The 142,033-nt window shown below is 47.4% G+C and overlaps 5 protein-coding genes across 10 annotated transcripts; 2 read left to right on the forward strand and 3 right to left on the reverse strand.

Annotated features, from left to right (window-relative positions):
* Positions 1 to 4,833: 4,833 nt before the first annotated feature.
* Positions 4,834 to 15,647, reverse strand: Cstf1 (cleavage stimulation factor subunit 1). 3 transcript variants are annotated; one of them, XM_057780710.1, is made up of 6 exons: positions 15,513 to 15,647; positions 13,442 to 13,636; positions 10,838 to 11,115; positions 10,504 to 10,701; positions 9,324 to 9,714; positions 4,834 to 6,935 (listed from the first exon to the last, which is right to left on the reverse strand). In XM_057780710.1, the coding sequence occupies exons 2-6, from the start codon at positions 13,608 to 13,610 to the stop codon at positions 6,676 to 6,678; spliced, it is 1,296 nt and encodes a 431-aa protein (XP_057636693.1). In that variant the 5' UTR covers positions 13,611 to 13,636; positions 15,513 to 15,647; the 3' UTR covers positions 4,834 to 6,675. The 3 variants fall into 3 exon arrangements, with proteins under 3 accessions (XP_057636693.1, XP_057636692.1, XP_057636691.1); XM_057780709.1 differs by lacking the exon at positions 15,513 to 15,647 and adding an exon at positions 15,341 to 15,433; XM_057780708.1 differs by lacking the exon at positions 15,513 to 15,647 and adding an exon at positions 15,341 to 15,432 and having other exon boundaries at positions 13,442 to 13,639.
* Positions 15,612 to 30,728, forward strand: Aurka (aurora kinase A). Of its 4 annotated transcripts, none has more exons than XM_057780714.1 (9): positions 15,612 to 15,743; positions 18,190 to 18,236; positions 20,049 to 20,307; positions 21,761 to 21,815; positions 22,607 to 22,798; positions 23,756 to 23,894; positions 26,770 to 26,918; positions 29,706 to 29,880; positions 29,967 to 30,728. In XM_057780714.1, exons 2-9 carry the CDS (start codon positions 18,195 to 18,197, stop codon positions 30,150 to 30,152), a joined length of 1,197 nt encoding a protein of 398 aa, XP_057636697.1. In that variant the 5' UTR covers positions 15,612 to 15,743; positions 18,190 to 18,194; the 3' UTR covers positions 30,153 to 30,728. The 4 variants fall into 4 exon arrangements, with proteins under 4 accessions (XP_057636697.1, XP_057636696.1, XP_057636694.1 ...); XM_057780713.1 differs by lacking the exon at positions 15,612 to 15,743 and adding an exon at positions 15,801 to 15,917; XM_057780711.1 differs by lacking the exon at positions 15,612 to 15,743 and adding an exon at positions 15,823 to 15,901.
* Positions 30,729 to 31,304: 576 nt separating this feature from the next.
* Positions 31,305 to 41,351, reverse strand: Fam210b (family with sequence similarity 210 member B). Its single transcript, XM_057782027.1, has 3 exons — positions 41,095 to 41,351; positions 35,216 to 35,385; positions 31,305 to 34,294 (listed from the first exon to the last, which is right to left on the reverse strand). The coding sequence occupies exons 1-3, from the start codon at positions 41,278 to 41,280 to the stop codon at positions 34,078 to 34,080; spliced, it is 573 nt and encodes a 190-aa protein (XP_057638010.1). The 5' UTR covers positions 41,281 to 41,351; the 3' UTR covers positions 31,305 to 34,077.
* LOC130881458 (G/T mismatch-specific thymine DNA glycosylase-like) lies at positions 41,279 to 80,045 on the forward strand. Its single transcript, XM_057781051.1, has 2 exons — positions 41,279 to 41,430; positions 78,540 to 80,045. Exons 1-2 carry the CDS (start codon positions 41,279 to 41,281, stop codon positions 79,786 to 79,788), a joined length of 1,401 nt encoding a protein of 466 aa, XP_057637034.1. The 3' UTR covers positions 79,789 to 80,045.
* A 53,318-nt stretch (positions 80,046 to 133,363) lies between these two features.
* Mc3r (melanocortin 3 receptor) lies at positions 133,364 to 134,335 on the reverse strand. Its single transcript, XM_057781726.1, has one exon. It carries the CDS (start codon positions 134,333 to 134,335, stop codon positions 133,364 to 133,366), a length of 972 nt encoding a protein of 323 aa, XP_057637709.1.
* Positions 134,336 to 142,033: the final 7,698 nt, after the last annotated feature.

The following is a 142,033-nucleotide window of genomic DNA, read 5'->3' on the forward strand; positions in this document are numbered from 1 at the left end:
TGCTTCAGTCATTCAGGAAATGTGTAGATGTTTGGGTAAATCAAGATTGGTCATGATGGGCTAGGGATGTGGCTCATGGGTGATGTGTATGCCTAGCTTGTGAAAAACCCTGGGTTTGATCCCTGGGACCACAGAAAGACCACATGCCATGATGAAGGGTATCTGCATGGAAGATACACTGGGCCTCATTACATAGGAGACATAAATGTGTGTGTGTGTGTATGTGTGTTGTCCCGGCTGATCTTATATCAACTTGACACATAAACTAGAGTTATCTGAAAGAAGTGAACCTCAATTGAGAAAAATGCTTCCATAATATCTGGCTGTAAGGCAGTTTCTTAATTAGTGATTGATGGTATAGGTGGGGCCGTTCATGGGCTAGTGCTCCTAGATTCTATAAGAAGGGTGAGCAAGCCAAGGAGAGCAAGCCAGTAAGCATCTGCCCTCCAATGCTTCTGCATCAGGATCCGGCCCTGTTTAAGCTCCTGTCCTGATTTTCTTCAATAATGAACAGCACTGTGAAAGTGTAAACCAAATAAACCCTTTCCTACCCAACTTGCTTTTTGGTTATGGTGTTTCATTGCAGCAAACAGAAACCCCAAGTCTCTATCTTTCTGTCTCTGTCATCCCCTGAACCATCTCAACCCCTGTAGACTTTAAATTTTTATATCTTTGTATTTTATATGTATGAGTGCTTTGTCTTCATGTATGTATTGTCCCACATGTGTGCCTATGCCACAGACGTCAGAAGGGGGTGTCAGACCCCTGGAACTGGAGCTAGTTAGGAGTCAGCATGGGTCCTCTGAAAGGAAGTACGTGCTCGTAACTGCTGAGCCATCTCTCTAGCCCTAGACTTTGCAGTCATTTGGTGGGTGTTGGGAAGTGAACTCGGGTCCTCTGAAAGAGCAGTCCATGCTCCTAACTGCGGAGCCATCTCTCCAGCCTCCAAATTCACTTTTTTTAGGGCGCAAAACAATCAAATTTTAAAAGCATACTTAGAGATGTAAAACCACCACCCTTAATGAGTTAATTTCATTTCCCGGAAGGGGAACTTCATCCCCAACAGCTGTCTTTCCTCACGCGTCCCTCCCAGATCCTGGCAACCACAGCTCTATTGTACTGTTGACTTTAGCAAACACTTGAGATTCCCTATAAAAACCAGATGGAGCCGGGCGGTGGTGGCGCACGCCTTTAATCCCAGCACTTGGGAGGCAGAGGCAGGCGGATCTCTGTGAGTTCGAGACCAGCCTGGTCTACAGAGCTAGTTCCAGGACAGGCTCCAAAACCACAGAGAAACCCTGTCTCGAAAAACCAAAAAAAACCAACCAAACAAACAAACAAAAAAAACCAGATGGAGCTGGGCATGGCAGCATCTGTCTATAATCCCAGTACTTGAAAGGCTTGAGGGCAGCCCGGACTACTAGTGAGATCCTGTCTCCTCAGTCTACAAAAAGGCAGAAGAGCTAGGTGTGGTGACATATGCCTATAAACATATGCCTACAGACAGGCAAATCTCAAAAGACACAGACAGACAGACACACATGCACACATGCGCACACACAAACATGTGCACACATGCACACACAGAGAAAAAAATCTCTGCTAGCTAAACATCTGACAGGCCGGGACTAGTATCTAGAATATATAAAGACCTCAACAATGAACAAGGAACCAAATCATCCACATCAATGAACTGGGCAGAGTTCTTAAAGGATGAAACACAGATGGCCAATAAACACAAAAAACGTCCAGCTTCACTAGCCAACCATCAGAGAAATGCAAATCAAAAGAACCCCAAATCCAGTGTCACCCCAGTCAGGATGGCAGTCATCAAAACAAATGACAACAGATGTTAATGGCAGATGTGACAAAGGAACCCATATACATGACTGAGAGAATGCCAAGTCTAGCCTCGTGGAAGTCAGTACGGAGGCTTCTCAAATAACTCAACAGAGACCTTTTACATGACCCAGCCATGATACTCCTGTATCAACCCAAAGTTCTCTACGTCAACATGTCACAGAAGTGCTTGCATGCCACTGTGTACTGTAGCACTGACCATGATAGCTCCATCATGGAACCAACCTACTCGTCCAACAACAAAGGGGGATGGGAAATTCTTTCCAGTCATTACGTGGAACGAAGTTATACCATTTGCAAGACAACGGATTCAGTAGATAGTCACACTGTGAATTGAGACAGTCTCAGAAAGAGAAATGTTTTCTCTCATTTGTGGCTCCTCGATTTTATATAGATATATAAAATCACTTACACACACATACAAGGAAAGAAGTAAAATGGTCTATGTGGACAGAGGGAGCAAAGGAAGTGGGAGGGGATGAAAGGAAGGGCTGGGAGGTAAAGGGGGAGTATGTGCACATCTGATACACACATGTGTGGAAACTTAGACATAGCATTAAAAGACCCTGTCTCAAAAAACAAAAGGAAGGACAAACTTGCTGGAGGTCATAGTATGATAGGACTTGAAGTTGAGAAAGATGCCTTAGTAACTCACATTGAAAGTTGGTTCCCATCATCTTAGTAAGCTCCTGGCAACGCTCCTTTCCCACACTGAAGGATGTCTCAAGTTCATGGAATAACTATGATGCTGTAACTGATATGTCATGTTCTCGAGAACTCAGCCTGGACCAAAATCAAAACTCATTTATACATTGGACAAATGGAATCTGGCCAAGAAATGGGTTGGGCTACCTCCTACTAGAGGCTAGGTCAGTAACTTGTAAACACATTTGACTTCTCGGTCCCGGTTTGACTCATTTATGAATGGAAGGTCTGAGATGGCACCTTAGTTACTTTGCCGCAATCTGCCTGCATCTTAAGGCTAGCGAGTCTGACGAGCAAGTATTGCAACAACAGGCTATTCTGGGTAACTGGGCGCTTTCAAAATACCTGACGGTCTGAAGTTAACACAATGAGCCAAGAACCTCTGGCGGGGGGGGGAGGGGGAGAGCGGGGGGGGGGGGAACAGACCTTGGGCTTCTTGTATTTATTTTTTTGAGATAAGATCTCCTATTGCCCAGGCTGGCCTTGACATTGCTCTGCACCAGAGGATGGTCCGGATCCTTTTGCCTCTACTTCAAGTGCTGGGATTATGAACACACTGCCACACCCATCTTGTAGCCACGTCCTTAATGTTCTCCATGAGCCAACACAGTACTTTTTTCTTTCTTCAGCCCCATACTAGCTCAGGCTAGCCTGGAATTAGGCTAGCTTGGTCCAGCATGGCCTCAGAATCATGGCAATGCTCCTGCCTCAGCCTTCTGAGTGCTGTGATTACAGGCTCGTGCCATTAGAGAATAGTACTTTGGACTCAGTTTTCTTTCCTGGGCTTAGTGGATTTGCTCTCTTCATTTCTCCAGGGTCTCATAAGTATCTTAGGAAAGCCAGCTGCCTTTGTGTTCGATGCCCATCAACGGTTTCAGCTGTGAAATTTTACTGGGTTTGGTGGTATTCCAACACTGTACCAGGGCTAGAAAGACAGCTGAGTGGAACAGTGTACAGAGGGTTCACACCTTGAAGTTTTCAGACTGTATTGCTTCAAGATCTTGAATATCTGAGCTTGTATCCACTTTCCAAGTGCTGGGGCTGCAGTGTGTGCCACGTTTGGGACCCAGGTTAGGAACTCTTGCTAGTTGGGCTACAACGGTAGCCCCCAATTTGCTTTGTTTTGACTCTTTGGATGTAGTCTACATATGCATACATTTTGCGTGGATAATTCTAACTGCGGGTCTGTTTTCACTAGTTGGCACCATGATGGCTTGTATCCTGACTGTAAGCTCTCTTGACCCTGTTACCTACAACTGAGGACTGGGGTTTAGATAATGTTCTCAGAGACTCGGGCTGTTCTGTAAGGCACTTGTGGCTGCTTCCTCATTGGAGAGGGTTTTAAATTTCCCAGGTGGTTTGGGTAGTGGTAACAGGTCCACATTGGCTGGAGGAACAGTTGGTAAACAGGCTGGCTCTCAAAGCCTTCCCCACTGCCCCGTCCTGAGCATCCGTCAACTCCCCAGCTAGTGCAGAGTACATGGATCTTTGGAGTTCTTTTTACTGTGTGTGCCTTGAAACTCAAATCTTACTTTCTAGGACTTAAAAAACAAAACAACACTCTTACTCTTTCCTTTACTATTTTCTCTTCTTGGTCTTGATCCAAGTTCCCACCCCATGAAGCCAAGCTTTATTTCTGCTCAGAAACCATGACCTCACAAGGTCACCAGGCCAGCATAGCTGCTGGCTCCAACCCAGATAACCTCTGTATGTTTTCTTCTTTCTCAGGACTTCTCTGGTGTTCTTGATAGCTCTATTCAGAGCTTGAGAATAAATTCTGCTAACATTTGAACAGCAAGGCTCACTTACTTTCACAAGTTGGAGCACAAATGCCTTCCCTCACCCCGGAACCTGTTTACACCACAGCGCTCTATACCTCCACTCTCTCAAGTACTAGCTGCATGGGGCTGAATGAGGCCTCTGAGCACCCAAGGGACTCACAGCTCACAACAGTGACTACCTTCAGGGCCAGAGCTGAGACCACGCTCCCCCATACTGCTTTTCTAAAGAAAACTGAGATACAAAGCAGTTTTCTTGAACTGATCTGAAGGAAGGGGGACTATACCCAAGTCCTTTCTGTTCAGAGAAGAACAAAGAGCCCACTGGAATGTACCTAGGCCTTTTAGAACAAGCTCCAGGCTGTGAAACATACAGCCCACCCTTATGGCTTAAGAACTGCCATTCAACTGTCAAAGGTTCATGGCAATCTTCAAAAACACAAACTAGCTTACATTACTGTTATGTAAAAAGTTTATTTTAGAAGTCACATCTTTAAAAAATAACATAGGTTGTTCTGAGCAGATAGAAACTCATCATTCAAACGCCGGGAATGCTGTGTACAATTATCAAGATGTGAACACCAAGTTTGCGCAATGTTCTTGACATCTACACGAGCTAAAAAATGTGAATGTGGCTTTTAAAAGGCAGGGGAGAGGAAGGGACACAGGGAGGGGAGAAAACTATTTTGGAAACAGAGAATTTTGATCTTGTAAATGTTAGTATTGGAACCACAGCCACTGAGACTAGCCCGGGGACTGTATGAAGTGGCATTATTACTTTAATTCTCAAGTGCCGGACAGCATACCTGCTGGGAGTGCAGGCAGGGACAGAAGTGGCGAGCCTCTGCTCTATAGTGTTGTCACAGCATGAAAGCAAGAGGGAAGTCACAGGAAGGAGTGGGGAGCCTGCGGGCAGAGCAGGGCAGAGCGGCTGTTCTTGTCCCTAGCCAGTAACTTTCTTATACTCTTATGGGTAGCACCCCCAAGTGGCCACGCTCCAATACTGGAGAACCAGAACACAAAATAAAAGTGTAAGCTCACACTTACTGTGGATACAAAAATACAGCTCTTCAGGATTGCGACCCCAAACCCAGTGACCCCCGCCTACCCCAATCCCCCACCCCAGTGGTGAGGCTGGAGCAGAATGTTTATGTCACAGTCCCCACAACACAGCAGTGACCTAGTGTGGCCTAGTCACAACTCTATCAGTGATCTCACTGTTTCCAGGTACTTCTGCCCAGGTCCCCAGGGAGTCTTCTTTAGGAGGCTCACAGGACTGGTTCACCTCCGTGCAGCTAGACAGAGACCCCGTCAGCTTCCCAGAAACTTCAAGTGAGAGATGCATCAGATGGCACACTGCAGTAACACCCCAAGAGCGTGCTCCTGTATACCCCGATTAGAAGCTTCTGTCAGGCTGGGGGCAACAGCAGGCTCTTGCGGCTTAGACTGGATAGTTTTGATTATGTATCCCATCAAATCATTACCATCCATTCTGTTTGTTTTTTTGAGACAAGGACTCACTATGTAGTTCTGGCTTCCCTGGAATTCATCATGTAGTTCAGACTAGGATCTCACAGAGATCCACTTGCCTCCCGAGAGCAGGATTAAAGGCAGGCCTAGCCCAGGCTGGTCTCAAACTTGCTATTTAGCCAAGGCAGGCCCTATGCTCCTGATCATCCTACTTTACTGGGCTTAGGGGCCGGTCACTGTTCGGAGCGGTGAGCCTTGCTGGTACCAAGAGGATGCTGCAGGAAGTGGCAGATAGGGCGATGGAAACCCTTAGGTTACTGAAGTGAAGAAGAAGGTACAGTGAGGTTTTGGATCTGAGCTTTATTACCCGGGTGACGTCACCTCAGAATGGGACTGGGACCCCTGTAAGGTGGTTCCACACGGCACCAAAACGAGGTCCTCAGAGCTGCAGACCTCCTCATGGGCCGAAACACAGCTGGAAGGAAACACAAGGGGGGCAGGGCAGGCGCAAGAGGTCACAAAAGAGCCGGAGGGCACTCCTTGTGAGAGTCCCGGCCGGCCACGAAGATCTCCCAGTGTCTGTCCTTCTGGACCGGCTGAAAGCCACGACAAGTCCTGCACTTACGGAGCCGGTGGGAAGCACACCAGAATCACGGCAGCAGACAAGCGCACAGGTCTGTTCCCAACTTCTCCCACAATTCTCTATCAAGGTCAAGAAAAGAGCTTCCATGTTCAAACCCAAGGCAGAGGCCAGGCAGCGGCACACCCACCACAGATGGTACAAACTGCTCACTCCTGCAGCTGGTGGCAGGACACAGGAAGGGCAGAGTCCCGAGACAGGAGCCCTAGGAGCGGGGCTGGCTCAGTCAGTGGTGGACCTCCGGTACCAGAACCGAGCTCGGAAGTCGTCACTGCATGTCATGAAGCCAGGGTTGGTGGGTGAGTGCACAATACAGCGCACGATGTTGTTGTGGCCCAGGGAAAGCAGGTTTCTGCGCTCAGCTGTCCTAGAGTCCCAGCAGCAGAGGCTGATGGTCCTTTCGTCCGGCAGCAAAATATAGTCCTCAGTGTGGTTAAACACAGCCTGTGTGCGGTGCACCTGCCGTCCACTCAGACCTGCGCCTGTCACACAAACCAACATGTTAGCCTCTGGACCAAGGGGCAGCCTTAGACCCTCACAATGTTCTAACGCTGTGCCAACACTGTCACCTCCAGGCCGACCACTCAAGGTAACTGCTCCCTTTGAGGCACTTGCAGGCAAATGCCCACCTTGTACTACGTCATTCATCTCCTAGTTTACGCTCGTGGTGCTGGGCACTGCCTAGCATCATTAACGATCTCTTGCTGCTGGGCATTCAGCTTGCATCCACTGAACAGTTTGTAAAATACTGCGCACAGCGTCCTATCCTCAGGATAAACTAACGGCACACCACTCGAGCGCCCACCTTTCAAAGGGAAGCTTTATCACTTCATGACTATAAATAGAAGTCATTTATGCTGTAAATACCATGTAATGTATAAATATTAAAACAGCCAGGGCAATCCACTACTTAATGAGGCTATATTTTAGTGGATAGTCTCCCAAATACCCTTGCACTTCTAACCTCAGAAACCAGAGTTCATGTGCTACTTTCATTGAGAGTTCGCAGTGCAGACCTGTAGGAGGGAGGAACATGGCTACAGAGGCAGTTAGCGGGGTGTGCACTCCTGAGGGGCCATGCAGATCTGTATGAGGGAAGAACATGGCTACAGAGGCAGTTAGCGGGGTGTGCACTCCTGAGGGGCCATGGAGATCTGTAAGAGGGAGGAACATGGCTACAGAGGCAGTTAGTGGGGTGTGCACTCCTAAGGGGCCGTGACTTTGGGTAGACGCTTTCCTATTTCAAGTCTTTTTTTTTTTTTTCAACTCTCCAGCACCTGCCCATGAGGGTGCTGAGGAGTAAAGCAAATGACTCACAAACCCCACTGTGCAAATGCTCATGAGATGCTGCCAGGAGCATTTATCTGTAAGGTCTGCACAGTACCAGGTGCAAGGCAGATCTACTCAGTGCTGTGCAGGACTCTGGATTCTAATTTGCACCTGTGTCCGTTCCTAACTTCCACCGATTCCAAGTAATGGTGACAGACATCAGCCTGTGTGCAGGTCCATGGACTTACTGAAGTAATGGTGACAGACATCAGCCTGTGTGCAGGTCCATGGACTTACTGAGGAGTGTGACAAAACACTGACACGACACTCCTCACCTTTCTGAAACATCCACCAAACCACCCGTCAGTCAAATGTCTCACCAACAACACAATATCCCTTTGAGTCACAGAGTTCCATGAGTCAAGAAAGATGGCCTCACGTCTACTACTTCTTGGGTTTACGGGAAGGCTGTGCATTTTATAACCGACTTTCCATTTAATTTCTCTTACAAAATACTGCAAATTTTAACTCTCTTCCTGTAAGTTTGGGCTCATCTTTTTCCTATCTATCCATAGCCTAGCTATAGATTACAAATATTGACCTGTCTAGTACGTATATAAACACATGATGAATTTAATACATCCAATGTCCTCTTTGGTTTCCCCTTCTATCGCTATCTCAAAACCACTCTGCATTCTAACCTTCAAACCTGCATTCTAAGTCTTCAAAGCAGAATGGAAACCCCGGCATGCTGACTGTCAGGGTGCTGACTTGGGAATTAGGAAATCCATAATGTATTCATTCCTTCAGAAAAAAAATTGCAACTCTCTACTAAGTTAAGCCAATAAATCAGGTGTCTACAAAATTCCAAGCTCTTGGTAGCAGTCCAGTTCATGCCTGTCCCAGCGCATCATTCCCTGGAAAGCAAGGACTGTCACTTGTAAATGGAACATTTTCACGTTCACTCTGATGGCTTCTGCATACAAGGAGCACCTGGTTTTAAGAGATGTTTTCCAAAATGATACCATATAAAGTATCCAAGCTACGAAAGATAATGACAAAAGTGGCTCTTTAGGCAACTAGCTTGTACCACAGAGAGGACACCAGTGCTGCACCCTAGTGGCTTGAATATCACCAGCTCTTCTATGTCCCTCTCCAAGATGCTAACTCAGAGAGCTTCTTGACAATACCCTGCAAGCTACAACCTTGGCGTGCTTCCTGTAGTGAGACCCACACATCTGACAGGAGAGGAACTTCCCAGATGATCCCGTCAAACAACACTCTTAGCTGCTGTGGACCACAATAAGGCGCAGCAGCAGACGACACTCTCTGTACCCAGAGCTGAACTGAGTACCACGCTGGGCAAATTCAAGACTTACCATAAAAGGAGCCCTAACAGTAACTAGTGGGGAAACTGAGCTGGCTTTCTTTTCTTCCTCTCTGCTGGGTCTACTTTATACACGGACACCGGTGATTGCTTGCAGGGGTTTTCTATATTGGCCTAGGGATGGGCCAAAGGCTTCTCGGAACTCCTTTCCTCCAGTATATCCAGTCCTCAGGAATCTGATCCCCAGGAAACCCCAGCATCCCTTCTCACGCACCTGTGTACCTCACCAGCGTCCGCCCTGTGGATATCTCCCAGAGCTTAGCTACAGAGTCTTTTCCACTCGAGAGGATGTACTTGGAATTCTTGGAGAAAATAGCAGAACAGACTTCTGCGCCATCGTGAGCTTTCTCAAAGGTTGTGATGCAGCGATTGGAGACACCATCCCACAGCTTGATGCAGCCGTCCTTGCTGCCAGTGACGTACATGTTGGCACTAGGATTGTAGTTAACGGAACAGATGGCATCGGTGTGCTGGTCTTGGGGATTGCAAGAAACGAAACACTGGAAGGTGTTGATATCATAGAGGCGGAGTGTAGGATGCTGAGTCCCAACCAGGATAAAGTCCCCAGAAGGGTGGAAAGAGATGGAGCGCAGCATTTCAGCTTCCTGTGAGGACAGAGGCACAGTGTCAGTCACCAGGACCTGACCAGCACGCTGAAGGAGGCAGGGGGACAAACGCACATCCTGGGATGCAGAAAACTTACTGGCCAGTTACTCCATAAACTAGACAGGAGGTTACTTGCGAATGAACATGGGGTGAAATCAGACAGACCCATGCAAATGGAGTAAGGGAGCTGCCCCGATGCGGCCAGAGGTGAAAAAACCTGCTCCAGGGCAGCGATGCTAAGGGAAACCAGAAAATGAATGACGGAAGCCGCTTCTGAAAACACAAGCATTTCTGCAACACGGACCCAACAGGGGACCACAAGTTGCTTCTGAAACACTCAACAGTTTCAACTGAGAACACTGGTGGCTTAAGTTATACTTTTAGGGAAGTTTTTGTTTTTTCCCAGTCTTGGAGCTTGAACCCACAGTACAACAAAAGTGACCCATCCCTAACCCTGCTTCTCAGACAGGGTCTCACACTATAGTTCAAGTTGGCAAGGAACTGACTATGAGCAGGCTGGTCATGAACTCGTGCCAATCCTCCTGGCCCAGCTCATCAGCAGTCCTGAGAGATGTGCACCATGGAGCTGTGACCAGCTGCGGTCCTACCTGGGCAGAGGACAGCCATGACCCACACATCAGTGGAGTCTGGTAAAGTGGCACCCAGGGCTTATCCTTTATAGGGTGATCACTGAGACCACTTGGAAAAAGTCACAAAATACCCGAATCTAAGAAAACAACCATAAAATACTGTATCTAAATAAAAGTCAAGGCTCCTCTATCTCTAACCTGAATGTACTTGAAGGCTCTTTTAGCAGACGGTTTGGAATAATCAAACAATTTTAGAGTATAATCCCTTGAGCCCGAGGCCAGGATCTGTTCTGTAGGGTGAAAAGCAAGACACGTGACTTCATCCACGTGGTCGTAAAGAGTTCGAATCACTGGGTGGTTCTCCATGTTCTGTTGTGCAGTCTCATTCATCATGACCTGGACCAACAAGAAAAGGAGAGATAGATGCTCAAGGTACAGAGTCACCTGGTCCAAGCCCACAGTCCCACGGGGTACACCAGAGCTGGTAAGCACATAGCTGCCTGTCTGGAGCAATGGTAGGCGGGAAGGGTACCTCAATTGGCATGGCACTTTTGGCCAACATTCTTTCCGTGTCCAGTATCTTTATGGAAGCATCAGCAGAGCCTGTGGCTATCAACTGCCCGTCTCTGCTATAGGTGGCCACGCGGCATGGGCCTTTGTGGGAAGTGACATAGCAGGTTTCATACTCGGAAGCCTCGGGCGACATTGTCTGGACATCTGCATCAAACTCCAGGTCAATCCCTGTGCCAGGGGCAACTGTATCAGAGCGACCAATTGCATACTGAACTGCAGAGTCATCGTTTTCCATCCCTGGAGAAACCAAAATTAAGAGCATGAGAAAAGCTGTTAAGTGCAAAGACAAGCTCCGGGTCTACGGTAGAAACGATGTCTGCTACCACCACCAAATGCTCGACCAGCCATGCACCCTGCCCATCCTGTGCACGATGCACACTGCTGCAGGCAGAATTTATCTTTAACAACACAAAGCAAAAGCACTGTAGTTAATTTATTTTCCCCATTTAGAATGGGGAAACAAAACTTAGCTGCCTTTCTTTCTTTTTTAATTTCTTCATTTGTTATGTATACAGTGTTTTGCCTATATGCATACCTACTTGCCAGAAAGGGGCACCAGATCTCATTATAGATGGTTGTGAGCCACCATGTGGTTGCTGGGAATTGAACTCAGGACCTCTGGAAGATGTTCTTTAACTGCTGAGCCATCTCTCTAGTCCATCTTTGCTTATTTTATGGTGTTAGGGAAAACCCATAGCCTCACACCTACCAGGCAAATACCCTATCACCGAGTTATATCTCCAGCACCGAATTCTAGTCTTTAGGGTTGTGATCAGTTAGTTGCAGCTTTGGAGTGAATTTGTGACATTAGTAAAATGCTTTTGAAAGAATGCCATACTTATGTATACTGAAGTTTATAAAAAATATGTTCGTTGGGTGTTACAAAAGTTGCCTGTGAACTTAGGAGGAAGAGGCAAAAGGATCATGAGTTTAAGATCCACTTCACCTACATATTGAGCTCAAGGTAGCCTCGGAGATAAGAAATCCATTACCAAGCAAGCAAGTAAGCAAGTAAGCAAGCAAGCAAGCAAGCAAGCAAGCAAGCAAGCAAGCAAATAAAAAGCTGGGAATGATGGAGCCCACTTACGGGAGGCAGAGGCAGGTAAGCTGAGGCCTGTCTGGTCTATATAATAAGTTCCAGGACAGCCAGGGCTACATAATGAAATCTTGTCTTAAAAACAAATCAAGGAGGCTGGAAAGATGGCTCAGTGGTTAAGAGTACTTGCCCTGAGACTCAGTTCTCATTACCCACATGGTAACTCACAACCATCTTTGATTCCAGTTCCAAGAGACTGGATAACTTTTTTTGGCCTATGTGGGCACCAGGCACTCACACGGTACATGCACATACATGCAGGCTAAACACTCAAATACATAAAAGAAAAAAAAATTAAAATCAAAATAAAACACAGAGATGGAGAGATGGCTCAGCTGTTACGAGCACTGGTTGTTCTTCCAGAGGATTTGGGTTGAATTCTTAGCTAACAAATGTCTATAATTCTTGTTCCAGAAAATCTGACACCCTCTTCTGGCCTCCAGGGACACTGCACACATACAGACCCAAACAAGCAAAACAGTAATAATAAAAATCACTCCTCAGTAATCCCCAGAACAAACAAGAAAGTGTTGGATTTAAAATAACCTCACCTATCACATAAACAGTAAGGGTAACTGGTATAGGAGGGCTCAAAACACGTGAAGAACTTTTGTGGCCTCTTCCCAAGCATACAACTCTTGCTTTTCAAAACAAACGCCGGTGTGTACTACTGGGACTTGCCTGGTTGTTTAAACATTCACAATTCACCAGAACAAGTCTTCAACATTGTATTGCTTCCACATTATACATTTTTATGGATATCTAGAATTAAAATCTTAAATTTAAAGTTAAACATTTAATTTTCTCTGTGGGCCAATTTAATTTACCCCCCCCAGACAGTTTCATAAGTGGCATTATCAAGTCAAAGGAATAAATCTGTTCCGTGTGGTGCTGTTATATACGCTTTCATACTGACCCAGAATAATGTTAGTGTGTCTGTGTGTGAGCTGTGGAGACCACTTCCTGACTGAAAGCATGCTTAATCACAAACTTACCATAAACGCTGGCAGTGACATGTGGACACAGCTGGGTACAGGGTAAGGAAGGTGCCAGGATATACCAACGGCCAACATAAGGCCCTGATAGCCACAGAGACTTTTTTTTTTTTTTGTGTGTGTGTGTGTGTGTGTAAATGATTCAAAGGACAAAGCCACTTTCAGATAGGATGTTAGGAGGGAAGCAGATCACGGTGGCAGAGTAACTGAGCAAAGGAGCACGGGGAGACAGGGGCAAAGGCGAGAGGAGCAATCGGCCATGACATCTGAGCTGAGACCTGAGGGGAGTGCCCAGGTGATTTGTACAAATAGAACCAGCTTCATCACCTGGACTTCAGTGACCCTTTAAGTCCTCATCTCTGAACTTGGCACACACTGGACACTGAAACCACGCAGAACAACCTCAGAAACTGCCCTTGGCAGACATCTACAATGTCACTCTGGGATGTCGGAATCCGCACTCACAGTTTACCTAGTTTGATGAGGTGCAGGAGCTGCTCCGAGGGCGCGCACACCGACTGGGGCTTGATCTCATTGATGAGGCCATTGGCGATGCTGATGTAACCGTCATAGAGCAGCTGGCTAATGATCAGCTTGTAGAGCTGCTGGCGGTCCTTTAAGCCCACTTTGGTTCTGTACATTTTGCAGAAGAGGACAGTTTCCCTGACTGCTGCAAGAGTAAACAGGCACTGGTGAAAAGCAGAGGCACTCCTCAGCTACCAGCAGCGCGGATCTCCTCGGCCAGGAGCAGCCACACACTCCACTCCCAGCCTGACTAGCTGTATTATCTTTGGACGGTCACCCTGTTTTCCGTGGCTCAGGTTCCTCTGCTGTTACCTAAGTCACTGGAGGTTAATCAAGATGGTGCACAGAAAGTGCAGAGGTGGATGCTTGCATACAGAAACTATACAAGCCGTGTCACCAACGGCTACAGTAGATCCCTTCACCATTTCTCTCCTCTGCTAAACTACCCACTAGCAGCCTTTCTCTGTTGCTGTTCCTTCTGTTAGCACTGGTGCCTGCAATAGGCAGACAGCTCACACTCTGCATCTGTTAGCACTGGTGCCTGCAATAGGCAGACAGATCGCACTCTGCAGATGCCCGGAGTACTTTACCTTTCCCACCAGCTGGACTGTAAATCTCTGAGTGACATTTTATTATTTTTAAAACCTATTTTCTCTGGGGTGGTGGTGATGCACGCCTTTAATCCCAGCACTCAGGAGGCAGAGACTGGCAGATCCCTGTGATTTTGAGACCAGCCTAGTCTACACAGGAAGTCACAGGCCAACCAGAGCTGCACAGTGAGACCCTGTCACAAACAAACTTAAAATGATACCACCAAAACAAACAGGAAATGTAAATCTGGACGGACTGCGCTCTCAGTTTCATCTGGAAGGGTCGAAGCTCTCCAGTCCATGAAAACAACCCAAAACTAAAGGTGATGGCTTCCATATCAATTTGTGCAGGCAATTTGATAATTATCAGTATGTGGCTAGATGTTTGACTACAGGAATCGGGGGACAGCAAGCAAGAAGGTGGGACTGGTAATAAGGCCGAGGGTTAACGTTTGCTTAGCCTGCCAGATGCCCTAGACTCAGTAACAACAACAGCAGCAACAACAAAAAGCCCTGCACAACAATAACAACGACAACAAAAAGCCCGCAAGGGCACACACAGCATCGTAGTGATGGGGTGTTCTCGACAGGTAACACCAATCGAGCACTTCGTACTGCCACATACGATTCCAAGCTACTTGGCATTAGCTCACTAAACGAAGGTATTCAATATACTCGTGCACTTACGTAAGAAATGTACACAAATCTACTCTTGCATAAGACGCCGGGACACAAAAGAGGAGGAAATGAGTTCCAATAATCTAGGAGACCGGTCCATCCAAGCTAAAGTCAGCCCCCGATAGTGGAGGGCAAGTCTGCGCACTCCGGAGCCCACAACTTAAACCACTGAGCTACCATCTCTTCACTTTTGCCAGGGAACACCTGGGGCTGTACCACGAGATTTATGGGGCGGGGGAGTGGTTGAGCCTTCACTGAATGCCCCACAAACTTCCAGTGGAGCACAGGTCTACTTAGAGGCTCTCCAGTTCGCCAAAAGGAACTCTCAGGCACGAGGCAGGAAGAGCCCGCTCCGGGGCTGCAGCGGACCCAGGGACCGCTCAGGCGGGAAGCAGGGACCGAGGCCCTTGGAGGCTCGGGTGCAGGCCTGGCCGGCCAACTCTGGCACACGGACTCGGGGCGTACGGCCTCTCGTCATCCTCTCCGCAAGTTGCAGATAGTTCACGCAATCAACCACAGACCCCAGCCAACCGCACCAACCCGATTCCCTACGGCCCCTTCTACCCACAACCCCGTACCCTCGATCAGGGTCTCGGTCTCCCGTTCTCTTCTACAAAAATGGAGGCGCGAATCGTGCCTGATCGATCGCTCTGAGTGCGCACTCACTGCGCACGCGCGAAGGACACGCAGCAGAGCGCCGAGCAACCTCCCGATCACTCGCCAGCCTGCCCTTCTCGCCATCTTACTCACTGGCACGTTCCGGACGCTCATTCACCGCCTCCAAGCCGATCACTTTCGCGACAACCCTGACCCCAAAGGGCTGTTGTGTGACCGGCAAACGTCCGATCCGGGGGAGCACGGCGAGCGACAGAACGGCCACAGATAGGACAGGCCGTTGGCTCACCACTTCCGGGCTCTGACGGCTCAGTGCGCTTGCGCTTCAGTTACGCAAGGACCGAGCTTCCCGTCGTCGCGTTCACGGTGAGCCAATCACAGGACGGTGTCGCTTTGCCTCGAGCCAATCGGCTTTCGGAGGAGAGGGTTTAACTCCTATTTTTAAAAGGAGAACCTTTGAATTGTAACGGCTGAGCTCCTGGGATCGCTTGAGGCTTCGGTCGGAGTCAGGATCCTGCCCGTGGGTAGGAAGGGGACCAGGTGGGCGAGGGAGAGCCTGGGGGCTGCAAACCGAAGGGGGACGTTGATGGCATTGGGGTAGGGGGCTGTCCCAGTAGGTTTGCATTCGGTGTAAGAAAGATCCAGATGGCCTCTTCCCTCCTTGCGTTTCGGTTCCGGTGGGAAAGGAACCCAGACCACCAGCCGACCGAGTAATTTGCAAACTGGCAGCGGTGGTATGGGTGCAGCAGCTGCGACCTAGTGGGGACTGATTCTGGTGGAGAGTCGGGGGTCTAGATTGGATCGACGATGAGTGAGAACCCCCTTGCAGAGAGAGACACACGCCCAGAACCGGTGCTGCCCTCACCTCAGCCTTTTGTGCAGTTGATGTCGGGACTACTTGAGGGTCTGGTTCAAAGTGTAGACCCGTTAAAGCTCAGTTTGTAGAGTATCCTGGAAGCCCTGGGACTCCCCACCACTGCCTAAACCTTCATGGTAGCCGCCGTCTTTAATACCAATAACGAGGAGGTGGAGGTAGGTGGATCAGAAGCTAAAGGCCGTTCTCAGAGACACAGTCCATCCGAAGCCAGCCTGAACTACATGTAACCCTGAATCAACAAAAATAGTTAAAACAAAAAATTAGCCTCCCCACACGCCAGATGTGGTTGCTCACATAGGCAGTCTGAGGCAAGAGAATAGAGCCTTTCTCAAAAGTGGGGCCTGTCTGTAAATATAGTTCAGTTAGCAGAGTGCTTGCCTGGATTCTTGGATTCCATTTCCTGGATTCGATTTCTTGCACTTCATACACTGGGCATGGTGAGCATGCTTGTAATTCCAGCACTGGGGAAGTGGAGATTAGAAGTTCAAAGTAATCCTCTGCTATAGCATGTTCAAGGCTAGTCTAGCCTGGGCTACATGAAAGCCTGTCTCAAAAACAAACAAGGCAGTGTACGGTCCCAAATTCCTGTAATCCCAGAACTTGGGAGCTGAGGAAGAAGAATCTCTGAGTTCAAGGCCAACTTGGTGTACACTGTTCCAGACCAGGTAGGGGCCTACACAAAGACACCTTGTCTCAAAAAACCAAAACCAAAAATATCCTGGCTTCATTGCAGATGTAGGAAATAGAAATCTCTTAGGGTTAGGGCCCTGGTGTAGCTAATCATGGGAAAGTTAAAATGCAGGGTCCTTTATTAAAGCTAGCATCTGGGCCCAGGAGCTCCGTTCCCTAACGGGCATCTAGTGAAGTGGATACAGCTGTCTTCCCTTCTGCTCCCAGCTCCTGCCTAGCCTCCCTCATCGTAGCATTATGGTCCCTTCAGTCACACATTTAGTTGTTTGTCCCTCTGCCAGCAAGCATATGTGTGCAAAGGGGAACCTGAGCCTGCTGTGCCATGAGCAGTTTCTTACTTGGGAGTTGTAAACCTTTGAGCTGAATGGGGTCTGTAGTGATGTTTCATTTGTATTTTAATAAATAAAATCTTGCCTGAAGTTCAGAGAGAAAACAGCCCCACTGATTACCCTTATAGACCAGGCAGTGGTGATACACACCTTTAATCCCAGTAGCCACACTAGTTTGCCACAGAAACCGGGCGGTACTGGTGCACGCCTTTAATCCCAGCCCTAGAGAGGAATCTAATCCTCATTCTGAGGATTCCTGGAGGCAGGGTTGCCATTTCGGACCGAGGTAAGAGCCAGTGGCTGCTGCTTTGCTTTTCTGACCTTCAGGCTGAACCCCAGCATCTGTCTCTGGGTTTTTACTAATTGTGCTACAGGGATCTGTGAAGGTCATTTGATGAAGATGAGAAGGTGAAGGATTCGGTTTAGGGGGTAAATGTAATTCGGAAAGGGGACAAAAGTGATGAGTGGCCAAACCTGTTCTCTGGGAATAAAGTTAGTGCTGAGTTTGCCACAGTAGGGGAAACTGAGACTGGCAATGCGGTGGAATTCAAAGGGCCAATGGGAATGGGTTTGGAGGAAGAGAAGAATAGGTGAGCTTTGCTGCTCCAAGGGGGATGAGAGATGGGATCACGGCCCAAGGCAGTGGTGGGGCTAATGGGAAGTATCCAAGCGGGCTGTGTATGGTGGACATTATATATTAAAGCACAAAGAACGTGCCCTGGAGGGGAGAGAATAAGAGGATGTGACGAGATGCAGCGATTGTCAGTGGGAAGGGGCCTCATGCATGCTGCATGCGTGTCAGCTTGTTTCACTTGTACCAAGGAAAGGACGAGGTGCACACGTACAGAGGTCTGTCCATCGGCACTTTAAAGCAGGTGGCTTCCTGTAAGTGAAAGGCTCTTGTTTCTCTCTGCAGGTGACATGGACAGATGTAAAGAAAACTGCGGTTCCAGACTTGCTAAGGTAAACAGAATTACCCGTGATCACGATTGTATTCTTTAGAAATAATTTTAAAGTGAAATGCATTTTGTGTGCACCCGTGTGTGTGCCGCAGTGTAGATCAGAGGGCAGCTTGCATGCACAGGTTCTCTCTACCATGTGGGTCAGGGAATCTAACTCAGGTTGTCAGGCTTAGTTTATAGAGCCCTTATTCACTGAGCCAAGGGGGCTGCTCCTGTAGAAATGATTCTGGTATTGGAATTCTTCCCACCCTTGCTTTGGGTGGAAACTTAAGTCCCTTCCTGACCCGGCCTGGAAGCTTCCGTCGGTGGGCCTGTATTTCCTGACCTGGCCTGGAAGCTTCCTTAGGTGGGCCTTTATTTCCTGACCTGGCCTGGAAGCTTCCTTAGGTGGGCCTTTATTTCCTGACCTGGCCTGGAAGCTTCCGTCGGTGGGCCTTTATTTCCTGACCCGGCTTGGAAGCTTCCTTCGGTGGGCCGTTATTTCTGCAGGAGATGGCTTTACACTTGAGACCGCCTATCTTCCGAGTGAGTGGATCCTGGGCCCCTCTCTTGAGCAGGAAGAAGTCCCACCTTCCTGCTGCTGCTTGGTGTGGTCCTTAAGAGTTGTTTAGGAATGGACACAGTACTTATATTTGTTTCTTTTTTTGTCAGTCCTCCCTTTTTTCCTTTTGAAAACTCAACTTCTTCATAATTTCTTATGCATTTTAGTTTTGGAGATTATATTTCCCTCCAGGACAGGGTTTCTCTGTTAATAACAGCCTTGGCTGTGCTGGAACTCATTTTTTAGACCAGGCTAGCCTGGAATTCATAGGTTTGACAGCCTCTACCTCCCTAGTGCTGGGATTATGGGATTATAGGTGTGCACCACTACCCCCACCCCTGGGTGGAAGTTACATTCTTAAATATTTTGTTGGTAGGGTGTGATGGGCACACCTTTAATCCCATCCCTTGAGGGCAGAGGTGAGCAGACTGAGACAGGCTAGTCTGTTCTATGTAGCGAGATCCAGGCTGGCTAGGATTATTCATTGGGACCCTGTCGAATAAGTGCTCTGAAAGTAAAACCCAGGGTATTAACAGAATACTAGTAACAAGCTTATTGGAAGTCTAGCATAACTTTAAACTGTTTTGCAAAATCTCTTGAGGTTGGTGCTGTTGAACAATCAGATTTCATTCAGTCTTTTTCCTAAACATAAAGTTGTTACAAGGTTTGGACATGAAGTTTTGGTAATGCTTGAGTCTGCTCCTGGCAGATGGTCTCACTGAGGTGCTAAGGCTGGCCTAGAACTCTGTGCTCCTCCCGCCTTAGCCCCCCAAGTACTGGGATTACAGGTGTGTGTGCCAGCATCCCTGGCTTTGGAGCTTGACAGAGTTCAGTGTTTCCACCCTTGGCTGGAGGCTGAGTTCCTGAGTGGTTAATAGAGGGGACTTTTGGGGTGAGGGTGGGAGGTGCCCTCCATCTAGCCACATGCATATTAAAATAGCTTCATCTCACCTTTTAACTTTATTTCTTTTAAAAAAAATTTGTATTTTATGTGAATGAATCCTTGCCTGCATGTATATCTGTGTACCATGTGTATACCTCACACTTGAGGCCCGAAGAGGGCATCACATCCCCTGGATCTGGAGTTAAGGATGCTGTGGGAACCGAACACAGGTCCTCCGAAAGGGCAGCCAGGGCTCTTAACTGCTCAGTCATCTCTCCGGTCCTCATTTCCATTTGTTAGCCATGATATTTATGAGTCTTAGATTACAAGCGAAACTTGGTTGAGTTCTCAGGATACCAATAGCCATAATGTCTTTCTCTCCATCTCAGACCACAGTTCCCTTTGGTCCAAAACGAGTCTTGGTGACAGAGCAGATTCCTTCTCAGAACCTAGGATTGGCTAGCAGTGGCCAGGCCCAGCGGGTCTTGTGTCCTTCCAACTCCTCCCACCGTGTCCCTTCACAAGCACAGAAACTGGCCTCATGTCAGAAGCCAGTGCCAAAGCAGTTGCCAGCTGCCAACGTTCTTCGACCTGTCTCCCGTCTCAGCAACCCCCAGAAAAGTGAGCAGCCCCAGCCCACAGCCTCTGGTAAGCCAGTCTTTTACTGCCTTGGATGGTCATCCTTTTTAGTTCTTCAAAAAGCAAATGCGTAGATTGGCATTTACTTCGAAGCCCTGGCTTCTATGCGATGTATGTCGAGGATAAAGAGAAGATGGCCAGGGGAAGCTACTGCAGGTTCTTTGGAGCAGAAGGAGATGTTGGCTGTAAGGGAGGGGCTGCTGCTGGTTGTGGGGCGCCTGGGAGGGAGGCTGAACTTAAACGGCAGTGACTGGAGCAGGGTTAATGTTCGATATTTAGCAGCTGGTAGTGCTTGCAGGTTCTGAGATGATAGCCAGCCTTGCTCAGCATCTCCAACCCTTGTAGCCCCTTCATGTAGTCTCCAGTTATTGACACACTTCTATAGAACGGGCTAAAAGGCAGCAGTTAACTTCTAAGACATCACCAGAAAGAAGAGATGTGGGTGAATTTGTCACTTCATTTAGGAAGCAGACTCAAGACAACTGGGTGATAGATGCGACCTGGAAGATGAGTGGGGAAGAGGCAGCTGTAATGGTGTAGGAAGAGAGAAAACTTAAACTCCTCAGAAGGAGATGGTGTCTGTAAAATAAGCCATGGCAGGCAGACAGTCTGGAGGAAACCCATTTAAATTATGTGTATATATGCCGGTCCCCTAAAGGGTGACAGCGGAAGGGCCAGGTGGCTGGAGTATGTGCCTGGGTCATGGTCCTCAGGTCCCACAGTGGTGATATTGAACACATGAATCGAGAGAATGGATCATGAAGGAGAAATTAGTTTGGACCCATAGTCATGTGACCTGAGTGGAGCCGCTGTGCTGTTTGAGTCTCAGGTGACAAGGACATGTCTCACACATGCGCAGCTGTTGAAGTAGCACCCGTGGTCCCTAGGTGTGCCACTGTCACATCTTCTAAGCTAGCGTGTCTTTGGAAGGAGGGTGGCTGGCTTGTGCTCTCTTTCCATGATGATAATTTGTACGCAGCGCTGCCCCAGTAGGGGTGGAGAAGGTGGCGGGGGCAGCTTGTGGGTGGGGTACTGCTGGTTCTCTCTGGAAAGTCTTCCTGGGGAAGGCTCCAGGATGAGGATGGACACTCTCGCTCTTGTTGGACGAGGGCCTGCTCATATTTGCTCTAGAAATTGAGACCCCATGTGGCAGACTATGGTTTCTGGTTTAGTAGTCCCCCCAATAAAGAAATGAAAAGCTAGGGTTATCATGCTTGATGCACCTCTAATATTTTGGTGATGATTTTTGTTGTTTGTTTTGTTTTGTTTGAGACAGGATTTTTCTTTGTAGCCCTGTCCTGGAATTTGCTCTGTAGACCAGGCTGGCAATGACTCACAGACACCTGCCTGCCTCTGCCTGGCTATGGGACTATTCTTTGATTTATCTCTGTTCACAGATTTTTTTTTTTTTAAAGAAGTATATAGTTGCTCTAAAAACAGTATTTTAACTTATTTCATATAGGAAATAATTCTGAAAAGGAACAGGCATCAAAACAGAAAACTGAAGACTCGAAAAAGTAAGCTTTTTTCCTCTTCTATCAGAACACCACCCGGCTGTGGCCCCAATCCTAATACATCCTCATTGCCAGAACACCACCCGCTGCGGCCACCGATCCTAACACATCCGCGCTATCAGAACACCACCCGCTGCGGCCACCGATCCTAACACATCCGCACTATCAGAACACCACCCGCTGCGGCCACCGATCCTAACACATCCGCACTATCAGAACACCACCCCCTGCGGCCACCGATCCTAACACATCCTCATTCAACCAATTGACCAGGGGATCAAAAGTCATTTTTACTTCTTTAATTACCTTTTTCATAGAAAATTTTATTAGACCTTTATTTGTAAAAGCAGTAAATAGAAAAACATCACACGTTAATATACAACACAGACCTGAGGACTGTACAACTCAGTGAACTTGTACACAGTTTGTGAAGCCATTTGGATGGCCTGTTGGGTCTGTCCTGCTTCATCAATGACAGTGCCTCTGTGTCTCCCACCAGAGTGACTCCCTGTAGCCTGTTGGCTTCTCTGGGGCTATGCAGGGAGGAGGTCCTGACACTGTCCTGAAGGGTGTGCTGTCGTCCATACTGTTGCTGTCCTGTGGTGGTGAGGGTTGTCTGTCAGTTTGTATTCTGCAGTACAGTGCTGCTTTGGGCTGGGGACGTTGGGCTTTAAGGTGGTTCCGGGTTGGTGCTTGTTAGTGTCTGTACTAGGTGTCATCTGAGCAGGATCTTGTCGGCTGTTTATTGGAAAATAGTGGAGATTTTTTTCATATTTAAATACATTACTTTCTAGAAGGCAGTGGACTCTGGAGGATTTTGACATTGGCCGCCCCCTGGGTAAAGGAAAGTTCGGAAATGTTTACTTGGCAAGGGAGAAGCAAAGCAAGTTTATCCTGGCCCTGAAGGTGCTGTTTAAAACTCAGCTGGAGAAAGCAGGGGTGGAGCACCAGCTTCGAAGAGAAGTGGAGATACAGTCCCACTTGCGGTGAGTGGCCCTCCTGCCACAGGAGCAGGGGACCAGCGGGAATGATTAAAGCTGCTGTTTCCCGTAGATGCAGGGGATGTGGCCCCGAGGATACATCACTCAGGTAGTTGACTTGGGATTTCTTTCCTCAGGAGGAGAGTTAGGGGAAGACTATGGTTCAATTGGTGTATTTTGTTTTGTTTTCCCTTTTTGATCTCTGTTGTAGGAGGAGCGGGGCCGCATTCCTGCCACCCGGCTAGCTTAAACCCCAAAATAACCACACAGAAATTGTATTAATTAAATTACTGCCTGGCCCATTAGCTCTAGCCTCTTATTGGCTAACTCTCACATCTTGATTAACCTATTTCTATTAAGTCTGTGTATCACCACGTGGTTGTGGCTTACCAGCGAGAGTCTAACCTACATCGGTCTTAGGCTGGAGATTTGTGGCGTCTGCCACACTTCCCTTCTTCCCAGCATTCTGTTCTGTCTACTCTGCCCACCTAAGGGCTGCCCTACCAAAAGGCCAAGGCAGTTTCTTTATTCAACCAGTGAAAGCAACGCAAATACAGAAGGACCTCCTACACCAGATCTCAGTGTTTTCCAAGTTTGACTCAGATGCCAGCCCTGAAGCTCTGCTGTCATCTGACTGTCTGGCCTGCCATCACCTGGCAGGCTGTGACTGGTGCTGTCACCTCTGGCAGGCTGTGCCCAGCCACTTGACCCCTGCCCACGGCCAGCCCGTCTACCTTGGTTGTGTCTTCTTTTGGCACATCCCACCCCTCAACACCTAGAGATTGGTGTTGAGCTGACAGTTCCCACTAAGAATAAAGATGTCTGGAAGGGAGTGGTGTGAACCACACCCAAATCTGTTTGTGTGGGTATGGTTAAGGTGCTGTTTTCTTGGGTGGACTCGGCATTCAGTACATCCTGATAGACTCTGGAGCCAGGTGTCACGGTCTCCATTCTTTGTTGCAGGCACCCCAACATCCTCAGGCTGTATGGATATTTCCACGATGCCACCAGAGTTTATCTAATTCTCGAGTACGCACCCCTTGGGACAGTCTATAGAGAGCTCCAGAAGCACTCCAAGTTTGACGAGCAGAGAACGGCTACCGTAAGTGCTGTACTGTCCGGGCTTCCCCTCTTGTTTCTTAATGTCCCTTGCTTTATGGTACAGGCGACTGTCTTCATAGAAAGGGCTTATGGGACTGAACATTTGGAAAAGTCAAGGCAGCTTATACCTCATGTATAGAGTGGTTGTCTTTGTGTGTGTGTGTTTCTGTGGAAATGTATATAATCTAGTTCCGCCCTCCCTTGTCATCTCCCGTGTGTGTGTGTGTGTGTGTGTGTGTGTGTCTGTGTCTGTCTTTGTCTTAGGGTTTGTATGGCTGCAAAGAGACACCACGACCAAGGCAGCTGTTACAAAGGAAAACATTTAATTGGGGTCAGTCCATTGTCATCATGGTGGGACATGGTGCTATAGCTGAGAGTCCTACATGCTGCAGGCAACGGGAAGTCGATTGAGACACTGGGTGGTATCTTGAGCATGGGAGACCTTAAAGCTGTTCCCCACAGTGACACACCTCCTCTAACAAGGCCATGCCTACTCCAACAAGGCCACGCCTCTAATAGTGCCACTCCCTATGAGCTTATGGGGGACAATGGCACACAAATTACCACAGTGTTTATTTTAGTATAGTTGTAGATACAGAAATCACAGCAGCACCGAGTGTCTGTGCGCCCCACACCTATTTCTCTCCTGCTGACAACTTTAGTGAGTGTCCTACTTTGGTCGTGACTGGATCAGTGCTGGTAATGACTGGTGTAGCGACGTCCATACTTTCTTCAGAGCGCATTCATTTCCCTTGTAATTAGGAAGGGACACGTGTGGGTCCTGAGGAAGAGCTCGGCACCAAGCGCACTCTTGTCACATGTCCCTGTGGCACATTTATAATGTGACAGCCTGCTAGGTGGTAAGCTCGGTGCCCTGTGCCTGGGTGATCTTTGTCCTTTGCTTCTGTTGTAAGTCAGTCTCTCCCTCCCCGTGCTGAGCTCTCAGCCGCTAAGCACGGTCACCCTGAGGAGTGGAGAGCGGAGGAGGACTGAGCGGAGTGTGAACTATTTGGAGTTCGGGCCAGGAGGTTGCTCTTCCTGTCATGAGTTCTTTTTGGATTTATTTTTTGCATTTGAATAGTTTGACTGCATGTTTATCTGTGTACCACATGCACAGAGGCCAGAAGAGGGAGCTGCACTTTCAGATGGTTGTGAACACCTATGTGGTACTGGGAACTGTCTAGAATTTCTAGAAGAGGATCTCTCTCTGTCTCTGTCTGTCTCTCTGTCTCTCTCTCCTGTCTTTAACTTAAAATGCAGAGGGACTTGTTTTATTTTGTTCCATTGTTGGCTGCCGGGAGCTCGTCTTGCTTCTGTGTAAACTGCCATTGCGGGGCATTGGGCTCCACATGCTTTCTCTGGTGCAGAGTGCTTAACTTTTTCTTCACTTCTGGGCCTGCTCCTAGAAGCAGCCGTTCCTTCCTCCGAGAATGTTCTGGAAACCGAGTTCTGGAGACTAGGGCGGGAGCTCCTCCTGCGGAGCTGTTGATGCTTCTAGGTCCTTAGCGGCAGAGAAGGAGAGCGTCTGTGTTTGCTGATCATTTCACCTGAGCTGATGCAGTGAGCTGGACTGATGCTTTCCCCATTCATGTGGGCCATTGTGGGCACCCTCTCCCTGGGCCGCACTGTACACTGCCCCCAGCGTGAGAGCAGCACCCCCCGCCTCCTCACTAGTTATGTGCTCCAGTGTGTATGTCTTACACGGTATGCTTGGGTCAGCTGGTGACAGTTTTGTCATTGAATACCAGACCCCTCCTTGGGCATTTGCCATCAGGATTTTGGACGTCAGTGGTTCTGACAGGGTGTAGTGGTTGATCTGGGTTTCCTGGTGTCACATGACACTGGCTGTTTGTCACATATATATATACACACACACACACACACACACACACACACACACACACACACACACACACATATATGCCTGTGTCTTTTGTTTTTATAGTGCTTTTTTCCTGATTGTTGTATTTTAGTTCCTTTAGCTCCTTTATTCTGCAAGTGTTTCCTCCCGGTCTGAGCTTTTCCCCCTCTCTGCGCTTTTCTCCAGGCAGTCTGAGGTCTCGCGGTCCTTAAGGCATAGCTGCTTTTCTTTCACAGCCTGCTTCCCGCATGCTGGAATTACAGGCTGCTGTCATGCTCATCTGACACTTACAGCAAGCAACCTCCACTAATCATTTTCTTTAATTGGCCATTAGTAAGAAATCATTTGCCAGGCAGTGGTGGCATACACCTTTGATTCTAGCACTTGGGAAGCAGAGAGGCAGGCGGATCTCTGAGTTTGGGGCCATTCTGGTCTACAGAGTGAGTTCCAGGACAGCCAGAGCTACAAAGAAATTCTGTGTTGAAAAACAAACAATAAGAAATCTTCTGTTTGATCAACTTTCTTCTCAAAGGTAAATGAGGAAATTGTCCATTGGTTTCTGATGTTACCCTGCTTCAGACTTTGTACGTGGAAAAACATCATCTATATATTTGCGCTTCTCCATTTAAGATTTCAGTTCAATTGTGTGCATTGAGATATAAGCCAAGAATATTTATTCCCTATTAATTAGCATAGCACCCCCCCTGTTTACTACTCATGTAATTTAAGAAACTGCAGAGCAATGTAAGGGGTGTAGCCCCAGTCCCACAGCCTGGGAGGGGAGGGGGACGCGGTGCCAGGGAGTACTGGCTGTCCCTCACTCTTGCTGCCCATAGCTGCCGTGGCTCTGGCAGTGTGCAGTGGGTGCCAGCCTCATTGGTCTCTACTGTGAGCTACAAAAGAATGAGTTTACTTCAAAAGCTGAAAACCGTGTTAGTCTCCATTGGATCAACTTTCACAGTTGCCTGGCTGCTTTACCTAAAGCTAACCCTGCCTTCAATGCTTTCCCCAACAGTACATCACCGAGTTGGCAAACGCTCTGTCTTACTGTCATTCAAAGAGAGTCATTCACAGAGACATTAAACCAGAGAACCTGCTTCTTGGGCCAAATGGAGAGTTGAAGATCGCAGACTTCGGGTGGTCTGTGCATGCTCCATCTTCCAGGTATGGGAGTCCAGAGGTGGAAGCCCTGGATGGGGTGGGGTGGGAACTGTGGAGTAAATGCTGGTTTACTCTGAAATAAGGGGCCTTGGCTGACCTAGGAATACTTGGGACCACTGTAGATTTGATAAAGCTTTTTTCTGTGACCATTTTGGGCTCTGGCACTCTAGGCCTTGGCCTACAGGTTCTGAATATCCCGAGAGGCTAATGGAAGAGGGTGATGGACTTAGAGGTCTGATGATGTATGATCGATAAACAAAGATGCACTCTGGGGGACTTGAACCGGGGTGGCGAGCAGAGCGAAACCCTGCAGTGTTGGTGCAGCGGGAATTAGACCTTTACTGTCTGTCTCCTCTCAAGCTGAGGCAGGGACGGTGTCTAATGCGGCAGTTGAAAAGGAGGCAAACTTTGCAAATCGAAGTTGGGTTTGAGTAACTTTGATATTTCATGTGAATGGGGTGTCTTTAAATTTTAATCTGCTTTATGTGTGTTGGTGTTTTGTCTGCATGTCTGTGTGAGGGTGTCAGGTCCTCTAGAACCGGAGCTACAAACAGTTGTGAAGTACCACATATGGCTGGGAATTGAACCCAGGTCCTTTAGGAGAAAAGCCAGTGCTCTTAACTGCTGGGCCATCTCTCCAGCTTGTGAATGGGTGTCTGTCTTCAAGCGTACTCCTGCTGTCAAGGTCTTGCCCACTTTGGGGATTGTTTTTTAGAATATTACCAAATGCCGCTTTTTAGGAAGGCTGTTAAAGGTTGGAGGAGAAAGCTCAATAAGTAAAGGTGCTTGTTGCTGAGCCAGTTGAGTCCTGGCTCCATTGGATGGAAGGAGAGGACTGAGTCAGGCCAAATTGTCCTCCCACCTCTCGCTCTGTGATGTTCTCTTGACGTAAGCACGCTCTCAAAGCACACAAATAAATGTAGTCTTGAAGATTAGTGCCTGTTATAAGAGGTGGCACAGCCTTTAGTCCCAGCGCTTAGGAGGCAGAGAGAGGCAGGTGGATCTCTGAGTTCGAGGCCAGCCTCGTCTACAGCGCAAGCTCCAGGACAGGCTCCAAGCTACACAGAGAAACCCTGTCTCGGAAAAAAAAGAAAAAGAAAAAATGGTTAGTGCAGTTTAAGGTCACTTCTGTTTGTCTTCAGCTGCAGTGTGGCAGGTTTTTTTGAACTGATGACGTCAGTGGGCACTTCTGCTACCCAGTGAAATCAACACCAGAGAGCTGTAGGTGCCGTGGAGCTGTGCGATCAACCTGGACTGTGATCTGTCCAGTGGTGGCATCAGGATAGAGACGGCTTGCAGGGTTCAGGCGAGAGGATAGGAGTGGGGATTGTCAGCCGTTCCAGCTGCCTCTCAAATTCAGTCCTCATCAGAGATGCTGGATTTTGGGGCCCATCTTTTGAGACTCCCACAGAGGGCTTGTGGGGCACCAGGCATGGATGGCTGAGTGTGCCCCTGCAGTATCTCAGCAACATTCGCTTTCATTGTCTGCTCCTGGCTTGTTCCAGCTGTGGCTTTCAAAACACAAATGGATCAAAAATGCCGAATTGGTGATGACAACACAACAGCCCACAGCAACATTCCAGAGCCCTGAACACCGCTGCGTCGGCTTTGTGGGTATTTAGTCAGCCACAGCATCGCGATGCCTCAGTGTACATTCCATAAGACTGTGCCCTGCACGGTCACCGCCATTGTGACCGCCATGGTTAGCTGAATTCTTAGTAGCTAGATTTCTCTAGCTGTCCATGATGTTTTATAGCTGTTTTTAAATCAGAACACCCCCCCAACCCCCACAGCCCTCCCTCTGTGGCAGGTGAGAGAGAAGCTAACCAAGCCCAGTGTGATGGTGCATACTTTAATCCCAGGAATTGAGAGGAGGATCTCAAGTTTGAGGCCAGCCTGGTAAGACTAAAACAAACATCTCAGCCAGGTGTGGTGGGACATAGCTGTAGTCCCAGCAGCAGCTAGAAGGCTGAGGTTGGGAATTGCTCTTTGGAGGTTTGGAGAGGGGTTTAGCTTTTGAGAGCACTGGCTACTCTTGCAGAGGACCTGGGTTCAGTACCCAGCACCCATGTGGTGGCTCAGAACTCTCTGTAACTCCAGGTTTAGGAGACGCAGTGCCCTTTCCTGGCCTCCTTGGACATAACATTCCTGTGTACAGACATGCAGACAAAACACATGTAAAATAGAAAATGTCATCTCTAAGCCCCAAACCAAGAGCAGCCGGAGTGAACCTGGTGACAGACACTCCATGCAGTGCGTGGCTGCCTCTCCCATCTTGTAGACCCTTAGATTTCAACGGCTTTGCTCTTCTCTCCCCCACATCACTGACACAGTCTCACACTGTACAGTCTCACACTGTAGCCCAGGTGGGCCTTGGAATTGAACCTCTGTCAATCCTGTCTCATCCCACCAGATGTTGGAATTACGGGGATCCGCCAACATTCCCAGCCTAGGATGGTAGTGTTCCTTCTCTGAGAGCTCATGCAGAACTCCAAATTATATTTGCGGAGAACACTGCATAGCGCCTTTGTTTTCTGAGATGGGTTCTTGCTTCAAAGCCCAGACTGTCCTGACAGGGTTACTGGGATGAGACGTTTCCAAGAGGTTGTGGAGCTGTTGTCGGGGAAGCACGATGGTTAGTGTGTGACCTTACACACTCCCCGCCATCCATTTCGTAAAAGTGGGATATAGGTGAGCACCTGACTGACAGCACTGAGCAGGGGGAGGTGTGGGTGCTCATGCCACATTGCCATGTAGGTCAGAGTGTCAACCAGCTTCCTTCATTTTCAGGAGAACCACATTGTGTGGCACCCTGGACTACCTGCCCCCCGAGATGATTGAGGGCCGGATGCACGACGAGAAGGTGGACCTCTGGAGCCTGGGTGTCCTCTGCTATGAGTTCCTAGTTGGGATGCCCCCCTTCGAGGCACAGACCTACCAGGAGACCTATAGAAGGATATCACGGGTAGGGTGTTACTTTCAGTTCTTGCCAAGGGCTGCTGTTTATTCGTGTACACCTGACCCATGTCATTTTTATCATTTATATTTCAGGTTGAATTCACATTCCCCGACTTTGTGACTGAAGGAGCCAGGGACCTCATTTCAAGACTGTTAAAGCACAATGCAAGCCAGAGGCTAACACTAGCAGAAGTCCTTGAGCACCCCTGGATCACAGCTAATTCCTCAAAGTCTTCGACCGGCCAAAAAAACAAAGAGCTAACTAGCAAATCGTCTTAGAGAATTCGGAGCCACTACGCAGCTGTGAGAAATGCGCCATCGAGACCTGCGGGAGCATCACTGCCCCCGTGTACCCTGCTGAGCAGGCAGTCCCTGGCCTTGCATCCAGGAAGCCCCACCTGAGCAAGAACCATGCTGCTTTTCCTGGTTCAGTAATCTGGAGGAAGGTTCCACTGCAACAGTTCCCATGGCCTGTGACCCCCAAAGTGTCCTTGTGGGGTCTCACTGTGGGAAAGTTCTCACTCTGGCCACCTCCCCAGTGATCACCTGTGTCCGTAGCCTTCAAGTGCCTGAGTGTGTGTGTAACTTATTGGGCCGCCAGGCCTCGGAAAGCTGTTGGAATGAATATGTAGTTTTCTTTTAAATGTTAAAATAAAGGTTTGTATAGCCTTTTAAATGTTAAAATAAAGGTTTGTATAGCCTTTTCTTAAGTGGCAACCCTTCAGAACACTGGTTTTCAGCCTTAAGCCTGTATGGGTTTCAGATCCTCAACCACCTTAATGGAGCCTGTGCTCTACCTGCTTTGGACTTGAATCAGGTGTTTCTAGATGTTATGGGCTGTTATGCTGGAGTTCTGTCAAGTACACAAACTTGTTAAATATATAAATATATGTATAACATCTACCTGGACTACATGGGTAATCATTTGGTCACCTGGTCACTGTTGGCTAGAGTGAGCAGGTGTGCTTTTCTGGTCTCTTGGCTATGATGATCCTAACATGTCGAGTTTATAGCAGCCAATATTACCTGTCCATAAACCGGGGGGCGGGGAGGGGAAGCTTAGAATCCGAGAAACAGGCTTTCACAGCAAACTCAGGACAGTAGATGTCAGGTGATGGAAAATGCAAGTGGTCAGTGTAAAACGTCAGCCAGACCATCCTCACACTTCTACAAGCCTGAGTGGAACTGCACACGGATAAATGAGCTTTTGGTCCCCAATCTAAACTAACGTGGTTGAAATAGCACCATCCCAAGTCCTGTCCACCCAGCTGCAGTTAACTGTGATGGGACAACAGGGATCCAAGCCGAGTGTGGGACACTGGTGCCTGCAGCTCACATCAGCCGCTGGTTGCTGCCACATCCACAGGATGCTTTTCCTAGCCTGCAGCAGCAACGGCTTAACAGATGACAGAACACATCATTTTACAAAAGTTTTTATTGGTTTCATAGAATCTAAGCTGGTCAGTGGGTCTGCTTAGAAAACTAGAGGCCAACGATGGCTTGCGTTTTAAGATTGTTTCCTTGCTCCAGTTCCACTGAAGGTAACAGGAGCAGATCTGCTTGTCTTGCTGGTTTATATGGTGCTTTAGTCCTCCAACCTCTCAACTCACCCATGGTTATGGCTGTTGGCTTGGAAGACACATGCTATGGGTACAATTAGTTTTATTGCTACTTTCAATGCATTTCTTTGTATAGGTGTTACTAAGGAACCTGAATGGGCAAGTAGGGTGGGTGGGGGTCTGCTCTGGGCAAAATGGAGAGACCTCTCCATCTAGTCCACACAAGCCCCCGACATTGACCTGGGGCTTTTTGCTCAGCTATGTGGCTGTCTTTGGGATTAGTTTCTGTAATACATCCTGATCTTAGTCAGTAAAAGCTTCCAGCTGTGGGCTGCATTAAGAGGAAAAGACCGCAATCCCACACTAAAGATCTCACGAGCGGAGAGTTTGTCTCACAAAAATTCCTTTAAATGTTAACTGAGACAAATGGTGTGGGTGACTGTGGGCTAAGAAACTGTCAGCCAGATCTCAGTAAAATGTGTTCCTGCTAGCTAGCAGTGCTTTCTTTGTGTTTTCCGATTGTCAACGGAATTGTGAGCAAGAAAAACGAATGCAACCCTTGTCACCATGCAGCTGAGTCGACGTCAAAGACTGGCTCCCCAGGGAAGAACTGTATAAACTGATATGGTGCCTAAGGGGAGAGAACAGCCAGACTGGACCTAACCAGGGCTACCTGTGAGAGAGGACACAGTAGCAGGAGCGGAGGAGCGTGAGAGTAGCTGGGAAGGAAGCCTGTGAGTTCAAGGGAGTTTGGTACAAGAGGAGGTGCTAGCATGGACTTAGATGTGTGTCCGGTACTTGTGATGCCAGCATGAGCTTTGATATGCTGATAGCCACAGGTAGCCATAGCTCCTGTCAGAGGGAAGGGAAATATCTCCTTTTGGTAGAGGGGAACCGGTTTCACAAGTTCTGAGGAATGCTGGCTTTTATGTAACCACCAGAAATCCTTTAGTCCAGGTTGACCCCATTTCTGGATCTTTGGACAGCCTTTGGGGCTTGGGGACTGGAGTTTCTTTTGGATATGACATAACAAGTGCCTGCCCAGAGTGGAGGGTTGAGCGATGGAGCCAATTTCGGCTCCTGGCTTCCTGGAGGAGGAAGCCTTGGCTTGAGAGTCTGCTTTGGTTTCTTCTAAACGCACCCTCTACACTTACCCTCCCGTGGTGGACTGTAGTTAAACCTGTCCCGCTCTCTTGTGCTGCCTAGTTCTATGTCAAGATGATACAGAGTCATCAGATAGGAGGGGACCTCAATTGAGAAAATACCTCCATAAGAAAGGGCTGTAGACAAGCCTGTACAGCATTTTCTTAATTAGTGATTGATGGGGGGAGGGTTTAGCCCATCGTGAGTGGTGCCATTCCTGGGCTTTTGGTCCTGAGTAAGAAAGGCTGAGCAAGCCTCGATGAGCAAGCCGGTAAGCAGCACCCTCCATGTCTTCTGCATTAGCTCCTGCCTCCAGGCTCCTGCCCTCACTGCTTTTGATGATGAACTGTTACATGGACCTGTGAGTGAAATCAACCCCCCTCCCCCCCAGTTGCTTTTGGTTATGGTGTTTCATCACAGCAGTAGAACCCTAATTAAGGTCTCTACTCGGAACAGACAACATTTTCCATTTTTTTTTTTTCTGGAAAGTGGTAGAAATACTTCATGCATATGATTCAATTCAATTAAAACGTAAACAGTGGCACACTGTAAACATGGTGTCAGCTCTGGAATGTCTCAAGGTTTAGACAGCTAAGAGGATTGTTTGAGAAAGCTAGGATGTTTTTTTAGCTTCTATGGAAGGATCTGAGTTCTGAATATGGGCATCAGGAGTCAAGTGACGCCGTTACACCTGGGCCGCGTTTCCATACTTTACAAACAATACTGCCCTGTATCAGTGAGATTGCAGACAAACAGCCTCATCACACCCACACACGAAGTCGCTCTGGAGTCAGTGAACACACCAGAGCTCATGGCTGGTTTTCCCTGGCACAATTGTTATGAAGGTCAAGGGCTTGATGTTAATGGAGACTGATTAGGGATTGTTAATTTTTCCTTGATTAACTGTGGTGCTGGCAGCTGTCTGCAGAATACTGCGTATTAACTGCAGGTTGCTGCCAGTAATAGATCAGGCGAGAGGGTGTTCTCAAAGCCAGCAAATTAACCACTGCTTTTCAGGAACCTGAGCCAAGGTTAGCCCTGTGGGGCGCTGCAGAGATTCCTGCCTAATGATCTAAAGAGGCATTCTGTAGGCAGTCCCATTTTGTTCTGGGATCAAATTTAGGTTCTTGGTGTGCTGGGTGAGGGCTCTACTGTCAATGCCCTCAGCCCCTCCCTTCACTGTTGACCCCAATCGCAGTAGCTCAAGCAGGCTTTGAGTTTGAGATCCTCCTGCCTCAGCCTCCTCAGTAGCTGGCTTTACTGGCCTGGGCCACCATGAGTGGCTGTCAACTCATTTTGAAGCCTTGGTGACATTTTAAGTCACGAACATGGCTCCTCGAGGAATATCATTTTTAAAAAAGTAAATTAACACACCAGATTATTGCTGGCAAAAGTAAAATAAACCCACATCGAACACAGTCATTAGCCTCTTCCCCATTCCCCTCAAAAAACCCCACCCTGAAACCAACTCAAAACCTGTAGTTCAGAAGAAACTGGCTTCCTCATGGCTTGGTGGCTGGAGGCTTAAAGAGTCCCACTCTGCGGAAGTATCTAACGACGAATGGCACAGAGAACAAGGTGATGCTGATCCTTACGGGCGCAAAGAGCTTGTGGATGGCATAGGCCACCACGAATGTGCTGGTGCCGGCTGCCATTTTGGATTGTACCAGGGACTCTTTGAAGCCAAGCTTAAGCAGGATTGCAGACATGTCGATGCCACTGGGGGGAGAAAGAGGCAAAGAAAACGTGACAGATGAGGATTAAAGGAAGAAACTGAATTGCCTAGGAGGGTGACAGTATTTTTACTTTTTTTTTTTTTTTTTTTTTTTGGTTTTTCGAGGCAGGGTTTCTCTGTGGTTTTGGAGCCTGTCCTGGAACTAGCTCTTGTAGACCAGGCTGGTCTCGAACTCACAGAGATCCGCCTGCCTTGCCTCCCTTATGATTATTGTGTGTATGAATATGAGCAACGCACATGCCATGGCATGCATGCAGAGGTCAGAGGGCAACTTCCAGGAGTTGGTTCTCTCTTTCCACTGTGAGCTCCGGGGTAGAACTCAGATAGCCGGACTTTTCTGACAAGCACTTTTTACCTGCTGAGCCATCTTGCTGACCCAGATGAACTATACATACTTTTAAAGTATATAATACAGGGAATGGATGAGTACGTAGGTTTCAGCAAACGAACCTCCTCCCCCCGAAAAAAAACCCAAAACCAACAATAAAATTCATCCACATTTTTAGCTTACCTTACAGAGGAAGAAAACAAAACTAAACAAAAAAATGTTTTTGGGATAGAGTCTCATGTAGCCCAGGCTGGCCTCAAATTCTATGTAGTTAAGGATGGATGACCTGGAACTGTGACCCGCTTGCCTGAACCTTCTGAATGCTGGGATTACAGGTGTGGCTGGTGCTACCACATTCAGCCACATGGTGACCACTGTTGAAAATCATACCTGGAAGCCGGGCGGTGGTGGCGCACGCCTTTAATCCCAGCACTCGGGAGGCAGAGGCAGGCAGATCTCTGGGAGTTCGAGGCCAGCCTGGTCTACAAGAGCTAGTTCTGGGACAGGCACCAAAGCTACAGAGAAACCCTGTCTCGAAAAACCAAAAAAAAGAAAAAGAAAAAAAAGAAAATCGTACCTGGAAACAACTGTGTAGAATATCCCCAAGGAGACCAGCGAGATCCCAATGTGCAGCGACACACCCACAGCCCCGTATTCCTGGAAGACCTTCTTCAGTTGCTGTGATTTGCTTAGCTTTCCCTCTGTGCTCTTGGCACCGCTTCCTGGCTCAGTGATTCTGCTGGGCTCCTGTGCACAGAGCAAAGGGAGGGTAGGTTGATGGCCGCCACAGATGTTCACCCTTACCTGAGTTTTATACCTCTTTCTACCCACTTATTATTATTATAGACACTAATTATCACGCTCATTCCCACTAAGCCAGGGCTAGGTCAGCCCCAATGGCCCCGGAGATGGCCAGGTCACCTCCTACTGCAGGACTTGGCAGATGGGATCTGGGCATGGAGCTTGAGATGGAAATGCTAACTTGGATTTTTCTGGGTGGGTCTTTATAAGGGAAAGGAGGAGGCAGGAGTTGGAGTCTGAGTAGAGGAGGTGATAGCGGGTGCTGAGGTTTGAAGATGCTCTTCTCCTGGTTTACTGGTATGTGGGCGTGGGTGGGGTGGAAGGCCTACAAGCTGCAGGAAGTGGATTCTGCCCTGGAACCTCGGGAAGAAACTGGCCCTGATGTCACCTTGCCTTTAGCCCAGCGAGGCAGATTTTGGACTCCTCACTTCTAGCACAGGAGCGAATGTGTCAAGCATCAGAGGAGCCCTGCAGGCTTGTTATAAAGGCCAGAGCTGCGACGCTCGATTGGAATGACTGTAGGAGACGCGTGTGTGTAGGTCTGTGAGAGTTTCCACAGGAGCTAAGGAAGGGAAGACAACCCACCCTGCACGTAGGTGACATCATTCCCTGGACAGGGCCCACGTGCTGTGTAAGAAGAAAGTGCTCTGAGTGCCAGCGCTGATCTTGCTCTGCTTCCTGACTTCAGACACCTTCACCCTCCGGCCACCATGACTTCGCCACAATGGACTACAGTCTCAATGCATGGGCCAAAGTGAGTCTGTCCTTCCTGATGTTGCTTTTGTCAACTATGTGGTCACTGAAAGGAGAAAAGTGACCCATGAGAGCTCAGACCATCCAAGTCTGTGGACTGAGCACACAACTTCATGTCTGCATTACCGCAAGATGGGGTGGGGTTGGAATAGGATGGGGCTCTAAAAGTCACGTGCCTTCGCTGAGACAGGAAACATGACAGGGAAGGCTGATTCCTGGACAAAATACTGACCAGAATGGGTATAGATATTACCCGTGCTGTGTAGCAATCTTCTTTTTAAAAACACATTATTTGTGTGTGTGCACACATATATGTGCACAGGCACGCATGTCGCAGTATGTACATGGAGTTAAAGGACAACTTGGTGAGTCGATTCTTTTCAAGCACCTTTACATCTGTGTATCAGGTACTTTTCTGTGGTAAAACACCACGATCAAAAGCAGCCTGTGAAAGAGTTCGTTCTGGCTCACAGTTCTAGAGGGAGAAGAGTCCATCATGCTTGGGAGGCGTGGCAGCAAGGGGCAGCTTGCTGGCCAGAGCAGGAAGCTGAGAGATCACGTCAGGAAACGGAACAAGCTGGAAGTGGAGCAGGATTGTACTGAAAGGCCACCCCCAGTGAAAGGCTACACCTCCTCAAATAGAGCCACCAACTGGGGACCAAGTGTTTACACGCCTGAGCCTATGGGGACACGGTGGGGACCAGGAATTGAGCTCAGGGCTGTCAGGTGTACAAGGCAAGTGTTACCCACTGGACCATCTGGTTGGTTACATGGCATGATCTTAACACTTGCTGGATTATCATCTAGTCTACAACTTTGGGACAGACAACAGAGAACCCACCCACATCTGGATTAGACAAAATATACCTCCACAAGAGAGTGCTTTTAGCCAAAGGATTTATGAGTCTGGCTCTTGCCAGTCACCTCTGGTTATTGATCTTGCAGCTGGGCAGATTCCTCCCTGATTTTAACGTGTGAGCCTGCAAAGGCAAAGGGAATGAGCATGCCAGGATCCCCAGGAAATGAGCCAGGACTCCCCTAATGAGAAGGAAAGCCACAAACTGAATCTACCCAGCCAGCTCTGCCACACTGCAGGGGACCACCAGGTCTATCCTTGCTGTGGCAGCCACTTGCTGCAGCTCTGGGCCCTCACTTTGCACTTGTGGGATAAGGCTCGTGACCCTGCTGTGTCCCTCCCCAGTGCCCGGTGCACAAATTCTGCTGACCGTGGATGCTGATCAGTGGGCAGCCTGCGTGCTCTTCTGTTTGTACCTACATGCATGAGCCCAGCTTTGACTCTGCAGATCTGGGGAAAGGCCTGGGACTGGGCCTTGTCATCAGTTCCAGAGGTGACTAGAAAGTAATCACTAAGCTTAGAGAGAAAGCTCTGCTCACCTGACCCTCTGTCCTGGCCCTGCTAGCTCAGGCTGTGCTCCAGGGGTGAAGTGTGTGTGTGTGTGTGTGTACGCGCACGCATGCGCGAGTGCACGTACATGTGTGTCCATTCCACATATCTGATACAAATGCAAATGCTGCCTCCTTTAAGAGTCCCTCCACTGTAGGCTCTAAGTCCTAATCAAACAGTACCTCCATAAGGCTTTCCAAGGCTCCCCCTTTAAGATTTGTTTATTTTATGTGTAGGCGTGTTTGCCTGCACGTATGTACACCTTTGCACCAAATACATGCCTAGTGTCCATGGAGGCCAGATGGCCTCAGATCCCCTGGGACTGGAGTTACTGGAGACGGTGGTGAGCTGTCTGTGGATGCTAGGAATTGAACCCAGGTCCTCTGCAAGAGTCGCCAGGGCTCTGAACCATCTCTTCAGCCTGCTCCCCTCTCTAAACAAAGTCTGGTCCTGATGTTTGCTCTGCCAGCCCTGCAGAAGCCTCTGTTTATTTTCTAGATGGAAGTCTGGCTGCCTTTCTAGTCTCCTTTCTGGGCCAGAAGGCCTTTTGCCAAACCTGAGGGTGTGAGACAAAGGGGCTTCATCAGGGACAGCTGTGGCAGCTCTGGGGCATGGAGAATGGACCATAACTGAGATTGCCCGGGGCCGAGCTTCAATGGGCTTTTGACTGACACTGGTCTAAGGGAGATACAGGCACTGGGAGGGGCTGCAGACTATCCTATCAGCACAGCCCAGAGGGAGAGGATTACTTATCAGGAAGAACCAGGGCCTCTGTGAGCATTTCAGCAGGGTGTGCAGGACTCAAGGACGGGAGAGGGGCAAGTGCTGGCCAATAAAAGAAGGTGCTGGCAGCTTTTCCTCCTGTCCTCCAGATCCAGAACATCCTGGAAAAGTCCCTCCTATTAGGAATGGCCACTCTTGCAGGACATGAAGGGCCATGCATTTTTCTTCCAAGTCTTTGAGGGGTTTAAAGAAGCCAAACCAGAGGGATTTATGAGCGTGACCTGCAAGCAATGGGAGCATTTGCAGACACTCATTGTCCATAGAGTATCACTGCTTACTGCACCCAAGTGCTCTAGACTGCCCTGAGTGTGTGACATTTGACCTCAAAGTGCTCAGGCGGGGATGCGGCTCCATGGTGCATGGTCTAGCATGTGCAAAGCTTTTATTTCTTAGCACTGTGTAAACCCAGCTTGGTGGGCTAAGCCGATAATCCCAGCCCTTTGGAGGTGGGGGCAGAAGGGTCAGAAGTTCAGGCTTATTGAGTTGAGACCAGCCTGGCTGGAGTACACGAGACCATGTTTCAAAACAGCCAGAGGAAAGCCTTATCAGAAAAGGGGCAGGGACTTGATCACAGTGCTGGGACACCCGCTTCTACTTGTTTGATAAGCACCGCACGTGCTGACTTTGTACTGAGAGTGTTCTGAATGCCGGGAAAACTTTAGTCTTACAACACCCCCCACGAACGGAAGAGGACCTGCAGAGCCCCGAGGGGTTGAGTGTGTAACCAAGGACAGCACAGGAGCTAACCGGATCCCAGTCCCAGCACCTGGCCTTCTGTCTCTTCTCTGGGTCACAGTGTTCCTGAGTAGCAAAACAGACCAACCTCAAAGGAGACTAGAGTCTCGGGAGCAGAGGACAACAGTGACATAGCAGGGTGAGGACACACCAAGACAGACCAGTAGAGGGAGTTCGAGGGGCTAGTGGGATGGGTGCTGCTCCTTAGATAAGGGACGCCAGCAAGCCGCTGGCATAACAGTGCCTGCCCCTCCCCATATCCCAAGTGGGCTCCACTCGGTCTACATGACCCTGAATCATGTGACGGGAAAAGGCAGGCCTCTGGGGCACTGTATCTCCCCCTCTCTGACACAGTGCGGTCCTTGTTGAAGGCCGAGGTGGGCATGGCCCTCAGACACTTGATTTAATGTCTAGAACATTTGGAGACCCCAGCTGGCCTCCTAATGAAGGCAGCCAGAGTAGAGATGGAGTGGGATGCTGGATTGAGGCCTAGGCAGGCCCTTCCCCAACAGCGAAGGTTTTGAACCTTCTGTTAGGTTCCGATTCCATCCATCTCTCAATCAGCAGAAGAGGCAAGCTTGGCGCCTGGGCTCTGGGGCCCAGCTGTGGTGTGTAATCACACCGAGGACAGCAAGTCTGGTATGATGTACCAGACGCCAGCTAGCATGCTCTCTTATAGTCACCCTCTGGGAAAAGACCTATTAGCATCTCATTCTAGAGACACGGAACAGTGAGAGCATTCAATCAAGGTTATTGACTTAGCAAGCAAGGACAGGGATCCTAGGAGCTGGAGACCACACTCATCCTTGCTGTGAACACACACCGATCAAGGCAGAGTCTGGGCTGCCAGCAGGGCTGAGGTGGTGGAACAAGGTGAGAGATTGTTCCAGATCACGGAGGCAGAGATTGGAACTTCAGAGAAGCGACTGTGTGTGTGTGTGTATGCCGCGCGGGTGGGTTGGGGGCACACCACTGGCAGTCAGGGAAGACTTCCTGGAGGAGAGGGAAGCAGAATCATCAGGAAGCAGGCGGTATGTTCTAAGCATCCTGCCCTGAGCTCAGGATTAGAGACGAGGCGCCAGTGTCCTGTCTGTCACCCAGGAGAGGAGAGGGGAAGGAAGTAAGTCCATCCATGTTTGTGTGAGGCACCCAAGTACAGGGACTAATCCCTTTGGCTACTTACTGAAAAGCTACAAGAGCAGACAGGGCTCAGAACTGCCTGATTCATCGCGGTGGTCCTCCAGACTCTTGGTGGCAAGGTGCCAGTTTCAGCCTTCTGAAAGGCCAGACTCAGGTCCAGACCTCCTGGGCTCTGGGTCTGAGGTCACACAGCCCGACTCAGGAGCTGGAAGCCCTCTCCTGCAGGGATCCAGGCTTGCGCCACGACTTAACGCTTCTGATCTGGGTACTCCACTACTTTCTTCAAAGACCCTCTTGAGCTGCGCTGCTGGCTGAACGGAAGCTAGTTTTCACTCTTAGCATTCAGGGAAGGCAACCATAACGAAACAGGATGGACTGCTTGCCCTGAGAGCCTGCTCTTCCAGCTACACAAAAAGGGAGGAGCAACCGGCACAGGGAGGCGGTAGATACACCGGCACCCCAAGAAGACGCCTCCTGGGCCCAGTGCCCAGGCCTGAACTGAACTTCAGAATGGACAACTTCAAAGGCCGGCTTGGAAGTTCATAGTGAGTTCAGGCCCCTTGCAGTCCGCTCGGTAACGCCACTGTTCTGGCTTTAGAAACTGGGGCCCGGCAGGAGACTCCATGACCTTGGGCCGAGCACCACCCCACCCCAAGCCTCAGTTTCTCAGGTTGCTAACTGGAAGAGATGTTTTTTCGATTTTGGAGATCTGAGAACTCAGGGACCCTGGAGGTGACCCATTTTGGGCAGGTGCAATGCAAAGCTGTCCTTGGGACTGCCTTGGCACGGCGTTTAGGCTACTTGGGGTTCAGGGTCCGAGTAAGTGTAGGGAGGCTTACCTGGCGGCTGAGGCAGTTCCTGTGGGCCGTGTGCAGCAGCCGGGAGTTCGGCCCGGGGCGGGACAAGGCCAAGGCCCAGAGCGGTGGCGCGCAGGAGGTGGCGGCTCCCAGGAGCCAAGGGGTCCGGGGCAGTATCCGGGCGCCCACTCTTCCCGCCGGGCTAAGCAGCACCAGCAGCCCGGCCATGGCGCGCCGCGAGCAAGCGTTGCTCCGGAGCTGCCCACTCGGGAACCAGCCCCAACACCGCGCGGTGGGCGGGGCCGTGGCCGTGAGCCCGCCCCACCGGGCCGTGCCTCACCCTCCCCAGGCTCCGCCCCCCGAGCGGAGCGGAGCGCGGTGGGCGGGGCTTCACAGCGGAGCGCACGCTTTGGGCTCCACCCACCAGCTCCGCCCTTGTCAGAAACAGCCTATCCCTGAGTAGGTGGAATCATCCGGAGCCGCGTGCTCTCATCCCTGCCCCTAGGCCCCGCCTCCCTAGATAAGTCCCGCCTCCTGGAGCGGAGTGGGCGGGGCTGGGGACCGGCCAAGATCTCCAGCCTGGCTCTAGGGACCTCATGCTGGTCCTTTGTGGAATGGATATTTGCAGGGCTTTCCCGGAGTTTTGAGTTTCCAGACTGTGGAGTGTGGCTGTTGTTTCACGCCGAGGGCTCATGCATCTTTTGTTCTTCCTCCCAGCAGAACGGGTGAAATCTGGAAGACCGGTGCTTACATGATCGCTTTGAAAAAGAAAGGGACTGTAGAACTTAATACTCACTTGAAGAAGCCCTCTAAATGACCCTACTACATTGTTGATGTGAACATGAGAGCAGCCACTGTATAAAATAGTTTGGTACTTTCGCAGGTAGCTAAAAGTATACACACCAGGTTGCCCAGCAACTCCACTCCCATAGTGTCTCAAGAGAAGCAAAGACTCTCATTTCAATTCCTAACTAAACTGTGACAAGAACTCTCTCTCACCTGACTCTGCGCTATTGGGGACTTGATCTCGTAGTAAGGCCTTGCTGGCATAGTTGTGGTCCCTCTACCTTGGACCTCCAGAACCATGAGCCAAAATTAAGCCTTTTGTTTTTATAACTTAAGAAAGAAACGAAAGTAAACTATGATCTTGACCTGGAGGTGCAGTCCTATGATTCCAGTACTCGGAGTTCAAGGCCAGTCTTGACCATGTGAGAACTTGTCTGACACACATGCACAAAAGACTAAAATGAGAAGACACAAATACTCATGCAGGACAATCCAGATGCCTGTCGCCTGTGAAATGTAACCACAGACTCTTCTGGAGTGGACCCCACTCATTAGGGATTAAAAGGGCAATTTGGGGCTGGAGCGATGGCTTGGCAGACAAAACACTTGCTGTATAAGCCCAGGGTCTGAGTTCTTTTTTTTTTTTTTTTTTGGTTTTTCGAGACAGGGTTTCTCTGTGGCTTTGGAGCCTGTCCTGGAACTAGCTCTGTAGACCAGGCTGGTCTCGAACTCACAGAGATCCGCCTGCCTCTGCCTCCCAAGTGCTGGGATTAAAGGCGTGCGCCACCATCGCCCGGCCAGGGTCTGAGTTCTAACCCTGGGACCCAGGTCAAGCGGGGGGTGGGGGGGGAGGAGAGAGAACCAGCTTTTCCACAAAGACGTCCTCTGACCTGCACATGTGCCCCCCATAGTAATAAAATCATTTTTAAATGGGACAAGTTGACCCCTCCATCCAGGACAAGTCTCGGGACTGCCATGCCGAGGGGAAAATTCTAGCTACAGATACAATGTGCCTTAGGATTTCATTTTCACAGAAGGCCCCAAACAAGCAAAGTTCTGGAGAGCCAGAACAGGTCAATGGCCATTTGGGGCTAAGAGTGGGAGGTGGGATAGGGTTCAAGGAACATGGGGATGATTGGGCAGTGAAGGGTCATTTTGGTACACTTAGAACAAGTCGCCTTATGCTATGCATTTATACTCCAGGAAAACTATTCCAATAGTCTCAAGACAGGCATGGTGGCTCAGGTCTATAGCCTGTACTTGGAAAGCAGAGGCAGGAGGATGGTGAGCTTCAGGGTAGTTCCCAGACTCAGTCTCATTAACCAAAAAGAACAAAAATAATAAAGCTAAAATTGTTATGATGCGTTAGCTGCATCTCACAGAAAACATTCTATTTACCATGGTCTGTAAGAGTGTCTGAAGGAGGCAAGGTGATCCTGTATGGAGTACTATTCTTGGGGTATTCAAGGTATAAAGACCAATTAAGGGTAAATTCTTAGTCAAACTGGCCCTGCAAGTCCAGCTGTATGATCTAGGATCAGTGACTCAATCTCTCTGAGCTGCCGTTTAGATGAAGACGCTAATAGCCTCCCTCTTAGAACTGTTGGAAGAAGCCTTTGATGCAGACCTTGAAAAGGGCCTTTACTTAGTGCCCAGTGCACAAAGAGAGTGGATGTGTTATCTGGGATGTCTCCAAGGTCAGAGCGGCCTGATAGCACTTCATCTTGAGGGCCTCCTAGTTCCCACAGTGCTCCTGTGGCTGGGTCTCCTTCACTCTCTTAGGCCTCTTCTTCTGGCTTCATAGGAACTGAGTTTGTGACTTTTGCTTTGTGGGTCTTGGGTAAGAGAAAAATGCTATGGAATCATCTTTTTGTACACTCTGAAGATGTGTCTTTGCTAGGGTGCCTTCTGATTCAATTAATAAAGAGCCAATGGGCTGATAGTTAGGCAAAAAGAGCTGAGTCGGGAAAACCAAATCGAGAGGATGCTGGGAAAAAGAAGGGTGGAGTCACGGGGAGTTGCTAGGAGGCATAAAGTGAAGCAAGCTGAACATGCCATGCTGATAAAAGGTACTGCTATGTGGTAGAGTGTAGATAAGAAGTATGGGTTAATTTAAGTTGTAAGAGCTAGTTAGTAACAAGCCTAAGCTGTTGGCCGAGCATTTATAATCAACATTAAGTCTCTGTGTGGTTATTTGGGAGCCAGCAGTCCTGACAAAAAACTTCATCTACACGTTTTACTTTTGCCCTTTAAATGTGACAGAGGATGAGAAGGAGTTGCTGTAAAATGCAGCCACCATTATCCATGTGCTCCTATTAAACAATTAATAACACGTGTGTACAGATGTTATTAATGTACACACTCAAGTACGGGTGTGTCTAGAATACAGCACACGAAAGTGCCCCTCTTCCCTTCTGTCCCATATGGTCCCCCACTGCTCATCATCATCATCATTTATGCCCAGCAATGCTTAAGCATGCATGGGCAGCCGGTTTAGGGCGGTTCTCCAGTTGTTCCTATTCTGGGCAGTCCTAGATGCTTGTGTTAATGTCAAGGTTCCACAGTCTTCCTTTATGCTATCTATCCAGTGTTTTTCAGGTCTTCCTCTTCGTCTTTTTTTGGTTTTTTTTTTTTTTTTTTTTTGGTTTTTCGAGACAGGGTTTCTCTATGGTTTTGGAGCCTATCCTGAAACTAGCTCTTGTAGACCAGGCTGGTCTTGAACTCACAGAGATCCGCCTGCCTCTGCCTCCCAAGTGCTGGGATTAAATGCGTGCGCCACCACCGCCCGGCCTTTTTTTTGGTTTTTTGAGGCAGAGTTTGTCTGTAACTTTGGAGCTTATCCTGGAACTAGCTCTTGTAGACCAGGTTGGCTTTGAACTCACAGATATCAGCCCGAATTGCCTTTTTTACAACTCTGAAACCTGGATAATGAAACACCCCTCAGAACAGCAGCTGAATGTGTTTGAGATGGCATGTCTCAGGAGAATTCTAGGCATCACACGAAGAGATAGGCTGCACAATGATGACATTAAGAATCATCTCCGTTTACAGAAAGAAGTAAACTACAGGATATGGCAGCGGCACTTGAGATACTTTGGCAGATACCTGAAGAGAGCCCTGCTTAGAGGAGTTCCCACTGCTAGTAGAAAGTCCTGTCTGTAAACTCAGTGCCACATGGGGGCTCACCTCCCTCCGTGATGCACACATTTTACTGCCAGCAATGACTTCTCATCAGTAAGAGGCCTTTCCAGCTCACAGGTGTGCACAACAGAGTGCACCAAACAGCTATGAATTAGTCTTGAAGTTTCAAAATATTGCTGCGTCGGAAACAAATATGAACAGACTGCAGGTAGGTTGGAAGGCAGTCAGTTAACCACATCGGGTAACTTCTCCTCTGGAGTTATTTTTGGAGGGCCTGATATGGGTCACTGAGCTTTTTTGTTCTTGCTTTTAAAACGGTCTGGCTAATAGCCTCAAATTTACAATCTTCCTTGCTTTGGTCTCCCAAGTATTGAGATTATTATAGGCAAGTGCCACTGAGCACAGCATGACTTCATTTTGATCTGACACCCCCCCCCCCCGTCCGTATCTGAACAGTATTCTCGGGCGACCTCTCTGATTAGCCATCTGGTGGTTTGGTCTCAATTGTCCTTCTTGACTGGGATGAGATTTGTCCCAGTTGGTTTGATCTGATCACACAGTGGTGGGTAGGGTGTCAAGCGACAGATGTTAAGGAGCTAGCGCCAATAAATCCCTTGATAAATAAATAGCTAAAAAGGTATACAGGGAGGAGATCTTAGGCTGAGCCCACCTGGGAGTCCATTGTTGAATTTAATTTTGTCTACATTGTGGGCGATGTCCTCAAATCTTAAAAAATGCAGGTATTCTGCTTTGACAGAATGTCAGCAGATAGTAGTTCAAAGTTTTGTACAAGTATGAACAAATACAGCCACCAAGATCACACATTTTTTAGAGGGGACCAGGGCTGTGGAGGACAGAAGACTCAGCTGGACAACCTGTGTAGTCTCTCTCTTTCCTTCTGTGCTGGGGCCTGAACCCAGAGCTTATTCATGAGCTCATTTTCCACAAACCCTTATTTTACACACAAGAAATCGAGGCTTGGAGGGTGCAGCCTCTTGACTGAGATCCCTCAGCAGGAGCAGCATCAGCAAGGGCTTAGAAGTTGGGCCCAGTTCCTTCCATCTCTGAGGGGGAGCACAGGGGTGCGGTGGGGTGGGGACTGCAGAGGGAGGGCTGGTGGGACATCTCAGTGCTATAAATCTCTCTGAAATTGAGGAACCAGGAATCAGTGCTTTGAGGACTGGCTGTCAGGGACCCCCGAAGAGCTGGACCAGGTCCCTTCCAGAAGGGTTTCCAGCTGCCTTTCTGTCTGGCTCGCTGTCCTCCAGCAGATTGATCAGTGAACTGCTGCCAGCCACTATTAATACCCTGGGACCTCTGCCATCACCAGGCAGAAGTGGCACCAGCGGCTGGTGCCCATTAGGTGTCAACATGACAGCTGAGCTGGCTCCTCCTACCTGTATCTCAGAACCAGCCAGGAAATATGCAAAGGGAAGGAACCCTAAAATAAGCCAGGTGCGCTGTGGTACACCGGGAATCCTGACACTTGGGAAATGGAGAAAGAAAGGTCGGAGGCTTAGGGTCACGTTTAACTCTGCAGTGAGTTTGAGGTCAGCTTGGGCTACTTAAGATCCTATCTCAATAGATAGATAAACAAATAAATAAATAAGTAAAATTTCTGGCACCAAGTGAGAAGAATCACGTGACAAAAATCTCAGCAGCAAAGCTAGCTTCAAGTAGGACACAGTGCAGTAAGCTATAACAAAGCCCTCAGGACCCTGATGGGAATGCAGACTGGGATGCTAGAGGACAGAGCATCCTGGAAAATAAGAGAGCAAATGAAGAAGAGACTCAGCTTGCATTGAAAATGAAAGGTCCCTCTTCCAAAATTAGTAAAAATGTCAAGTAGTGGGCATTGCACCAAGGGCAGGACCTCTCTCAAGGCCAGGGTCTGGTGTCCTCTGTGTCTAGAGTCCATAGGTTAGCCCTGTGAAGTGGGGACCTGGAGACTGTACGGGCCAGAGCAGTAGCCTGAGAACTAAGGGGCTTGCAATGCTTGCCTGGGGCCGCTGAAGTCTCTTTCTAACTACAACCTGTACCTTCCTGCCAGCACACTAGATTGGATGGCAGCTGTGGGCCTGAGTCTTCTGGACCAGAGCGTCACTTCACCATGGTCCTTACAGGAAGGTACAGCAGCCCTTGGCTTCCACTGAAAATGAAGAATCCAACTCAGAGTTAAGGGAGCATCTCTCAGATTGCATGGTCAATAGAACTGTGTGGCCAATAGATGGCTGTGGGCTTTGCTACCATGAGCTTCGATGACTCCTGCTTCACCTAGATGTTCTGGAATGAGCATGGTACAGACCAGCTGAGACCACAGTCTCAGGCTCAGCTCCCAGCTCTGCTCCAGGGGGCTGAACCTACCTCCTGTGGTTAAGTCTTTCCCTGCCAATGTGGGGATAGTTGCAGCAATAGCACCGAGCCTTGTGAGACTTCCATGGCACCACACAGTCTGCAGAATGACCGGTGCACAGAGGGTGGCTGGTGTCCTACTTAGCTTTAAGTTCCAATTTGCCACAGCTTAGAGTCATTTGAGTGGAGAGCCTTGATTGAGGAACTGCTTAGATCTGATTGGTCTATGGCCATGTCTATGGTGGATGGTATTAATTGATGAAGAAGGGCCTAGTTTGCTGTGAGCAGTCCCTTCCCTAGGGTTCCCACCTCGGTGGGCCGCTCTGGGCTGTACCAGGAAGCTAGCGTGGGCTTGAGAGCAGGTCAGAGAGTGAGCTAGCAAGCAACATTCCTCCGTGGTTTGGTTCAAGTCCCTGCCTTGGGTTCCTGCCCTGACTTTCCTCCACATTGGGCCTGCAGCTTAAACCAAGTCAACCCTTCCTTCCCCAAGCTGATTGTGCCACAGTGTTTGGCACAATCACAGAATGAAACTAGAGCAGCTAGGGATGCTGGGTGGGCTTGAACTGAGGAGACATTCTGGAGGGACACCCGCTGGGGTGAGGTGAAGATGGGGTACCAAGATCTTAACTCTCAACATTCAGGCTCTGTCAACACTGCCTGTCTTTCTCTCATTCTTTAAAAACACCATTATAAAGAGCTGGGGAGAAAGCCATGCTGGTAAAGTGTTTGCCTGACAAACATGAGGACCTGCGTTCGATCCCCTAACACACATTAAAAAAAAAAAAAAAGCACATGGTTGTATTCTTAGTGCTGGGGAGATGACTGGACAGATCCCTGGGGCTTGTTGGTCAGCTAGCCTGGTTTCATCTGTGAGCTCCAGGCCAGTGAGAGACCCTGCCTCAAAACATGAGGTAGAAAGTGCCTGAAGATGGTGCCGGAGGCTGACCCCAATCCCCTTTCTCTGACTCTGTCTTGACAAGCTTCATGTAGCCCAGGCTGGCCTGAACTTGCTTTTGATGACCTTAAAACTTCCTGAATGTCCTGCTTCTTCCCCCAGGTGCTGAAATCATGGGCATACATCACTAAACCCACTTTCCACGCTGTTTAAGAGACTGAGTCCTGGGCTTCCTTCATAATAGGTACGCACTCTGCCCATTGAGATACACCCCAACCCCTGCACACCATGGTTTTCAGAAACCACAGCCACACTTGCATGACAGTGGGAGAATAATGTGAGCTCTGAGCCCCTTGGATAATGGTTTCAGAAATACTAGCTGATAGCAGTATTTCAACATTTTATCATTTATCCTTCACAATATCTATATCATGTACCTATTAAGAGAAATATCTCAAATTACCCCTTGGTACTACACTGAAGATCTCAGGGGTCTTCTGGAATTTTCTATATATTACAGTTTCTATATCTTTTTCTCTCGCTGGGTGTTCATGTAGATTATAGGGACTTTTGGGCATGGTGGACTAATGGGGGCATAGGTTATATTTAATTTGTTTCAAGAAAAGACACAAACATACAAAATAAGGACCTCCACAAGTGTATCACTTTTCTCATGTATGAGTGTATACAAACACACACACACACACACACGTTTTTTTAAAAAGAACCACCGAGTCAACATGGGTGTAGACAGAACACGTGGCTCTCTCAGGAAGCCCTTAGGGCAATAGAAGAGGATGGAAACAAGCGCCTTTGAACCTCAGGCTTCAGGTCATTTTTATTGGAATTTAAAACCCAAACACCATTGGTAGCATGCCCCTCTTCACACCTTTCTAATGGTCCGATTATGAGGTGACTGCTCTTTGCAGCTCAGACTCACACTTGCATGACACAGAGAGAAGACATTGGTGCCCAGGAAAATTGGCTGTGTGCCTGAAAAGTAATGAGGCAGAGGCTGGGCTGATAACAAGCCTTCCTTCTTAGGGAGAGATGCGAAGACCTCATTATAGAAAATGATTTTCTTCTTGTGGCAAGTGGGGAACGGAGCCTAGCTTGGTTTGGATTCTGAGCTTGTTCTCACTGCTTGGCAGAGCAAAGTATTGATTCTCATCCCATTGGAAGCTCCTCGAAAGCAGGTACCCAGCACAGTTTCTGTGGCCGGCAGCCTCTGAGATGACTCTGAGTCTGTCTTCTGATTCTTGTGCCCCCGTGTCATCTGTCAGTGATCTTGCTTCTGGGTGGTCATGTCCCCATGTAATGTCAGTGCCCCTCCTCCTGGCACTTACATCCCTATGGAATCTGTCAGGGTCCCTTGGCTTCTGGTACCCATGCTACTGTAAATCACGGATACCTGTACTCATGCGCCTGTGAAATCTATCATCTCAAAGCATTGCTGAGGCGGAAGGACCACAAGTCAGCTTTATCTTACAATGAAATATGGGAGGCAAATGACTTACAATTGCCGCACACTGTGGCCCCTGTCTGCGCTCTATGTGCTAGAACCCTCATAGTGAGTGTGGGTGAGGCCATAGTGGATGGCCTGTGTAGGACATGGGGTAAGAACATGGACATTGTGAGGAATTCAGAAAGTTCTGGTCAGCCGGGCATGATGGCGCACACCTTTAATCCTAGCACTTGGGAGGCAGAGACAGGCAGATCTCTGTGAGTTTGAGGCCAGCCTGGTCTACAGAGTGAGTTCCAGGACATTCAGGGCTGTTACATAGGGCAACCCTGTCTCACAGAAAAAAAACAAAACAGAACAACGCTCCAGTTTCTTCCCTCTGGACTTTCTCTTTCCGTTTCTACAAAGCAGGCAGAAGACTGGCCCAGTGCTTTGAGGCAAAGAGCTTTTTTATGGCTTTAGGTTTGGGGATCTGATTGTCTAGGGGTCATGCCCTTTTACCTCACACTTACCATGTAATTAGGCAAGTCTGTCCACACCTCTGAGGTTCAGCTTCCTCATCTGTAGATTGTGCATAAAGATGGTTCCTGCTTCAGAGGGTTGGTGTGAGCACACACACACACACACCCATACACACACACCATACACAGACACAGACACACAGACACACAGACACACACACACACACAGACACACACAGACACACACACACGGAGAGAGAGAGCACTCAGAACTCAGCGTGCGGGCATGGAATTGGCCAGGATGCCATTTCTCTAAGTCCAGTCAGTACACATGGGATCCACTGTGGCTTCTCTCTCACTCATCCGTCTGGGAAGAAGCTGATAAGGTGTGGGCTGATTTAAGCTGGAGGGTAGGCAGCTCCAAACACTGTAGCTGAGGTGTTGGGAACATTGAGTTGCTTGGGGAGAGACACAGATTGTAAGCCCATCGGGGAGAGGAAAGTGGTTGACAGGAGGACAGAATTATGCGACATTCCGAGAATTGTACCGCTTTTCAGAAAGAGCCCATCATTTCCCAGGACTCAGGGGGATCCAGAAGAACTGGGCCGGCGATGCCTGAGGGTTGGTTTGTACGAAATGGTCACTAATGGCGATGTGGGAAGTCGTTACTAATAACGGCAGAGGGAACTCTGGGTCATGTCTGAGAAGTGCAGGTGTGATAGGGGCTAAAATCAATAACTGCAGAGTCAACCAGAGCCCAGCAGTGTTGGAAGATTCAGAAAAATAAACTTTTTTTTTTTTTAAATTATAACTGTAACTTTCTCATTAAAAAAAAAATAAAAATTCAACACAATCTTACTAGGACTCAGAACACCCATTCTTTCCCCATCCCTCCAAAAGAGTGATTGCAGGAGGCTGGCCAGATTGTGCCGCTTACTTCTTTGACCTGTTTTGAGCTGTCTATTTGGAGACACTGAAGACACACGGACAGCTCCGAAAAGGTGACCTTCTGTAAAAGTGATGTCCATCTCTAACAGAAGCACATTAGGGCAGCGTCGGCAGGCAACGGCTGCCGTGATGAGGCCTGTCCCTAGAGACCAGGCCCAGCTGTGTCTTGGCACCATGTGTTTACCTAAGCGACTTCCTGATGACCCTCTCCACCTGAGCCTCCAGGCACCCACCCCTGTCTGTGCTCAGAGTGTTGTATGAGCTTCTGCCATCTGGCTCGGCTTTGACTTTCCAGTATGTGAGTCTTGTATGCATAAGCATGAAACAGGTCTTCTTTGGTTGGTTTATCTATTCTCTGTCTATTTCATAGGCTCTATTATAAAACCTTTCAGGAGGCAGCACAGAGTTTTCCCTTAGGAGTGGAAGTGAGTTTATTTATTCGGTGACTGCATCTTTATTTATTTATATTTTTATTTATTCTTTTTCATAGATTACATCAGGACCAAAGTTTTCCCTCCCTCCACTCCTCCCAGTCCTTTCCTCCACCTCCCTTCTCCCCCAGATCCATTCCTCCTCTGTTTTCCTTCAGAGAAGAGCAGGCCTCCCAGGGATATCAACTGAACATGCCGGAACAGGTTATAATAAGTCAAGGCACATACCCTCATAGCAAGGCTGGTTGATGCAACCCAATAGGAGGAAAAGGGTTTCAATAGCAGGCAAAGAGTCAGAGACACCCCCTCTTCCATTGTTAGGGGTCCTACAAGAATACAAAGCTATACAACCATAACAAATATGTAGAGGACATAGCTTAAACCCATACAAGCTCCATGATTGTTTCTTTGGTCTCTGTGAGCCCCTAAGGGTCCTGCTTAGTTGATTCTTTGGGCTGTGTTCTTGTGGTGTCCTTGCCTCCTCTGGCTCCTACAATCCTTCTTCCCTCTTTTCTACAGGGTTTCCTGGTCTCTACTTAATGTTTGGCTGTGGGTCTCTTCACCTGTTCCCATCAGTTGCTAGATGAAGCCTCTCTGATGACAGTTGGGCTAGGTACCAATCTATGAATATCATTAGGAGTCATTTCATTTTTTTTTTTTTTGGCTAGTCATGTTTGATTTTATTCTAGGTCTCTGTGCCATCAAGCCTCTGGGTCCTGGCTCTTCAAGTAGCATCAGGTGTAGGCTTCCTTTTGTGGTGTGGGCCTCAAGTTGGACCAGTCATTGGTTGGCTACTCCCACAAGTTCTGAGCCACTTTTACCACAGCACACCTTGTAAGCAGGACAAATTGTAGGTCAAAGGTTTTGTGTCTGGGATGACATCCCAGTCTCAAAACTAGAAGCCTTGTCTGGTTGCAGAAGATGACCAGTTCAGGCTCCCTTTCCCCACTGCAAGGAGTCATCATCTTTAGACCTCCTCAGCTTATTCCAAAAAGGAGCAATGGGGGAATATTGAGGAGATATTGGACCAAATCAAGACCATCTCCAAATCTGTAGCTCCACGTCTAATGTCAGAGGACTTAGATGGTTCTGCTCTCCCAGCTTTGCTGACTGCAACGTGCTTCTCTCTCTCTCGAGCTGGTCCCATGCTCTGCGTGCAGCTCCTTGGCAGACATCTCGGAGGACTGGCACCTCCAACATCCTGGCACCGCTCCCTTGATTCCGCCTCTCATCACATCTCTCTTTCAGCACAAGCATGGGCTCCAGTGTTGAGTTTCCTGGTGTGCCTCTTCTTGGCAGACTGTACATTTTGATTTTTTTGCCCTGCTTGCTCTTTTCCACTATAAACATGCAACAGAGTGGTTATTAATAACAATGCAACAGAGTCAATATTAGTCTATCTTGAAATCTCTTCTGCCAGTGAAATTAGCCTCAAATGTTTTAGCTCACCTGCAAACAGATTTTTTTGTTTATTTTTAGCTGTCACTCTGCATTCCCTCCCTAAATACCACCTGCCATCCTCCCTCCCTCTGATCCTCCTGTTTCTGTCCCCCCCATGCCCCAGTCCACCCATAAAATCTTTTCTCTTTCCCCCTCCCACAGAGATCCATGTGTTCCCCTCCCCGCAGTCCCTTCCTCTGTACCAGTGGTTCTCAACCTGTAGATTGTGACCCCTTTGGTAAACCTCTCTCTCCAAAAGTATTTACTATTCATAACAATAGCAAAATTACAGTTATGAAGTAGCAATGAAAATAAATTTATAGTTGGTGGTCACCAGACCATGAGGAACTGTATTAAAGGGTCTCAGCATTAGGAAGGTTGAGAATCACTGTTCTATACCTTACTTCTTTGGGTCTATAGATTGTAGCTTAGTTATCATTTATTTAACAGCTAATATCCACATATAAGTGAATACACATCATATTTATCTTTATGGTCCTGTGTTACCTCACTCGGGATGATTTTTTTCTAATTCCACCCATTTGACTGCAAATTTTATGATGTCATTTTTTAAACAGCTAAGTAATATTTCATTGTGTAAATGTAGCATATTTTCTTCATCCATTCTTGAAGGCCATCTAAGTTGTTTCCAGGCTCTGGCTATTATGAATAAAACTGCAATGAACATGGTTGAGCAATTGTTCTTGTGTTATGATGGAGTGTCTTTGGAGTGTAAGCTCAGGAGGTGTACAGGTGGGTCTTGTGGTAGAACAATTCCCATCTTTCTGCGAAACCACCACACTGATTCCCACGGCGGCTGTACAAGTTTGCACTCCCACCAGCAATGGAAGGGTATTCCCCTTGTTCTACATTAAGGGAAAAACCCAGCAATGCTCTTTGACAGAGAATATTGTTGGGGGTCATCTCTGGAACTGCCTCTCCAGACCCAGCCCATAGAAAGCCCAGCAGGGGTCAGCTCCTCCCCCTGGCATGCTCGGGACCAGGCCCACAGACTATTTGAGGTACGGTCCCCCATCTGCCTCGTGTTCTCCCTTCCCCCCTCCTGAAAGTCACTCAGGAGTGCTCTGCTTTTCTTTGCTCTGCTTATTAAATCTGGTTTGATTTGACTTATTACATCAGAGGAGGAACTCAATAACCGGGAATCCAATATCTAACAAATATATCACAAGAATGATCTCTAGTCCAATTGCTAAACTGGTGCCCTCTGAAGCCTCTTGAACTGGGCCTCCATAGTCCGCATTGTTTTTAGCATATAACAGCCTAACAAACTCCTACCAGGATGACCTACTAAGCCGTGATCACAACAGTCAACTCTACAGTATTCACACTGCTTTCCTAGACCAAAGTCCCCAAACCTTCCACATTCTCTTAAAGATAGCACGGCAGGCCCATCATAACAACACCCCACTCTTGCCACCAACTTCTGTCTTACTTACTTTTCTATTGCTGTGAAGAGACACCATGACCATGGCAATTTGTAGAAGAGTTAATTTGAGGCTAACAATTTTAGAGGGATAGATAGAGTACGCATCTCACTAAGAAGCTGAGGATGGCCTTGAACTTTAGATCCTCCTTCCTCCACCTCCCAAGTGCTGGGATGACAGGCCTGCACCCCCATGCCTGGTGTAGGATGGAACCCAAGACTGTATACACTAGGTGAGCACTCTGCCTCCTTCCTGGCTTTCAGTCTTCCTGAAATTTCATTCACCGGGGAAGACTGAGTTCAACCTGTGAGAAGGGAGCCTCAGAGTCCCAGACCTTTGGCTCGTTTGTGCCCCCACCCCACCCCAATTCCCCAAACCTCTAATGATCACCAGCTCCCCGAGCCCCCATGAAGAGATATTTAAACTCTTGCCACCCGACCTTCTCCTTTGAGCCCCACACCTTGTATAGCTGCTATGCTCTGTGCAATAATAAGCCCATGCATTCTCTCCTCTGTTAGCTTGCCTGTTGTCTACTTATGGCTTGTACTAAACCATCAACATTGAACAAAATATTTAATGGGTTTTCCCTCATCGGTGAATGAGGCTGAAATATCCCTGCATCTATAGGATGCCAAAGTTTGCAAATATTCTCAGAGTTTGTGAGTTGCTGAATCCCACGGAGCCCACTCTCTCCACTATAAGGAGTGCTGCTCCTGATCATAGTCGTTTTTGTAACATTGTTTAGAGGAAATCCAGGCTCACTGTTACCAGCTGTTGTTGCTATTGGGACAACAGCCTCAGGAGTCTGGCCTCATTTAAGTTTTGCTGGTGAGAAAACTGAGGTCTCAGAAAGGGGAGGCAGAATGGGGGTGCTACCCCAGGTGACTGGCCAGCTCTTGAGAACCCGCCCTGTTCCTGTGCTTTTCAGACAAGCTTGTTGAAGGAGTGCCTCTGTTGCGAGGCACTGGGTCTGAGGTCTCAGGGGACTACAGAGGTACGCCCTGCAAGAGGGAGAAGACCCGTGGCTTTCTGGTTACCAGGTTCTGACTGCCTGGGGCAGTGAGTGACCTTGAGAGCAGCTCCAAGTACCAGGTACCTTTGTAATAGATATCCTTACCCAGAAGGTGGCGCTGCAGGCTCTCCCACGGCCGTGATCACAGTGGCAGGGGTGGCCAGTGACTTTGGAAGCGGTTCTCTCAGAACTGTAATTTGCAAATATTAAGTACTTAAGACAGCTCTCCCGAGTTAAGGAGCCTTTCTACCTTTCAGCTAAACGCCTCTGTACGAGTCGCAAATTGCTTCAGTGGGAAGCTGCCATACCTCGATTACACTGGGGGACAGAGGGCTAAATGAAAAGTGAATCATTGCTATTTTCTTTCCTTACTGAACATTGCCAGCACATCCGGAGCGAAGCTGCACCTGTACAGAATGTACAAATCAATGGACACATCTTCAGGGAGAAATACGAAAGCAGTAGGCACAGATCTGCAGTTGAGGATGCGGGGCCTGAGAGACCTGGAGTGAGTGGCGGGCTGTGGAACCAAGATGGCGGCCTATAAATCCTGTTCCAGAGCTATGCCTGGAACAGCCTGGGTTATGGGTTATCAGCTGAGGCTCTTTAGCTATTGCCTGGAAAAGAAAACGGGGTGACTAGAAAGGAGAGCATTCTTGGGAAGACAAAGCAATTTCAGGGTGCAGCTGTAGTGGGTTGTGGCAGAGCTCCTGGCTCTTTGCAATTTACTGGAGTACAGGTCACTCTGGGGGTTGGGAAACACTGGGGTGGGAGTCGTTCTGGAATTTGGGTTATCCTGGAGTGTGAGGTCACTCTGGGGTTTAGGGTACACTGGGGTGGGAGGCATTCTAGGACTTGATATGAACAGGGGTAGGAGGTTATTCTGGAATTTGGGATGTACTAGAGTGGGAAGTCAGGCTGAGATCTGAGATATATTGGGTGGGAGGTCACCTTGGAATGGCGAGTGGCCAGTCTTTCCATGCCCACTGAACCGGGAGCTCACGTAAGTGAGAAAATCAGTATAGTGAAGCCCTGAGGAGAGGCCGTATTGTCCGAGGCGGCTGTGCTTCCTCGCTCCAGATCAGCCTGGTTTGTGTGTCTGAAGTGGCCCATCTCAGAGAAGCATGGGAACCTGTCAAAATGGACAGATACCCCTCTTCACACCCAGGGGTGTGGTTGTTACTCCATCCCCTGGCTCTGGTTTGCCATGTGACCTTTGATAAACAGAATTAAGTAGAAATCATGACATGTGTGTGAACCCAGCCCTCAAAAGGTCTCAGTGTTCCTGCTGTTGTTTCTAGAACTGTGACCACCTCATGCAAGCCCAGGTTAGCCCGCTGGAGGCTGCCACCCTAGCCAAGTGCTCCTGGGAAGCTGATATCTGCTGAGCAGAAGTCATGTTGGGCTACAGATCATGAAGTGGTGTTTTGTCACACAGAAAGTGTTAATTGACTCGGGCATCTAGACTGCGCGCATGTGTGTATATATGCGTGTGTGTGTGCACATATGGGCGTGTGTGTATGTGTGGTGTGTGTGTGTATGAATATATAGTGTGTGTATGTATGTATTAGGTAGTATGTATGCAGGTGTGGAGTGTGTGCGTGTAATTAAATGTGTGTACCTGTGGAAGCCAGAGGTTAACCTTAGGTGTCACTCTGCAAGAGCAGTTCACCTTGTTATTTGTTATTCAGTCATTTATTTTGAGAGTCTCCCTTTGGCCAGAAGTTTGCCAAGAAGACTAAGCTGTTTGGCAAGGAGTCCCCGGGATCCGCATGTCTCTGCCTCATTAACCTGAGATCACAGTCATGCCTCTCTGCATGGCTTCTTTTCCCTTCACACTGGCGTTGGGGATCTGAACTTGGGCCTCGTGCTTGCAGGTGAGGACGTCACTGACTGAGCTTTATCCCTGGTCACATGAGGATTTCTAAGTGTTGGCCATGAATTTAAGGACCCTATAGGTTTCTGCACGTATTTTTAAATTAATTTATTTATTCAAGCAATTCGGAATAGCTGCTTCCGCTGAGCACCGCAGCACCGAACTTAGGATTAAAGGATGGAGAACTTCTCAAGGAGAACCTGGCTAGAGATTTAGACTAGCCAAACAGTGCCAAGTGATATGCAGAGCTCAGAAGGCAGGCTGTGAATTGAGAAGGAGAAGGAATTATGCCAGAGAAGTGCGGAAGCAATGCAAACCTTTGGACTTTTTGTTGCTACGGTGGTTTTGCACACACTTTGTACTGATGCTTCCTTCCTCCCCTGCCCTCTTGCCCCACTCTTGCTGGGTTCTCTCCTGCCACTGGTGCCCCCTCCTCTCTTCTCATCACATGTACTCTATTAGCCTCACCTAAAAACCGACCCCGTTCCCCTCTCTTAAGGCCTCTTCTTCCCCTCCCAGTTTCCTTTCTAGTTCCACTGCGCATGCCCTAAATCAGCAGGTGCTTACCTGCCAAGCCATCTGCCCAGGCTGTACACTAGTTTTGGAGATGTTAAAAAGCTCTTAAATCCAACTTAGCCATAAACACCAACCATTAAGAAATAGATGTACTTCTCTTAGAGTTGCCAAAGTAGAAAAGAATACAGGAAGTTTGGAGATGGGAGTGGCCTCTGCTCCTTAAGTTATTCGCTGGAACACTTTATGAGAGACAGAGAAATGCGGCGCTGCACACTGTCACCTGCAGTGGAGCACAGCTTGCTATCCTCCCGCTTCAGATCTGGAGAAGCCTCCCTTTGTGCTTGTAAAAGCTTTCAATGCCATTCCCATCCCAGAAGCCAGCTCGTTTGTGCGGGTAAATGCATTCAATGACATTCCCATTTCATGTGCTGCAATTGCTTGGGCAAATGACGTGGCAAGGCAGGGGCTGGGATGAGAGCAGCACCGGTTTTAAGAGCATTTTCTCTTCAGGTGTGGTCAGCAGACCACCTGCCCAGCATCTCTTGGGACAAAGGACCACCTCCACAGCATCACCTGTGACAGGGGACCAACTGCATAGCATCACTTGAAACAGGGGACCACCAGCTCAGCATCACCTGGGACAGGGGACCACTTGCTCAGCATCACCTGGGACAGGGGACCAACTGCGTAGCATCACTTGGAACAGGGGACCACCTGCTCAGCATCACCTGGGACGGGGACCACCTGTTCAGTATCAGCCGGGACAGGGGACCACCTCCACAGCATCACTTGAGCAAGGATAGGATAAGGACTTCTTTTAACCACACATTCCTGGGTCCTAGCTGAAGCCACAGATTTGGAGTCTGTGGCAAGCAATGTAAGCCAGTTATTAGGAAACTGTCTAGAGTCCTTTAGAGTGGGGAGGGAGGAGGCAGTGTGGTCCAGAGGTGAGCGCTTGGGAGACTTCACCCTCGTTAAGTGTAGAATCTTAAAAGTCTGATCTAGAAAGTGTGGAAAACTGGCTTTGATTGGGCTTCCAGAATTGTGTGTGTGTTCATGTGTGTGTATGTATATGTATTCATATGTGTGTGTGTGTGTGTGCATGTGTGTATGTGTGTGTACATGTGCAGTGGGCCTTATGCATGGTGGGCCAATGCTCTGCCACTGAGTTATACTCTCAGCTCTCAGGAGAGAGTTGTTTAGATAATGAAAACTCTGTCTTAGCACAGGTTGGAAGGACCATCTCTGACTGAGAGAGACGTGTCGCTATTTGATTTAGGATGCTGCAATTCGGAGGGAACTTTGTGTCATTGAATCATGACTGGCTCTCTGGTAAACTGTAGCTGTCATCAGTTTCTGTGTAATCAGTCACCCCGCCACTTAATAACTGAAAGCAGCACTGACATTCTGTTACCGGTCACATTCTTCCTGGTTGGAAGTGCGGATGAAACATGCTCATTTGTTTACTTTTATGTGCATGTGTGTATCTCTCTCTCTCTGTGTATGTCATATGAGAATGGCTGTGACAGAGGCCAAAAGCCGGTGTGGCATTCCCTGGAGGATGTGCAGGTGGCTGGGAGCTACAAAAAGTGGGTGCTAGGAATGACATTTGGGTCCTTTGGAAGAGCAGTGAGTATTTCAAACCACAGCCACCTCACTAGTGCCTCAGAAAGAACTGGACTGGACGGGTCTGTATCACAGTTTATCCCATTTGTCAGTTTAACTGGATTTAGAATCGCCTAGGAGATATAGTTGAGAGGTTTAATGGAGGAAGAGGGACCATCCTAAGAGCGGACCGCACTCTTCCGTGGCCTAGGACCCTGGACTGAATAGACAGGGAGGAAAAGGAGGAGCCAGTTTAACACCCAGTACTCACCTCTCTCTGCTTTATGACTACAGATGCAAGGTGACCAGAGCCTCATGTCTCATTCTGTCTCCCACCATGATAGATGGAATTCCTTTTTAAACCATGGGCTCAAAGAATCTTTCTTTTCTGTCTGGTATTTTGTCATGGCAGTGAGGAAGTTCAAGGATGCTCATGAGGCTGTCAGCACATGGGCCAGGCACTGGAGTTCACCAAGAAGCTGACTCTGGAAGCAGGGTTGCCTCCTTCCTCATTTCAGACCCAAGCATGTTTGTCTCAAAGTATCCTCTAGGCCCCTGCCTGGGGATGGGCTGGTCCCCTTACCACTATCATAGGGGAAGGGAAGAGAACAGCAAAGCAGCCCAAGAATAAAAGTATTGTACCCTAAGAACAGTTAAAAACAAAACAAAACAGGCAAATTGTTTCTGACAGAGGTTACTACTGCTTGTCCTGTGGTGTAAAAGTGTCTGTATGGGAAACAAAAGAGAAGAGGGGAGCCCAACCATGTGATGCCTAGCCTTGGTGGGAGGAAGTTCAGCCATGGGATGCCCAGTCATAGCAGAAAGCTCAGTTGAGAACTTCAGATTATAGCCTCTACTTCCTCAGTGGATTTCTGCTGGATATGGTGAGCTCCTGACTTATATGTCTGTCTATCTATCTATCTATCTATCTATCTATCTATCTATCTATCTATCTATCTATCTTTCTATCTATCATCTATCTTCATCATCATCTATTGATCTATGTACATATGTATCTATTTATCATAATCATCTTTCAATCTATGTATGTATGCATCTATCTATCTATTTATCTATGCATCAATTTATGTATCTATGTGTCTTAGTTAGGGTTTCTATTGCTGTGAAGAGACACCATGATCATAGCAACTCTTATAAAGGAAAAGCATATAAAAACACTCCCTGACCCCCATAAGTGTGTAACCATATCATAATGCAAAATGCATTTAGTCCTACTTCAAAATTCCCCATAGTCTATCACTATGGTTGCCCCTCCTGTACTTCCTGCCTGGCTACTGGCCAATCAGTATTTTATTAAGCCAATATGATAACAAATCTTTACAGTGTACAAGAGGATTCTTCCACAGCACACACCTCAAATAGTGCCACTCCCTATGAGCTTATGGGGGCCAATTACATTCAAACTACCATACTATATGTGTGTGTGTGTGTGTGTGTGTGTGTGTATGTACTTATGTATGTATGTATCTGTTTATGTGTCATCTATCTATCTATCTATCTATCTATCTATCTATCTATCTATCATCTACCTATTACTTGCTATTATACTTTTCACTTTTTCTTCCTATACACTTAATAAATTCACTCATTCAAAACTGAAAGCATGGCTACTACAGGAAATTCTCCAGACCATACAGAGTACCAGGTAATCCTTAAAGTACATAGCAGAGGCCAAGATACTTTTAATAGCTTCACTTTGCAAGTCACGCACCACTGTGCCTGCAATATTCTATTGGTTAAACCCTGCTGCTCAGTGCCGAGGACACACAAAGCTGTGGTTTCCAGGAGGTATGGATTTTTTGGGAACCTCTTTGGAGGCTTGCTAACACCTGGCTGGTATTTAGTTCATCATAAAAATACTGGTGACCAACAATAATAGATACTTTCCCAGGTGCTAAAAGCAGTACCACCCCCACCATCTTCACACAATCTTCCAATAACATGGAAGGCATTTGTCAGTTTTAAGTGGTTAGAGGCAAACTGTAGAGCAAGCATGAAGGACTTAGGCCATGAGTTCAGAAGGGATTATAGGAACTGTTAGGAAGTCCAAAGCCGAGGGAAATTTTGGCAAGCTGGGAAGTGGATGGGAAGGACGGCAAAGAGAGAAAGGGGAACAGGAGTTAACAGGCGTTTTGCAAAAGCAGAGGCCAAGAGATGCTGTGGGAAGCGAGTCAGAGCTGATCATGGTGGGGGACGCCTGTGACACAGCACTGTAGAGGCCAGTGTATGGTGACCCCAAGTTAGAGGCCAGCCTGGGCTACATAGATTTGAGGGCAGCTTGAGATACATAATGAAACTGTCTCAGAACAAACCAGCCAAACAAGGCAATAAGCTACAACATCACGAAAAGCAGGAGAAGCACACTGTGAAGTTCTAGAATCCTCCCAGGCCTAAGGCCAGGATATCTAAGGCCAGTCAAGGTGAGCATCTCCCAGACAGACTCAAACAAATGCTGAAGTACACAGAATATCTGGTCATGATATAAGTAAAAAGCAGACAAGAGGGGCTTCAAGTGGCAGTTGCCATAAGATAGCCTGACCAAAAGCACTAGAGGGGAAGAAGGGGTTTATCTGGCTTACAAGTTTAGGTTACAGGGCTCATCACTGAGGGGACATAGAGGCAGGAACTCAAGTGGCTAGTCACATTACATACATGGTTGGAGTTGTACCATAAAGTACCACAATAGCCCAGAATGGAGCATAACAAAGGTTTATTTATTTGGGGATAAACTCACAGTAAGGCTAGCGATCTGCACCCTTACTGCATGCACTGGGAACTGGAACAAAACCCAGCAGAAAAGAGGGCTGAGAACACTTTTCCTCTGCACTTAGAGTACACGAGACCACACCCAAAGTGGGCTGGTATCTTAAAGGTCACGAATTCTCATATTCTTCTTATCCTTCTCTCAGCTGACTTTCCCTCTCTTATAGAATTCAGGGCCTCAAGCCATGGGATGGTGCTGCCCATGTTCGGTGGAGGTTATAACACACCGAATAACTTGCTGGTTTCAGCACTAGGGCTGTGGACAGCTCCACATCTGTTCCGTTGCAGTGTTTCTGAGCACATGAGTCAAAAAAACATGTCTCACCAACTAGGATGACTGTCATAAGGAAGGTCGGTGACTCATGTTGGCCAGGGTATGGAGGAACTGGACCCTTATTGTGATGGTTAGTTTTAAACGTCAAAACGCAGTCTAGAATCACCTGGTCTCGGTGGAAAAAAGGACTGAGCTATTGACAGATGTTAGGCCACAGGACACATGCTGAGCTCTAGTGTCTGTGATCCCAGAGGTCCTACAGGGAGGTGGGAGGTGGCAATGGGTGAATACCTGCAAGCTTCAGAGCCAGCCAGTCTGGTCTAAGAGGTGGAAAACAATAAAGCAATAGAGTGTTTCAAACAAGGCAGAAGGCATGTGTGTGTGTGTGCTCACACACATACACACACACCCACACACCCTGGAAGACCCATGCCACTTTTTTCCTGCTTTCCTGCTACCATAAGTAATAATTATACTCCCAGGTTAAACATTTTCTCTGCAGATACAGGGGAGCAAATCAAAGCTTGCACGTAGCTCATGTGTATCCCCCTGGGGTCAGGAGCCCGAGACCACCCCACAAATCAAAGCTCACACGGCTGGGGGCTGTGCGTGGATGTTGCCTGCTGCAGCAGAGCACAGCTTTGAGACCATGCAGGCCTGAGTTAAAGTTCTATTTTCCCGTGTGCTTCCCACTAGTTCTCAGTTTCTTCTCTGGAACAGCGCTACTTGGGGTTTTGAGTGGATTGGAGACAGCTGAAGCACAGCTCGCACCAATGTGGTGCTTAGCTGATGGTGATCAGCCCTAATATGAAATACAAAGTCACAATGACCTTGTGGACCTGACGTGTTCAACCTTGGGATGGAACTACTTTGGAGATCGATAAAAAGCAAGAGCTGATAGAAATGAACCCCAGCTTCTTCGTTTCCAAAGATGCTTATAATGAAACGGAATACCCTGCCCGTGTGACTGTGAGGTCTGTGAGATCTGGTGCAGGGTAAACTCTTTCGCCAAACAACATCGAAACCCTCTTAATATTGAAGTGGTACAAAGTAGTACATTTTGTCTCCCAGGCAACCAACAAACTAGATTCTATCCCAGGTCAGAAAAAATAAATGTTCTTGAGGGAAGGCTTGAACTTGGTGCACATATGCCAAATGTCACATTTCCCAACTCTGGCTCCAAATCTGGCGTGGACTGACTCAGAAAAACATGGGCTCTATGGTCATGGTTCAAACATCATTATGAAGTATCTTCTGCTATACTCCATTTCTGGCTGGGCACAAGGCCACTGTGAACCCAAGTTCCATGTGCATCACTCAGGCCTTGAGTTCGTCTGCCTTCAATGCATTGCCAGTGGAAGACGGGTTCCCGACTCTGACTCTGGCCATTGGTTCCTTCTCTGTGTAGCCCACATTCTGGGGCCTCTTGTAGTGCAAGGAGACAAGGTTTTTCTTCTCTCTGGTTCTGGATGCCTTCGCTCACTCGATGGCATAGCCTCCGAGACTCCCGTTATCCTCTGTTCTGGTCCCCAGCTCCTGAGGTGCATAGGTCCCTGCTGTGTGGGCCCTCATGCCTCTCTCCCAGGTCCCTTGAAGTCTCATCTCATGCCGCCTATCATCTCAGTTTCATTTTCTGTTACCATGATGAAATACTCTGACAAGAGCAGTGGAGTGGGAGAAGGGCTCAGTTTAGCCCACGGTTCCGGGCTACGGCCCATCGTAGCCAAGGACTGAAGCAGCTGCTCATATTCACAGTCCAGGGCAGAGAGAGCATGAGTGCCCCCATGACTGCCAGCGCTCAGCTGACTCGGTCTCACCCGGTCCCGGATCCAGTCCAGGAAAAGGTACCACCCACCTTCAGGGTGAGCCTTCCTACTTTAGTTAAACCAACTGAGAAAATTCCTCCTGGGCATGTGGGAAGGCCAAGCTAATCTAGACAATTCTGAGACTCCCTTCTCAGGCTATTGGCAGATTGTATCAAGCTGACAACCCAAACTAACGATAGTACTGTCTGTGGTTTGAGGCTCAAGGTCCCGTGTGTCACTCTGGGCCACCATGCTTGTCTTGCCAAAGATGGTGGGGCGCCTGGATGGCATAGCAGCCAGTCCTCACCCAGGCCTCCCACCAGAAACTGTAGATGTCACCCACCCCTGCACTGGTGTGTGATTTCTCTGGAGCAGAAACTGGGCTCCACATTCTGTATACCCAAATACTTCCGTGTTACTCATCAAGCCAACAAATAGCATGTACTCGGTTCTTCTTCTTCATGTAGAGAAGAACCTGTGATGACCCAGGAGTTTTGAATTTAAAGTTTGTTATGGTTTAAATGTGGGGGAACTTGTGCTTGGTCACTTGGGCCCCAGCAGGCACGCTGTTTGGGAGACTGCCGAACCTGTAAGAGGTGGAGCTTCGCTGGAGGAGGCCGGGACCCTGGGAGTTGGCCTAGGGCAAGGATTAGAGGGTTCTAGGCTTCCTGTTTTCTGGCCTGAGTTCTCTTTGATTCCTGGTTGGTGATTTCAGACACCCTCCCCGCCCCCCCAACTAAGCCAATCCAGCTGCTAAGTCTGCTTGATCGTGAAGGATGGCACCCTCCTAGGGCACAAGCCATAACGAACCCTTCCTCTTTAAACTGCTTCTGTCAAAACAACGAGAAAAATAGATCATGCATGGTTCCTGCACCCTTTAGAGATCTTCCCAAGTCACCGCAGCTTGGGAAGAGGTGACCGCTGCCCTTGCCCCACTCCCCCTACTTATCTTCCCTCTCAGGGTTTATTCTACATCTCCAGCAAGCTTGTAAGTGTACGTGTGCCAACCTTGATGGGTGGGCACAGCCAAACTCTATCCAGACCCCATGAGAGAGCCAATTTTGGGTCTCCTTACCCATCCACATGGCATCTGATGCAGGGAAGAGATTCTTGCAGTGTTTGGAAGCAGGTGTGGGTAATATGGCAGGAAATGCATACCCAAGCAACAAGAGAGGTATTGGGGGGGGGAGGAATGGAACAGTTAGCTCCATGGAAGCCCATGGAGAGTCCACCCAGCCCCAAAGCTCGGTTACCCAGTCACTGTAGAAAGGTATAGGAACAGCCTCAGGCTGAGGGTGTCTAGGGGGTTCTCAGAGCTCTCTCTCCTCTGCTAAGGCCTCTCCTCATGGCGCCCTTTTATTGAATCTCTCTTTGACATTTTATCAGAAGAAAATGTCCAATGCATTGTAAACATTTAAAAAATTACCCACAAAAGTACTGCAGGTTTTCTGGCCTATAAATAACAGGTCACATTCAAGCAAAAGGCTCCAGGAACCCTGACTGAACTGGACTGTCACATTCTTGTCTAGAACTTTCTCAAGCTTTTGATCTTTTCGTGGATGTTTTGCCCAGCAGCCGAAGGAGCGACCCCATAGAGGGAGCCTGACATTTACCATTGCAACGTTTTCCATTCTTGTCCTGTTTGAGAGAGCAGGGAGGGGACTCTGGACTCTAGTTGAGTCTATGTTGTTCCCGTTAGAGCATTAGGCATGGGGTCCCAGACTACTGAGAAGGCAATTTAAAGAGAAAATCCAAAGAAGAAACTCTTGGGGAGAATGAGGTTCTTGGTGTAAAGCAGTTTCACAGGGACACTCAGAAAATTCTGTGAAGTATGCGTGCTCTCTTCAGGGCTTGATCCACAGATCATGCACACACACACACACACATACACACACACACACACACACACACACACGGGGAGAGAGGGTGTTGTGCCCAGACTTCTTGCCCCCCAAAGAGACCGCCGGGAAACCAGGACTTGGATGTGAAAGCAAGGTTTATTACAAAGCACAGTACAAGCCTAGGCACGGAACTCATCCAGCACACTCAAGGCAGTGAGGGTGGGAGGAGCTGCCTTCCAGAGATTACAGGACTTTTTATAGACAATCTTGCAGGACCACCAGTTCTCACCTAATTTTTACACCTGGACCTAACTGAGGACGGCAAATGATTACAAAAGGGCACAAAATTCAATAAGCATGATATCATTATGCAAATGAAGGATGGACATAAGTATGTTCTCAGTTGGCCCGTTCCTATCTGTCCTTGTGGTATGTAGATGAAACATACTATGGTCACATTAATTGATCAGTTCTTGGCTACCCTTGAGGCAATGCTCTCCCAGTTGTTATTGGCTCCTAGCCCTTGTCACGTAACCTAAACAGTGTGATTTAGGTAGAAAGCAATTAGGTCACTCTGACCAGCTTTTCATTTCTCTCAAGGGGAGTCATGTGGGTGTTTTGTCTGCATGCATGTCTATGCACCACTTGTGAGGCCTGTATAGTGCATCAGATCTCCTGGAACTGGAGCTACAGATGGTTGTGAGCCACTGTATGGCTCTGGGAATCCTACCCAGTTCCGTGGAAGAGCAACTAGTGCTCTTGATCAATGAGCCATCTCTCCAGCCTTGTCTCTATGCTTCTCCAATTGAGTACAGGTTGTTTGTTTGAGGAAGAGCCTCATTCTCTAGTTTAATCTGGCTTGGCCTTCACTACGTAGTCCAGCCTGGGCTCAAACACTCAACAGTCTTCTTGCCTCAACTTTCCAAGTACTGGGGTTCCAGGTATAAATCACCAGGTCTGGAGTAATTGAGCACTATTACTGATAGAGAAAGTGTGCCCTCAAGTGGTTCATAGCTTGGTTTTCTCTCCGTGTCCCAAGTGCTTTCATTTCAAGAGTTAGAGACTCCAATGGCTAGAGGCTGGTATTATATTTGCATCCTGTGTTGGTGGCACTTCACCTCTGTGGAACACATGTGTTACCAAGCCACCCTCTTAGAAAATTACACATGGTTGTGTCTTCAGCTGGTGTGGAAGCTTCTTCTGTCTATGTGTTGCTTTTATTGGTTAATGAATGAAGAAACTGTCTTGGCTTGTGATAGGGCAAAAGAACAGAGGTAGGCAGGGAAAACTAAAGTGAATGCTGGGGGAGAGAAGGGAAGAGTTGAAGAGAAGCCATGGAGCGGCCTCTGGAGACAGACATATTGACACTTTGTTGGTAGGCCACAACCTCATGGTGATGCACAGATAGAAATGGGTTAAATTAATATGTAAGAGTTAGCAAATAAGAAGCTAGAGCTAATGGGTCAAGCAGTGACTTAATTAATATAGTTTCTGTGTTATTATTTGGTTCTGGGCAGCTGGGATGAACAAGCAGCCCCCTGCAACATTCAGCTTGAATTTCAGGCCTTCTCCCAGCCCCATGGGGGGGGGGGTCTGAAGTCATAATTGACTTATGGAGACCTGCTGTGTTCTCTTTCCTTCTCCACTTTATTTCTCCTGAAAAATAGTTTATTGATTTTATATAGAACAGGTACGCAAACAGAGCCAATAAACATTGGTAGTTTATTTTCTCGTTCCAGCTAAAAATCCTGAGACCCTGAGAATGTGTTTCATCAAGGGTTAGGCTCTGTCACACCATGATGCTAATTTGCCATCAGGTTGGCTGGATTTAGATGCCCCCAGCTAACAGCTCTGTGTGGGTCTGTGAGAGTCTGTGGAGAGGGTTAGTTGAGGATCTGTACCATTCTACAAACCAGTGTCATAGACTGGGTAAAAAGAATTCCAAACAGAAGAAGCAAGCTGAGCACCAGCTTTCATCTCTGTCTGTGTCCTGACTGTGGATGTCATGTGATCAGCTGTTGGCTGAGGCCGCCATGACTTTCCTGCCATGAAGGACAGTAGCCCCTCAAACCGCAAACCCAAATTAATGCCTCCTTCCTTAAGTTGTTTTTGTAAAAAATCTTGCCACAGAAATGAGAGAACATAATTAACAGAGAAGAAAACTTTTTGGGTTTCATGCAGTGAGAGGTGGGAGTGGAGAGATGATTCTTGACTCTGTGTTGGACGTGTGTGACTGGCATACCTGGAGACGTAGTGGAGGTGTCAGAGTGGCTTCTAGCAAGTACAAGGCAGGGTTACCAGGGACATCCTAAAATGTCCAGGAAGACTATTCCCGCAACGAGGGACGAAGAAACCTAGTGTCAGCATGGCCCTGCAGCTTTTTACCTACCCAGTGTCTTGTTAGAAGCAGTTGCTCATATGCTGATGTTAAAAATAATCTTTGAAATTAAAATATACGTGCATTATTTTCTCCTTTCCCTTTTCTCCCCCCAACCCTTTCCATGTTAACCCCACCCCAACTATTTCTTTAATTATAAATGTGTATGTGGCTCTCCACTGGGACCTGGGGATACAGAGATTCTCTATGGCATCCATGATCCTACTCAACCGACAAAGGTTGAGCATCAGTGAGTGAGCCGGTAAATGCACAGTCTCATTGCCAATCGTAAGTTGTGTGTAAATGCGCAATCTCATTGCGAATCGTGAGTTGTGTGTAAATGCACAATCTCATTGGCAATCGTGAGTTGTGTGTAAATGCGCAATCTCATTGCCAATCGTGGGTTGTGTGTAAATGCACAATCTCATTACCAATTGTGGGTTGTGTGTAAATGCACAATCTCATTGGCAATCGTGGGTTGTGTGTAAATGCACAATCTCATTGGCAATCGTGAGTTGTGTGTAAATGCACAATCTCATTGCGAATCGTGAGTTTTGTGAAGCAGGTATATCAGATGGGTGGAGAACTTTCTGAAAGCCTCTCTGTTAGTCTAAAGTAAATTCAGAAATGGTATTTTAATGGGATTTGAAGAGGGAGCCAGTCAAGGCAAGGAATGGAGACATCAGTCAATGTCAACCAGGGTTTCTCACACTTAAAAATAAAAGTACTTGGTGCACAGGAAGTAGACAACGCTGGGATCCACTAAAGAGCCAGTCTTCCATCTGAAATAGTGCTGAATTAAGTTGAGTGTGGTGACTTGTGCCTTTAATACTACCACAAGGGTATATACCGCTAAAACCATTTGGTCCAGAGTGTAGTTTACTCACGATTTCTTTGTTGATTAGATGGCCTGTCTAGAGATGAGAATGGGGCATTGATATCATCCAACACTATTCTATCGGAACCTTTCTGACCTCTTATGATAAAATTGGGAGGCTTAGTCTCTGGTGCATATTTAATTGTTACTCTTCATGATGAATTCTCCCCTTTATACCATGTAGTGGGGTTCCACTCTGTTTTCTGTTGCTGTGATAAGACACCCCAACTAAAACAGCTTAGAGATGAAGTGTCTTTTTTAGCGCACAATTCCGGGTTACAGCCTATTATTTTGGGGAAGTCAATGTGGCAGGAACTTGAAACAGCTGATCACACCTATCCCCAAAGCCAAGAGCAGAGAGAAATTCATGCATGCATCCAGTCAGTCTTGTTGGTGGATTATCTCTTTGAAACTCTGGACCCTTTCAGGGGGCACCACCTGCCTCCCGAATAAATTACACACATGGAGTCTTTCTTATAAATGCTCAGCCTTAGCTCGGCTTGTTTCTTACCAGTTTTTCTTAAATTATCCCATCTACCTTTTGCCTCTGAGATTTTCCCTTTCTCTTACTTATGTGTATCTTACTTTTACTCTTACTCTGTTGCTGAATGGGCAGCTGGGTGGTTGGCCCCTGAACCCTCCTCTCCTTGTTCTCTTCCTCCTTCTTCCCACACCCAGATTTCCCCTTCTATTTGTCCTCTCAGCCTGCCAGCACTGCCTGTCCTTTCTCCTGCCTCGCTATTGGCCGTTCAGCTCTTTGTTAGACCATCAGGTGTTTTAGACAGGCAAAGGATCACAGCTTCACAGAGTTAAACAAATGCAGCATAAACAAAAGCAGCACATCTTTCCATCGTTAAACAAATGTTCCAGAGCATAAACAAATGTAACACACCTTAAAACAATATTCTACATAACTCATATTCAATTCAGGATCCCCTGCTTAGGGAATGGTGTCACCCACAGTGAACTGGGTCTTCCTACATCAATTAACTCAACTAAAACAATCCCCTACGGACGTGACTAGGAGCCTACCCAATGTAGATGACCCCTCAGTAATTCCCTTCCAAGAGGACTCTGGTTGTGTCAAGTTGACAATTAGAGCTAACCATCACAACTGGCTTTATGTTTTTCTGGCTAATTTTGGTTTGACATCTACTTTGTCGAATATCAGATGCACTCTGCCAGCTTGTTTGTGGACTCTATTTACTTGATATATTATCTTTCATCCCTTGAGTCTCAGGCTGTGCTGTTTTACCAGGGAAGCATATTTCTAGAATCCACAAACCGTTTGACATTGGTTTTTAAATAAATAATATAACCCCCCCCCCCCGCATGTGTGTGGTATATTCACATGTGAGTGCTAGTGACTGTTGAGGTCAGAGGTGGTCAGATTTCTGGAGCTCTAATTACAGACAGCTGTGAGCCACCCGATGGGGGCAAGGAGAACCAAACTCGAGTCCTCTGAAGGAGCGGCAAGCAAGCGAACTGATCTCCACATCTTGAGAATGTAATTCTTTGGTTTCTTTCCTGAGGATGCTAACATGAAGGAGAGAGCCATTGAGCTATAGGGAGGTCATTTTGGAATGGTGATTACACAGGCCTGGAATCAAACTGCTGATGAAATGATCGTTTCACTGAAAAGAACATTGGCCCCGCAAAGCCCGTGTAGTCCTCCACAATGCTCGGCCCGATTTCGGCGGTTCACGTTTCTTTCCCTCTGCCCTACGCTGCCATTCCAGTTATTGTTCATTCTGAGATGCGCTCGGTACCGTGTGTCCAATTTGGAAAGCATGGGGCGTTCTGCTCAGAGTGCCCGGAAAGCGGCAGTCATGGCCTCATCTCAATTTACCTTAATGAGCCATCGCTGCAGCAAATTGGAACCTCGGAGTTAGTATCTCTTCCCTGAAAGGAGCTGAAATGCGAGCGGGTTCTGGCCTTGACATTTTCCATTTTCCTGGGAATTTTGATCTTTGAAATTTGTGTTTGTTCTGGGCTGTTCATCTGAGGTTGCTCTGGGATTGAAGGAAACTTCAGTTCTGATAATACGTAATATGAATGGGGAAGTGGGCCGAGTGGTCAAAGTGAAGGCAGAGTGGCTCAGTGACAGAGGGTCCTTCTGAAGGCCTCCAGTCCCACGCATGCGTCTGCAGAGTGGCTCAGTGACAGAGGGTCTTTCTGAAGGCCTCCAGTCCCACGCATGTGTCTGCAGAGTGGCTCCGTGACAGAGGATCCTTCTGAAAGCTTCCAGCCCCACGCATGCGTCTGCAGGGTCGCTCACTGACAGAAGGTCCTTCCCTCTGCGTCTGCCTCTGGATTCTGTCTGAGCCGTGTATGAACATATGGATTAAGTCATTCATTTGTAGTTATAAGAATTTTTTTGGCATGAACTTGAACTACCTGAGCCAGGAAGCACTTCATGATTATGGGTTTATGTTTTTAATAAAAAGAAAAATTAATAGTTCTGATTCTGGGAATAACACAGTGGTGTTATTAAAATATTTGGAGGTTTTATTGAAGGAAAATTAAACTGGTAAATCTCCTTTGAGGGCAATTTGGAAAATCTATTAAACATAAAAGGCATTTGGCCTTGCAGTCTGCAATCCCACTTCCGGGAGCTGTTGCTGGGGACAGACCAGTGTTGCTCAAGGTTATGCAATAAAGTATGTTCTCTATGGCATAAAGATCCCTAAGCAGTCACTAATAAGAGCTAAGCATGGAAGAACAGGAAGACGAAAGGGGCATCAGGAAGCACAGGCCAGCTCATTAAGCAGGACCTCGAGGATAATATGATGAGGGGAGAGCTAGGAGTGGAAGGAGGAGTGTAATGTGCTGCCTTCTCTGTGAGTGTGCACGCATGTGTGTGTGCATGCACACACTCATGTGCACACATTCCCACATGCATGTATGCCCGCACACGCACATGCGTGTGCACACATGCACACACACAGAGCCTCTGGATGTTTACAGAAGGCTCTTTTGGAATAGATAAATCTGGGCAGTGAGCATGAGAAGCAGCCCACCCAACTCCCTTTTATTCTCTCTCATTTTCTCTTCTCCTTTCTGCTGTTATTTTAAGGCAGAATGTTACTAAGAAGCCCAGGCTAGCCTGGAGCCAAGGCTGGCCTTGAACACAGGGTGGTCCTCCATCTCTGTCTTCCACATATGGGGATTATGCCTGACTCAGGTTTTAATTTCTTTTAAAAAGATGTTTGTTTTATTTCATGTGGGTTGGTGTGTGCCCAACTGTATGTTCACCACGCATGTGCAGGTGCCCTTGAGGTCACAAGAGGGCGTCTGGTCCTCTGGAACTGGGGCTATTGGCAATTGTGAGCCACTCTATATGGGTGCTGGGAGTGAACATGGGTCCCTGGGTGACCAGCCAGCGCTCTTAACCACGCAGCCATCTCTGTAGCCTGGATTGTCCCAATTTCCCTAACTCTAGCTTTGCCAGCTGGGCTCAGAAATTCACACTAAGAGCATTTGTATATATGGGCGTGTCCTTGGTGCAGGCTGTTGTATTTGTGGGCACATTCTTGGTGCAGGCTGCTGTATTTGTGGGTGTGTCGTTGGTGCAGGCTGTTGTATTTGTGGGCACATTCTTGGTGCAGGCTGTTGTATTTGTGGGCACATTCTTGGTGCAGGCTGCTGTATTTGTGGGCATGTCCTTGGTGCAGGCTGTTGACTAACTTAGTGGCTGAGGCTGAGTCATGGAGCCCTGTCAAACAATGAACGGGAACATGACGGAGAGGGCCAGAGCAAGCCTGCTCTGTCACTGCATGAGATCCCAGGTCAAACCCTGGAAAATTTCACTGTAAAGTCGTTTAAAAGGATGGGCCAGCTGTCCTGCTGACCCAGGAATGGGGGGAGGTCCATCCTTTTTAACAAAGAAAAAAGACCCCAACTCTTCATCCCTTCTCACTCCACATCCTCAAATCCTGCTGATTTGACTTTCAGAATATATAACTATCTGCCATGTCTACCCCACTGGCTAGTCTTTTTTCCTCAAGAAGAAAGCATGGCTCACGGATGATGTTTTTCCTTTTAATGTAAGGGAGCTGGAGTTACAGATCATTGTGAGCTGCCTGACCCAGGTGCCGGGAACTGAACCAGAGTCCTCTGCAAGAGTGGCCAGGGCTCTTAACTGTTCAGCCATCTTCAGCCCCACACATGCTTTTATTATTGTCATCCCATAGACGAGGGAGCATGGGTCCAGAGTGAGTAGAGAATTTTCTCAGGGTTGTTTAGTTAACAGCTGTCAGACCTCTTCCATTCCCATTGCAGGCAGGGGTACCAGGAACCAGAAGCCTCAGCCCAGGGCAAGAAAGACAAGAAAGCTGCCCAAGTGAGGGGGTTATTTTGCCAGTTGTTCAAGCCGTGTCACCGGGGTTGTCAAAGGCAGACAGAAACCAGAGTCTGTATCTGTCTGCTGCAAAATCACCGACTATGAGATGGGAAAATGTCTCAAAAAAATGGTACCTTACGTTTTGCATTTTGATTGTGGTGGTGATGTTGTGTGTGCTATTCATGTGTTCACATGTGCTATTCATATGTGCATGTATGTTTGCCCATGCCAGTACATGTAGAGGCTATAGGTTGGTATCCATCCCGACAGCTTCCCTAATCATGTCTTTTTTTTTGCGACAGGATTCTTCAGTGAGCCTGGAACCAGCTGTTCCAGCTAGGCTGGGCGGCCAGCGAGCCCCACGCATCCACCTCTTTCTGCCTTCTCCATTCTGGGGCTGCAGACGCGCACTTCCAAGCTCCACATTCCCATGGGTCCTGTGAGTCAAACTCTTGTCCTCATGCTTGAGAGGCAAGAGCGTCCTCCACTGAGCCATCTCTTCTGCGAATAGTGATAACTTCGGATGAGCAGCTTGCTTTCCCAAACTCAACTTTTGGTTTTGTGTGTGTGTGTCTGAGGGGGGGGGGGAGAGAGAGAGAGAGAGAGAGAGAGAGAACGCAGCTGGTGAAATTTTCCATGGAAACCCTTGATGTTGTGACACCGCTCAGACCATGACATTTCTCATACAGTAAATGAGCCTAAAATTTCTTCTTACATCAGATTATGACACAGGAACTGGGACAAATAATGAACCAGTTTCTGCAGGAAAATCACTTAGCGAATTTCTCACCACAAGTAAGCAATCAAGCAGTCAAAATAGTAATTGGATAAATAAGTTAAATCCCCAAGGCCCCCAAAGGTGGGTTCTCAGGAGGAACGGACTGCTTCAGGCTTTGACTGTATCTGTGTGTGTAGCTGGTACTTGAGAGGTAACATGACTACAGAGTTTAATACATAATCTAGCAACAAGATGAGTGACAGTTTGGGGACTTGGAGTTTGTGATGACTGATCTTGGCGTCAACTTGACACACCTGGAAAGAGGGACCCTCAGTTGAGGAATTGCCTTCATCAGATTGGTCTATGGGCACACATGTCTGTGGGGCATTTTCTTGGTTGTTAATTGATACAGGGTGACACAGCTCACTGTAGGTGGGGCCATCTCTGTGAAAGTGGTCCTGGAGCACGAAAGAGCAGGCTGAAGAGCCCAGAGGAAGCAAGCCAAGAAGCAGTGCTCCTCCAGGGTCTCCGCCTCAGTTCCTGCCTCCAGGTTGCTGCCTGGAGTGCCTGCCCTGGCTTCCATCAAGGATGGACTGGAACTGGTAAACTGAAACAAACCTTTTCCTCTCCAAGTCGCTTTTGGTTAGAATGTTGCATTACACTAACAGAAAGCAAACCAATTGGAAGACATGACTGAGTAGAAGGCGGCAGAGACAGTTCCTCATGCCATGAAATGGTGTCCGTCCAGTCTCCACTCCTCCAGCCTCAGGTCTGATCAGTTTCTAGAACCTGCTGCTTCCCCTTGCCCTTCTGGTCTGGGCTTCTGTCCTTGGTGGGTTGAACCAATTGCCCATTCCTCTTCAGTCTCCTTAGTCATGCTCTCCCCTTTGCAAGTGGATCCTTGTTCAGTCCTCTTCAGTAATCTCTCGAGTGGGTGTGTATCTCATGTCTGTGAGCTGAGGGAAACATAGGGACTGAAGTCACCAAGGTTAGGGAAACTCAGATCAGGTAGACGAGAGGCTTAGAATCTAAAACTAAACCAGATGGTTATGTTCTCCTGGGAGATTGTTGAAATTAACTGAAATAAAATACCCTTTACTTAAGGGGCTAAAGTTTAATGGCAACATGATCACAGATTCTTTACCACTTCTTGTGTGTGTGCATACACCTGTGTGCGTGCATGTGTATGCATGTATACCAGCATATATGTTGTATACATATACGTGTGTGCATATGTGTGTGCACAGGTATGTGCATGTACCCTGTGTGTGAAGGGCTAGAGGTTGATGTTAATGTCTCTCTCTATCATTCTCTACTTTATTTTGAGGCGGGATCTCTCACTGAATCTGGGCCCGTCTGTTAGCTGGACTGGCTTCCCGGGAGCCCAGAGATATAGCTGTCTCTGCCCTGTAGCATTGGGGTTACAGGTCATGCCCAGCTTTTTACACGAATTCCAGGTATCCAAGCTCAAGTGCCTGTGCTTGTATGGCAAGCACTTTGCTCATGAGCCATCTCCCGAGCTCCATCCTTGTCTTAAAATAGTTGTACAGACCACAAGAGAAGAGGGAAAAGGGTGATGTCACAACCCCTTTCCCACCCACTTCCCCATTCACATTACGTATTATCAGAACTGAAGTTTGCTTCAATCCCAGAGGAGGAAGGCGCCATGAGAGGGCTCGGTATACGACTACTATCAGAGAGGGTTAGCTAGACTCTCTTCCTCTGGCTCTAAATCAAGTTCAGCCAAGCACCGTTTGAAATAATTGAAAAAGAATTTGCATGCGTATTGAATAGGTGCTAAGTGTTTTCTTGTAATCATGCCCGAACAATACACTGTGATAATTATTTACATATCATTTACATATTAGGCATTATTCATAACCCAGGGATAGCTTAAAACGTGGGAGGATGTGCACAGGTTATATGCAAAAATTTTGCCGTTTACCATTTTGTATGAAGAACTTGTTCATCTTTTGTGTTTTTTAGAATGAAGACATGACTTTTTAAAGCAATCCCCCCTCCGTGTATGTGTGTGTGGGGTTTCTGGGGAGCAAAATCAGATCATGAGGCTGTATCTTTATCTACTGAACCATCTTGCTACCCCTGTTTGTTTTCAGGAGACAGTCCTGAAACCCACTGTGTTTATAAAGATGTCTTACACTCCTAATCCACCAGCCTCTACCTTCAAAGTGACGGGAGACAGGCATGTGCCACTGTGCCTGCTCATCTTGAGTTTTGGTATCCACAATGGTCCAGGGACCAATCCTCCAGGGGTACCGAGGAATGACTATGTACTTACTTCAGCCATAATTATAGGCTTTTATTTATAAAAAAAAGTTAAAATGGCAAAATACTCAGTTTATTATGTCTGTGTGGTCGGTCATGTCTTAGGGTCACTATCGCTGTGACAAAACACCATGACCACAGCCACTTGCAGAAGAACGGGTTCTACCGCATCATTCTCCACTTAAGTAAGTGGCCCACAGGCTTCCTGCAGCCTGATCTTCTGGAAGCATTTTCTCAATTGAGGCTCCCTCCACTCAGATGACCAAAGCTTATGTCAAGTTGACACAAAACTAACCAGTGCAGTACATTAGTATCTACTATATTTTTTCCCTGCAGGCAAAATTTATTTAATGTTTACAAGATGTTTTCAGTGAAACCTTTCCTAAAATCCAAGACTCTGGGCAGGAGAATGTTGGCCACATCACTGTCCGCAGCTCTGTAATGGTCTTCTCTAGTTTCAAACATCCAGCATGCACTTAAAGGGCCTTGACTTTTGTTGTCTTTAATGGTTAGAACCAAGAGAGGCCCTGCTGTTCTGCAGCGATGCTGTTTGGAAGGCCGTATATCATCTATCACACGCACTGGCTTTGAACTAACAAGCATCTTTCCTGCTCTCAGCCTATTGACTGGGACTGATCACACGGATCTAGAATTTACTGTAATGAAATCTGAATAAAATTTATGCCCTGGCAATGCTGAAGCATGCATGGGTAGCCCCTATATGGCGGTTCTGTTGAACTTGTTTATATTGTCTTCATTGTCTAAGTTGATAAGGATGACTGATTAGGTCTCTTCCTCAAGAGGGCACCAGATCTCAATACAGATGGTTGTGAGCTAACTTGTGATTGCTGGGAATTGAACTTGGGACTTTTGGAAGAGCAGGCAGTGCTCTTAACCACTGAGCCATCTCTCCAGTCCAATTCATTGTAAGGAGACTAGGAAATACTAAGAAGTGAATTGGGTATTTGTTGAGCAATGAAGATCTCTGCTACATCATGAAAGCTAAGAGGCTTGTTTTGTACTTTATACTAGGTGAGACGCCAAACTTGTGATTTGAGTGTGAAATGTCCCCTCATAGGCTCATGTGCTTTAAGGCTTGGTCTCCAGCTAGAGGTGCTGTTTGGGGATGCTATGGAACCTTTAGGAGGTGCAGCCTCACTGGAGGAAGGATGTCTCTGAGGGAGGTTTGAGGGTCTGTAACCTGGCCCCACTTCCTGTTCTCTTTTTGCTTCCTGTGCGCAGACAGTGTGATCAGCAAGCTTCCTGCTGCTGCTGCCGTGTTTTCCACTATGATGGTTTCCGGTCTCTGTCCTTCTGGAAGTGATGAGCCAGAATAAACCCTTTCTCTACTAAGTTGCAATCCGTATCCTCTCCTGTTTTAATTTTTTCTTTTGTTTCTTGAGGTAGGGTCTCACTATGTGGCTGAAGCTGGCATTAAACTTGAGATCTTACCCGTCTGGAGGGCTGTGGTCACCTTGCCTGGCCCCGTCTCTTTTGGAGATGCTCTTACTTTTATTTGTTTAGAGACTAGATTTTATTTTGTAGCCCAGACCAGTCTAGAATTTGCTATGTAGCCCAGGCTAGCTTTGAACTGGTGGCAATCCTCCCTTTAGTTTCCTGGGAGATTGGATTGTATGTGTGTGCCTCTGTGCTTGGCTTTGAAGTAGGATGCAAAGTGTTTTTAAAGGAAGATCTTTGATTCAGTGTAATTAGGAAAAACTATCAGTGAGGAAGTCAGGGACTATTACTGATGGTCTGTCTCACAGCTGACCATGACAAAGCAGTGTGCTACACATTAAGAACTAAGAACTAGGGAGGGAGCCGGAAGTGCGCCGGGTGAGCTAGCGCCCCGTCCGTCCGCGTGCTGTTCTCTGGAGCAGGGTCAGGGTTTTCACTCCTTTCCATTTCAACAAAGGATGGCCGAAACTCTCAACATGGCGGTGACGATTGACCAGCAGATGCCAGCAGAAGCTCCTGCCCAGGAACCTGAACCTGTACCAGAGGCTCCAAAGAGAAGGAAAAGAAAAACCAGAGCATCAGAACCCCAGGACCCCGTGGAACCCAAAAAACCTACTGGGTCAAAAAGATCTGGCAAGTCCACAAAGTCAAAAGAGAAGCAAGAGAAGATTACGGACGCGTTTAAAGTGAAGAGGAAAGTGGACCGCTTCAACGGGGTTTCCGAAGCTGAGCTGCTCACCAAGACGCTGCCCGACATCTTGACCTTCAATCTGGACATTGTGATTATTGATATCAACCCAGGACTGATGGCTGCTTACAAAGGGCACCACTACCCTGGACCTGGAAACCATTTCTGGAAGTGTCTGTTCATGTCAGGACTGAGTGAGGTTCAGCTGAACCACATGGATGACCACACCTTACCCGGGAAGTACGGCATTGGCTTCACCAACATGGTGGAGAGGACGACGCCAGGCAGCAAGGATCTGTCCAGTAAGGAATTCCGGGAAGGAGGACGAATCCTAGTGCAGAAACTGCAGAAATACCAGCCACGAATAGCGGTGTTTAATGGAAAATGTATTTATGAAATTTTCAGTAAGGAAGTTTTTGGAGTAAAGGTTAAGAACTTGGAATTTGGGCTTCAACCCCACAAGATCCCAGACACAGAAACCCTCTGCTACGTCATGCCGTCGTCCAGTGCCAGGTGTGCCCAGTTTCCTCGCGCCCAGGACAAGGTGCATTACTACATTAAGCTGAAGGACTTAAGAGACCAGCTGAAGGGCATTGAACGGAACACGGACGTTCAGGAGGTGCAGTACACGTTTGACCTGCAGCTCGCACAAGAGGATGCGAAGAAGATGGCTGTTAAGGAAGAGAAGTATGACCCGGGCTACGAAGCAGCATACGGCAGTGCGTACAGCGGAAACCCGTGTGATAGTGAACCCTGCAGCCTTCCTTCCAATGGGCTAACCAGCAGTGCGGAGCTGAGAGGAGAAGCGGCTCCCGGCGACCTTGCAAATGGGCAGTGGGTGGCGCAGCCGTGCACAGACCAGACCCCGTCCTTCAGTAACTGTGGGACACACGAGCAGGAAGGAAGCCATGTTTGAAGGTGGCGCTTCTCAGCTCTGCCCGGTGCTGCAGTTTTAATGCAGTCGGCAGGACCTCGAGCCTCGGTCTCCTGAAGACTTAGAATAGTTCCTTACGCTAGGGTGTAATTCTGTATGGAGCAGCTGTCTGTACGGTAGAGTCAACTGTATGAGCCTGTGTAGTTTGGAAGGAAAAAATGGGCTGTTTTGTACCTGAGTTTTGTATTTGAATTACCCATCATTCCAGCTTTTTATATACTATATTTCATTTATGAAGAAACGGGTTTTCTTTGGGAAAAAAAAAAAGAACTAAGAACTATTAGACTTCACAATATGCCAGAAGGTCCTCATTTAGAATACAAAACACAAGTCCCAGGATGTAAGTCTTTACTTTTATTCTTTACTCTGATCAACCATATATCTGACCATTTATCCATCAATCCATCATCCATTCATTACTTATCCATCCATCCATCCATCCATCATCCATTCATCTATCATCCATCCATCCATCCATCATCCACCCATCATCCATCCAACCATCCATCCATCCATCCATCATCCACCCATCATCCATCCAACCATCCATTCATTCATCCATCATCCATTCATCTATCATCCATCCATCCATCCATCCATCCATCCATCCATCATCCATCCATAATCCACCCATCATCCATCTATCCATCCATCCATCCCGAAAATTGCCTAGTATGTGCCAAGCATTGTGTTAAGCCAAAGAGTTGTAAAACTTAAAGAGACAGACACTGTTCCTGCCCTTATGGAACCTAGTCCATTGAAATGAAGAATGATAATACTAATCCTCCACCCCAAGTGTGTGTGTGTATATATATATATATGTGTGTGTGTGTGTGTGTGTATGTATATATATGACAAATATTGTACCAGTTACCAAGGGAAAGGATTGTGAGCCAAGGAAGCATTTTGTCCAAGTAGCTGCTTCTGTCTTATCTACATTTGATATTTGTCCTATAATTTGATATAAACTGTGATCTGAGACTTTGTAGAAGCAGAGGCTACCTTATTTATGAAGAGCTTTCCCTTGGAAACTAGGGAAATGGTGACATTTAATATTTACACTGTAGTTATTACATTCAACTACCAGTAACACGACAACTATTTATTTCTGTGCTGCAAACATCGGCTAAGCACTAGACCGTTTGCCAGTCTGCATAGCTACCTGGTGTTGTAGGTGGTTCCTCTGAGTTGTCTCCTGGGCCGTCTGCAGTCCACCTCTCTACCCCTCTAACTCTTGTGACTCAGTCACCATCGGAAGACCTGTGCCAGGCTCAGTTTATCCCCAAGTCATAAAGTGGAGCGCACAAACCTGGGCATAAGCCCTGTTCTGCTCCAGCTGCTTAGAACAGCTCCACCACTGACACTGTCACTACCCCATTTTTTTCAGGTGGGGAAACTGAGGCACAGAAAGACTAGAAGTTGTTTCTAGGGTCAAGTTGGACTTTTCCGAAACCTTTTCCATCTCCTTTCCCGAGTTATCATGCTGTCTCATGCAGAACTCGAGTAAGATTGGCAGAAGGAAAAAGAGACAAAGGGGCAAGTGAGTACGACAGCAACAGCACAGACTTCTGTTTCAGGAGAGAGGGGACCCTCAACCCCGGAGAAACGGAGTGTCTGTAAGGATCAAAGCTTCCAGGCTGGGACAGCTAAAAGGCAGAAAGGGGTGAGGGTGGGAAGGAGGTTGAAGTTTCCTATTTTGGCCTTCAGTTGGCCGTTGCTAGGGGTAACCAGTGAGTAGTCAGCTAAAGAATGTCAGGTGATCAATAACCATCTCTCTTGGCCATCATTACTGGGGGGTTGATGTTGGGAACTAGAGATCCCTGGCTCCTTGATTTTTTTTTTTTGCCTGCTGGAGTGAACTGAGCACGAGATCATGATGGCAGGCTGATGAGACCTACAGCTGAAAGATCCCGAGAGCTGGGCGTGGCTAAGGATCCCTATATAAGCTGCCCCTAAGCACAATAAATGGGGCATTGGCATTCTTGTATCAAGGATGACCCATGTCCGTGTTCTCTGTCTGTCTGTGCGTCTGTCTCTGTGTTTTTTGTTTTTTATTGCTTTATAAATAATACCATTCAAAATTTCCATTTCTTCCCCTCCTCCCATTTTCCTCCTACTCTCCCCCTCCCCCTCTAGTCCTAAGAGAGGGCAGGGTACCCTGCCCTGTGGGAAGTCCAAGGCCCTCCCCGTTCCATCCAGACTTAGGAAGGTGAGCATCCAAATAGAGTAGGATCCCACAAAGCCAGTCCATGCAGTAGAGTTAAGTCTCCAGCCTATTTCCCGGCTCACACAAGCAGTCTGGTGGTGGCACTGGAGCTATAGGGCCGTTTCAGGTTTTTATAAATTGATAGGGCTGGGAGGGAATAATCTAGAGAAACAAGCTACTTTAGTTCTGAAAACCAAATTACTCTCACCTGTTTAACAAAAATGGGGGTACTTTAAAAATGGCATAGTCTTGACTAATGCTTGGAGCCCGCTGTGATTTGGTACAGAGCCCCTGCCCTTTGAGGGACTATACTCAGCACACAGTAGGCACAGAGGGAATGCTTTTCAGAATCTTCACTCTGGTCTTGGAGGGCTGTTTCCCACAGTGGATGAGGTGGTCTGGGTGAGTCATTCAAGTACTACTCAGGAGCCCTGCTTGCCCAAAGGCTCTGCAATTGGCTCACCACCCACAGACCTTCTTTTTGTTCTGTGAGGTTAACCCAGGAAGCTGAGTTTTCTTCATGCGCGGGAAGAAATCCCTGGTTATCCGGAGATACAGTGAGAATCCCACAGTGGAGACATGGTGTCTCTGGGTATTGAAGGAGTCAGGCAGGAGGACTGAGGAATGCAGAGGAGCAGGAAGAAATCCCTGGTGATCAGGAGATACAGTAAGAATACCACAGTGGAGTCATGGTGTCTCTGGGTTTTGAGGGAGTCACACAGGAGGACTGAGGAATGCAGAGGGGAGGAGGTACAAGAGCCCCAGGCAACACCTCCTGTACCTCACAGCACTTCTGAGGTTCACAGACCAAAAGACGCCCTTTCAGAGGCTCAACTGCTCGGTCCATTTAGCAAAATTCTCTTGGAGCCTAAGATTGTTGAAATTAATTGGCTAGGGTACTGTACATAAGTCTCATAATAAAAAGCACACTGGATGTATAATTTAATAAAATTATTAATGCTGCTCTCATTCAACGGCAGAGACCTCTCCGCAACCCAGCTGGGGTTCTGGTTTAACATTTGCATTTGAGCTTAAAGGCTGTTGAATAAACTCCCTCTGCTCCTGGACTCCCGATCTCTACCTAATCATGGTACTCGCAGGGCTGTTGGGAAAATGAACTGGCAGTTTTCCAGCAGAAAACCAGGGAAGAACTGGCAGGGAAAACACCCACCAAGGACTTCCAGCAGGCTGGCATTTGTTAGGACATGGTTTTCTGTTTGCTTAACCAAGGAGTGGTGAGGAGTGACTGCCTTGTTCACCTTTGTTTAGAGGTAGAGCTGGGATTCTGCACAGAGATGTCATGCAGTTGTGTGGCGGATGGGGGCGGGGGGGGGGATGGAGGGAGAGAGAAGTGGGGGGACAGAGAAAATGCGAGAACATTAAGATTACAAATGAGAAACCAATGACCAAGAATGACTTTCCCCCTTCCCTACCCCAATATGGGCACGGTGTTCCTAAATTCGGGTGACGGTGGGAGTAGTGTAAATATGTTAAGAACCTCAGTTCTCCTGACTCAATGCCATTTTGAGCTCCTAACCTTTCGGAGGTCTCTGGTCCACTTCCACCCTAGTGAGCATTCTCTTGAAGGAGGGAAAGGAGAACACATGCTGAACATTTAGGATTTTAGCAGGCACCTAAGGTGAGCCAGCCTCGGCCCTGCACTGTGATTGCTGAATGATGACAGATGCCTGAATGTCACAGCACCGAGCAGACAACATGGGAGAATTTACAGTTCTGTTTCCGCCTTGTTCTTCTCTTGAGAAAGCACGTTTGCAGAGCAAAGGCTCACACAGCTGAGCAGTTAAACAAGACAGAGCCTGCTAACTAAAGAATGGCCTTATGGCAACCCCCGTATTCGTGCCAGTAAACTGCAAGAAAAACTTTCCTTCCACGGTCGTGGGACCCAGAGGCCACCCTCAGGTGGTCATGTAGACAGGGAATTCAGCACAGGTACTCAAACTACAAAAACTGTGAGAAACTGCAGGCTGGGGCCAGGCTCTTCTGAGTGCTGGTCTGGTTTGATGGCAGCCAGTGGGATTTGAGATTCGACTAAAGCTGATTCTCCAGCTGTCCTAATGCTGTCTGCTTTCCCAAGAGCCTGAGTCACACAACTTCTTAGTAAACCATCTCTGATTCTACCGCTATCCACACGTTCCTGATCCAGCTCTTTGTTCCAGGACCACGGGAACCTGAATTCCTCAGTAGATCCCCTCTGAACCCCATTCACACATGTAATGGCTTGGGGATGGAAGAGAAAGACTTCAGGAGGAGGGACTGGGGTGATCTTGAGCAATATTAGAAATGGGTCTGGGGTTCTGAGAAATGGCCACAAAGTCTTTCAGCGAGGCAAACAGTTTTACTTGCTGTAGAGGGCTGTGTAGGCTTGCCAAATGGTGTTAGCAAGCATACCTGGCGGGGTCTTGATGGTTTACTCCTAAGACAAAGGGGTCTTCTCTCTCTGTGTCTCCTTTCTGTCTCTGTCTTTGTCTCTTTCTCTGTCTTTGTCTCTCTCTGTCTTTGTCTCTCTCTCTCTCCCCCCCTCTGTCTCTCTGTCTCTCTCTCTTTCTCCTCCCCCTCTCTCAGGTGAGTGCTTGCCTCCACTCTCTTAAGCAGCTGGCTAACCCAAGACAGAGCCACCAGTAGCAAAAGTTCAGCACTTGGTGGTAGGATGCAGCCAAGTACATTCTCAGAAAATGCTGACTGGAGGAGGAATTTTTGTGAGCGGATGTCTTTCTTCGCGTTAGCGCTCACAGCACACACTGTATTTTGTACCCTCTGTGTGTGTGTTAGAATGGCTACAGGAAGGTTAAAGAGCCTGCATGGTCCAGAGAAATTATCCTAAAGGCACAGGCAGAGTGCTGAGTCAGACGCAAAGACGTGTCTCTGTAGGAACCAGAGATGAAGTTCTACAGACTGTAGGTGCAGGGCTGTTTAATGGAGGTCCAAGTGTGCAGTTCCTAGGGTCAGTTTGAGGAGGCCATGCAGCACTAGGGCAGAGGCGGAGGTCCTTCACTGTGGCAACATCCTTAGACAAGCCTTGCAATGAAATAAATGATCAGGTCATTTTATGGGTCATAATGGCTTAACACATCACAGTGCTAAGTCACCACACACAAACCCATGCACACACACCATGGTGCTAAGTGACCACACACACAAACACACACACACCACAGTGCTAAGTCACCACACACACAAACCCATGCACACACACCACAATGCTAAGCCACCACACACACAAACCCATGCACACACACCACAGTGCAAGTCACCACACACACATGCACACACACATGCACTGCACACACACCACACACATTTGATTATAGATGCTGGAGAGATGGCTTAGCACTCAAGCACTGGCCACTTTTCCAGAGTTCAATTCCCAACATCCTTGTGGTGTAGTGGCATTTCATTTGTATTTTAAACGATAAAGCTTGCCTGAGGATCAGAAAAGCACAAAAGCCCCACTGGCTAGCCTTACAGACCAGACAGCAATGACACACACCTTTAATCCCAGTAGCCACGCTAGTTTGCCATAGAAACCAGGATGTAGTGGTGCACTCTCTTAATCCCAGAACTAGAGAGGAATATAAGATGGGAGGAGACAGCTCTCAGCCACAGCCTCATTCTGATGATTCTTGGAGGCAGGATCACTATTTTGGACTGAGGCAGAGGTAAGAGCCGGTATGGTGTTTTACTTTTGACTCACAACCATCTGTAATTCTAGTTCAAGGGAATCCAATATCCCTTTCAGGCCTCTGTCACACTGTATGCAGGCAAACACACATACACATAAAATAAAACAATTTTAAAATTAAAAATTCAACCTGGACATGGTGGCACATATTTTTAATCCTGGTACTTGAGAGGCAGAGGCAGCTAGATCTCTGAGTTCGAGGACAGCCTGGGCTACATAGCGAGATCTAAGACAATTAGGACTATAGAGAGAGACCCTGTCTCAAAAACTAAAATAAATGATAAAAATTTAAAATGTATATCACATATATGCACATACCACAGAGTAAGAGTGGAGTTCAGAGGATAACTTTTGGGAGTTTGGTCTCTCCTTCCATCAGTGGGTCCTGGGGATTGACCTCAGGCTACCAGGCTTGGCAGCAAGCAGCTTTGCTCACTGGGCTATCATATGTATTGGTCCTATTCTCTTGTGGTCCAGGTGAGGGGGCTGAATCTGCTGTTCCTGATGGGATGGCGCTCACAGGGGCTGTAACTTATTGGCACAGATTATTCATTGGTCTGTGTCTCCTGCTGTGGGGGCAGAGTGGGCGTCTACAGCATAAGATCCAGAGTCATTCTGCCTTGGTGCTTAGACCCAAGGGGAGTAACTCAGCTCAACATTGCTGCTTTGTGAGCTGGGAGGAGATACCACCGCAAGCTGCTGTCCTGAGTGACAGTGACCCGGGTGTGGGACACTACTTCTGGGAAGATATAAGCAAAGTCTTCTCAGCCCACATGGGGAACCAACATCAGATCAAGTTACAAATGTCACTGATGGATTATTTACAGGAATATGGCTGGGGGATCACTTACAGGAGCAGAAATGACTCAGACTGCTGCATCTCCAAAGCCCACCCCAGCATGGGTGACAGCTCACAAATCTGGGATCTTGGGAACTATACCGCACAGTCTACAGGCAGCTCGACAGCTAGGAGAGTGTCCTTCCCCATGGCTCAGTTGGTTTGAGGCTTCCTCAGCAGCTTGGCTGGGCTCTGCTCTTCCAGGCAGCCTAGCCTGCCTGAGACTGTCTCCTAGCAGTCCTTACTGTTTATAAACCCTTGGAGATGAGGTGCTTAGTGAATCTGGTCAATTTCAGGGACTTCCAGAAACCTTTGAGTTGTTTAGTTCCTGAGTTTAGGGGGCTGCCCTGAGGAATGGAATATTCCATCTCCCCAGCCTGTGACTTAAAGAGCTTCCCTTCAAGATAGATGGCTTAGGTTTTATCTCAAAGGAGACTGCTACCCAACACACCACAGTGGCCTAGCCTTAGCCTACATTCCTGGAAGATGGGCGACTGAGATGCAGCCAGCTGTTGGGTGCCTTCTCTGCCTGAAGCTGTCCTTCGAGGTTTCACTAGCTGTCCCCTCCTGATGTTCTTTAGGTGGCAGCTATGGCACATGCCTCCTGGAGCTGGGGCATTGCCTCATCCTGTGCTTTTCTTAACCTTAATCTCTCAGGAACTCAGCCTTAGCATGGCTCATATTATGATGACATAATACCCTCATTTTCAGACTCCATGACTCATCTTGAAAAGACCCTTGTAAATTTGCAAGTGGGCTGAGCTTCGTGTGTGGCATTTCCATGTTTTAATTATTTTTCTGAGGAACTGCCCTTCTTAGAAGACAAGCACTATTTGATCAAATAATGGGTTTCAGATGAAATATCTCTCTGGTGGCCACTTAACTAGAAAAAGTCCCATTCCTGCCCCAAATCTGGTCATCACTAGTGAAAATACTTTTCTGCCCTTTTCCTGTATCTGAACTGACTAGCAGAACTCTCGGGGGAGGGGGGGGGTGGGCAGCGAGTGTTGCTACCTTCCGTGACTAGGACATGGTCATCTTATCCACCAGATCAAAGCCGGGATTATTCACTGACATCCTGCATAACCCTTACTGTGCTAAGCCCTCAGAGCCGTCTCAACTACTCACTGACACACTGAGGGGCTGGTGAAATCCTCCATGCCACAGGCAGGGACGGCGACACCAGGGAAGTTAAGGATCTTGCTGTCTCTCTCACAGATGAGAAGGGGTGGCAGAAGAAGGGTCAGACTTGGGTCTGCCTGATGCACAACTGAGCTCTTCCCAGTGGTTGTTGCCTTTTTGGGGTACAGAGAAGCAGCCAGCTTTGCAGCTCCCAGGGCAGGAGTCTGAAGGTTCAGCACAGATGGAAAAGGAGGTTATCCTAGAAAGGAGCCTGTGTCCTGTTACCTAGGACAAGCCTCTGTCCCTTGTGACTCAATTTCCCCATTTGTAAAGAAAAGCACACAAAAGGCTGGAAATGTTAAATGTAAGGAATCTTTGCATCTAGTATTTCCAGTGCCATCAGGTTCTCACTGTAGATTGTTGGAGGGGGCTGCTTGTTCATCCTGGCCAACCAGAACTGGAATAATCACACAGAAACCAAATTTCTTAAATCACTGCTTGGCCTATTAGCTCTAGCTTCTTATTGGCTAACTCTTACATATTAATTTAACCTATTTCTATTAATCTGTGTATTGCCAAGTGGCTGTGGCTTATCTGCTAAACTTTCAGTGTCCATTTCTGGCAGAGCTTCATGGCTTCTCTCTGACTCTGCCTTCTTCCTCCCAGCATTCAGTTTAGTCTTCCTCGCCTACCTAAGTTCTGCCCTATCAACAGGCCAAGGCATTTTCTTTATTAACCACTGGTATTCACAGCATACAGAGGGGAATCCCACATCAGTAGATGACCTCTTGTGGAGTCATGGCCTGCCACAGTTGATGTCTCCTCCCTGCCTGCTTTGCCTTCAGCTCCTCTCTGTGCAAGTCTCCGCTAGTCTGCAAGTACATGGTCATCTGAGTGTCTAGAAGGGAGGAAGCCATTTCCATTCACTTCTATGAGAAGAATACAGAATATGCTTAGTTGAGATAAGTTCAAAGGCAGAGAAGAAGCTTCAGGGAGACAGGAAATAGAGGTTCATCACACACAGGGTCCGTCTCAAGCACTGGTATATTGCTTTCCAGTCACTTCATTTTGCTGGGCACAAGTCTCATAAAAGCCCATATCATAAATACAGTGGACTTAAGGCATTGATTCTGTTTCAAAGATGAGGCCGTTAATAATTTCACTGCGTCATTTGTGCCTGGTTCTGAGCATGTAGGTCAAGCGATGATGGCTCAGTTTAAGTCTTTCCTTGGAGGAAGGGGCATGAAAACATGTGCCGCTTTTTGCTTCAAGTCTATGGAGAGATGAGGTGGGGGAGGGGACAACTGAAACACAGTAAAAGGAAAACAGATAATGAAGTCAGGGCCTGCCCCAAGTTGGTGACTGAGTGAATGGCCAGTCTCTTAAAATGATTTAAATTAATTTGTTTATTTTATGTGAGTGTGTGTTTTTGTGTGTGGTGGGGTGGGGCATAAGTTTCTAAGGTGTATGTAGCAGTCAGAGGACTACTTGTCAGAGCTGGTTTGATCCATCTACCATGTAGATCTCAGGGTTTGAACTCAGAGTGCCAGGTTTGCAGCAAGTGCCTTTACCCACTGAGCTACCTTGCCAGCCCACGGAGAAGTTTCTTGCTGGTATGCCGCCATAAAACTGTTTAGAAAAACTGTGTCTTATGGAGGCTGTTAGAACGAAGGCCACAGACAGTGGTGTCTGAATATCAGGAATTGGTTTCTCCCAGGCCTGGAGGCTGGAAGCTGAGATAAAGTTGCAATGGAAATTGGGTCTAGTGAAAGTTTACTCCAGGCTTTAAACTGATGTCTCTGTCAAATGTCAAAAGAAGACTAGCAAGCTTGCAGAGTTCCTTTTATTATGGACCATCCCATTGATGGTGCCTTCATCTCCAGGGCCTAATTATCTCCCAAGAGCATCTCTCTGCCCACTGAAATCAAAATGAGGGTTAGGATTTCAACATACACATTTGAGAAACACAAGCATTCAGTCTTTTTACATATAAATGACTTTTACACACCTTGAACTTGACATTCAGAACGTTTCTTTATACATTTAAATCCTTGCAAAGAATATTTCTATTGGCATATTATAAATAATGGCAACTTAAAATAAGAAGTCATATGTTTAATAGAAATAATCTCTGGTGGAAGCCAAACTCACCATATTTCATTCAGAGATGCACAAAAAAAGCTGGTTCAATTTTTATTTTGTTTCTTTTCTCCTTGAATGTACAGTTCTTTTGTTTTGCTTTTTGCATTTCTACACACAGTACTGCTAACAAAATGTGCGTTGTTTTTCTTAAAAATCCTAGATTGAATCTGAAATCCAATTATTATTAATATAACTAAACTACATAATACAAACTCATTAAGAAATAGAAGACATAAATACTGAGTATAAAGGTAACAGCTTTTGGGCTGTCTTAATAGCACAAAAGGAAGAAGCTACTCCTGTTATAATGATAGAGGGTGTAGTGTTAATTCTCTTTTCATTTTTTGGTGATGTAAATGCCAAGGAGCCTTATTCACCCATGAATAAACCGACGGGAAGAAAGGGTCTCTGTAACAGTGATGCCATGCCATTGTCTAAGCTCCTTCTGAGTAAGATGCCAGCAAGCACACGGCGACTCATCACACGTTGTATTTTTAATGCTCTGTGAGCTGACAGCTCAGGTCTGGGTGCTGCACTGCAGGGTCAAAGAATGGAAACCTCTGGGTACGTGGGAGATTATCCCTTGTGGTTTAGTGTACTTCATCTCCTCCACATTGACTACAGGGTTTAGAATGATCCTCTTTGTGTGGAGCCTTTGCAGTTTGGGGACTTGGGAATCCTTCCTCACAGTGCTGGGTGAAGGGAGGTAGCATTTCCCATAGACAGGGAGGAGGCTATGGGAGGGGGAGGCAGGAGGATGGGGAAGATGCATAGGAGCATCCTCGGTGGTTCTGAGCACTTGGCAGTGCCTTGCTTCCATTAATAGGATCCCCAGAGACTGACCCTGGCATAGCATCACCAATGCCCTGCATTGAAGCCTGTCACTGGAGACAGCGTGAGGTCAGAGCTGGGTAGATCATGGAGGGGACTGGGAATGGGGAAGTGTGCTGAGGTAGTAGGACATCTGGGGACCCTCTAGAACGAGTCTGGTTTCGACAGCAGGGAGAGGAAGGGATGCATGAGCATCAGGTTTTAGTCTGTGCCCTCTAAGGACAGAGTACCCAGGGCACAGGGTCTTGGGGAGTTCTTTGTATTTGACAACCTTGACTCTCAACTGAAAAATGGGCATATAATGTTGTTTCCAACCTCAGGCTCTTGTGAGACCTGGCAGAGATGAGGAAAGGTAGCACAGCTCCAGGCTGGCATAGTCCTCAGAGCCTGGCAAGAGTGGTTCTTGCCACCCAAGGCAGAGAGCATGCTCTCGTTCTCTTTTGGCTGCATGTGGCAAAGACCCATGGAGTCCAGGGTGCAGTCCCATCATGCCCTCTTCAATCCCATCTTTGGGCTCCAGGATTCTGGAAGGAACTCCGTGTTCATATGTCCCAGACCATCTATCTCCCAGGGCTGCGTGTGTATTCCTACTGGGCTGCTCTAGCAAGTCACTTTCCCTGACTGTCTCCATCAGCCCGGTGAGTGGCCAAGGCCATTCAAGGTTGTGGGATAGAGAGTGAGGAAGGAAGAGGATAAATTCAATGTGTTGTCAACAGGAAGTGCCACAACTTGTGTGCAGAAGATTCTGGCTAGGACAGAAAAGGCGAGGAGAACCATCATGGTGAGTGTGCTGGGAGCTTCATGGGTGTCTGGACATTGAGGGTGGGGTAGAAGATTATACCAGCCTACAGGGGATGAGACCTTACCTTTCAATTTGATTTAATTAGATAGATTGAACTGATGTAATCCAGGCTGGCCTGGAAGTCACTAAGCAGTTGAAGATGCCCTTGAACTTCTGATTCCTCAGCCTCTTTCCTGATGCTGAGATTATAGGCACACTCCACTGTCCTTGGGCTGTGTGATGTCAGAGATGGAGCTTAGGGATTTGAACCTGCTAGGCAAGTTCTCTAATAAGTGAGCTACACCCCCAAATCCTTGTATCTGCCTTTGTACAAACCCCTGTTGATTACATCACCAAGTTTTCACCTTCTTCATGCCTCACTCTGTCGGTCTACACAATGGATGCCCACACTGTTCCTTGCCTGCAAGGACTATGACATAGGTCTTGCCTAGGGACTATGACAGAGATTTGTCAAGTGGTCAGAGCAGTGGCTGTCCATGTGTGAGGACACCTATGATCTTCATAAACATTTAGAAACTGGAGAGATAGCTCAATGGTTAAGAGCACTTTCTGCTCTTCCAGAGGACCTGGTTCGATTCAGTTCCCAGCACCTACATGGCGACCCACAACTGCCTATAACTCCAGTTCCAGGGATCCAACACCTTCTTCTGACTTCCATGGGCTACTGTATGCATGCAATATACACACTCAGGCATGCGTGCGTACACACACATACACGCACACACACACACATACACTAAAAAAGGAACAACAAAACAAATCCCAAATACTCTGTTCTAGGTAATGACCAGACTCGTTCCTCTGTGGATCTGGGAGCAGCTGCAGATCTCCAGGCCTTGATTCGTGGCCTGAGCTTCTCTTAGCATATTTCTCTAGCAGAGGCATATAAGGTGGTTTGGACATCTACCAGGGGGAACATAGACAGACAGCACAGCTCAGTCTGTCCCAGTTTGATGATGTTGGCTATGAAAGTACCATTACGGAGCAGAACAAGATGCAATTAGCCAGACAGGCAACGTCGCTGGCTTTAGCCTCGGTTTTCACAGAGCTTTCTGTGTCTGTTTTGGGTGGTATCAATGAGACTGGAGTATCCAGAGGACAATGGAGAAGGTCTTTGTGACCACGTGGGGTGAGTGGTTTGCGTTCAGACTGTTCACCTGGCTTATAACGCTGCAGCGACCATTGACGTACACAGTGGTTTTTGTCTTTGAACTTGTGCTTCGTGATGCCTGGTGGGACACGGGTGTGTGAGGAGAAAGGCTGACGGGTGTCTCCAGCCTGTGGTTGTAGGTCACACACAGCTGAGGATACCTTAGGATGTGGTCAGACACCTGCATACTTGTGTAAAACATGAGATTTCTTGTGACTTTTATTTCTTACTTTGTAATTCAATTGTGGTATTTTATTTATTTATTTATTTATTTATTTTGCATGGTCTTTGTAGAGGACAACACGGTCTTGTGGATGTCCAAAGGTTGGACCTGTGTGTGAGAGCGTTCCTTGCGGTCTCATATGGTGTTTGGATGACCCTACACCCAGAGTTCTCACAGTGCATGAGACTCAGAGGGAAGAAAACAAGCAGCAGCTGAGCCAGGACTTGTAGGCAGCCAGTTCGCCACCTCAACCCGAAGTTGTTTATTTTGGTTGTGAGCCCAGCCTTTAACGGCTGAGCCATCCCTCCAGGCCTGGAAGTTGTTTAAAAAGCAGAAAGAAATCTCAAATGAGCAAAAGACTCTTACCTTTTTATTATTATTAATTGTTTCTTCTTGCTGGGCAGTGGTGGTATATGCCTTTAATCCTAGCAGAGGCAGGTGGATCTCTGTGAGTTTGAGGTCAGCCTGGTCTACAGAGTGAGTTCCAGGACAGCCAGAGCTATACTGAGAAGCCCTGTCTCAGAAAACCAAAACCAGAACTAAACAAAACTTTCTTCTGTGATGATTTCATACATATATAATGTATTCTGCCCGCTCTTACCCCCACCCTCTTTCATCTGCCTTCCATCTCATCAACTCCTCCTTCCAAAGCCTTTTTTTCCCTTCACATGTATGTCTTTTGTTTTGTTTTGTGACCCTCTGAGTCTAACCAGGGTCATCTGCACTAGCTGGGTGTGGAGCCTGGGCCTGGTGGGCTCACCAGTGACCATAATGACTCCTTCAGCATCCATTAACGCATAGTAGTTCTGCAGGTGGGGTAGGGCCCCATATGCTCTCTCCTACCCATGGCTGATTTTTGGCAGGCCCTTCTATCACTTTTCCCCCTTCCTGATATCAACCAATTAGTTATTCTGAAAATAATGGCACAGATGGGGGAAGACAGAAGGGCCATGTTCCTTTTCTCTCCCCTCACTCACTACAGGCTGGAGGTGGCCGGGGTCAGCAGAATGCAGGCGGATCTAACAGTGACACGGGCTGGGCCTGGTGGTGTAGGATCGCCGTCTTATCTACTATGGAGGCTTTGGCAGGTGGATCACGAGTTCAAAAGCTTGCTTGGGTTACAGAGCAAGTCCTGGGCAAGCCTGGGCAGCAAGTGAGGCCTGTTTCAAAATAAGAGGAAATAAAAAAGAGCAGGTGCAGCTCAGTGGGGAAGGGGCCGTACTTGTTTAACATATACAAAGACCCAACATGAAAACAACAGTAAAAAAAGAGGTGTGCGTGCGTGCGTGCGTGCGTGCGTGCGTGTGTGTGTGTGTGTGTGTTGGGGGGGCTGCCGGTGGCTATGTCAGAGGGGCAGCAGGTGGCACTTTGAATTCAGGAGCTGGGCCCACCAGAATGCAAGGCACTGATGGGTAGATCTCAGATAGGCAAGGCCTAAGGACTTCCTCTCCAGAATGTCCCTTGCTACTGCTGTGCCTTTACATGTTTGCTGCTGCAATCTTTCTCTGGTGTCCGGCATGGTGGGAATGGGTGTGGGGGATCCCCAGTGCCTGTAATGTAGTGTGATTATCTCAGGGAACTATCCCCATCTGCTGGCATTTGTAACCTGTGGATTATTAGGAAGATGATTTCTTCTTAAGCTGTACTGTTTAAAGTATTCCCCCCCCCTCCCGCACCCTGATAAAGCAGGGGCTGTGGACGATAGAAAATAGGACCGAGGAAGTGTCGCGCAGCTAGGACGTATGAGTTTCTCCCGAGGAATCTATAGACTGTGGCTTAGGTTAATTAAGGAAAACAATCGAGACCCAGGAGTCATCTCAAGTTCTTTCTGATGTTGGGAACTGCGTTCACGGGTTTCTGTGTGCATCACAGGCAACACAAAGCTTTAAGCAACTGACTCCATGTTACTAGAACAGGGCTCTAAGATATGAAAGTGATATCAGTAACCCGCTTTTCTGGCAGTTATAAAAACTGCTGCCCAATGAAGCGGTTCTGGCTGAGAGGCTCCTGGTCTACGAGACGCCTTGCTTTTCACCTGTAATATGTAGAATGTTTGATCATGTAAGGGGTATGGAAAACGTGCTGTTTTCTCCTTGTATTCATTGTAATCATTCACTTAAAAAAAACAGAATGTAACCACATTGTAACTTTTATATTGCTTGAAAGATTCTGCTAGGGATATGAGCTGTGAGGTAAAAAAATAAAGAAGGGAGAAGGAAAATACCAGGAGAAATGTAGAGGGAAGACACCAGGAGAGCAGAAAAGGGAAACACCAGGCTAGAAGAACAGAATGAAAAAGAAGAATGAAACAAAGACGCTTTTAACACTCAGGCTTCCCGGCAGAATGAAGCATAAAGCCAGGGTGGCTTTGCACACTCAGGAGCACTGAGGAAGCAGAGGCAGGAGGATCAGGAGGTCAAAGGTTATCATCAGCTATGTACTGAGTTCTGGTCTCCATGCGACTATGCCAAAAGAATTGTTTTTAGTCACAGGCTACAAAACTTAGTGCACGCAATTTCAGTGCTTCTGCATGCGAGTTAGATGCTCGCGTGGTTGCATGATCTAGGAATAAGGAGGCCTCTTGCAAAAGACCCGAGTTTGGTTCCTGTCAGGTCCTCCCTTCCCTGCCCCATGACAATTCGGGCTAAGACCAGCAGATAAAAAGTAATGGCTTTCTTATCACACACAGACTTTATTCTGAGGGATAAAATCTTCTTTGTTTTATTATTCTTTTTCTCCTTGTTCTGCTCCATTCGCTTTTGTTCTGTTCTTCTACCCTGGAGTTTCCCTTCCTCTGCTGTTGTGGTCTGTTCTCTCTCCATCTTCCTGATGTTCTTCACTCTTCTTTATTATTTTTTTCCCTTGCAGCTCATATCCCCGTCAGAATCTTTCAAGCACTATAAAAATTACAATGTGGTTACATTTTGTTTTTTAAGTGAATGATTATAATGAATACAACGAAAAAGCAACACGTTTTCTGTATCCCTTACGTGATTAAACATTTTACATACCACAGGTGAAAAATAAGACGTCTCATAGATCAGGAGCCTCTCAGCCAGAACCGTTTACTCTGACCCAGCAAACACTCAGTATTCCTCAGGAAGCTTGTAGAGAGGCTTCTGTTTGCCAGGGAAAGCCATTACTCTCTTATCTGCTCCTCCAGCCTCCCATCCTCCAGAGAGGGCATCTAGTTCTCTGTTAACTCAAACAAGCTTCCAACAGATCCAAGCTCCATGCTGGTCCCCAGGCTGTTCCAGCTACCCTGTCTGCCTCCTGCCGCAGCTTAACCCCTTATAACTGGAAGGACTCCCCCACCAATAGCCCTGGCAATTGCCAGTCTGTTTCTCTCCCTGCCTTTCGTCTCTGCTCCTCTCTCTGTCCCTGAGAGGTAGCCATAGCAGACTCTCCTAGGTGCCTTTGGCTGCTCTCTCTCTCTGTTATCTATAACACCCTCTCCCAATAATGGAGTGGTCATACTGGCAGTTTCTTATGGCGCCTCCCATGCAATTCCCAGCAGGCACGTTGGGCTGCTCACAGCTGCCTTTAACTCTAGCAGCTTAGATTTGACACTTTTGGCCTCCATAGGCACTGAACTCACATACACATACCTATACACAGCAGAGGGCACCAGCTGCCCCAACTCCACCCTGGAGGGAAGGAGAATTGCCCAAACTAAATTTAGGTCTTTCCAAAAGCACCAAGCATTCTTAATCTCTAAGCAATTTCTTTAAACCCTTGGGAAAAAATTAAACTGTAATTTGAAACCCCTACTTGGTGGATGCTGGGGGCTGCAGACCCCTGGCCCTTGACTTTCTTTGCCTGCCTCATACCCTTTGCCTGCTGGAGTGAACTGAGCAAAACAACTTGTTTATCTGTGCCTGCAGCTGCTCTGAGCATGAGACCCTGATGGCAGGGGAGTGGGTTCTGGTGAGGCTTGCAGCTGAAAGATTCCAAGAGCTGGGGTGTGGCTAACAGTTAAGGATCCCTATATAAGCTTCCCTGGAGCACAATGAAGTTGGCGTTCTTGTATCAAGGATGACCTGTGTCCCCGTGTCTCTGTGTGCATATGTGTTTAAGTCCCCAGCCTAGTTCCCAGCTCTTGTACCATCCCATAGTGCAGGCGCTACAGATGGGTAGTAATTCTGTGGGTTAAATAATATAATGAATATAAGTTAAAATAATATAATAATTTATAAGATAATATGGTGCATAGAGACCAGCAGCATAGGACCATTTCCCTCATCTTTATTCATACGTATGTGCTTAGTGGATATTCACGTGCTGTGACCCAACACCTGTGAAGGAGGAAGTGCTTATTTGGCTCCTGGTCTGAGAAGGTGGGTGGGGTAGGGCGGGATGGCAGTGTTCATGGTGGAGCCCACATGTGTTGGGGACTCCTCATGTTTTAGTCAACCTAGAATCAGATTTAGGCTCAAAGAAGTACCAGGATACGAACCTCTGGCTCTAAACCTGCCAGCTCAATTTGGTGTCCAAAATGCTCCACAGTGTCTCTACCTAGCACCAGCAGCTAGGGACCAAGTGTTCAAACATATGAGCCTATGGGGACATTTCACATCCAAACCATAGCCATAATAACGTATTGTTTTCTTTTTCTTTTTCTTCTCTTTTCTTTTCTTTAGATAGGGTATCACATGTAGCCCTGCCTGGCCTGGAACTTGCTATGTAGACCAGGCTGGCTTTGAATTCAAGGAGATCTACCTGCTTCTGCCCTCCTTCCTGGGATTAGAGGAACGTGCCACCACATTCTACCAATCACATGCTTTTACTGAATTTCTACTTCATTGCTACGCTTTCATAGTTTGTATTTTTTCGTTTAACATACAACATATTCTTTCTCTCCACGATGAGAATCATTTATTTATTTGTGTTTGTGTGTGGATGTGTAAGCCTTGGCATATGGCCATCCTCAGGCATCCACTTTGTGGGTCCTAGGGATCAAACTCAAGTGCCAGGCATGATGGTAAGTGTCTTCATCAGCTGAGCCATCTCGCTGGTCCCATATATGGCATTTTCTGAGGTTTCAGCTTGGTCTTAATTTGGTAACTACTGCTTGGTAAGTGTTCACTGTTGTGCTTCTCTAAGTCAGTGATGACAGATAATAATAGCAAATTCATGACTTCTTCCCCAGCCTCATGCATGGCACACACACTCTAAATACACTACCAAATTTTGCCTTTTCAAACCATATTGGTTGGCTTTCCTTGCATTGACGTTTGGAGCGACATCTCTCATGGCAGTAGGAGTTATTCCCCTGGGATTTCTTTAGCTCTTCCTACTTCTGGCTCATTTTTCCTTGAAATCCAACACTAGCTAGCTAGAGTTTAATAATGCTGCTTGCTTTAATGATATTTAGTTTTGGATTTACAGTCCTCTTATGATGTGTGTGGATGGGTATGTTTGCTCATCTGTATCTGGTCCTCTTTTGACTCTGGGTAGATAGAGGATTACAGTGATCTGTGAGGTATGGGTCATAAGTGACAGCTTCAGGTTTGCAGGGAGAGACAGAGGTGGTTGATCTCTGGTGATCAGATTTCTCATTAGTGAGAGCAGGTACGTACTGACCAAGAGGCATCAGGTTGGCTCAGCCTGGAATTCTGAGTCCCTAGGGATGGGTGTACTGCTGAGGGTTGCCTGGACCGTGGTGAACTTTGGATTATCATAGGATGAGATGGGAATTTGAGATCCTTTCTGTGTGATAAGACAACATACACTAACTAATGGAGGAAGCAACTCAGCTTTTGCATTTTAAGAAGCCCATGTCTATTTTTTTTAAATGATCTAGTTTTTTGGTTCATTTTGTTTTGTTCTTTTCAACAGAGTCTTGCTCTGCTGGCCTTGTTCCCAGTATGCATCCAAGACTGGCCTTGAAGACATGGTGATCCTCCTGCCTCAGTGTTGTGAAATGCTATCTATCATCTGAATGTAACGGCCATTAAGAAAAAGATTTATTTTTGTTTGAGTATTTTGCCTGCATGTATACGTGCACCACATTTGTGTACTACTTCTAAAGGCCAGCAGAGGGCACCAGGTACCCTAAAATTGAAATTATAAACAGTTGGCAGGGGCCTTGTGGATGCTGGAAAGTAAACCCAGGTCTTCTGGAAAAACAACCAGTGATATTAACTGCTGAGCTATCTCCCTAACTCACTATTACCATCTGTGTTGGCTTACTTTATATCAATTCGACACGGGCTGGAATTATCTGAGAGGGAACAATTAAGAAAATGCCTCTGTAAGACTGGGTCATATGCAAGCCTATAAAGCATTTTCTTAATTAGTTATTGATATGGGAGGGCTCAGCCCATTGTGGATGGTGCTATTTCTGGGCTGGTGGTCCTGGGTTCTATACGAAAGTGGGATGAACAAGCCATGAGGAGCAAGCCAGTAAGCAGCACCCCGCCATGGCCTCTGCCTCCAGGTTCTTGCTCTGCTTGAGTTCTTGTCCTGACCTCTTTCCACAACGGACAGTGATGTGGAAGTGTAAGCCCAATGAACCCTCTCCTCCCATGTTGCCTTTGGTCATGGCGTTTCATCACAGCAGTAACGATCCTGAGACACCATCTTAATCAGAGCAAATGTGATTTTAAGATGGGCCGGATACTGTTCTCTTACAGAAAGAGGTCATTGGGTACTCACTAGAGACTCTGGCTTCTGTCCACCCTCACCCCAAAGCTGTGCATAACCCTGCCTCGGCTGCACATTCTTGGGAGGGTCTGCAACATATAGAGTAGGAAGGTTCGTGGGGTGAGGTCCCTCCTGTGCAGCTGTGAGGACACCATCTCTGCTGGGGGAGGTGAAGAGACCCACCTGTGCAGCTATAAGGATCCATCCATCCCATCCATGTTGGGGTGGGGGGGGGAAGAGACCCACCTGTGCAGCTATAAGGAGACATCCCTGTTGGGGTGGGAGGCCCATCTGTGCAGCTATAAGGACCCATCCATCCCATCCATGCGGCGGGGGGGGGGGGCGGAAGAGACCCTCCTGAGCAACTGTGAGGACCCATCCATCCCATCCATGCGGGGGGGGGGTGGAGAGACCCACCTGTGCAGCTATAAGGAGACATCCCTGCTGGGGTGGGAGGCCCGCCTGTGCAGCTATAAGGACCCATCCATCCCATCCATGCGGGTGGGGGGAGGGGAAGAGACCCTCCTGAGCAGCTGTGAGGAAACCATTCTGGGGTGAAAATTTTCAGGGAGGTGGCTATTTGGGGCCACTCATGCTTCTGGAAATAACCCCCACCTATGTGCCTGTGTGTTAAACAGAGTCATTGGTTCGCCCTGCTGGTCCTGGGTAGATCGTTCTTTGGTCTATTGTTTGTATCTTATTTAAAGTGGGTGATATTTGCCCTTATCCTCCCAGGAAAAGGTCAGACAGCCCTCAGGCTCCCAGACGCTGGGGTTACAGCCATGTGCTTCTACACCCAAACCATTGAAAACACCGATTTAAATTCAAACATACAGCTGCCCCCACCCCACCCTTGCTTTTTGAGCCAGGGTCTCATATAGCCCGATCTTTCCTTGAATTTATGACTCTCCTGTGTTGCAGGCTTTCTTTTTTTGTGGGGGGGGCGGGCACCAAGCAGTTCCCAAATCATGACATGGAGACTTATTAGTTTTGAATGTGTGGCCTTATATTATGCTTGTCCCACTAGCTTTTATAACTTAACCTGTTTCTCTTCATCTATGTTTGTCTCAGGTTTTATTTTTTCCTTTCTTTTCTTTTGCATATACTACTTTCAATGCTTCTCATGTCTGTCTGTCTGTCTGTTGGCTGCCTGGTTTGCTGACCCTGGGTGTCTCCCTCTATTTCTCCCTCGTTCTCTCCTCCTATTCTCTCTGTCCTTCAGCCCCACCTATCTCTCTCCTGCCTAGATATTGGCCATTCAGCTCTTTATTAGACCAATCAGTGCCTTAGGCAGGCAAGATGAAACAGATGTAATTAAACACATGCAACACAAACAAATGTAACATCCTCACATTAGTAAACAGATTCAGCAGAAACAAATGTGACACACCTTTACACAGTTAAAGTAATACTCCTCAGCACAAACAGATGTAGCACATCTGTACATAGTTAAAATAACATTGCATACCACTCCTGTCTCTGCCTCCCAGGTGCAGAGATGTTGCTGAACTTCAGACGGTCTGAAATGCTCTCCTGGGGCCCAAACCCTGACCCCGTGACTGTGGAGCCCTGCAGGAGTGAGACAAAAGCTTGGGAGAAATGAAATGTCTCTGGGACAAGCAAAACGTGGGCAGAAGGAAGGACTCAGACAAAGGGTCAGAGATATTGATCAAGTTCTGCTTGCAGCACTCTTTCTAGTATCTAGTTAAACAGCTTATAAAGAGCATTAGCAAAAACAATGTTTGTTCCGGAAGTGAACCCGGAGTCCTGTGTCTCTGCTGTTGCCCTCCTTCTCAGTTCCTGTGGTGCCCATGTCTGTGCTGGCTGCAGCAGAATGTGCCACCACATACTGACCTCTCAAAAATTTTAGGACAGGTTGTGCACTGATGTGGCAGTTGCCATGGAGGTAGGAAAACTTTACCGATATTCTGGGAAGGTGGGTTTTCTAAAGTCTCATCACGGATAGAGTCAGACGTTGAGGAAGGCTGTAGGAAGCTGTGAGCTGTCTCCAGCTTGGTTTTGCTGTTTAACTGAAGGTAGGTGGAATGGATATTTGAGAGGCCGTGGGAGTTAACAATGTCAGTGGGACTTGAGGCCGTGAGAGTTAACAATATCAGCGGGACTTGCAGCCAGGTCCAGTCTAATGCCTGAGGAAAGACCGAAGCTACAGGGGAAAGTCTGATGGAATGAGATGTTATTGAAAACACTAAGATGGATAGACACAGACATAAATACGACTTTCTTGGTTGTGACTTTCCAGGCAGTGGAGCATAAAATCCCCTGGACTTTCCCATCCTCCCTCTAGAACCACACACGATGCAGTTACTGTACAAAATCTGGGTGAGAGGGGCAGGATCATTCTTCAACAATTGCGACTTTCCCCATGGCAGGCTGGAGCCAGGGTCCGCTGTGTCTGTGGGGACTCCCTGAATGGGTGTGATCGGAAAGGGAGGATGGATGTATCCCGAGGTCCTAGGTGAGAACCCTGTGGGTAAATAGCAAACAGCATCCAGCCAAGGCTTTGTGTCCTTCACCTCCCTGCTTCTCCGGCTTGCTTCGAGTGAGTCATGCCCACTTGTGAGAGTTTAGCAGCTGCCTTAGGTAATTTCTTTTACATAATATTTATGAAACCTTCCTGTAACTGTGACTCACAGTCATGCTTCTACTCAGAATTTTGTTAAAGCCTTACATCTCGGGGAGTGATGGCAAGGCTTTACAGAGAACTCAATTAAGGAAGGCAAGTGGTCAGGGCTGTGCTTAGCGGTAATCGCCCTTAGCCGCTGAAAGCCAGTGATGGATGCTAATCCGTCTCTGTCTCCTTTGCATTTCCCCCTTTATTTTTGGAATCAAAAAGCAATTCACATAACACCTGTCAGAATATTCTAAGATGGTATGAATGTATAAGGCCAAGCTACAAGTTTCTTGTCTCCTCCTTCACATCACTCTTGGCATACACGAGTCACCATGGTGTCTGTTCATTATATTCTTCTGGGGCTTTCCATATGGCCATGGACATCTTAATTCATCTAGCAAATCCCAATCATGTATTCCCCATAGTAATACATGCTCAGCATGGATGTTTAAGCTTAGAACTGTGGAATTAATAACTCATGTAATTTTTTGTTTATGTGTTTATCTATCATCTGTGTATACATATGTGTACATGTGCATGGGTACATATTGCCATCATGTGCATGTGAACATCATAGAATAACTTGCAGGGGTCAGTTCTGTCCTTCCACTGTGTAGGTCCCAGGGTTGGAATTTAGGTTATCAGACTTTAGCAGTAGGTATCTTTCCTCACCTATCCATCTTGTTGGCCCCTCTGTGTATATTTCAGATGGTAAGAGGTATCATAAAATGATCCCAGGAGCAGTAAAATGTTGATCACATTTACAGTCCAAGATGGTTGGTCTTAGAGGAGAGAGGACTCTTCCAAGTTCACACAGCCTCCAAAACTTGTAGTTGGTTGCCTTTGGCCTTAACCCGGGCTCTTGCCTACGACTCCACCTTGCCAGTCTACTCTGCAGAGCTCAAATTTGCCAAGCCTTCATGATTATGTACTCTAACTTTTTTTTATATTTATTTATTTATTATGTATACAATATTCTGTCTGTGTGTATGTCTGCAGGCCAGAAGAGGGCACCAGACCTCATTCCAGATGGTTGTGAGCCACCATGTGGTTGCCGGGAATTGAACTCAGGACCTTTGGAAGAGCAGGCAATGCTCTTAACCTCTGAGCCATCTCTCCAGCCTAACTCTAACTCTTTAAAATGATCTTTCTCCATGCACATGTATGTATACATATGCGTGTCTTCTTTTTACATTTATGTACCGTGTACGTATGTGTACATGCACACGTGTGTGGAGGTCAGAGGACAACCTGCTGGAGTCCCCTCCTTCCATGGGGACTGAACGCAGGTCACCAGGCTCAGTGGCACGCGTCTGCTAGTTCTAACCCCAGTGATCGGTCATTGTGTCTATGAATTTACCATTAAGTAAATGATATGGAAAATAAATGCTGGAGTCCAGTTCCAGCAGTCAGAGAAGCTGGAGAGGGGATGTGGAGTCGGCAACTGAACACATAGGAGACTTCTCTGAGGGAGCAAAAGTTAATTCATTTTTTAAAATTTTTCTTTTATCCTTTTTTTATATACTACAAGATAAAAATTACTGTGCAAGAGAAGATCAACTCACAACCACAAGTTATATATTTTTAAAGAAGAAATGAAAATCATTTATACAAGAGGAAATCACATTATATTCACAAGTTACATATTTTTCTTAGAAGCCCACATGTAGCTAAACATTTTCCATTGTCTTGTTTTTTTCCACCAAAACATCTTCACTCCAAGCAATGATTCCTTTAGTACCGATTAACTAAGTTCTAAGCAAGCCAAGTATATTTCAGTCAGTTCCTTTGTACTGGCAGACAGCTGTTTGCGGTTTCAATGTAGCGAATACTGTACCTTCTGAAACCCTACTCAAGCGTCTAGCTCGCTGTCTATTCTTGCAATAGGATCATTTGATTTCCTTTCACAACTTTGTTTTTTCAAGGTGCACAGGGAAACCTGTGATTAAATCTGTATGCTACATGAGCAAGGCTCTCAGACCTAACCTGCACCTTCCTTGACTACCAGCCTGTTTTTTCCAAAGGCAGAATTCATGGGTCTGTAATGTATGGACCTTCTTTGTTCTCATTTTTCATCCTCGGCATTTAGGAAAAAGGGAGGGTGTCTTCTATTCTTATTTCTGTCTTTTTTGTCTCTCCCATTGGGACAATTGTCAGAGCAACCTAAACCATTCCCCTAATCATCTTCACTGTCTTAACGACCTATATCTTTAAATCATTGATCCACATGGGAGCCATGGCTCTGTAAAAATAATCCTCACTATGATCTGCAAGTAAAATGCCCTGTGAGGAGTAGGATTCCCCATGATCACACTCTAGCAGATATGGTGGGATTCAAATGCAGTAAGAACACGGTAGCAGACAGCAGGAGAAGGCACAGCAGGAGCAAGGGGCATTCTGGAGACGACCCTCCCCCATTTGCCTCTCTGGGGTACATTCATCATCACAGCTGTGTTAACCATTGAGATGTACTACCTAAGTTCCATTGCCGACTGCAGCTCCTCTGGCATGGTCAAACAGAGACAATAAACTTCAGAGACATCACTTCCTAATCGCTTGACCAAGACTTATTTTTAAAACACCGATTTTTCTGTATATGTTTGTGTTCTGTGTATGCAGGTACACAGGTGTGGGGTAAGTACATGTACACATGTGTGCTGTGTGTGCAAAGGGCAGGGGACAGCTGGGGTGTCATTCTTTAAATGCTGTCCACCTTTGTTGTTTTTCGTATAAAAACTCTCACTAATACAGACTTTGCCAAATAGGTTACGCTGTTTGGCTAGCGAATCTCAGGGTTTCCTGTTCCCACCTCACTTGGGATTATGAGTGTGTATGTGTGTGTGTGTGTGTGTGTGTGTGTATACCACAGCAAGTGGTGGTCAGGCAACAACTGTTGGATATTAGTTCGTTCCTTCCATCGTGTGGGCCCAAGAGATTGAGCTCAAGTTATCAGGCTTGTGGGTAGAGTGGTATGAATGAGAATGTCCCCCATAGGCTCAGATATCTGGATAATTAGTTCCCAGTAGGTGGCGCTGTTTGGGGAGTTTCAGTTGGTGCAGACTTGCTGGAAGAAGTATGTTAATGAGGGTGGGCTTTGAGATAAAGCCTCCGCCATTTCCAGTTTGCTTTCTCTGCCTGAGCTTATGGTTGAGAATATGAGGTCTCAGCATCCAGCTCTGGCTGCCGTGCCTGCTTCCCTGCCACGATGGACTCATTCCCTTGCAACTGTAGCTAAGATAAACCCTTTTTACTGCAAGTTGTCTTGATCACAATGTTTTGGAGCAACAACAGAAAGAACTAAGTCACCTGGCAAGTGCCTTTTGTATCAAACTATCTCACTGGCCCTGGGCCTGGCCTTTTCCATGGTGCCTGGGGCTAGAACTCACATCCTTGTCCTGAAACACTTTGCTGACTGAGCCATGCCCCAGGCCCCACACTTGTTGACAGTACATCTGTCCAGAGACAGTGTGCGTCTGTGTACATCAGAAATACCGTAGGATGATGTTGACTCAATACTACTTCTCCAGTCCACATCAGCAGCACCACGGTAGCAGTGGAGGGTTGGGCACAGGAGGAGGAGTTACATAGAAGACAGGGAGCATGCTTTGAATTAGGGCTCTCCCCCAAGAGCACCCACCCCGGCATCACTGCCCCCCGGGTGGATCTGTCCCTTCCAGAGCACAGCAACTGATTTTCAACACAGCCCTTTCCCCTCCACATCACTCGGCAACACTTTATACATTTGCTAGCACACAACCCATGGAGGCATCTCCCATCTTCCTGCTGTTTTATACCCCACACCCCGAATAGCAGTAGGTGTAAACCGAGTCCCACAAGATAGTCTGTTTAAAGCAAGAACCACACGTGTTGAGAGAGACTACCACGGTTGCCCTTGGAGAGGCTGATGTCGTGCTTGCTGAAGCCAGCAGAGGCCTCCATGCGGGGAAGCTTCCAGCTGAAAAGAGAGTGATTAAGAAGGCAGAGAAGGTCACAGTGTGGGGGGAACTGGGGCTCTAAGGTTTGGAGGGAGCTGAAGTTCTCCTGGGACCTCGGGCCATCTGAGAATGTCTGGTTGTCAAGGGATGCTGAATTTTCTGCCCGCTTTCTCCTGAGAAGAAATCGGTGTGCTAAACAGTAGAATTTTTCACTTTCCCTTAGAGCACAAATGCCAATAATTATAAATAGAAATGTATTTTAAAATGTGGCCTTTTGTGTATCCCCTGAGCGGCCACTTTTCTCCCAGCATGTGGAAGCACTTTGCCCGGGATATTGAAAATGCTGAGGGCAGGAAGGGGTTACCAAGGAAGCTGTGCATGTGTCCGTCCAGGGTCTAGATGCAGCACCTAATACCTGCTTCTGTCTGGGCTCATATAGGCAAGCGTATTAAAGACTGTGTAGGAGTGGAAAGGTGCAGCCAGTCTCCTTCTCCACCTACCATGGAGTCAGGATCCCTATTCCCAAACTTTTAAAGGCCGGCCACAGACAATCACAGAAAAGTGAGCTGCAGTTTACCATGGTGTGGCTACCTCATAGGTAACAACTTAGTCTTAGGGAACTCGGTGTGTTTCTGGGCTTGGGCTTGATGAAGAGATGACTGTGTAGAGACACGAGAGCACAAAGGGTCTAGACCCACAACGACAGTCTGAGCAGACCTGTAGTAGGGGCTGCGGGCCTGCTTTTCGTCCTGCCCGGCTCCTGCATGGCTAGCTTTATACCCGAAATAATGACACACAAATTGTATTCTTTTAAAAACTGCTTGGCCCATTTCTATTCATTTGTGTAGCACCCCAAGGTCTGCTTACCGGGAGGATTCTAGCCTACGTCCATCCTGGGTCGGAGCTTTATTGCATCTGCCGGGGAGAGGGGAGCATGGCGTCTGCTCCAGAGAGCAGAGCTGTGGAGTCCGAGCTCACTTCCTCTTCCTCCCAGCATTCTGTTCTGTCTACTCCACCCACCTACATTTTAACCTATGAGGGCCAAGCAGTTTCTTTATTACTTAACCAATGAAATCAACAGATTGATATATGACACTCCCACATCACAGACCCACCAGAGCCCATCTGTGTTGTAGCATTTTTTCGTCGTGACCGCCGGCCCGCAAATAATGCCATGGTGACTTATTAAGAAAGCTTGACCTTAGCTTAGGATTTTTTCAAACTAGATCCTTTATTGTCTTTCTTGCTTTTTTTAAAATTAATTTCTTTCATTTATTTTATGCACCACCCACAGTTTCTCCTCTCTCCCTCACCTCCCATCTACAGAAACTCTGCAAGTGGAGGAGGGTCTCCCAGGGAGACAGGAGAGAGGAGCCTCTAGGGATGTTATGGCTGGCTCTGAGGACAAAGGCTTTCTAGGACCTGCTTTGGAGACATGGGTTCTGGTTTCCTCTTCCCTCGCCTCCTTCCTTCTTCTCTTCTTTCCTTTCTTTCTTTCTTTCTTTCTTTCTTTCTTTCTTTCTTTCTTTCTTTCTTTCCTTCCTTCCTTCCTTCCTTCCTTCCTTCCTTCCTTCCTCCCTCCCTCCCTCCCCTCTTTCTTTCTTTCTTTTTTTCTTTCTTTCTTTCTTTCTTTCTTTCTTAAGTAGTATGTGTGTATATGTGTGTGTATGTGTGTGTTTGCTGCACTTTGACATCAAGTGTCTTGCTTTATTGCTTTTCACCTATTTGGTTTTTTTTTTTTTAAGGTGCCGTCTCACTATGTATCCCTGACTGTCCTGGAACTTACTATGTAAACTAGGCTGGTTTCCAACTCACGAGCTCCACCTGCCTCTGCCCCCTGAATGCTGGGCTCAAAGGTAAGTACCACTATGACCAGCTCTACCTTGTCTTTTCAGATAGTGCCTCCCACTGAGCCTTTAGCTCATAGATTCAGCTGGCTAGAGTAGTGGGCTAGGAAACCCCAGGGAGTCTCATGTCTCTGACCTTCCAATGCTGGGATTATAGGCATACACTGTCATGCCTACTTTTTAAGTAGGTGATGGATATTCAGGTCATGTGTATGCAGCAAATATTTTACTTATCAGCCTGTCTCTGTAGCCCAGGAGTCGAGGTTTCTCTGGCTCTAGGAGAGGGAGCAGCGGGGCCCTTCCTCCCACAGCATCCCAGTGTTCTCTAGCTCTGAGCATGCTGTGTGCCAAGGTGACACACTTGAGGTGTTCTATTCTGACAAGTCATCAGAATCTAGTTGTACTCAGTTGTAATCACCACTGCCTCTCTCTCTCAGAAAAAAAATGATATTATTTCCAAACTGTGGGAAAACACAGGCTTGGCATGAGAGAGGCTCAGATTCCAGTTCAAGGCGTGGGAGACTCTCCCATCCTCTTGGGGTCTCAGTTTCCTCCATGCCTGAAGATAGGAAATAAGAGCGCGGCCATTCCGCAGAGACCTGAGGAGAAAAAACATTTATTCTCTGCATTGCGTCCTTTACATCCTCCCCTCTTCCCTTCAAGGTTACCAACTCCCGTTTCCCAGCTATATTTTTGTTCTAGAAATGTCAGCTGACCAGCCTCAGTGAATAGCAACAGCATTTTGTTCCTGTGTCCTCGGCTTCTCAAGGCCCCTGAAGAAGAATCAGTCTGAGTTCTCTCCTGTGGTACAGGTTCTATGGCACACCATGGGGTGCAGAGGAGAGCAAGGCAGCTGGATCTCTCCTGGGGTGTAAGGTATCGCTACTAGGGTTTCACTTCCTGCACTGAGAGCTTCTGGTTACCCTCCATACCCACCCTTCCCTCTCCCCATCTGCTCACTGTCTCAGGGGACTGCTCGTACACAGCGCTTCTTGTCCCTGGCCTCTGCTTGATTCAGCAGGAGAGGGAGAGGGACGCTTGGGTGAGGTGAGGATGTGCATTCTTCTGGCTGCATCCCTGGGCCTGTCAGGAAGACCCATCTTTATTCAAAATAGCCTTCTCTGGGTCTCTCTCTCAACTCTTTCTCTCCTCTTTGTCTTCAGGTTTAGTTTCTATGTCTCTGGCCGCCTTCTATGCTCCCATCTTGTGAACAATACCTTTGCACATATATATTCTTTTGAAATTGCATCAGTCTGGAAGGGCCGTCTATTTTCTGCTGGGGCACTGACATGGTCGCACCATGGTCCCTGTGTATAGAGAAGTGTGCGGCGCTCAGGCAGGGTTTTTCATGTTTGGAAGCATTCAGATTTCTCCATGAAACCCATGGTGCCTAACGTAGAGCGGATTACAGTTTAAGATTTCTCCAGGTTGCTCATATTCATAAGGACTCTCTTCAGTATAAACTTTTGCTATACAGTGTGCCATGAATTATTACTAAAAGGGGTTTCCACGGTGCATACATTCACAAGGCTTCTCTGCATGGATTTTGTGATGCTTGACGAGATGGAAGCCTTGACTACAGTTTTGTAACGTTCCCCTCACAGGGCTTCTTGCTCAGGTCGAGTTTCCCTTCTTGAGTCAGAGAAGTGTATCGTTAAACTTCACAGGCTCATTTCTTTCTTAGCACTTGTCTCTGCTCTGGATTCTCAAGTGGAGGGTGAAATCTGACTTTCGGGCTGAAGTTGTTGCTTGCCTGTGTTGATGGGACCTTTACTCCATTCTTGGCAGAGCTCTAGCAGGACAAATTTGCATCTCCACCGATGAGATGAGGTCATCTTTTTACAGGTCCCATAACCATTCAATGGGTAATTTATGCTTCAGATTTGCGCTGGGGGTGTGTGGCAGAGTGAGATTTTATGTCCTAGGGAAATGAGTTGACAGATTAGCTCATGTGTCTTGCAACATTGTTACATTTGTTGTTGCTCCCTTGGCCGGGGTGGTTGATGTTGTTGTTGTAACTGGATGTGGTTGGTGTGCAAAGTCTTCCTTATTTTCCTAGCTGTTTTATACCAGGCCCCCACTTTTTGCAGATTATAAAAAGTAGAATATAAATCAGGATTTTTTTTTTTGCAAATATTTTCACTTATGTAAGGAACAAACATCTTCAAAAACTTGTTTCCTGGAATGGACTCCTTTACTTCAGTGTTACAGTAACCTCAAATGCAAGTATCCTTCCTTATTCCCTACCCTTCCCAAAGTCCATCTCTTTCTCTTTCTTCTCTCTCTCTCTCTCTCTCTCTCTCTCTCTCTCTCTCTCTCTCTCTCTCTCTCTCTCTCTCTCTGTTTCCTGGAGCTGAGGGCTGAACCCAGAGCCTGGTGCTTGCCAGGCAAGTGCTCTACCACTGATCTAAATTCTCAACCCTTCATCTCTCCCTCTCAACATTTAAACTTTTTACTTTATTATTATTTTTTTGTTTGTGTGTGTGTGTGATAAATACCATGACATGTATGTGGAGGTTAGAGGGGAACTATTATTTGTGTTGTGTGACTCATGCATACCATGACATGTATGGAGAGGTTAGAGGGGGAACTTTGTGTATTGGTTCTTTCCTTCCACTTGACATGGGCTCCTGGGACTGAATTTAGGCGATGCAGTGTGTGCATGAAGTGGTCAGACACATTAGAGGATCTATGTAGTGGATGTCCCTTGCTATAATATCAAACAACTCCAATATTTCAGTGTCTTGTAAAATATATATTATTTCTTGCTTATGGTGCAGGTGACCTCGATCCATGTGTGTCCCCTTCCTGGGAGCCAGACTGAAGAAGTAGCCTCTACCTGGGAAGTCATAGGTTGTCAGAGACAGGAATCCAAAACAAAACGTTAAAGCTTATTTATCTGATATGGAAATGTTATGTTTGTTTACATCCCATTGCCTAGAACACATGCGAAGTCTAAGGAGTGAGTGGGGTTAGTTCTCTCTGGAGGGGTGGGGTCAATTTTCTCTGGGTAGGATACACAAGTGAGCCACAGGCGATCAGGCAGACGGTATATGCTTCTAAATGAAAGAACCAACAATGGGGATCATGGGTCTGAGTAACACATATCCTCGCCCTCACTCTTCCTTTTGCTAGACCTGTGTCATGCAAACCACCACTCTCTGTGTTGTCCTGATGGCAAGTCTGCAGTTCCTCTGCCTGGTGGGCACTGTAGGGATTCCATACCGCGGTCCACGAGACAGTATTCAACTCTTTCTGTTGCGTTCTGTTTCCTACTTCAATGCCAATTGTCCAGCTTTGTATTTCATTTTAATCACAATAGGAATAACCACATCAGCAATAAAGCAAGAAAATCTAACACAAATAAAAGTCCCTTTGCCCACAGCAGGGGTCACTGCAGTAATTAGCGTATTTTATATCATCTGAGATGCAGGTCTACTAATGTTTACTTTTTGTTTGTTAACATGTGTTTTGATATAAGTGTGATAGAAACCACAGGTCTCATTCTGAAAAAAGAGAAAAAATCCTTGGCACTGGTCTCGTGCTCAGTTGTCCTTTGACCTGTGACTTCAGGACATTTCAGGGCATTGCTATCTTCAAATTATTCCAGAACCTCCCTGGTGGCTCATGCCTGTCCCCAGATTCTTGTTCTGGGCATCACTAGAAGGCATTTCTTTCCTATGTGTTTCCATCACATTCTCTAAGGTAGACACGTGATGCCCTATTGTGCTGAAAGTTAAATAGAGAGCCGAACTCTCTTCCAAGGGGATTTTATCATTCACGCTTGCAGGATCTGAGGGACCCGGTGACTCTGTCTCTCGTGTGTTTGTTCACACCTGCAGGGTCTGAGGGACCAGGTGACTCTGTCTCTTGTGTGTCTGTTCACACCTGCAGGATCAGAGGGACCCAGGACCCTGACTTCTGTGTGTCTATTCACACTGGCAGGATCTGAGGGACCCATGACCCTGACCCCTGTGTGTTCAGTAGCACTGGCTGTTTCCCACCTTGTCAGTCGGATGGGTCTGCAGCAGACAGCTGTGCTTCTTTCCCACTTTCTCAGCCGGTCTGCAGGCAGATAGTTATGCTTCCTTTAGTTGTTAAAGGCTTTCAAAAGCCAGACAGGAACTTTTCCTTTAGATGAAACATGATGTGTCTGGAGAGGTAGGGACATCACCTGAGAGCCAAAGCCAATTAAGCATCAATGCTGCCGCTCTGTCCTCTTTGTGGCATTCACAGGCGCAGTAAACTCTTGTCACACAGAGACAGCCTGAAGGGTTAGCGGCTGGAATAGACCAACTGAAGTGTCTGGACAAGGCTGTCTTTGACCAGGAGGGTGTGCGCGGAGGAGCGGAAACAATCAGAAGAGCATTTGGGTTTTATTCTAACTCAGGTGATGACTGTGGTAGACGTCACAGTCTTATTCAGCTGGCTGTTCTGTAAAGATTTGGTGTGTAGGAAGACAGGTGGGCGTGGGGCGTGGGGCGTGGGTGGGACGGAAGCAGGGGGGGCGCAGGAAGGAGGGGCACCACTCTGAGGAGGAAAGGGTCCACAGCTCCAGGTATCAAATTCTGGGGATGCAGAAGTGGGCCTTTGTGTAAACAAAGGTTTGACCAGGTTGGGGGAGTGGGGCAAGCATTTGCCTAAAAGTCTTAGAAGGTGGGGAGATAGAAAGGTTCCTTATTCTAAACGTAGGTATTGTGGTATTTGATAGAAAATATTCGCACTTAATATTTCCTACAAGGTGATGCCGGAGACATCCCTAGGGTGAGGTCTGGCATGTCATCAGTGCCACAGTTGAATGAGGATGTCTTCCTTCCTGCAGGTGAGACACAGAGGCAGACGGGGACCCTTAAATAGTCTCACCTTTGTGTCCTGTGGGACCGCAGAACTCAACTGGCTCAATTAGAAAAGGACCTACCGTACAAACACGAAGACTCAAGTAGACTCTCTCAGAACCCATGTAAAAGCAAACACAGATAATGCCAGTGCTAGGGGAATTGAGGGAGAGGAAAGGGGAGGGGGTGGAGTAGAAGGGGAAGGGAGGGAGAGAGAGAGAGATTGATCCCCGGGATTTGTTAGCCAGCTGTAGCATGTTCAGTAAGCGATCTTGTGTCAAAATGTAAGATGGGAAAGCAACTTAGGAAAATACTGGGCACGGATTTCTGGCCTCTGTATACGTGTGCACCCCATTCATGTGTGTATACATGTGCACTCCCATTCATGTGTGTATACATGTAAGCACATACACCCAAAGAATTCATCTTCAAAGTTGCAGAAATCCCATTTCCCGTAAGTCCAGCACTCTAGAGACCGAAGCCAGAGGATTGCTGCAGATCTGATGTTAGACTGGCTTATAGAGTGAGACCCTGTTTTCAAAATAAACATCAAAAAACAATCCCAAATCCCCAAAATGTGAGGAAGTTTTACTTTGCAGGAAAGGAAGCAGACCTGCTGAAGGTCATGAATGTATCCAAGGTAACACATCTGGCTGCTGCTGGCCTGGGGTTGGAACCCTGCCTCCTGATTCTTTGTACATTGTACCCCTCGTTTCTGCGTAACAGTTATCCTCGCTGCTGAGAAGGCACAGTTTCTGTAAGAGACTTCAGAATAAACTTCAAAACTAGGAATATGCAAAATGAGTCCCCAGAGATTCCCAAATTACCTCCCATACAGCACAAGAAGATCCCTGGAGGAGCCTTGATTCTCTAGGGTCAATGTGACTTCCTTAGGGTGGATGTCATTGGGTATTTGACAGGGTGATGAGACCATTGGAATTCAAATGACAAAGGACAGCACATGTCTCAGATTCCGTCCTCTGCTCTGGCAGAACTGCCCATCATGTGTGTACCTATCAAGTGCATGGCAGGCTTGCCCATCATGTGTGTACCTATCAAGTACATAGCAGGCCTGCCCATTGTGTGTGTACCTATCAAGTGCATGGCAGGACCGCCCATTGTGTGTATACCTATCAAGTGCAGGTTTGTTCTCTTGCAGAGAACTCGGGACTCTGGAGGGGAAGGCACTGGAATTCAGAGAAGCTTTAGGAGTCAGTCAAAAATAGAAAGCAAAACTCATCTGTTTAAATGGTTAATGACTCGTGTGACAATCCTCCCAGCGTGGGACAGCCTGACCTTTCATTTTAGAGACTATATAATTATTAAGGTTTTTCTCCCAGGCAGCAACAATTACCTCCTGTTCCATTAAATTAAATTAATCTTTGGGGCGTGCTGAGCACAGGTCATTACTGACTCCCAGAGGTGCAGAGGCGGACAGCCCCTGATGTTAGGGCTTTCCCACTAAAGGGGTGTCTGTCTCAGCAGACATGGGGGATCAGGCAAACATCAGATTTTGAAAGCTGCTTCTTCTTAAATACAAGCTAGTTTTTCTTTCTGAACTGGTTTAAAGTTTTGATTTAGTCATTTTACTTGTTAGGGTCTCATTATGTTGCCCTGGCTGGCTTACAACTTGCTATGTAGACCAGGCTGGCCAAAAATAAACGGATGTTCACTTTGTGCTGGGATTAAAGGTGTGCATCACCTTGCCTGGCAATTTGTTTATTAATTGTTGATAGGATGGCTTGGAAAGATGTTTTTATATTTATTTAACTTTGTGTTTGGGTGTTTTGCCTGCATGTACATCTGCGTACCATCTGCATGTCTGGTGCCCTTGGAAGGCAGAAGAGGGAGTTAGCTCCCTTGGAACAGGAATTATGGATGGTTGTGAACTACCATGTGGGTCCTGGGAAATGAAGCCACATCTTCTGTAAGAGCAACAAATGCTCTTAACCGCTGAGCCCTCGGTCCAGCTCCATTTTGATTTTTTTTTGTTTTTTGAGGGAGGGTGTACTCTTCTTGTTACTTTGACAAAATTCCTGAGAAAAAGCAAGTTGTTTTGGCTTCCGCTTTGAGGGGACAGACATGGTCTGTCAGGACCCAGAAGGTGGGGAGGCGGGAGGATGAGGCAGCTGGCCATGTTGTATCCATAGTTGGGGGGCAGAAAGCAATGAACACTGATGCATAGCCCATTGTCTTCTTTTGTGTTCAGACTGGGATCTCAGTCCAAGGAATTATGATGCCCACACTTGGGGTGGATTTTCCCAGTTAGCCTAATCTAGACAATTTCTCATAGGCCAGCCTTGTCTCCTGGTGGTCATAGAATCTTTTGAATTGACGATATTCACCACCTGATGGTTTAAGTTTAGTCATGCTGGCCTGGAACTCACTCTGTAGCCCAGGCTAGTCTCGAACCGGCAGTGATTCTCCTGCCTCAGCCCTTCAAATGTGGGGATGACAGGTATGAGCTACCACACCCAACGAAGAGTTGGGTTTCTAAGATAAAGGGCAGGCTTCTCTCTTCCTACTGTTTGTACCATGGTGGAAACCTCTCAGACTTCCAGCTCAGCCCCATGCGTCCCAGCTTTGCGTCCTTCTGGTGTGTGGCCCTGGACACCCCTGCCCTTCTGAGCCCCAGACTCAGCTGTGACCTAACAAGCCTGATTTCCATGTTGTTGAGAAGAAAATGAAGATAGAAAGCTTCACGGCCCTTCTAAATCTCCTCAGAGAGTGTTAACGCATGCCTGCAACGGAGATAGTGCCCAGTGGGTGAGCCCTGGTCACTGTCACTGAGGGAGAAGGTGCTGGCTACAGGTGTCCGGAGAACTGCAGGACTGGGTGCCACCTTAGTTATGTTTCTGGTCGCCATGACAAAATACCTGATGTTCATTTCTGAATGAAGGAAAGATTCGTTCGGGCTCAGCCCTGGAAGGGCTACCATCCACCCTGGAGGAAAATTCATGGTGGCAGGAGTGATGAGGGAGACAGGGAGAGAGAGAGAGAGAGAAAGAGAGAGAGAGAGATATGCTGGTGCTCAGCTCACTTTCTCCCCTTTAGTCCAGGATCTCAATCCATTGAATGATGCCAGAAAGAGAGCAGAACTTCCTGTGTCAACTAACCCAGTCTGGACCACCCCCTGCAGGTGCACCCAGAGGTTGTTCTTATAGGTGATGTGTATGTTGTATTAGTTAGGTTTCTCTAGAGTCACAGAACTTATAGAATGAAAATCTCTCTCTCTCTCTCCGCCCCCCAGTTTATTGGAATTACTTACAGGCTGCAGTCCAACATGGCTAGCTGTAGACTGGAAGTCTGAGAATCCAGTAGTTGCTCAGTCCCACAAGGCTAGGTGTCTCAGTTGGCCTGTAATGCTGGAATCCTAAAGAAGCAGGCTCTAGTGCTACTGAAGGAATGGATGTGATGGCCAGGCGAGGGCAAGCAGGTGAATAATGAATGAACCTTCTTTCTTCCATGGTCCTCACACGGGCTTCCAGCAGAAGGTGTGGCCCAGATGAAAGTTGTGCCTTCCTGCCTCAAGATCTGGACCACAAGTGTGCCCTCCATTTCTGGGTTCTAGATCATTTTAGATATGGTCAAGTGAACAACCAAGAATCGCCACCACGTCTGTCTTGTCAGTTTGTTTCCTATCCTTTTCCTTCCTGCTTTGCCCCCTCTGCCTTGACCACTAACTCTTCTTGCCCTTCTCTTGGCCTAGACCTTGTCACGATGTATACTCTCCTCTAAGTCATACACATTGGTTTCCTTGGGACAAAGTCCCACAATCAGGTGACTCAAAGCAACAGGAATTTATTCTGCCACATATCAGGAGGCAGAAACTGGAGATCAAGGTTGAATAGGACATCCTCCCTTGGAGGGGTCCAGGTCAGGGACGCTCCCTCTTCCGGCCTCTGGTATGATCAGCCGTGCTTGGCTTGTGAGTGTGCAGCTCTAACTTGTGCCCTCTGTCCACCCGGCCTCTTCTGAGGGATCCCGTGTCCCTGTCTCCCCTGTGCTCTACCAAGGATGTCTCCTATAAGGAGTGATTCCTCCTGAGCAGCCTAACATAATTACATCTTCAAGACTCTTCCAAACACAGAATGTTCTGGATGGACGTGAAGTTTTTGAGGTACCCTGTCACTAACTGAGCCACTTAAGGAAAGCAAAGGTGCCCCTGGTCTCCCAGACAGAGCCCAGGTGCCATGGCCAGAGCTCATGTGTGCCTTATGTGTCCCGAGGATGTGGCTGTTTCTCTGCTCCCTATTTCAGGAACATCAAAGCTGCCAGGGGATGAGGACCATTTATTCCACACCTCCAGTGTAACACACACAATTGATGTGTTGTCTCTAATGCACTCACTGAAGTAAGCGTACTTTCATGGGGGAGCCTGCATTAAGTTATTACCAAATGGTAAGATTTGGCTCCAAACCATCTGCCAGAGCTGAAATCAGGGAGTGGGTTTGCAGCATCCTCAGAGTTATTTTGCAGTGACTTTGGAAACATGAGGGGGGGGAGCAGGAGAGGGGGGATGCTGAGGGTAAGAACTGTGGGGAGGGCAGGCCAGGCAGGCTCTCTTATCACTGTCCTGCCACAATGTGTCACGCTGGAGAGGCTCTGACTTAGCTTGGTCTCCTTACCTGAGTACTTCCTGTGTTTAACTGAAATGGATTCTGGTGTTCTCACTGTAAACCCACCTCTGGGTTACAGACCACGGAAAGCATCCAGTTCCAGCCTATGTTTTGTAAGAGATGAAGCCCATTTGGCAAAACAACAGCAGCAAGTTCTTCACCAAACCAAACCAAAAAACCTGATTTCAAAAATCAAGCTTTTAACTAAAGCTGTTGAAAACACATGGTTTCCCTGTTGAAAACAACAGCACAGTTTACAATAAATCCATGGGTGATTTTTAGAACCCCTTGCCCTAAAAAGCATCACACTGATTGGTTGCTTGGTTGGGGCATGGACTCTTAGCCAGTTGGTGCCTCAGCTTTCCTGTTTGTAAAAGGACACAATAGATACTTTCTACCTTTGGGCATGGGAAAGTGACTGAAGTAAGAACCGAATTTCGTAGGCTAGTGCATCTAAAGGATGCGGAGTGGGGCTCACTAAGGCCCTGTGAGGTATAATTTTTCATAGGCTAGTGCATCTAAAAGACGCGGAGTGGGGCTCACTAAGGCCCTGTGAGGTATAATTTTTCATAGGCTAGTGCATCTAAAGGACGCGGAGTGGGGCTCACTAAGGCCCTGTGAGGTATAATTTTTCATAGGCTAGTGCATCTAAAGGATGTGGAGTGGGCCTTATAATTTTTCTCTGCATGGTCATGTCACCACAGTCTGTCACCATCCTGACCTCACCACACTTAGGGTCATAACCACAACACCACGATTCCAGCTGTCTCTCGTCACCAATTCCAATGAGCAGAGACAAGAACTGCGTCTTTTTCCCCCCAGAAAGAAAATGTTTTATTTCGTCCTTACATCTTGTAGTCAGTCATCATCTGTGAAAGTCAGGGCAGGAACTCAAGGCAGGAACCTGGAGGCAGGCACTGAAGCAGAGACCATGAAGGAACGATACGTACTGACTTGTGCTCCATGGCTCCTGCAATTTGCCGTTTTTTTAAGCTCTACATTTTTCTCTGCTCCCCTCCCTGCCTCTCCCCTCCCCTTCAACCCTATCCCATAGTTCCCCTGCTCCCAATTTACTCAGGAGATCTTGTCTTTTTCTACTTTCCATGTAGATTAGATCCATGTATGTCTCTCTTAGGGGCTTCATTATTGTCTAGGTTCTCTGGATTGTGATTTGTAGGCTGGTTTTCTTTGCTGTATGTTTTAAAACCACTTATGAGTGAGTACATATGATAATTGTCTTTCTGGGTCTGGGTTACCTCACTCAATATGATGTTTTCTAGTTTCATCCATTTGCCTACAAATTTCAAAATGTCATCATTTTTTTCTGCCGTGTAGTACTCCATTGTGTAAATGTACCACATTTTCCTTATCCATTCTTCGGTTGAGGGGCATTTAGGTTGTTTCCAGGTTCTGGCTATGACAAACAAAGCTGCTATGAGCATAGTTGAGCATATGTCCTTGTGGCACTATTGAGCATCCTTTAAATGTATACCCAAAAGTGGTATTGCTGGATCTTGAGGAAGAATCGAATCTTTAAGTATGTTTTATTCACAGGTCCTGTATCTGGGGCGATATCATAGAAATACCCTTTATGTCTCATCTCCAGCCAGTTGGATATTCAAGGAGGGGAAGACAAAAGCAGTCAGTCATTCCAGAGCGCGGTGTTGCCGGTCTGGTTAGGTGACCGCTGTGTTAGTTCCTCTTGCCTTACCGTCTTTTGTGCATCTCCCTCATCGCTCTCTGTATATGGCTGGTTTCACACTCCCAGGAGTAGTGACATAAATATGACCCTATCTGTGACCTTGGTTGGTATCTGCTGGTCTCAGTCCTGTGCTCCTCCAGGTGCCATCTGTACTGGGGAATTAACTCGTTAGAGTTATTCATTAGCAGTGTGTATGTGATGAGCTGCTCATAATGTACATGTGAGATCCCTTTCACAATATGGAGTACAAATGCTTCCTTATAATATAGAATATATTATGTCCTATACATAATATATCCTATATAAAGCATATCGTATATATAATATGCCTTATGTATATGTCGTATATAATAAATTCCAGGTGCCATATATATAATATATTCTCCACATAATATGTCCTATGTATACTATGTTCTATATATAATATACCCTGTAAATTATATCCTATGTGTAATATACCAGAGCAGCCTTTTAGAACACATCTAAAGTGTTCCGAGAGCTTTGATGAAAAGCCACACACTCAGCCCTGAGAGGTTCACGTGACTTTCTGAGCCTTGTTTTTCTTTGCCAAACAGGAAGATTAAATCCACCCTTATAAGGGTGCTGTTGGAACTACATGTAATACCACAAAAAGCCCAGCACATAGAAGCATCAGATGCTGTGAATAGCACTGCCAATAGGGGTACTTCTTGAACAAAGGCTGCACCGAAAGAAAAGAGATACTTATAGCAAAATAAGAAAAAATGCCACACAGACTTTCTTCTTTGAAGTTCCTTTTAGGCTTCAGTGTGAGGGAAGAGGGCATCCCGTGATGGGATGGCGGAGAGGGAACGCTTCTTGCTGGATCCCCCAAAGCTCTGCCAGCTTTTCGAATGCAGGGCAGTTGTGTAAGCCTGGCTAGCTAGGTTTAATCCTTGGATCTCAGGTATGGTGGAAGGAGAAAAGCAACCTCAAAAGGTTGACCTTTGAGCCCCATGTGCATTTTTGATAAAAATATGTCCTATGTAAGTATATGGTATGTTTATATAGAAAAATTAAAGGTTGCTAATCTGAAATTCAAAGTCAACTGGGTGCCCTATTTCCTCTGGTAATCTATAGAGGAGACCAATGACATATATCCTGGGATTGTGTCTGATGTAGAAATGGAAACACACACACACACACACACACACATGCAGACACCGAATGCACACACACACACGCACGCACGCACACACACACACACACACACACACGCACACACACTTTCCTCTCCAGTACTGCAGACTGATCCCAAGGCCTCATGCATGCTAGCCAAATGCCTTCCTACTGAGCTACATTTCTGGCTGTAGCACCCGGAACAGACTGAAGTGGGGGTGCTGAGTTGCTAAGCTGTGGTCTGGGCCCTGGAGTGCTGCAACTTGGCTAAGTTAACACAGCCTGGCCCATGCTACAGTGGGGAGCTGGGGCCATTTTGATAAGGGTTGCTGTTGTCTCAGGGGTGTGCCCTTGCAGATGGGTCTGTGCAGGACTGAAGTGTCCCGTCTTGCTACCAACAAACTCACCCAGCACTGCGTGTCTGGAGATTCCTGGGCTTCCTGATGGTTTGGGGAAGTGAGGCAGACTTTGTTGGATCCTGGGACAGCAAGTATCTCATGTCTATTGATTGTAAACCTTTTCTTTTGTAAACAATGTAATTGATCTATATTACTATAAAATCCATGAATTTTAAGTGTGTAAGTGATGATCTTTAATAACTTTATTTAGTTATGCTACTATTACCACAATTTAGTTTTAGGACATTTCTATCGCATCCAAAAGGTCCCTTTTGCCTGCTTATCAATGACCCTCATTCCCACCCAGCTCCAGGCAACAACTGATTTCTTCTGTCTGTATCACTTTTTCTAGAAACTTCCAAGAAAGAGAATCACTTAGTGTATTTTACTTGGGTTCACCTACATTGGAAACCTATTTTTTTTAAGACTCAGTTTATTTAAAAGTTATGTGTTGTGTGTGTGGGTATGTGCATGTGGCCTTGGGGGCCAGAAGAGGGCATCAGATCCCCTGCAACTAGAGTTACAGGGGCTGTGAGCTGCCAGACAAGGGTATTGGGAACTGAGCCTGAATCTTTGATAAGAGCAGTAATCACTCATAGCCCTGAGACATCTCTCCATTTTCTTGTGTTGTGGGGTAGAGGCCCAAAGACTACTCGGCATGACCAAGTCTGAACTGAGAGTCTGTATTAGTGGCCAGTGACTGCCTGGAGAGAAATACTTCTCACAGAGCAGACTGGAATGCATTTTATAGGGAGCTTAAAAGCTTAAACAAGGCAAAGGACATGGGACAACTACATATATCCTGGTTAGCTGCTGCAGGGGAAGTAGAGCAAGCGAGAGGTTTAACAGAAGCTAAGAACCTGCAGCTAGTTGTTTTTTCTTTATTTTGTAGCTAAATCAAACTCCATTCATGGATCTGAAAACTTTGTTATCTCCTATGCCAGGCAGTAGACAGCCTTTTGGCTCTTATGAACATGAAGGAGTTTGCTAGAACATGGCATGGATATTAGCGAAGTCCTAATTTGTGTAAGTAGTCCTAATGGCGTGAGTTGGGATGTGGGAAGAGAGTTTAAGATAGAACTGATGGTTGATAACATAGAGAACTTGTTTTTACAGTACAGGACTTTTTTAAATGTTAGGATTCTGTTAACTTGTATTTTTCTAGTCCGTGATCCCTTTGACTGTTTTTGAGCAGTGCTCGCCCCCAGGGAGCCGAAGCGTTTGTCAGTGTATTGTGAAACCAAGGAGTAGACTGGGGAGGAGAAACAGCCGCTTTGCAATTCATCTTATACAAGCCCAAAATGTTGTTAAGAGTCAGAAACCAAAGTGTTCTGTGGTGATATTTTGTTTGTGATCTAGCAAACAAAGCTCGCCTGAAGATCAGAGTGCAGAGCTAAGCCATTAGCCATAGAGGCCAGGTGTGGTGGCACACACCTTTAATCTTAGCACTCAGGAGACAGAAGCAGACAGATCTCTGTGAGTTCCAGGCCAGCCCGGGCTACACAAAATTGATCCAATCTAAAAGAGAAGCAGAGTCAGGCAGTGGTGGCTCACACCTTTAACCCCAGTACTTGGGAGTCACAGGCCTTCAATCCCAGCACTAGGGAGGTAGAGACAGGAAGGGATAAGGCTGACTGGAGAGAGGAATATAAGGCGGGAGGAGACAGGAGCTCAGGGCATTCAGTCTGAGGACTTGGAGAGACGGGATACCCCATTTGGTCTGAGGATTTCTTAGAGGTAAGAACTAGTGGCTGGCTGCTCTGCTTCTCTGATCTTTCAGCTCCCCCCCCCCCCAACATTTGACTCCGGGCTTTTATTATTAAGACCAATTACACAACAATGTTCAAAAGCAACTGCGTCCTGTGATGGGCATTTGTGACTTTGCATAGAATCTTTCAAAGACTTTTCAGTCTTTTGAAATGGATTGTTGTTTTACCTTGGAGCCCTTCCTAACTCTCTGGAGTTCTTCAGTTTTCTTCAGTCAATCTACATTCTCTTTGCTTAAAACAATTAGAAGGCGAATAAATTGGATACAGTTGTTAGCTGTCTAAAAACTACTGGCTATATTTTTGGGAAAATGAAGGAATCTTGCAGCCCACAAGAACGGATGTGTGCCTTGTGTGAATTGAGCCTACAAAAGAACCACGTGGGAAGTGTTTGGGAGGAGAGTGGAAAGTGGGAGAAAAGTGGGTCGTGGTTTGGGTGCCCAATTTATTTTGAAGCATCCCTGGTTGTCTTTTGTAGGTCTTTCTCTCCCTGTGTACTGGTCCATGTTTACCAAGGACTCAAAGCACATGCTGGCCACAGTGACTGGCTCAGAGAATGGAAGCTGATGCAGGCTGATGGTCCGGAAGACTGTGCTTTCTATTTGATGTGCACGTGCTTTTGGACTTGGATAGGGAGGTTTGGGATGAGGTCTCTGGTTTTCTGCTGAAGCCGGTGTTGGGGCAGAATCCAGTTTCCTTGGGCACTCCCTCAGTTGTTTTTCTCCTTGATGGATCAAATTCCAGACAAGGAGCAACTTAGGGAAAGGTGCATTCTCTCCCAGACTCAGAAGGCACAGACCACCATAGCGGGAAGGGATGGTGGCAGGAGCGGTTTCAGCTGAGGCAGAGGTAACACAGTGGTTTCTGTTCTCATCTGGGTGGATCAATCAAAAGAGAGAGGAAGAGAGAGGGAGAGGGGTAGGAGGAGGGGGAGGGGGATGAAGGGGGAAGGAAAGAGGGGAAGGAGCACCAGAAGTAGAGCAGGGCTATCCCTCGGGAAGTCTTCCTCTAGCCAGGCACCACAACCTTGGGGACATCATCATCCAGGAACCAAGCACAGGGTTGGGGACGCGGGTGGAGTGGGTGGGCGGGAGTGGCCACTGGGGAACATGTCTTATTCACCATTACCTGGGTGGAGTGGGTGGGCGGGAGCAGCCACTAGGGAACAGATGGAACCAAGCACAGGGTTGGGGGCGTGGGTGGAGGGTGGGCAGGGGTGGCCACTGGGGAACTTGTCTCATTCACTGTTACCTGTTTCCCATGTGAGAGGGACCTGCTTCAGGAAGAAACCAAAGAAGAAAAAGGCATCCCAGGATCTGGAGAAAGTTTTGGGTGACAGCACCCCAGTCCTTAGATGTAGACGGTTTAAATAATCTCACTCTCCAACTGACAGGCCCTTGACTCAGTCTCAAACAAATTGAAGCTGTCAGAATTTGACTGAAAAAAAAAAAGAACATGACAGGCTGTCTCTTACTCCTCAGCGTGTGGCTCAAACTCTTTTTTTATTTTTATTTTTTACTGGCTTTAGAACATAGCACATAATTTGCATAAATTTCTATTTTTTCAGATTTGTAAAGGGTCTCCTATAGCCAAGACTGCCCTGAAACTTGGCATGTGGTTGAGGATAACCTTGAGTTTGCTTCCCCGTCTCCACCTCCCAAGCATTAGGGTTTCAGTGGTGCATCTCCACACTGAACTTTTTGGCAAGGGCGGGGGGGGGTGAGTTGGGGGGGGTCTATGAAGAGAAATATCATGGGTGTGGTTTCTCATGGGCACGGACTACCTCACCTCTGTTGACTTTTTCTTCTACACCTTCTGCCTGCCCGCTTGTTTTTGCCCCTTCTGGAGTTTTCTGACAATTTTTTATAACTGATGGAGTCATCTAGAGTGAATGACTCAGAGGATGGCCTGTTTGCTAGTGATTCACATCCACGCTTTGAATGCCAGTAAATCATTGGCTTCACCTCACCTCAGACAAGCTGGTACCACGCAGACAGGGGCTGCGGAAAGATGATAAAGATAATTCCCCCCAAAGGACAGCTCAAAACAGTTTCATTTAGTTGTGACCCTTTGGACTTCCCAGGGCATTATTTCCTCGGTGGGGAGGGGGGGGAGGGAGGAGGAGAGGAGAGGGAGAAGGGGAGAGGGAGAAAGGGAGAGAGAGAGAGACCAAGACCCAGTCAATACATTTGCTTCACCAGGAAAGTCGCCCTCACTGTGATTGATTTTTCAGCTGTGAGAAATTGTCCCATCTTGCCCTCATACCTCTGACGAGGGAGGCTTTGCTGGGCCAAGTACTGGTCTCAGCCTCGAGCATCACCGCTAAGCTATTACTTGTTAGAAATGCAGAGCGCCGGGCCTGGCCCCAGCTCTCTCTCTCTCTCTCTCTCTCTCTCTCTCTCTCTCTCTCTCTCTCTGTGTGTTAGCCTGGCTGGCCAGCAAACGTGAGGCTCCACCATCCCTACCTCTTTAGCACCATGGTTATAAGTGCGCACCACCATACCCATGGCTCCAGGGAGCAAACTCAGGCCCTACTGCTTACAAAACAGGTGCTTTACTGACTGAGCTTTCTCTCCAGCTTGTGACTGGTGACTTTTAATGAAGTTAGAAGTAAGGACTAGCTGAGTGAGTCAATGGGTGCTGGTTTGTAGTGCAACACCTGCTCTACACACTACAGTACCATTTAGGTTCACGAGTCGGGCAAGGGGCTGGAGACTGACACACACAGACAGACAGACAAAGCCATGGGTGCCAAGAATGCCCCTTTATTGTGTTCTAGGGCAGCTAATATAGGGTCTGCTTGACTAATGGCCATGCCCTAACTCTCAGCTACAAGTCCACCAGAAACCACTCCCCTGCCATCAGGAACTCCTGAGGGTCTTGTGCTCAGAGCAGCTGCAAGCATAGGAAAACAAGGTGTTTACTCTGGCATGCAGGGGGGGTCAAAGGAAATTCAGGGTCTGGGGGTCCACAGTTCCCAACACTAGGCAATGCACTAAGGGAGGGGATCTCCCGTGGACCATGTCCTTGAAATACCTCATCAAATGCTTGAGCCAGCTGCTAGGATCGTGCCAGGTTTTCTTGACGAGGAGACAAAAGTTGCCTCATGCTGGGGAGACACAGTGAGAAGCAGGGCCTGGTTTGAATTCTTCTTAAACCATATGGCAAGCCCTGCTCACCAATCTTAATCCATCTGAAGGAATTAAATAGGCAGTCTCAAGATCTCACCTGTTCACACACCTGGTCCTCAGATGTGCTCTGAGTCTTCAAAGTACCAGGCACATGCAAAGGGGCGACCTTAGAAGGAAGTGAGAAGTGGTCCTAGGAAGAGGGAAGAGGCTGAAGAATACCGAACCTCCCCTCCTCCACCACGGTGGGAATGTGGTGAGAAGCTCTCTGTGGGTTTATTATGTTTAGACACTTGAGCCCCCGCTGACGGTGCTGCCCTGGAAGGTTGTGGAACCTGTCGGAGGTGGGACCGCGCTGGAGGAAGTGAGTTGCTGGGGTATGCACCTGGTCCCATTTCCTGCCCTCTCTGCTTCCTGTTCTGCTGCATGTGAACAGGCAGCCCCACTCGCCTCCTGCCACAGAGCCACTGTTGCCACAACTTCCCGGCACATATGGAGTTGTTCTAGTTTTGTTTCTGTTGCTACGATTTGGATTATAATTCTGGGTCACAGTCTCTCATCGTAGGGAAGCCAAGGCAGCAACAACTTGAAGCAGCGAGTCACATCCCATCAAGGGTAGAACGAGAACGGATGGATGCGTGCATTTTGCATTCTCCCCTTCTGTACAGCCCATTATCCAGACCTAGAGAATGCTGCTGCCTGCTTTTAGGCTGGACACACCCACACCAATTAAGACAACCCAGAGAGCCGCCCACAGATCGACCTGATTTGGACAGCCACTGAGGTTCTTCCTAGGAGATGCCAGATCATGTTAAGTGGCAAATAGGAAGTCACAGAGTGTAGCCCTAAAGTAAATCGCTCTTAAGTCGCTATGACTGAATGGTGACAAGAAGCAACCTAAGAGAGACCACAGAGGACTGCTGCTCTTTCTCTCCAGCCTATGTTCAGGTAGCTTTCCTATACAGCCCAGACCCACTGCACCAGGCATTGTGCCACCCTCTGTGATCTGGGCTCTTCCACATAATCATCAGCTAAGAAAATGTACCACAGACTTGTCTGCAGACCAGTCTGCTGGGGGCATTTTCTTAATTGTCTTCCAAACATGACTCAACACTCTAGGCACTCCTTGTGAGTGACAGGGGTCACCTTTGAAGTCCGACTTCCTTCCCCAAAGCCTGGATCCATTGTTCAAAGAGCCACCGATGCGTGCATTTTGCTGAAGATTTTATCGAGAGAGAGAGAGATAGAGATAGAGATAGAGAGAGAGAGAGAGAGAGAGGAGAGGAGAGAGAAAGGGGGGGGGGTTGCTTTTGTTTCCTGTATAGAAATCCCTCTCCTCCCTTCTCCCCTTGCCCCAGACAGCCTCTCCGGCACCCCGGGTCCACTTGCTAGGGGTTTCAGCTCACAGGCCCTCAATGTGGAGCCTCCTGCTGGAGTTCTCTGAGCCCCCAGTCAAGAGAAGCACATCTGCTCCTGGAAACGCAGCCGCCTGGACAGCACGGGCCTTGGAGAGATACAAGACTGAAGAGGAATTGCAAGGGGTCTGTCTGAAATCTTTTGCTGGCCGAAGGTCAAGAATTCTAACACGTCTAATCAAAGATTGCTGGGAAGACTGCCTTCATCGAGATAATATTGTCCAAACCTTAGTGTTTCCTGGGTCTCATCAGCACCCGGGACAGTCTGTATACAGTTCTTCCAGCAATCCTGGGGAGAGGGGAGTGTCCCAATGTACTGGCCATGCTGCTGGCAGTGATTCCAAGGTTCTGCTTTTGTCCCACACCTTAAGTAAACACGTCTCTCTGTGTGCTGTCCTTTAGATGTTTTATGTGGTTGCTTTCTAACTAGCCAGGGCTTGTGCATGGGGTTACAGCCCTTGCCCCTTTTGTTTGTTTTATGAGACAAGGATCCAGCCTCACCTAGGCTGGCCTCAGTGAGTAGTCATCGTCCTTAATCTGCTGGGTGCTGGGGTTGCAGGTGTGAGCTGCCATACTCTGCACTAAGTACTGAGCCATGCTAAAGGCCAAGAGTGTATGTGACTTTTGATCTGGACCCCACTTCCTTTTTAGCTGGAAATCTGGAATTTTCTGAGAATGTCACAAATAAAGATTGCAAACTGTTTATGGTCAGAGTACACTTTTTAAAAAATTATCTTATTATTTTAAAAGAATACAATCCAAATTCTCACTTCCTCCCCTCCTCCCATTCCCTCCCAAAAACCTCATCATCACCACCTGGGTGAGCTCTCCAGGAGTGCCCAGCTAGCACACCCAACGCAGTAGGCAGCAGGAGAGGGGCGGTTCTCCTGCTCTCTCACCCTTGAATCCGACTCACCTGTACTCACACCACCAGGACCAGCTCTACTGTTTGGCCCAGGTGAGGTGCAGGGCTGCTCTCCCAAATACTGTAGTTGGTGAGGGCAGGGGTCAGCTCTCCTGCTCTCATGCCCCTGAGGCCAGCTCTCCCACCTGCCACAGGCTGCAAGAGGCAGCGGGGAGAGAGATGGCATCTCTCCTTCACCCACTCCACTGGATGGCAGATGAGAGATGGGCCCAGATCTCCCATGAATGCTCACGGGGCCAGATCACCTGGGCCCTGTCAACAGGTTAGGTCTACTGTGCTACCTGGGCAAGGTTCAGGGCCCACTCTTCTGAGTGCTGCAGTCAGTGATAGGCAGTGTCGGCTCTCCCACTCTGTGACCCTGGGACCAGCTTTCCTGACTGCAGTCGGCGTTGCTATTTAGAAAAAGCTGCACGCAAGAGAAAGACGCCATGTGGCAGAGCTCAGGTGGAGGGTTTCTTTATTGGTGGAAAGTGAATGAGGAAAGGGGGGGAGGGGAGACCAGCCTCTGGGGACAGGAGTGGCAGAAGAGAAGAGAGGGGAGAGAGAGAGAGAGAGAGAGAGAGAGAGAGAGAGAGAGAGAGAGAGAGAGAGAGAGAAGGAGAGGTGGGCAGGGCCCTTTAAGGGAGAACGTAGTGAATGTGCACAGGAGGTGTTCTTAGTGGCTACAGTTGAGGATGCAAACCCCAAGGTCTGGCCAGTACAGATGCTTGAATACTAACAGTAGATGTTGAGGGGTGAGAGGTGAAGGGGTCGTCTCTCCCTTGATCTCACCACCGCTGACAGACAGGTAGTGGGGCTAGCTCCCTTATTCTCACACCTTCATGGCCGGCTCACCTGCACCCCAGTCAACAGGGTCAGCTCCATTATGTTGCTCAGGTAAAGTGCAGGGCCTGCTCTCCTTAGTGCTGCAGTTGGTGAGGGGCAAGGCCAGCTTTCCCTAGTGCTGCAGCCAGGGAGGGACAGAGCCATCTCTGTGTGGCCCCATTCTCACTGTCTTTATTGGTAACAGGAGCCACAGACCTCACCACAGAACATGGCTGGGGCAAGGTCACGGACCCAGACATGGCTCTTGACAGCATCCCAGGCCCAATGATACCATGGGCTCTGGCTGGCAGCACAGGTCACTCAGATCCGCATGGCCCCAGCAGTGGCACAACCCTCAGGCACTAATATGGCCCTAGGTGGTGGTCCAGACCCCTGACGTGCATGTGGTCTTTGGTGGCAACACAGACCCTGGCTGCCTGAACCAACACAGATCCAGAAATGGTCCTTGGCAGCATGATGACCATTTTCTTGATTGACTAGTTTTATCCATCCCATGTTGCTGTTTAGCGGAAGACCCTGGTGGGAATCAAATAAACAAAAATGTACACCAGCAATTAACACATACAAGAACACAGTGAGAATGGGAATGGGCACACCAGCGATAAGGTGTGTGATAGAGCAAGGAGGTGGAAATGCTGGGTCTTACTTAGAGAGACTCAGCAGGGAGGGCGGGTGTCTCTGAGAGATGGTGAGGGCTGAATAAGAAGGACCTAATTACAGGTGGGTCTGGAGGAGAGTGCTCAGGTGGAGGAAACCTCAGCTGCAAAGGCCTGGGGCATGGAGGATTTGATCTAGGGAACAACGGGGAGGAGGAATTCCCTAGAGTGTGTGGGAGCCACAGAGATCACACTGTTCCGACTCCTAGTTCAGGGGAAGAGCTGAGATTTTCCTAAGATGCGATGGGAGACCCTACAGAGCTGAACAAGACCTCTCTATGTTCTGCATTTTGCTTTCCAATCGCACAGCTGCTGCGTGGAAAATAGATCTCAGAGGAGGCCGGAGCGTGTGAAAATTGTCTCAGCCAAAGAGGCCGAAACCTCAAGATTTCTAACCATAAAAGATTAGCTTAAATTTGAAAGACATCAGTTAACTAAAGGATTAAGATTGTGGTACGCTTTGATTTCTGGAAGTTAAGGACTTTCATTGACTTTTGTTGGAGGGAAGGAGGGAGGGGGAGGGGAAGTGGGGAGGAGGGAGAAGAGGAGGGAGAATATATGTATACATATATACATAAACATACATATATATGTACATACATATATACTTACACACATGCACACACACATACATATATATCCCTGGCACCAAAGGAAAGCCATTGTCTATTACCTCAATTATCTGGACTAGGATGTGGCAGTCCTTACCTTCAGGGCTCCTCTTGGTTAGCATCCACTAAAAGTCATTTGCTTTAACTTCAGTTCGACAGAAAAATGGAAAAGATTGTGTTGAAATTCCATGTTAAGAGGAAGGCCACAATCACCTTCAGTGTTTACTGTGTAGGTGGGTGGCCCCACATAGAAAATTACACACACCACTTCCAATATATAAATTCAAATATATATATGTGTGTGTGTGTGTGTGTGTGTGTGTGTGTGTAAAGAGAGAAAGAAAGAGAGGGAAAGAGAGGTAGTGTGAGGGAAGGGAGGGAGGGAGGGAGAGAGAGAGAGAGAGAGAGAGAGAGAGAGAGAGGTTCACCTTCCTTGGTTCAGGCAGAGTCCTGCCATGGGTACTCTAAACGGGGTGGGGGTGATGCATCTTACTCCCCCCGTCCCGGCATTCCATGGGTCCCCTCATAAAGATCTGAGATAGACTGTAGAAGGAGACAGGGCCAGCAGCACCCCCAACTTCCAGGGTTGTTTCCCCGAGGAGAGGAAGCCAGTGAAAGCCTGCCGAGACTCCGACTCACCTCTTTCGAGCTTCATGGGGCCACATACGATTTCGGAAAACTGTATCCCTTTATCCTAACTAATCTTCCTGGAAACTCATCAAGGGTGTATGTGTGTGTGTGTTAGAGCCTTCTGCAGGAGTGCAAACCTTTAATGCCATTCAGGTCTAACCCAGCCACCCCTCCAGCTTCCATGAAGAGGGTACTGTGGCTCACACACTGGTTACTTTGCCCATTGCCGTGCCCAAACACCTGACAAAAAGCAACATAAGGGATGGGGTTATTTTTCTTCCTTGGTAAAGGGTGCAGGCTCCATCATGGTGGGGGAGTCACTGTGGCAGGTGGCTGAGGTAGCTAGCCTTGCGTCCTCCACAGTCAGGAAGGAACAGACAGGAATTGGAACTGGGCTTCCTGATTACTTCCTCCAGTTAGGCCCTAATTTGAGACATCTAACGTTAAGACAATCTTCCAAAATAGCACCTACCAACTGGGGATCAAGTGTGTGAATACAGGAGCTGTGGGGGACATTTCACATGGGATCACAGCAGGGTTGATGAGGTGACAGGGGCTGTAGAGCTGCAGATGGACTCTCTGACTACACCGGTCTGCCGAGTTCTCCCGGAAATCCCTTTAACCTGAAAGGCAGAGATCTCATTGTAACCCACAGGCAGTCACAGCATTGTCTTGTAGGCTGTTGCAAGGTTCCGAGCAGTAAGTGCCTAGAAAGTTCTTTCTCAGCTCTCGGCACAGGTCAGCAGGCCCTGCACCAGGCCTGTTTGAAAGTCTTCTGCACCCACTTTACTGAAATGTGGTCCTCTGACCAGCAGTCAAATCCTGGGGAAGTCAGACACAGCAGAATACTCTCTCAGGATCCCACTCAAACTTACAAAGCCAGTGTACGCCTGAGGAAGAGGCTGGGGGACTCTTGGGGTGCTCTTGTCAGAGTATACCCCCAAACTGATGCTCACAGTGAGAACTAGGACCCGTTTGATTGTGGAAATCCATTGACAGCAGCATGTTGGTGCCAAAAGATGTTAGCACGGGGACAGAGGACACGCCCCACATCCTCAGCATCCTTTAAACCCCACAGGACCACATGTGTTCACATCCAAAATGACACCACTTAAAAAGTTCAGGCAAAGATGAAACAATGTGATAAATGATCCAAAAACAGAAGTAAAAGTGATCTTTATCTTGTTTACGTAGAGCAAGGACATTGCAATTCCTATAGCTGGTCCTATAGTTTCGATTTTCTGTTTTCCAGATTTGCTTCCTGAGTAGCAACCATTTTTTTTTGTATTTAGTGAGTTAATTAAAGTAGAACTGACAGTGGTTGAAGAGCCAGAGGCCTGGAGGTTTGGGAAACTAAATGGGAGAGTTTTTAGTTTGGCTAATGGGAATTGAACTAGGCAACACTGGTTTTCCCACTAATGTTACTTTTAAGATTTATTTATTTTATTTATGTATATGGGTCTTTTGCCCGAATGCACGTCTGTGTACCACCTGCATGCTCTGTCCTCGGAGTCCAGAAGAGAGTGTCAGATCTGGAACTGGAGTTACAGATGTTTGTGAGCCACCATGGAGGTGCTCGGGCAAGAGCAACCAGTGCTCTTAACTACCAATCTATCCCCCCAGCCCTAAACACACTTTTGTTTTAATACCATATACTTAGATCCTGTACTGTGTCCATGTGCGGGAGGCACAGCATGACCCAGGGCTGCAGCACAGTATCACACGTGTTCAGTGGTCACAGAAGCTGAAGCCTTTATTATCTCTGAGCATCACAATCAAAGCGAGGAACAAACTATGCGTACTATCATGTTAGCAGGAGCAGTTCAAGCACATCCCTCCACCCTGTGTCCTGGAGAGGAGGAAACCACAAACAGAGGGGGAAGCACTAGCTGAACTTATCTCGGGCAAAAGGGGATGAAACACAACCTCTCTCATGGATACTGTTTAAATAACTACTTGATGGATACATAGTTACCAGGAGGGGGAAAGGAGCTTGGGAGGAAGGAAGGAAGGGATCTGGAAGCAGACCCAACTGCTTGAGCTATCATCAATGACAGCAAAGCGGTTTCCTGCAAGCAGACAAGCAATAGTAGAGATCCCCCCCTTTTCCGAGTAGCATCTACCTTGATATGATCAGGTAGCAAAGTCCAAGGATGCAGCAAGGACCTTTCACTGGCCATAGCACTTTGATTTGCTAGATTTTGAAACTCAGATTTAATGAATGAAACCCCAACAATAATCACAACCCTGACAATAGCGCAGAAAGAAGGGAGTCGCGTGTCCATGCTATTTCTGCAGGGGGAGGGGGAGGCTGGCATGAATGTGAGTCCTGGAAGGGAGAAATGAGCATCACATCGTTTTTACAGTGGTAACCACATGAATGGAAACACAGTCTCTCTCAGAATGCGTGCAAAGCTCTCCATGTAACAGACAGCTGGAGGTGGTAGCTCTGAGCAGGTTTGCTTGCCAGAGATCTGAGCACGCGTTCTGGTCACAAGAGCCCTCCTGGATGGCTGGCTTGGAGCACAGTTACTGGCACAAAGCAGAGGAGCAGGCAGGAATCAAGAGCTCTGGGTGCCCAGCAGTGAACACAGATGACACCCAGAGCAGCCTTCGCTGTTTCTTCCAGAGACCATGTGGGAGATCAGACCCTGACTTACCCATGCGTAGATCTTCACAGACAGCCTATACTCTGTTATCTTCCCTTTGCCAAGGGCCACCAGCTTACAGATGAAGCCAAACACAGTCACAGCTGTCGACATTCTGTATGTCCCTTCTGAGTGTTGATTTTTGTCTCTAAGCCCCTTGGGTAGATATGGAGCGCCTCCACTGGTACCCTAGCCCAAGTTCATGCCATTGCAGCCGCAGAGAATCTCCTTGAATGTGTTGCGCAGCTCCAGGCTGCGGAAGGCATAGATGAGGGGGTCGATGACAGAGTTACACATGATGAGAACCAGATAGGTGTTGAAATGGGCCGTGTAGCAGATGCAGTAAGGGTTGGTGGGGCAGGTGATGATGAGGACCAGGTGGAGGAAGAAAGGTGCCCAGCAGAAGATGAACACCCCCAGCAGGATGGTGATGGTGACAGCCCCCTTCATGCACGAGTGCTGCTGCGGGGCCACCCCGTGAGCCGGCGGCAGCGCAGCAATGCGCTGGACATGGAGCCTGGCAAAGAGGAACATGTGGATGTATAGGGTGCCCATGAGGAGCACCATGGCGAAGAACATGGTGATGAGGCACACGATGACCATCTTGCTCTCAGAGTAGATGATGAACATCACACCGCAGATGCCACAGCAGACCCAGATGGCCACGATCAAGGTGAGGGCCTTCCTCACGGTCATGATGCTGTGGTAACGAAGGGCATAGAAGATGGTGACATACCTATCCACGGCGATGGCCAGGAGGTTGCAGATGGAGGCCACCAGGGAGATGCAGATCATAGAGTCGAAGATGTTGTCCATGTGCTGGATGAACTGGTCCTCCAAGGTCAGGGAGTCGCTGTTGATAATGGCGATCATGATGGTCTCCAGGGAGTTGGACACACTCACCAGCATGTCGGCTGCAGCCAGGCTGCAGAGAAAGAAGTACATGGGGGAGTGCAGGTTGCCGTTCCTGACCACAGCCAGGATCACCAGGATGTTCTCCATCAGGCTGACGATGCCCAGCGCCAGGAAGACCTCCGGTTTGATGAAGACCTGCTCGCAGAACCCGCTGCTGCTCCGGTTGCTGGCAGAAGGGGCTGCAGCGTGCTCTGAAAGGTTAGGCAGCATCGGATAAGCAGAGAACAGGCAACAGGAAGAGTTCATGGTTAACAGAGGCGTGAGTCCCAGCTGCGGCTCCTGAGGGTCCTGAGCAAGCTGCTGGGAAACACTCGCCTTCTAGGTGTTTCTCTTGTGGATGCTACCCAGTCTAGCCTTTAGGAGAGAGAGAGAGAGAGAGAGAGAGAGAGAGAGAGAGAGAGAGAGAGAGAGAGAGAGAGAGAGAGAGAGAGACTTTTGGAGACATAGAAAGAACTTTCCCTGCGTCTCCAACAATCAGCGCAGATCTGCTCAGCCTGCCTCATCCCCTGTCGCTCCCACCCTCTCTCTCTCCTGGGCTCCTTTCAGAGCCCCACCTGACACCGCTTGCTACAGTTACAGCTCTACTCATAGCGAGGTAGGGGATGCGGGACTTGGCGTTAGATGTGAGAAGGAAGAGAGCCCTCGGATTTTATGCATCGGAACTCCTACTTCATCTCCAGCGCAGCAAAATGACCACTGAGCAGCTAGCACCGTCTGACTGACAGCAGCAGGTCCGGGCTCTGGGTTCCGTTCCATTGGGGAGATGTGGAAGCAGACTGGCGCCCTCTGCAGGCCGGATTGCTCCCCTGCGCTCGTGCAGGTAAAGAGGGGTCGTATTCATTCCTGGGTAAATGCCTTTGTGGGTTGATTTGGGCTTTGAAAAACAAACCTGCTATGTGTCAGGTCTGCACTGGGTGTAAGGGATACAGAAGGCAGCAAGAGAGGGGCTGCCCCAGCCTCTGCCTCATAACCAGAGAGTGGTGTGGAGAACTGGACATCAGAGAATTGCACACACTGGTTGGCAATATTTCAGGCTTCATTCAGAAACTCAGCAGTTGAGCAAGTAACACAACAATTTGTGTTACATCATTTTTTTTCTAAGAACATATACAAACCACACTTTCGCTAATAGTTTATTAACTATGCAATGTAATATGTCTAAGACACAATATGCATGCCTTAATTTAAAAATAGTTTATTGCCACCCATTCCCTGGTTCTTCAAGGAGTCCCAATCTTTTTGCTATGGGAGGGGCATGTCCTGCTCCAATGTTGATGGCTCCTGATTGGTCAGGGTATGATTTCTGAAGCTGGGGTGGTGGGGCGTTGATCATTGTTACTTTCTAAGTTGCATCAGCATCTGGGCCTGGTAATGTTGTAGGCTGGTATGAGCAGATGTTTGTTTGTGGAGAGCTGGAAAGTACAGATTCACGACCAAATTATCTTTTGTTACTATATTTTCTCGAAGACAGGGTCTCATGTATACCAGGCTGGCTTTGAACTCACTACGTAGCCAAGGCTAAGCTTAGACTTCTGATCCTCCTGCCTTTGTCTCCTGGCTGCAGAAATTATGGGCACGTGTCGCCACATCTTGTGTATATGGTGCTGGGGATTGAACCATGGGCATCATGTGTGCCAGGTAGGTACTCTACCAACCAAGCCACATCTCCTGGCCTGTCTTTGGCTCTGTTTAGACCCTATATAGTAGTCGTTTAATGCCCGACTCTGTGTGTGACGTAATGTCCTGTGGCTATCCCCTATCACGTGGAACTTTGGGAATGTGTTAAATTAGCAGAGCACTAGCTTCTGCCAGCTCCAAAGTGAAGCATCTCATCACACAGCATTGGGAGCCCAGAGCAAGAAATACCCCCACTTTACTACAAGCCACCCCCACTAATACTTACCTGGATTTACTACTTTCTTTTATTTTGTATTTATAAAGCTTCAGGAAAACATTTAAACTCTGGAACCTGTTGCTTGGGCAAACTGAATTCATATCCAGCTGTGGCACTCATATTTGGCTCCAGAATAAGCTACCTCTTGTCCCCTTTGAGGTGAGAGTTGTTTTGTTTTGACACCAGGATGCTGATGCAGGGGTGTTTTGAGTTCAGGTCTTGCTTGAGCTGCAGAGTGAATTCAAGGCTAACCTGGGCAACTTAGTGAGACCATGTCTCAAAATTTAAAAAAATGAAATGAAGGCTGGGGATACAGCTCAGTGGTAGAGCACGTGTGTAATACATAAGAGCCCTGGGTTCAGTCTCCAGTGCTCTAAACCAAACACTGGACCCCAGTGATTCTTCCTCCCAGCAGGGACTTTTCTCTGTACTATCTCATGCTCTTCCATAGAATCTCACCCACCACAGAGCTTCTATTCTTAGATGGGGGTTGTTCCTCTCAGCCCCTGCTGCTGGCTCACCAGATGGGTCTGTGTGGTAGACACAGGAGAATGTGACAGACATGGGTCAGGGAAGCCCAAGAGCCCGGGGGGCAAAGGGGAGGGACTGTCATCTGGATGGTCGAAGAACCTTCCTAGACTGAGGAATATGTAGGTTTTGACTTCTCTGAAGAGGTGATACCCAGTGTGGGGGTTGGTGAGGTGGAGGCTGGGGCTGAAAGATGTAGTAAGGGATCAAGGGAGGAGTTTCATCTGGTTGACATAGAGGAGGGTTCTGGGCAGAGGTACTACCATACTTGCAGTCTGGATGGAATAGCCATTTGTAGCAGGTGGGCATGAGGACCCCTCTAGATTTCTGAATCAGAGTCACTCGGGGTAGTATGAGCCAGGGGTGCACCATTTTGTCAAACCCCTCCATTTCTGTTGACCTGTGACAATTCTCAACTGTAGTAATCTGATTCCCAGAACTTAAGTATCTCATTTCTCTAGATTTTCCCTTCCCCGTGGACTCCCAGTAATGGCCAGCCAGGAGAGATGGGTATCAATCACCTGATATTCTTTAACTGACTACTCACTGGTTACCCCTAGCAACAGCCGACTGTGGCCAAAATAAACTTTTCAGTTCAAGTAGAAGAAAATTTAGAATACTCATTGAAACTTTGGACTGAGGAAATCGTCTTAAGATGGACAACCTCTGGTTTACTATGTAGACGACTGTTACATGACATCAGGAGACAAGCCAGGATGGGTCCCAAATTTCTCTCATAGACAAAGCATCCTTCTGCACTAATAGAAAACAGAGAGTCTCTGGCTGAAGAAGCTCGGTAAGAGTGAATTGGAATTCACCTAAAAGGAAATGTGAGTGGATGAGAAGGGCATGACAAGGTGCTAGACCATCAGGGGAGGCAGGGCAATGCAGATCACGGTGGGGTTTCAGTACAGTTTCCCTTGGTGGATTGCCAGGAGTTGTAAAGCTGGCAGGCTCCAGACAGCATGTTAGAGCTCTCTCACTGTCTTCCAGTGTTTGTAAACAGACCCACAAGCTGTTGGTTTCTGCTAAAATAACACTGACTGGTGTTGGGAATCTCAGCCATGGCCTGAGGGGTGTGAAGCAGCTCTTGATTCATCTTCAGACTTTTTATGTCATTTCTGATCCTAAGCCACCTTTGTTCTAGTGTGCAGGAAAGCAATTTCAAACTTTTGGTGACTTCTTGTCCTCAGGGTTACAGCCAGAGATGTGTTCATACCATCTAGGTCTGTGTGTTTAAGGGCACTGGTGTCATGGGCAAAGCTGGGTTATAAGGCAGGCACATTTGGTACCTGTGAGGTTTTCCTGTTCTGTAGTTGGCCTGAGAACACTTCCTGGTTTCCACCCTCTGGCATACATGTCCTTTCTGGGGAGAAAATGGGGACTTGATACGTTCAACCTGCACCCTCATGTGATAGCTCTTTAAAGCTGCTTTTGCTTTTTTTTTTTTTTAAGCCCCAAATAAACAAACAACAACTGAACATCCCAGCATTGAATCCTCACTTGGGCTCACAAGGTAACTAAAAGATAGATGAAGGCTAGGCATCTCTGCCTTCATCTTGCGTCTGCCTACCTAACTGATCATAGGCTGATGACATAATGGGCTGTCACCCCATTATGCAATAGCAGCCACCTCAGACAACTCTTTATATTAATAAGAGTAAAGATGCAATAGAGTCATAGACTCCACTCCCTCCAGATGAGGATAACTGTCCCCTAGAGTGAGATTGCATCCTGGAGCTGAAGCAACCATCTTGGAGACTGGTGACCTCTGGGGATAACATCACCCACAGCTGAGACAATGATAGGCCAATGGTGGGCAAGATGACACCCTGGAAAAGGCTATTTAATTATGCATACCTCTAGCCTCTATTTAACTTAAAGTTCAGTTCAATACTCAAAAGATAGACTATGGGTCACATTGATTCAACCTCCTCTCTCTGCCTTCCACTATTACATGTCTATTTTCCTTTTTATGTGTGTTTGTGTATGTGCATGCATGTGTGTGTGTATAAATGCAAAGCAATGCGTATGTGCGTATGGAGGCCAGAGGTTAATCTTCAGTATTGTGTCTTAGGTGCTCTCCACCTTGCTTTGGAGGCAGGGTCTCTCACCCATCTCAGAGTTTGTTCACTAGGCTAGGCTGGTTAGTCAGCAACCCCCCAGAGACTGGATCTTCCAGCCTCTGCCTCCCCAGCACTGGGATCCCCATCAGAAACCATGCTGAGATTTGTATGTATTCATAGGAGTTCAAAATCAGATCCCCAGATTTCAGGACATAGCCTATGAATGCTGTTGCTATCACAGCGATTTGTGCAGCAGACACTTTACTGACAGAGCTATCTCCCCATCTCAATTACTCAGCTCTTTCATTGGTGTATTGGACTGGGTAGTTAACCCTGGACTGTTGCAGTTGCTGGCTGGGGCTTTTGCCATAAAACCCTGGCAATATTCCAACTGCTGATGAACACTGTGGGTCTCTAAACACCACATCTCCTCCACTTTCTGAGAGAACCACACAGATGCAACTCTGAATTTTAATAGAATCTTCTATAAATGAATTGGCTTTTTAAAATAATCACAAAATGTGATGGGGTCTGCTGGTGTGTGCCATGCGGTGCTGGCGCATGTGGGGATTCTTGCTTGGAATCTGTGGTCATAAATCATCCTAAAACTGTAGAGTGGATCAGGAGAAAATCCACCCAGGTAGTCTTTGTACTCCAAAAGCATCTTCAGTCCTGTAGCTGGTGTGTTCCTGTTATCTTTAAAGATCCAACCTAAATGTCAACTTTAACAAAATGGTTTTCCTCATTTTTCATATGCTGGTTTAGTTTCTCTGCCACAAAAGTCTCTCAAACAAGGCCAACAGTGTTCTGTTCACCCCCTTTTTTAGTTCTAAAAAGCACACAAAAGAAAAAAAAGTGCATGAGCTGGATTTCATCAAAATGAAGAATTTTGTATTTTAAAAACTACCAAGAAAGTGATAAACACCCCACAAAATGGGAGAAAGGTATTGGAAACCAGGCAGCCTAATAAGTGATTTCTACTTAGAATACAAAGAAAATGTGTATAATCCAATCAGAAAGGCAGTAAATTATCTTCATCAGATCATTTTGGATGGTACCCATGTGTCACAAGATCGTGTCATATCAGATCCATAAGTATGTCCAATTATTTGTGTGCTGATTAAATTATATCACAAGTAAGTAGCAAAGGATTTGGACAGATACTTCACCAAAAGCGATATCAGATGTCCAGCAAGGAGCTGGACAGATGGTGCAGTGGTTAAGAGCACAGTTTGCTCTTGCGGAGGACCTGAGTTCAGTTCCTGGTACCCATGTTGGAAGGTCACAGCTGCTGTAGCTCCAGCTCTGGGGGACCCAACACCCTCTTCTGGCTTCTGTCGTCAAGTACCCGTACCAAACTGCACAACACACAAGAACACTCATATATATAGTTAAAAGTAGTAAAATGGATCTTTAGAAATTTGCCCAACAGGCATTCAACACCGTTTTCCATTACAGAAGTACCAAAATCAATTAAAATTCATTGGATTGTAAGACTTACATAGGCAGACTTTATGATTCAGTATTTAAGGTCAATAAAGTTACCTTTAAAAATAGCACGAATCTTGTATAATTAGAAGTCAAGTGTCATGGCAAAAAGGTTGCCTTGACCAGTGGTCATGTTAGATAATACTGCTAAATTTTATATGGGTCTGAACTTTGCCTCATAGGCTGCCTTCTCTGTGGTTCAGCACTCCCTTGCTGGACAGTTCCCAGTCGTCATCGGCCTTCAAATCAGGTTTGAATCCACAAGACATCTTTGCTGAAGCTGCCATCATGTTCAGCCTAGAGACCTCCCGCACATCTCCTTCAATCCTTGATGCCTTTATTGTCTTCTGCAATTATTGTTTAACCCACTAACTATACTGCTCTGTTTTAAACCCAACCCTGGTCTTGTTACCCTCTGGGTTAAAACTCCTCAATTTACTCCCTCTAGCTTTTTGTTGTTTGATTTTTTTTGGGGGGGGGGGTTTGTTTGTTTGTTTTGTTTTTTGTCTTGTAAACTTGACATAAGCCAGAGTCATTTTGGGAGAGGGAACCTCAGACAGGAAAATACCTCCATCATCAAGTCTCTCTCTCTCTGTGTGGTCATTTTCTTGATTAACTATTGATGTGACAGGTTCCAGCCTACTATGGGAAGTGCCACCCCTGGGCTGGTGGTCCTGGCTTGTATAAAAAGGCAAGCTGGGCAAGCCATGGGGAGTAAGCCAGGAAGCAATGGTCTCTTCTTCAGTTCCTGCCTTGAGCTCCTGTCCTGGCTTCCCTTCATGATGGATTGCACCATGTAAACCACATAAACCCTTTTCTCCCAAGGTTGGTGTTGGTCAGTGTTTTATCACAGCAACAGGAACCTACTGAGACAAACATTGGCACTAGGTTCACAGCTGCGGTACCAGAGAGCAAGCTATGACAGTTGTTTGCATGGCGCTGCTCACCACCCCTTCTTGTGGAATATTTAACTACGTAAAGATGTGCTGTGGAATGTTACTCAACTGTGTAAAGGTGTGCAAACATTTGTTTCTGCTGCATCTGTTTAATGATGTAAGGATGTGTTACTTTTGTTTATGCTGCACTTGTTTAATTATGAAAAGATAAGTTTCTGTTTCACCTTGACTGCCTAAGGCACCTGATTAGTTTAATAAAAAAGCTAAATGACCAATAGCTAGGTAGAAGAGAGACAGGTGGGGCTGGTGGGCAGGGAGAATAAGTAGGAGGAGAAATCTAGGCTTAAAAAGAGCGAGAGGAAGAAGAGAGAATGAAAGGGAAAAGAAGAAGAAAGAGAATGAGGGAAAGATGGTTATGCCTGGGGCCAGAAACCAGGCAGCCACCAGCCAGCCAGACACTGGAGGAAGCAGGAAAGTTAAGACATACAGAAAGAAAAGTAAAAAGGCCCAAGGCAAAAAGTAGATAAAGAGAAACAGGTTAATTTAAGTTAAAAGAGCTAGCCAGAAATGAGCTGAAGTTAAACCAAGCATTCATAACTAATAAGAAGTCTCTATGCCATGATTTGGGAGAGGGTTGGTGGCTCCCCAAAAATGAAGCTTGGTACAATCCCTAGCTCTCAGTCCTTTCCATAGAGATGGTTCTCTAAGTCAAGGTGCCCCAAGAGGGAACATAGGAAGGAAGACGAGGTCCATCTGAGGTCCATAAATGGCTGGGAACTTAGATACCCGCTTCAACCCATTTTGTGTTTACCCAACTCCCAACTGAGGACCTTGGGCTCAGCGCTGAGATGGAGAGGCCATCTCTGGCCCCAATTAGCTTCCACCCTGGAGAAAAATCAAATTAAACAAGCTGATGGACTCAGCACATCTCAGAAGGAGCGTGCTGACTCCCAGTGTCTGCATTCCCAGCAGCATCGTCCCTTCTGACATTAATACGTCTGCACCCCTGAAGGCGAAGGCGTAAGTCACAAAAAAATACCACACCAGTTTGGAATTATGATTAATAGAATGG

The sequence above is a fragment of the Chionomys nivalis genome, chromosome 9 (assembly GCF_950005125.1).
Source record: "Chionomys nivalis chromosome 9, mChiNiv1.1, whole genome shotgun sequence".
NCBI lineage: Eukaryota > Metazoa > Chordata > Mammalia > Rodentia > Cricetidae > Chionomys > Chionomys nivalis.

What these genes read in the sequence shown, in the direction of transcription:
- LOC130881458 (XM_057781051.1), top strand. Translation starts at nt 41,279, where the DNA reads ATGGCGCGCCGCGAGCAAGCGTTGCTCCGGAGCTGCCCACTCGGGAAC. An exon ending in CCCGAGCGGAGCGGAGCGCG is followed by an intron (nt 41,431 to 78,539) that starts GTGGGCGGGGCT and finishes ACTAAGAACTAG; the next exon opens with GGAGGGAGCCGGAAGTGCGC.
- Aurka (XM_057780714.1), top strand. Translation starts at nt 18,195, where the DNA reads ATGGACAGATGTAAAGAAAACTGCGGTTCCAGACTTGCTAAG. An exon ending in AAAACTGAAGACTCGAAAAA is followed by an intron (nt 21,816 to 22,606) that starts GTAAGCTTTTTT and finishes ATTACTTTCTAG; the next exon opens with AAGGCAGTGGACTCTGGAGG. An exon ending in CCTATAGAAGGATATCACGG is followed by an intron (nt 29,881 to 29,966) that starts GTAGGGTGTTAC and finishes TTTATATTTCAG; the next exon opens with GTTGAATTCACATTCCCCGA.
- Fam210b (XM_057782027.1), bottom strand. Translation starts at nt 41,280, where the DNA reads ATGGCCGGGCTGCTGGTGCTGCTTAGCCCGGCGGGAAGAGTGGGCGCC. An exon ending in GGAACTGCCTCAGCCGCCAG is followed by an intron (nt 35,386 to 41,094) that starts GTAAGCCTCCCT and finishes CTCTGTGCACAG; the next exon opens with GAGCCCAGCAGAATCACTGA. An exon ending in TTCTACACAGTTGTTTCCAG is followed by an intron (nt 34,295 to 35,215) that starts GTACGATTTTCT and finishes TTCTCCCCCCAG; the next exon opens with TGGCATCGACATGTCTGCAA.
- Cstf1 (XM_057780710.1), bottom strand. Translation starts at nt 13,610, where the DNA reads ATGTACAGAACCAAAGTGGGCTTAAAGGACCGCCAGCAGCTCTACAAG. An exon ending in GAGCCTTCAAGTACATTCAG is followed by an intron (nt 9,715 to 10,503) that starts GTTAGAGATAGA and finishes CTGTCCTCACAG; the next exon opens with GAAGCTGAAATGCTGCGCTC. An exon ending in GACGCTGGTGAGGTACACAG is followed by an intron (nt 6,936 to 9,323) that starts GTGCGTGAGAAG and finishes TTTGTGTGACAG; the next exon opens with GCGCAGGTCTGAGTGGACGG.
- Mc3r (XM_057781726.1), bottom strand. Translation starts at nt 134,335, where the DNA reads ATGAACTCTTCCTGTTGCCTGTTCTCTGCTTATCCGATGCTGCCTAAC.